Source organism: Mercurialis annua, linkage group LG7, assembly GCF_937616625.2.
Source record: "Mercurialis annua linkage group LG7, ddMerAnnu1.2, whole genome shotgun sequence".
Classification (NCBI taxonomy): domain Eukaryota; kingdom Viridiplantae; phylum Streptophyta; class Magnoliopsida; order Malpighiales; family Euphorbiaceae; genus Mercurialis; species Mercurialis annua.
In genome coordinates this window covers 1,195,713-1,309,134 of record NC_065576.1, presented here as the reverse complement: position 1 = coordinate 1,309,134, position 113,422 = coordinate 1,195,713, and the positions used below count along the sequence as shown (strand labels likewise).

The 113,422-nt window shown below is 31.2% G+C and overlaps 13 protein-coding genes and 2 long non-coding RNA genes across 20 annotated transcripts; 9 read left to right on the top strand and 6 right to left on the bottom strand.

Moving 5' to 3' along the window:
* Positions 1-5,498: 5,498 nt before the first annotated feature.
* On the top strand, positions 5,499-9,220 carry LOC126657377 (basic leucine zipper 61-like). The gene is made up of 4 exons (XM_050352051.2): positions 5,499-6,747; positions 6,977-7,067; positions 7,214-7,340; positions 8,391-9,220. Exons 1-4 carry the CDS (start codon positions 6,161-6,163, stop codon positions 8,546-8,548), a joined length of 963 nt encoding a protein of 320 aa, XP_050208008.1. The 5' UTR covers positions 5,499-6,160; the 3' UTR covers positions 8,549-9,220.
* Positions 9,221-11,235: 2,015 nt separating this feature from the next.
* LOC130014742 (glutamate receptor 2.8-like) lies at positions 11,236-15,432 on the bottom strand. Its single transcript, XM_056103713.1, has 6 exons — positions 15,050-15,432; positions 13,475-14,760; positions 12,903-12,998; positions 12,683-12,776; positions 12,027-12,424; positions 11,236-11,789 (listed from the first exon to the last, which is right to left on the bottom strand). The coding sequence occupies exons 1-6, from the start codon at positions 15,312-15,314 to the stop codon at positions 11,319-11,321; spliced, it is 2,610 nt and encodes an 869-aa protein (XP_055959688.1). The 5' UTR covers positions 15,315-15,432; the 3' UTR covers positions 11,236-11,318.
* Positions 15,433-19,499: 4,067 nt separating this feature from the next.
* On the bottom strand, positions 19,500-24,378 carry LOC126657816 (glutamate receptor 2.5-like). 3 transcript variants are annotated; one of them, XM_050352606.2, is made up of 7 exons: positions 24,313-24,378; positions 24,113-24,178; positions 23,483-23,680; positions 21,938-23,220; positions 21,124-21,439; positions 20,522-20,919; positions 19,500-20,256 (listed from the first exon to the last, which is right to left on the bottom strand). In XM_050352606.2, exons 3-7 carry the CDS (start codon positions 23,580-23,582, stop codon positions 19,774-19,776), a joined length of 2,580 nt encoding a protein of 859 aa, XP_050208563.1. In that variant the 5' UTR covers positions 23,583-23,680; positions 24,113-24,178; positions 24,313-24,378; the 3' UTR covers positions 19,500-19,773. The 3 variants fall into 3 exon arrangements, with proteins under 3 accessions (XP_050208563.1, XP_050208557.1, XP_050208565.1); XM_050352600.2 differs by lacking the exons at positions 24,113-24,178; positions 24,313-24,378 and having other exon boundaries at positions 23,483-24,043; XM_050352608.2 differs by lacking the exons at positions 24,113-24,178; positions 24,313-24,378 and having other exon boundaries at positions 20,137-20,256; positions 20,518-20,919; positions 23,483-24,045.
* A 150-nt stretch (positions 24,379-24,528) lies between these two features.
* LOC126655668 (uncharacterized) lies at positions 24,529-27,253 on the bottom strand. The gene has a single exon (XM_050349916.2). The coding sequence runs from the start codon at positions 27,102-27,104 to the stop codon at positions 24,816-24,818; it is 2,289 nt and encodes a 762-aa protein (XP_050205873.1). The 5' UTR covers positions 27,105-27,253; the 3' UTR covers positions 24,529-24,815.
* Positions 27,254-29,374: 2,121 nt separating this feature from the next.
* LOC126655523 (3-ketoacyl-CoA synthase 19-like) lies at positions 29,375-31,027 on the top strand. The gene is made up of 2 exons (XM_050349744.1): positions 29,375-29,388; positions 29,777-31,027. The coding sequence occupies exons 1-2, from the start codon at positions 29,375-29,377 to the stop codon at positions 30,954-30,956; spliced, it is 1,194 nt and encodes a 397-aa protein (XP_050205701.1). The 3' UTR covers positions 30,957-31,027.
* A 4,649-nt stretch (positions 31,028-35,676) lies between these two features.
* On the top strand, positions 35,677-36,510 carry LOC126656631 (NDR1/HIN1-like protein 2). The gene has a single exon (XM_050351240.1). It carries the CDS (start codon positions 35,784-35,786, stop codon positions 36,360-36,362), a length of 579 nt encoding a protein of 192 aa, XP_050207197.1. The 5' UTR covers positions 35,677-35,783; the 3' UTR covers positions 36,363-36,510.
* A 1,164-nt stretch (positions 36,511-37,674) lies between these two features.
* LOC126654721 (PLASMODESMATA CALLOSE-BINDING PROTEIN 5-like) lies at positions 37,675-39,583 on the top strand. The gene is made up of 3 exons (XM_050348676.2): positions 37,675-38,339; positions 38,519-38,546; positions 39,183-39,583. Exons 1-3 carry the CDS (start codon positions 38,006-38,008, stop codon positions 39,355-39,357), a joined length of 537 nt encoding a protein of 178 aa, XP_050204633.1. The 5' UTR covers positions 37,675-38,005; the 3' UTR covers positions 39,358-39,583.
* Positions 39,584-41,256: 1,673 nt separating this feature from the next.
* On the bottom strand, positions 41,257-42,222 carry LOC126656103 (RING-H2 finger protein ATL40-like). The gene has a single exon (XM_050350589.2). The coding sequence runs from the start codon at positions 42,110-42,112 to the stop codon at positions 41,357-41,359; it is 756 nt and encodes a 251-aa protein (XP_050206546.1). The 5' UTR covers positions 42,113-42,222; the 3' UTR covers positions 41,257-41,356.
* An 8,908-nt stretch (positions 42,223-51,130) lies between these two features.
* Positions 51,131-54,810, bottom strand: LOC126657619 (transcription factor TCP4-like). 2 transcript variants are annotated; one of them, XM_050352330.2, is made up of 2 exons: positions 53,203-54,810; positions 51,131-51,920 (listed from the first exon to the last, which is right to left on the bottom strand). In XM_050352330.2, the coding sequence occupies exon 1, from the start codon at positions 54,215-54,217 to the stop codon at positions 53,237-53,239; it is 981 nt and encodes a 326-aa protein (XP_050208287.1). In that variant the 5' UTR covers positions 54,218-54,810; the 3' UTR covers positions 51,131-51,920; positions 53,203-53,236. The 2 variants fall into 2 exon arrangements, with proteins under 2 accessions (XP_050208287.1, XP_050208285.1); XM_050352328.2 differs by lacking the exon at positions 51,131-51,920 and adding an exon at positions 52,189-52,319 and having other exon boundaries at positions 53,203-54,309.
* Positions 54,811-56,659: 1,849 nt separating this feature from the next.
* On the top strand, positions 56,660-58,959 carry LOC126654891 (uncharacterized). 2 transcript variants are annotated; one of them, XR_007632783.1, is made up of 6 exons: positions 56,660-56,904; positions 57,138-57,252; positions 57,413-57,497; positions 57,643-57,712; positions 57,839-57,910; positions 58,719-58,959. It is a non-coding gene; the product is annotated as an uncharacterized LOC126654891 (long non-coding RNA). The 2 variants fall into 2 exon arrangements; XR_007632784.1 differs by having other exon boundaries at positions 57,839-58,156.
* Positions 58,960-70,625: 11,666 nt separating this feature from the next.
* On the bottom strand, positions 70,626-72,205 carry LOC126657809 (transcription factor TCP3-like). Its single transcript, XM_050352592.1, has one exon. The coding sequence runs from the start codon at positions 72,005-72,007 to the stop codon at positions 70,937-70,939; it is 1,071 nt and encodes a 356-aa protein (XP_050208549.1). The 5' UTR covers positions 72,008-72,205; the 3' UTR covers positions 70,626-70,936.
* Positions 72,206-79,279: 7,074 nt separating this feature from the next.
* Positions 79,280-82,127, top strand: LOC130014879 (uncharacterized). The gene is made up of 3 exons (XR_008789562.1): positions 79,280-79,404; positions 80,566-80,663; positions 81,858-82,127. It is a non-coding gene; the product is annotated as an uncharacterized LOC130014879 (long non-coding RNA).
* Positions 82,128-82,672: 545 nt separating this feature from the next.
* Positions 82,673-88,940, top strand: LOC126656406 (uncharacterized). Of its 2 annotated transcripts, XM_050350976.2 has the most exons (3): positions 82,673-83,501; positions 87,407-87,504; positions 88,699-88,940. In XM_050350976.2, the coding sequence occupies exons 1-2, from the start codon at positions 82,682-82,684 to the stop codon at positions 87,493-87,495; spliced, it is 909 nt and encodes a 302-aa protein (XP_050206933.1). In that variant the 5' UTR covers positions 82,673-82,681; the 3' UTR covers positions 87,496-87,504; positions 88,699-88,940. The 2 variants fall into 2 exon arrangements, 1 of the variants encoding a protein (XP_050206933.1); XR_008789537.1 differs by lacking the exons at positions 82,673-83,501; positions 88,699-88,940 and adding an exon at positions 86,121-86,245 and having other exon boundaries at positions 87,407-87,495.
* A 9,985-nt stretch (positions 88,941-98,925) lies between these two features.
* On the top strand, positions 98,926-101,344 carry LOC126656344 (putative transcription elongation factor SPT5 homolog 1). Its single transcript, XM_050350888.1, has 7 exons — positions 98,926-99,023; positions 99,568-99,749; positions 99,854-100,000; positions 100,092-100,250; positions 100,333-100,416; positions 100,726-100,796; positions 100,892-101,344. The coding sequence occupies exons 1-7, from the start codon at positions 98,957-98,959 to the stop codon at positions 101,115-101,117; spliced, it is 936 nt and encodes a 311-aa protein (XP_050206845.1). The 5' UTR covers positions 98,926-98,956; the 3' UTR covers positions 101,118-101,344.
* A 4,496-nt stretch (positions 101,345-105,840) lies between these two features.
* On the top strand, positions 105,841-106,206 carry LOC126655521 (uncharacterized). Its single transcript, XM_050349741.1, has one exon. The coding sequence runs from the start codon at positions 105,841-105,843 to the stop codon at positions 106,204-106,206; it is 366 nt and encodes a 121-aa protein (XP_050205698.1).
* The last annotated feature ends 7,216 nt before the right edge of the window (positions 106,207-113,422 follow it).

The following is a 113,422-nucleotide window of genomic DNA, read 5'->3' as shown; positions in this document are numbered from 1 at the left end:
TTGTTCCAATTGAGATGAGAAAAAGGTTTAAATATGCCCTTTGTGTTTTGAATTCTTGATGTAAAAGAACAAATTGAATAATATGAAGTAATATAAAGATCATATTTGAATTTTTGTTTCCGATCTAACTTGAACAAATGGGTGCAATTGATATTGAAAATAAAAAATTGATTAAAATTGATGATTTTGAAAATTTCGGTGATAAACGGAAAAAAAGACTAAAAAAATATAGCCTATTTTTTTGGATAATCAAGCTCTTATAAAATAATTTGGTGACATAATTAAAAGAATGCCCACAAGATTGCTAATTTATGTATGGCATAGTAGTTGATGCTTTAGGCAAGAGCTTAAAAGTGGGAAGCAGTAGCACTAAAACATGGGCAGTTGAGTGAGTAAAATATGATGGGCCAAGCAAAGTAAAGAGGCAATGATCATTGAAGGGGCAAGCAAAATGCTTGCTTCTTCCTCCACCATCTTATGTTTCTTTGTTTCTCCCTTTAATTATTTCTTAATATATTATAAAAATTGAATATGTTGCCAAATCAGTGAGGACATTAGTTCACGGATCAACCGGTTTAAACACACACAGAGACACACATTAAAATACATTTAGATTTTTTATTTATGAGTTTTTAAACTTTAAAAAAGGAAAATAAATGAATTGTTTAAAGGGCTATTGTTACTATATATCTCCATTTTTTGCATTTTTTTAATTTAATTTAAGCAAAATTTAAAAACTATAGCACCCTATATCTCAATTTTTATTTTATGGCAATATATAGCCTAAGTGTCTTTATGACATCGTTTTGGTCATTCACGCTGCCAAAAATGACATCATATTTACGGAAAATAACGTATAAAACGCAAACTAGGCTACATGATAAAAAGGTTGGGATATGAGTACGAGACGTTGTTTCAATTGTGTTTAAATCAAAAAAACGCTAAAATTGTGAATATATATAATAATAACAACACTCATATAGATGTATAAAAGGTTAATGTCAAAAAAAAATCACGAACTTTACACGTTTTCTCATTTTAATCACGAAGTTTAAATTTTCTCATTTTCATACACGAACTACCACTTTTTCCCAAATTCATACATGGTGCTGAGGTGGCACTCATTCATCGGTGTAAAATGACCTCCACCTCAGCGAATTACACCAATGGAGCCGTGACACCTCAGCACCGTGCATGAATTTGAGAAAAAGTGGTAGTTCGTGCATGAAAATGAGAAAATTTAAAGTGCATGATTAAAATGAAAAAACGTATAAAGTTCGTGAATTTTTATAATATTACCCCTTTACAAAAATCAATTGGCTTTTTATTGTAAAATTTGTTCACGATTCACATGTTTATTCGAATTTTTTATGGGTTCAAATTGGTTGAACTTCATATTTGATATTTAATCAAACTGGATCTTTGATGTGAGATTGAACCCGTCGAACTGATTAATTTGGTCCGGTTCTTAAAACACTAATGTTTTTAAAGAAATAAAACACTAATCAATAGGATGAAAATTTCTTAAGTAGTTTAAGAATGACTAATAAACCAAAATCATCTAGGAATTTTCCTTTTAACTTTTTAGTGGTTTTTTAATAGCTAAAAAATTGTCCGACCACAATAATCAAAAAGAATATAATTAAACCAGTTAAATTTTATTTCTTTATTTATTAATGGAATCTACTTTTTTAAGGATGATTAAATGTATAAAACAGGATAGATGGTCAACCGGATGGTGGTTGTCCGATTTACTCTCTGATACTTAAGTCGAGAATGAGATTAAGGGAGTGTTTGCGTATTCAATGTAATTATGTATATAGACATATCTCGTGTCTTTTTATAATGAACATGGTAGAACAATAAAAAGAATTTCTATATAGTTATATGAATCTGAATAGGAAAATAATTTCTTATCTAATAAAAGTCCTATTTAGCATTGATTTCTGAAATAGGATTATTTTTCCAGATAAGAATATGTTTTCAAGTAGGAAAATGATTCTACAAGATCTAGTCTTCTAGAAGTTTCATTTCGTTTCTGTGATCTGATCCTCTAGCAACGCACTTTGGATATGATTCTAGATTTTACCGAATCTTGTGAGATTCGGCCTAGATAGTTTCGACGAATCCTCTTGGATGGCCTTGGCCATGTCGAGACCTCTAGGGTTCGGGCACCGTCATTTTTGGGCTTTTGCCTTGGACGACTTCTTGAATTTTCTCTAACGAGTGGATTCTGTACGACTCGGTTTATTCTATTTTTTCAAAATTCAGTTTCCATTATTCATCTTTTCAATTTACATTTTTATAATTTCTAAATATTTAAATGGAATATTAATGACCTAATTTCTTTATTGATGTATTTTGTATTGTAACATGAAACTATTATTTCATTTGAGGATAACTATATATATTTATAAAAAGTAAATAAGATTTTTAGTCTTTAATTTGTTTACCAAATATAGAAGGTGGGTTGTAATTTGAAATGTCAAAAATAATAAAATAACTTATCAATTCGGAGGGGAGGAAGTGCAATTTTGATTAGATGGACAACTAAAAACGGAAAAAATAAATGTTAATTGAATTATGATAATGAAAATATGTGTAAAACATAAACTGATTCGATATTAATCAATTAAAAATTTGGTCTAGTTTCATTTAATTAAACTCAGATTCACCAATGTATCATGGCTAGAAGGCTAATCACATGCTATTTGGATTAGAAAATAGAAAAAGATGCTTAATTAAATTAAGGACAAGAAGTGAGTTGAGAAAGAGGGGGGCAAATAAGGAGTGTAATATTAAATGGATTAATTAAAGGTAATTAATGATGATTAGTGGCTTCCAATTCCATGCACTAGAATTAATTAAAAAAAGAACATAAATTCGAATGTGATTGGTGGAAGTTGCTAAGAAGGTGTGAGAGAAAAATAATAAGGACACAGTACCCTACATGTGGGTATGGTTTAGGGACAAAGCAAAGAAAGCTTGCAAATCATTCACATGGCCTGACATGATCCCCTCTTCCCCCCTTTTCTTTCACAGCTCATGCCCCAAATCCTACCACTCTCCCCAATTTATATACAAATTTCTTTTATCATTTTCTTTCAATTTAATTTAATAAATTAGATACGAAAATAAAAAAATATTAAGTTAATTACAAAACAATTCATACATTTATTGTATGTTGCAATTCCAATGTAAGCGTTAAATTTTAATAATATGAGACACAAATTATCATTTAATTTTTTCCAATTCGGAAAATTAAATAATTTTCAATAAAAAATACTAACGTAGATGTCATAATAGTACATGCTCTGTTGTCTATATCAGTTTTTTAACAAAATACTTATTCGGTTTTTCGAACTGTAAAAATACGACCACATGATATTGTCAAGATTTAAACTTATGTTGTAATTGCAATATTAGATCCATAAACTTTATATCGTGGGATATAAATCTATCTATATATATAGTATTAAAATAAATATGCTATAATGATTTTCAATGAATTTTAATATTTAAATATAGCATATTATTTTATCATGTACAATCAAATATAAAAAGATTATATTCAATTTCTCCTTTATATTTATCTCGCAAACATTAGCAAACACATTAATAAGTTGTCTAATGAATTAAGTTATTTACTATTGAGTTGCACACTTATTTTATTATTCATGAACTGAATTTGATAAATGGATTCAAAATTATTAAATTAATTTTTTACTAAAGCCTTATGAAGTTTATAACACTAATCAATTTTAAAATATAAATTTAAGAATTAACGTTTTTTAATAAGGGAATCTCATTTATATAAAATTAAAATATTAATAAAAATAATAAATTTCTAAAATATATGGTAGAAATAGTAATTTTATTTTTAGTCTAAATTTCTTGAAAGTAATTATTCCAGAAGAAATTATGAATTTTCTCTCAAAATGTAATGCCATAACTTCCATAACCAAAAGAGGTTATGCTAAGTATATGCATGGCTATGAATCAATATCAAACACACCACCTAAGTTTAAACCTTCAACAAAATTTCAACTAAACAACAAGTGGATAATTTTTCTCTAGAAACAACATCCTTAAGCTAAGCTTCAGATAATTAAGAGTCAGCAAGGGTGTATATGAATATACCTGCAATATGAGTTGCACATTTACTTTATTATTTATTAAATTTAATTTAATTAATGAATCTAAAAATATTAAATAAATTTTTCACTATACTTTATGAGGTTTGTATTACTAATCAATTTTTAAAATACTTTTTTAATTAGTAGATATTAGAGACCTGAAACTTTTCTTATAAGAGACTTTCAATTATGTAAAATTAAAATATTACTATCTTCGGTCCATAATATATATCGCTTACGACTAAAATTTAGTTCATAATACATGCCTCCTTTGTCGCTTTAAAATATTAAAAGAGTGTTTATTGCCATTTTTCAAGTTTAATCTATATTAATAAACTAAATAGAATAGTCAGATGTAAAAATAATAAAATTAATAAAGTAATAAAAATGTATATAAATTAAGATGTATTTTTTAAAATTTATGTAACGCGATAAATATTATAAACCAGAAGAAGTAAATAAACTTATTTCCTCCTATTAAATTAGTCACTAATTTACTATTTATACATCTAAAAATTGTAATAAAATAAAATTGAAAAGACGAATAAAAACACTAATTTTAATCAACTTAGCTATACTATTTAAATTTTTGTGTTTATGTAATTGTCGCTTTTAGCTAAATTGCTAATATTAAGAAAATGTTTTTTTATCTCAAATTATAGAAATAAAAACTAATATAACCCTATTTATTCACTACACTAATGAGAAATTTAACTTTAAAAATAAGATTGTTATCTCCATTAGTGAAAATTTTTAGTTTATAAAATTAGATTATCGTTTAATGAAGTAAAACTCACATAGAATTGATAGACAAAGATATTTGCGTACGATGACGATAAAAAACTAAGAGAGTATTATTTTGGGACGAAAAGAGAGTAATAATTGTTTTATATTTTATTGTAGAAATAATATAAATTAAATTTCTAGATAGTTACTATTCCAAAAACAAAATTTAAAATTTTCTCTAGAAGTATAAAGCAATAACTTCCATAACCAAAAGAGGTTATGCTAAGTATATGCATGGTTAAAAACTAATCACACACACCACAAACTTCAAACCTTCCAAAACAAAGTTTCAACTAAACAACAAGTGGGTAATTTTCTCAAAACAAAGTGTCCTCCACAACTATAGGAACATGTAATAAAAACCCAATTGACTTTTCTACGACTACGATTGGATAGAACAGATCCAACGGACAGGAAAGAGCGGTGTAGGAAACGGGTAGACACAGAGGAATGTTCCCTGCTTATAAAAATAATGAGACTATAATAAGGTAAAGGGCACTAAAGAGACGGTCACAAGGGCACGTGGTTACTGATTCCGCTTGTTATTAAACTACTGGCGACTTTCCAGTAATACCGTTGAGACCCAACCTCCTCACAGCTGTACATAGCTGTCCGATCTCTTCCCATGTGACCCCACTGCCACATTTTTTAGATAATTTCAGAAATTTTTTAGTTCATAGATTTAATGGTGTCACCTTATGATATATTCTTTCACATTACACAAAAAATTTCACCCTCTTGGTGATGATTTTTAGTGTTCTTGAAACCAAGAACAATACATTGTGTCCATAATTGGAAGGTTTCTTGATTTTCTTGGTTTTAGTTTCTTGATTCTTGAAATTACACTATCAAGGTTTCTTGATTTTCTTGATTTCGCTTTCTTGAATCATTATTGATAACAGTCTCAAATCTGGCCACGATATCGGGCTTGATAGATATATTGTTTGTTTTTGAGCTTCTATTTAACTTTCTTGAATCTTGAAACACTAGGGTTTCTTGAGTTTGTTTTCTAACTTTCTTGAATCTTGAAATATAAGCTTTCTTGAAATTGTATTATTTGTTTCTTGAGTTTCTTTGTTACTTTCTTGAATCTTGAAACATTGTTTTTTCTTGGGTTTTTTTTCCTTCAACTTTCTTGAATTATTAAGATTGTTGAAGTTTTTCATTATTTGTGTCATTTAGAGGTGTTAAATTGGGATTATAATTTTTATATAGAGATATTTTTGTAACACTACTAAATGGCACAATTACCACCAAAAATTCCAAACATGCAACCAACATGGCCAGACTTTTCCCATCTTCAAAAATTGCCTTCTATGGGAGCTAACAACAATGCTGTTTCCACCGCGGCCGCCGCAGCCGCAGCCGCTCAGAACCCGTCATGGGTAGATGAATTCCTCGACTTCTCGTCGGCCAGACGTGGAAATCACCGGCGGTCAGTGAGCGACTCAATTGCATTTCTTGAAGCGCCATTGATAGAAGAATGTCGTGCCACTGGTGCAGTACCTCACCACCACCACCACCACCATAGCTCCGGCCATAATAGCAGCAGTGACTTTGATAAATTTGACGACGAACAATTCATGTCCATGTTCACCGATGATATATCCAATGCGGTAGCTGCACCATCTTGCTCCAACCCTTCAACGCCGTCCGATCACAACAGCATTAATGATGAGAAAGAACCAACGCCCTCCGATCAAAAACAGCATAATAATGTACGAAATGAGTCCGACGAGGTTCAAAGTCAATGCGAAACGGATTCACAAAATCCATCGAATAATAATTCCGGTGATCGGATATTTGATCCGAAAAGGGTCAAAAGGTAATCATGCACTAATGATAATGAAATTATTAATCAATATTTAACTAGTTCTAAAAATGTTACGTCCATAATTAAATTTTTTTCAATGTAAATTACTAATCAAGGCATAGTTTAATTGATATTTAACTCGTTTCAATTCTGTAAACTCAAATTAATTTAATTTCAATGTAATTATTAATTAATTGGGTGATTAGTTGCTAATTTTTGTTTTGTTTTGAATTATTAATAGAATCTTGGCAAATAGGCAATCTGCACAAAGGTCACGGGTGAGGAAATTGCAATACATATCCGAGCTAGAACGAAGTGTCACCTCATTGCAAGTAAGTAATTAATTAATTAACTTCATAATTTGTTTTTTTCCTCTAAAATGTGCTTTACATTAATTAATACCATAATTATCATAATTATGAACGGTCTAAATATATTTAAAGATGTTAATTAATTTTAATCCTTTTTTATGATAAAGGCTGAAGTTTCAGTTCTGTCACCAAGAGTTGCTTTTCTAGACCATCAACGACTACTTTTGAACGTGGATAATAGTGCTTTGAAGCAAAGAATTGCTGCCCTAGCTCAAGATAAGATTTTCAAAGATGGTGAGTGTATTTTAATTAACTTCTCTTTTTAGCTTAATTATTAACGCATGTGATTAGAGTCTTAATTAATCCCTTCCTATAGCATTAAGCAATAATAATGTGTTATTCTTAATTATCCGAAAATATTGATAATGCATGTGATTTGAGTAAATAATGGTCGATTAATTAGTAAATTGAAATATCGATAAGGGCATTGATATTTTTGTATATTTTGTAGGGTTTAAATGACAACTTGCATCTACAATTTTTACTATACTATATATATTAATGATATGGTACTTTGTACTTAACCTACACAATATTTAAGACACAAGCTAATTTTGATCAAATAATAGATGATATTCATATATGTGTTAGTTTTCTTAGGTCACGTTATGTAAATAAGTTTGGTGGTTTGAAACATAAATGCTTTCTTAAATCACTATTTTAGAAACGACAATTTCTTAGTGCAAATCACATCTATCATGTCAACTTGTCGTTCATGTGCAATTAGACTCTTTAATTTCATTAATAAATAAAAGAAAGATCAAACAATAGATTAATTGTAGCATAAAGTATTATAAAATATGTGATTTAATGATGATGCCTTGCATAATTGATTTTTTGTGGCAGCCATGATTATATTATAAAGTTCCTAATTTGGTTAGCGTACTTATAGATGTGAATGGCATAATTAAGAATCAAAATATCATAATTAGTATCTAATTTTTTTAATTTAATCCATATAGACATAGATGTTCTTAATTAATCATGATGCGCATAAAGTTATAATGATACATATTTTGATGTTGAAAGACAATGATGTAGACAGGGCCATTTTGATTCATAAATTTATGTTGTAAGATCAATTAGGTTCAATTTCATCCATTAAAGTTATACATATCCAAAAATTTATTTTTTTATAAGTCTATCACGGTTTAGATCTATGTGATATTATTTAATAAAGTTTTAGATCTAAGTGATTTTAATTAATCAAATTTAACTAGTTGGTCCCATGATAATTAAATACTATTTATCAAATTGACTAATTATAATTAAAACTAATTGCAGCTCATCAAGAAGCATTGAAGAGGGAAATAGAGAGATTAAGACAAGTTTATCATCAACAAAATCTCAAGAAAATGGAAAATACTACATTATCACCATCTCCATCAACTGACCCACAACAAGCTCCTACTGAAAAAGAACAACAACTTCTCCAAGTTTAATAACTCTCATTAAATTTACATTAATTTCTAGTAAGTTTTTTTTTTCTTTTTTCAAGCATGGTAAAAAAATAAAAAAAATTAACCACTAAAAAATTGACATAATCTATATGTCAAAAGAAAAAAAAATCATGCTTGAAAATGAAAAAATAAATAAAATTGACTGGAAATTAATGAAGGAGTAATTAACATTGATTTTATAATTGATATACTAATTATAAAATTAAATAGTGCTCTCTGCTGTTAAATCTGTACATTCACGTGATGTGTTCACATCTGATTGGGGGACCACTCAGCCTTACATGATTGGAGTTGCAGAGAAGAACATGTTCATGCAGCTGTGATTTAAATTGAAAAAATTAAAATTCAAGAGGATGAAGAAGGGTGTGGGGTGGCTGATTTCTAATTTTTATTTTATTTTTTTGTTTATTTTAGTCTGATTTATTCTTTTTATAAATCAGGAGGTTTAGTGGGTATATTGTCAGTTAAGCTGCATGGGATTTTTTTTAGATGTATGTCAGATTATTGTGCTTTTTTTCAGTGTTGTAATGATTTTCTTTTATTTGTCAAATTATTTCCAAGATAAAAAGGAGAAAAAGAAAATGTATATATATCCAGTTTTAATTGTATATAAAGAAAATTTATGGGAATTAATTTGGTTTTGTGTTTGATTAATTTGATGAATGGAATGGAAAGCGAAGTTCATAATAATCTACAGATTTATTATCAAATATTAATTTTAGATATTTTAATGTTTTTGGAATGTTTTTAATGGAAAAATCCCATTAAATTGATGGACCAGAAAATGAATGGCTATGATAATTTCAATTTTGGCATATTTCCCATGTTAAAGACAAAAGGGTTATCTTTGTTTCCCACAATCTGAACATGGATCATGCTCTTTTATTAATTATCTATCTACATATCAAACTTTGCTTTAGGCAAAGTTAATTTAAAGTCCTTGTATATTTATTTATTTTATCTATCTAATCTTTAAAAATATTGAATTAGAATATATTGAGCTCATGCATTTTTATTTTATTCAATTAACAAGTCCTTATTTTAGCAAAAATAGAGTGGAATAGGAAAAATGTAACCAGTCACCATTACTTAGCATCTATAATCTATTTTTATATACTTCCATCATACAAATAATTAACACATCAATTAAGACAGTCAAAGCATAATCCAATAGAGTAATTATGTTTGGACCGCCAATGAGCTATAATTCAAATGTTATAAGCGCTTAATAGCAAACTGTTAAGTCGTGGGTTCAATTCCTCCAACAAACACTTTCCCCTCTTTAAATTATCAAAAAAAAAATTAGACTTGATCTTTAATGATGCATGTTTACTAACGATTTGTGGTTGTAATATTCTCAATTATGTTAAGATAAATACTTGATAATTGAAAAAATAACGGTACAAGGACATGATAAATTATATTCCAATTTATTTCTAAGAATCATATAAACAAAAAATGGATAGTATATATATGGACTTTGAGATAGGTTTCGCGTTTGCTTTATCATGGCAATACTGATAAAGGTTGTTTTGAATTTTGTGTTTATTTTTTTGGTCTTTTATATTTTTTTATTAGAATTAGATCTATTCTAAATTAATTGTTAGCATAGTTAACGAGAGTTAACATGCATTTTTTAAAATTAAACCAGACAAACCACGCCCTCAGGATAATCGGGGGTTTCTAACCCCTGACCTCATGCATACCGAAGGACTTGGCCATTAGGCCAAACCTTCAAATGCCTTGGTCTCTTATATTAAACTAATACAAAGGACACGAAAAATATATGTGCTGACAGTTTAAGTAAAAAAATAAAGATTTGCATTCTGATTAAGATCCTATAATGAGACTGTTGGTATTTGGATCGGGTTGTTCATGACGGATTGACCCGAATCCAATTGACTATATGGATATGATAGAGTAAGGGTGCAATACCTTTCATGAAAGGTTGCAAATCTATGAAAAGTGGTAACTTCATGCATACCGAAGGACTTGGCCATTAGGCGAAGCCTTCAAATGCCTTGGTCTCTTATATTAAACTAATGCAAAGGACATGAAAAATATATGTGCTGACAGTTTAAGTAAAAAATAAAGATTTGCATTCTGATTAAGATCCTATACTGAGACTGTTGGTATTTGGATCGGGTCGTTCATGACGGATTGACCCGAATCCAATTGAATATATGGATATGCAAGAGTAAGGGTGCAATACCTTTCATGAAAGGTTGCAACTCCATAAAAAGTGGTAATTTCATGAAGAGTTACATTTGCTTATATATATATATATATATATATATATATATATATATATATATATATATATATTGAAAATACATAATTAACTAATAAATCATAACTCAATTCTCTATCAAATATACACAATTAATAGGTATATTAGGTGGTGAAATATAGGTATTTTCCATTGTAAAAATACTTGAGACTTAGTGCATAATGTCAATCAAACTTGTGGAATCAACAAAAGGTATGTCTAGAACGATCCTATTTAATTTCCACATATTCTAACAGAGACAATTTTTCTTTTCTATTTTAGTGTAGTAAAATTTTTAGAATAGCAATTTAGAGTGTAGATTTTGAAAAAATAAAATCAAATAATATCTCCTAAAAATTCTGATTAAAAATAAATAAGTTATGAAATAAAAAATGCCGAAGCACAGTTGTATTGTTTGTCGTCTGGAATTATATGTCTAGGTACACCACTGAATTCGTCTGCAACAGAATCATACTGTTGTTACTATCTACTGGGCATGAAATGCTCATCCACAGCATGATCTTGATGCTGCTCCAGTTGATCAGGCAAATGATGTTCATCTGCCGTAGGATCGTGTTGTTGTGGCGGCTGCTGCTCATCTGCGGCAGGATCGTGCTGCTGCTGTTCTCGTTGTTGCGGCTGCTGCTGCTGTTCATCAGCCATAGGATCATATTGCTGTGGATGTTGTTGCTGTCCATCCACTTGTTGGTGCCACCTTTCGCAGATACGACCAATGGCAAAGAGTAAAACAGCGAATGTAGATGTTCCTCCAGTGATCGCAAAAATACCCCAGTAACTACTTAGTCCCAAGCTGTCATGATTATCTGACTTGGAGGCGGCGCATTTGTAGTTGGATGTCATAGAGCTTTCAAGATCCTTGAGTCTACCACTTTCTGCTACTCTCAGAATGGCTTCTGAAATGTCAGGAAGATATGGAGAATTCCTTGGGAATACCTGTAACAACACAGCATCAGAATCAATATTCAGGATGTAAGTCGATAATCTATGTTGCACGGAAAGAAAAACACCTATATCAAAAATGCTGAAACGGAAAATGGCGAAAGGAGATTTGTTTATAAGAATTTGTAATTAATATAAAGTTTTGAGTTTCATATGCATTTTCACGTAGGATTCTGATAGCTTTCGTGCAGTATCGATGATAATGCTTTTTAACTTTTGATAGATACCCACAAATCCAAAGCCTCCAACTCTGAATGTTGGTCCTGAAGTACTGAATCCTTTGCAATTTTTGGCAAGGAAAACTTTGACATATGGAACCTCCAGAAATGCTGCAGCTATCTCTCCAGTAGAAAGTGCCTCAGCATAATGATCTCCTGAATACATTCTCACAATATTTTCAGGATCGAAACCTAGAGCTTGTTCCAAATATTTCACAACAAAAGAGCTCCCATCACACCCAACTTTTGCTCTACTCTCCTTCAATGTCTCAACAGTAACAAGAATCGGATCAAGTCTTTTTACAGTGAGCAAGGTCGTTAAGTTGGCGGTGAAACTTTGAGTTATGACCAGTGCAACAAAAAGCCAAGCTGCCATTGCCATCCGAGACAAATTGCTATGCAATTTATCACCTAGAAAGGATAGATAATATCAAACACTATGCACTTGCATCTATATATGTAACACGGAAACAGAAAACAACGGAACAGGAAATTGCAAAACGATATTTCTTATGAGAGTATGTTATAAATATAGAGTTTCGGAGTTTAAAAGCTTTTTTTGGAAACTAGAGAAGTTCCCGTACAATACGGACTAGTAACTTATCAGCTCTTTGTATGTTCAGTTCTTGCTCATAAGGAAATCGATTGAATTTATGATGTGATCGCTACCTTTTAGTGAAAAGAGTGTGATGAATGAGGTTGAGAGCATTCTGCCAATTTGCTCCCAGATAGGGCCTTGAACTAACTGTCTGTTGTAGTGTCTCTCAATTATCCAAACAACAATTCCATTATAAATGTTGATTATCCCTGTGAAGGTCCACATGGATGCTGTCAATGGTTTTGCAAACAACCCAGCTTTGTTGAATCTTTTAGGCTTAACATACACCACAATTTGGAGGCCTGGATCGGCATAGGGCTGCGAGAACTCTGCGTATTTGCAACGATGTGCAACTATTGCAGTATCAGCAACTACTGCATCAAAACTCTTTTACAATGCAAGTAAACAAGTTAGTTATGTTGCTGGAACAAAGTGACAAATATATAGAAAAATCATACCAATGGTCTCCGAACTTTTCTGGATCTGTTGTTTCAGTATCTGCATTTTTGTTTTTGTTTTTTAAAAATTAGTATTTCAACTTTTATAAATATATTAAACAAATACTTTGCACCATTTTTCAGTCATTGATGTGCTAAAAAGATTAAAAGCAAAAAAATGATAGTGTGAGCAAATGATACACTTGTTAATTAGGAATGAAACTGAAACTATATCAATAAATTTAAAATTTACTTTTTGTCTTTTTAGTAGTTTGATGATAAAAATGGCTCAAATCACTCCCTTGATAAAAAAATTTAAAAAATTGAATCACTAATTTTTAAAAAAAGAAAACTACATGCATTAAAATAGGAGATTCAGAAAAGTTTAGATCAGATACAATATAAATTTTCCTAAATATTATATACCTGAAGTTTAATATGCTCAACCAGAGAATCATAGGTTCCATTGAAAGGAACAAAAATATATGGTAAGGCATAGGGTAAAGATTCGAGTGTGGATTTGAAGACATCGACGGAAAATCCCGAAACAGTTAAATTACCCTTATGAAGAACATGTTTGACATCTATAAACTCTTTATGTGTATTTGTCATAGGAACTCCTATTTTAAGTAGCTTATCATTAGTTGGTGCTGCCCATCCTCTAGGTACTAACCAAGGATTTCCAGGCCAAAATATATGTCCTAGAATCTGCATTGACTTGCTATACTTTTCACCAATGTCAATGGTTTCTGAGAAACCAAAATTCTCAGTCCAATATCCGACTTCTCGATAACTTTTTCCGACAACATTAACTATCCGGAAAGTGTTAGCAGAAGCAAGCATTCCCTTTCTCAAAATGAATGCTCCAGTTAAACCTTCAAAGTTGTTTTCTTTTATTCTGCTCAAAAGCTTATGTCCTCTTACCATAGGAAAGCTATTGTTCGAGTTCTGAAGAACTTTTCGGAATGGAAATCCTTCCATTGCCAGAGCTACAGCCCGCATAGCATCATAAGCTTGCAGAGCATTTATCCCTGGATCTGGAAATGGATCGTGTTTGTATAGCAAATGGAACTTTTTCCGAAATCTATAGTAGAAGTTTTTGAATCGCTTGCTAGATTGAGGATAGTAACTTTTGACTCCTACAACACCTTGCATCGATGAAATGACAGATGAATTAAATGTATCAATCAAATTCGTAATGCCAACAGTCGTGATCCACACGAATTCATTTTCCATCATTCCTAACTTTTTTGCTTCTGTAAAGATAATATTTGCTAATTTTGCAGAAGTGTGAACAATGAAAACTCTGCATTGACCATTCTTAAGGCGCTTTAGTGATTCTGATAGCAAAGGCACAGGCAGAGGAGACAGAGGCAGAAGGTCATTAATCTCAGAACCTGCATCCTGGAGAGCAGATATTAAATACGGGAAGATACCCGAGACAGTTGAAGGGATATCTTCGTATAGGACATTTACTTTTCGCCATTGCCAGCTTTGAATTACAGCTGCCACAGCTTTCATCTCAGCAAATTGACTGCGAGCTGAATTGATCAGAAAATGCCAACGCTGGTATGACCACTGTGGCATTACATTTGCCAGGGAAAGAACAGGAACGTTAGATTTATCACCAAGCTCCGCAACAAGCGCAACCTCTTGCCAGGTTCCCATGCCTAGGATTGCCAGTACATGATGCTTCTTGATTAGTGTTTTAGCTGTTTTTGAGTTACTAAGTTAGTACAAGAATATATCAACAACTTAATTCATAAAGCTAAGATGCTAATTATTCATCAATTAGAAGCTATGATGCACCGAAATGGAAATACTGAAACAAGAAAATTCCTGAAACAGGAAGCAACAAAATAACATTTTATAGAAAAAAAAACTGTTATTAATATATAGTTTCAGAAGCATTTTCGAAAAATGAAAACGAGACTCACAGGAGTGCAACTTACGTTAGCAACATAGCCATGCGAAACTAGGTATCAGTAGAGAAATCCTGACCTGAGGAAACTGCTTTGATGGAATCTCCGTGCGAGTTTTTAACTTGTAACGTGGGACGATGACTACAATTGGCATAGAAATCTTCAATTGCCATCCGCATTGCTACGATTTCTTCCTTCCCTTCACGGGACGTTGAATCTACTATGACTCCTAAATTGCGCTTCTTAAACTGTTTGTCTGAAGAATCATTTAACGAGTCTGTTGTTAACGAAACAATGATCAGGCAGAGTATGAAGCAATAGGATGCACTTATTTTTCTTGCCATTGAAGACAGATATGGTTAGACTTCAGTACTGTGTATCATGACATTCATTTGACTCTCCAAGGAAATATATATAACTGATGATTTAGAAACGTTGCACCTGCCATTTTTGAGCTGGAGATTTGACTTCAATTTAAGTGTTAATTTAACAAGATGACCAAAAAAATAGTACTAAACTTTTAAACATTTTGCAATTATATCCAATTCTTTCAATTTCTTTTCTAATTCTACCATTCCAATCAAATTGAAACAAATTTGGACGGATATTCCTTATGTATCATTCCACTTGGCACTGGACCTGAAACATTGAAATGTGAAAAAAAAATCTAATAACCGAAAAAAAAATTGAAATAGTGTTCAATATATTTGTTCAGTAAAAAAAGTATCATTATGTCATTAAATGTTTTTTATCTTTTAATTTTTAGGTCCGGTGCCATTAGCTCAATTATGTCAATTAGAATGGGAAGGGCAGAATTGAAAGAAACTTAAATACATAGGATTCAATTGGAAAAAAATTAAAAGGATTAGGTATTAATTAAAAAATGTTTAAAATTCAAAGTTAAGTTTTTTTGTAAATAGGCAAGTTAACAATGTATAAAGAAGACACAACTTGTCATTTGAATATCACTTCCGAGAGGGTGGATTCCTTCCGGGTTCCTTGGAACTACCATGCCACAGTGCTTCCTGTCAAAGAATTATAATAAGTTGACTTGGCAACACAATTATTTTATCGCTTCAAAGGGCGAGTATTTGGTTAAAACCGAACTCCCCCAAGCTCAAAACCAAAACCGACCAAACATATACTATAACTGAAACCGAATCGACCATACAAAATTCAAAGACCCAACCAAAAACCATTGTAAGAAAAAATCTGGTCAGTTCAGTTAAAACTGATAAAGAAAACAAAGAAATTTTTTTAAAAAAAATGAAAATTTCGGTTATTCAATCAGTTCGGTTAATTTTGATTTTCAAAAGGCCAAATATCGTAAAAAACCCAAAACTTTCATAAAAGTTTCACAAAAGTCCTGACCTTTCAATTTTGTTGATTTTGGCCAAAAACAAATTATTTGGTTTCACCAACTCTCAATTTGATTTCAATTTGCTTATGTGACGCCTATGTGGCGCCTATGTGGCATGCCAAATATTGAAAGGTCAGGACTTTTGTGAAACCAAATAATTCATTTTTGGCCAAAATCGACAAAATTGAAAGGTCAGGACTTTTGTGTTTTGGCCAAAATCGACAAAATTGAAAAGTCAGGACTTTTGTGAAATTTTTGTGAAAGGTTTGGCCTTTTTACAACATTTGGCATTTTCAAAATTCAAAACTTAAACTGTTTGCGTGGAAAATTTCCAGACACGCGAATCTTTGAATTTATAATGGGTTCTGTATGGAAGTATGCTTTAGACCGAAATTTAGTCAGAAAAGTGTGTTGTTTGGTTAAAGACACTTAACCACGTGATCTAATAGTAATAATCTGGGAGTTATGAACTCAGGCGAGATTAATACTGAAAACTACTCCTAAATTAACCAACCGCGGAGGTTGGGGATAGAAAAGCACAGGGCTTTGAAGTTGTATTTGTTTGATTGATTTGAGTTGTAGTTAATACAAACCTAAAGCTAGCTATTTATAGCGGACAAACCCTAAAATAGAAAACCTAGTCTAGTGAGATACAATCTCTTATTTAGATAATACTAAACTAAATAATTAAGATAATGACTAAAAATAAGATAATTACTAAAAAAGATAACTATTAAGCTAAGATAGAAACAAAAGGATAGTTGATGGCTTTTGGGCTCAAAAACCCGAATTAGCCCATATGAGCTCTTTTTGGGCCAGTGCAAACAATGCCCCCCACGTCTTTTTAGCTGAATGTCAAGTAAGGTGAGAAGACGTATTTTTATCGCGTGTCTTTGATCTCCGAAGCAACCCTTACTTTTGAACTCTGAATCTCTTTTTAATCGCCATGTCATCATATTAGCTTTTCCCATTCCACAAATAATTTAATTGGCCGATTCACAATGTCACTGAACCACTTTCTTAACCCATTGAATCGGCATACTTGGACTTTTAAAATGCATTAATCGTCACTTGGCCGATCAATTTAATTTTTTAAAAATAACGTCATTGTTGATCGGCCACCTTCGCTTATTTTTTAACCGATCACTTAACACAACATCAACCAATTTGTAATATTGTGATCGGCTTACTTTCAATTTTAAACGATCAACCTTTTCTTTTCCTTCGTGGTTGTTTTAAATAGATCGTCCAAAATTTAAAGCGAAACTTTTTATTATAAATCGGCTTAATCTGTTCTTTCATATATTGATTTTTGACCGAAAATATAGTAAAAAGTAAGTTGTACCTTGACTAAAAATTTCATTCCATTTTCCATGAATCATTGACCGCGACACATACCTTGGTAGATTCTTAACAATCGATTCGGCATGACTTATCAAGGCGAATGGTGATCGGCCTTGCCTCTCGGTGTTTTCATCATCAGCAATATCGGTTTGTACAAAATCCGATGGTATTTGACCCCTTAAAAGGAATGGAGATCGCCCATGCCCCCCAGTATCGTTGACTTGCCTAGAAATATCATCCTTGATATCATCAAGGTTAATATTAATATTAGGATCATTATTGATGTAAGCTTCTTCGGTCTCAGTATCACTAACGTCAAGATCGGCGTTGATGTCATCATCGGTGTGGATTTCATCAACACTATCAATCTCTCCAGTAGAGATTAAAGAAAACTCGGTGATCTCGTAGTCATAGGCTGGCTCTTTGATCTGTTCGCCTCCTAACACCTTAGCAAGATTATTTATAGCCGAATTTAATTTATTAAAATCGGCCATGATCTCCCTTTGGATAGCAGCACGTTCGGCTCTCATATTCTCTATGATCACTGATAGTTGACTCGAATAATAAGACATGATTTGATCAAAACTATGATCGCACCACAGCTTGCAAAGAGTCTGAATTTGACACTTTCCTTCTTAAATGCAGTCCTTGTGTCGACCATAACACGTCCCCAGTGGAGTCGCCAAAAGATGTTTGCGTGGAAAATTTCCAGACACGCGAATCTTTGAATTTATAATGGGTTCTGTATGGAAGTATGCTTTAGACCGAAATTTAGTCAGAAAAGTGTGTTGTTTGGTTAAAGACACTTAACCACGTGATCTAATAGTAATAATCTGGGAGTTATGAACTCAGGCGAGATTAATACTGAAAACTACTCCTAAATTAACCAACCGCGGAGGTTGGGGATAGAAAAGCACAGGGCTTTGAAGTTGTATTTGTTTGATTGATTTGAGTTGTAGTTAATACAAACCTAAAGCTAGCTATTTATAGCGGACAAACCCTAAAATAGAAAACCTAGTCTAGTGAGATACAATCTCTTATTTAGATAATACTAAACTAAATAATTAAGATAATGACTAAAAATAAGATAATTACTAAAAAAGATAACTATTAAGCTAAGATAGAAACAAAAGGATAGTTGATGGCTTTTGGGCTCAAAAACCCGAATTAGCCCATATGAGCTCTTTTTGGGCCAGTGCAAACATAAACCAACCTGGAAAAAAAATCGAAAACTGAAACCAAACTGATCTAAAGTCATCGGTTTGGTCGGCTAAAGCGGTCGGCTCAAACTTTTGTTCACCACCTACTTAAGAACATACATATAGTTGAAGTAGAGAAAATTGCAGAGATTTATCCCAAGCATGACACCACTTGTACATATAATTGATATTCTTGCAATGTCAATTGAGTCAATTGACTTTAACAAGGCATTCAACTCTAAGATTAGACTGGTTCAAAGTCTTTGTTTAAGTGTTTTGACAGAATATTAAACCATCAACTAGACTCTATATGCAGCATAAAATGCCAAGTTGTTTAACAGATCTGAATCAAACTACTACTTGATTCTTAACAGTAAAACGCATATTTAAATCCTTGTACTTGTAACTTGTTCCCATTTCGGCATTGGATCCATGTACTTATATTTGTCAAACTTGAGTCCTCCGTCACGGAAGGTTCGAACGTGTTAATCCAGATCGAAAAATATCTAATTCGATAAGAATTTTATAGAAAGTACTCAAAGTTGTTGAATTGGAAAATCTCACATTAGTTGTGTGTGTGAATGGTCATCTATTTAAATATTGGTTGGACATTTGCACTTATAAGATGGAATATAATATGGTATCGGAGCCTTATCCATTCACTTGATAATTGAAAAAGTAGCAATACAAGGACTTGATGAGCCCCAATTAATTTCTAAGGGACCTTGGAGACCTTGAGATAGGTTTCCCCTTTGCTTTATTATGACAGTATGGATGAAGGTTGTTTTGAATTCTGTGTTAGGTTGTTTTGAATTCTGTGTTTACCGGAGTTTTTCTTGATGTTTCGGATCATATCATTTTCTTGGATATTTGCATAAAGAATATATCCGTGCTAACAGTTCATATGAAATGCTCATCCACAGCATGATCTTGATGCTGCTGCAGTTGATCAGGCAAATGATGTTCATCCGCCATAGGATCATGTTGCTGTAGCTGTTGTTCCCATTGTTGCTGCTGCTGGTGTTCATCGGCCATAGGATCATGTTGTTGGAGCTGTGGTTCCCGTTGTTGTTGTTGCTGCTGCTGCTGCTGGTGTTCATCGGCCATAGGATCATTCTGATGTCCATCCACTGGTTGGTGCTGCCTTTCACGGATACGACCAATGACAAAGAGTAAAACAGCTAATGTAGATGTTCCTCCAGTGATCGCAAAAATACCCCAGTAACTACTTACTCCCAAGCTGTCATGATTATCTGACTTGGAGGCGGCACATTTGTAGTTGGATGTCATAGAGCTTTCAAGATCCTTGAGTCTACCACTTTCTGCTACTCTCAGAATGGCTTCTGAAATGTCAGGAAGATATGGTGAATTCCTTGGGAATACCTGTAACAGCACAGCATCAAAATCTTAACTCCCGTTGGAAAATGATGGTTTGACTTATTAGTCGATGCACGGAAAGAAAAACACTGAAACTATAAATACTGAAACATAAAATGGTGGAATGACTTTTAAAAAAATATTTAGGTTATAAATATAAATATTATGAATTTCAAAAGTGTTTTCGGAAATAGAAATGGAACGATGAAATGTGGGATTTTAATAAGTTCACATGCAATATAATGCTATTTAATTTTTGGTTGATACCCACAAATCCAAAGCCTCCAACTCTATATGTTGGTCCTGAAGTACTGAATCCTATGCAATTTTTGGCAAGGAAAACTTTGACATATGGAACTTCTAAAAATGCTGCAGCTATTTTTCCACTAGAAAGAGCCTGAGCATAATGATCACTTGAATACACTTTTACAATATTTTCAGGATCAAAACCGAGAGCTTGTTCCAAATAGTTCACGACAAACGAGTTCCCGTCGCACCCCACTTTTGCTCTACTCGCCTTCAATGTCTCAACATTTACAAGAACTGGATCAAGTCTTTCAATAGTGAGCAAGGTCGTTAAGTTGGCAGTGAAACTTTGAGTGATGACCAGTGCAGCAAAAAGCCATGCCGCCATTGCCATCCGAGACAAATTGCTATGCATTTTATCACCTACAAAGAAGAAATAATATCAACACTGCACACGTAGCACGGAAACAAAAAAAACAACGAAACGGAAAATGTTATAAATATAGAGTTTCAGAATTTCACAAGGTTTTTCCGAAACTAGAGAAGTTTCCATGCAACATATCAACTTTTTGCGTTTTTAGTTCTTGCTTATAAGGAAAAAAAATGAATTTATGATGCAATTGCTACCTTTTAATGAAAAGAGTGTGATGAATGCACTTGAGAGCATTCTACCAATTTGCTCCCAGAAAGGGAATTGAACTAACTGTCTGTTGTAGTGTCTCTCAATTATCCAAACAACCAATCCATTATAAATGTTGATTGCTCCTGTGATGACCCACATAGATGTTGTCAATGGTTTTCTAAACAACCCACCTTTGTTGAATTTTTTAGGCTTAACATACACCACAATTTGGAGGCCTGGCTCGGCATAAGGCTGCGAGAACTCCGCGTATTGGCAACGATTCGCGACTATTGCTGTATCAGCAACTACTGCATCAAAAATCTTATCAAATGCAAGTAAATAAGTTAGTTGTAATCGTAAAAAATATACACGCACGCCTGAGGTTGCTGGAACAAAAGTGATAAATATATAGAAAATTGTATCGATGGTGTCTAAACTTTCCCAACTCTGCTGTTTCATTATCAGCATTTTTGTTTCTTTTAAATTAGTATTTCAACAGTTAAAAGATATATCAAACAAATACTTTTAGCCGTTTTTCAGCCATCGATGTGCTTAAAAGACCATAATCATATTAGCAAAAAAATGATAGTGTGTGCAAATCTACACTTGTTTATGTGGAATCAAATGACCAATCAACAAATTGAAAATTTACTTCTGGTCTAGTCAGTAGTCCGATGATTGGAAAATGGCACAAAGCACTCTTTTGAAACAATTTTAAAAATATTGAATCACTATTTTAAGAGAAATAAAAATTCAAGCATTAAAATAGAAGATTCAGAAAAATTCCGACACAATATAAATTTACCCAAATATAAATACCTGAAGTTTAATTTGCTGAACCAGAGAATCATAGGTTCCATTGAAAGGAACAAAAATATGCGGCAAGGCATAGGGTAGAGATTCGAGGGTGGATTTGAAGACATCAATGGTAAATCCTGAAACAGTTACATAACCCTTATGAGGATCAGGTTCGACTTCTATAAACTCCTTATGTGTATTCGTCGTAGGAACTCCTATTTTAAGGGGCCTATCATTAGTTGGTGCTGACCATCCTCTAGGTACTAACCAAGGATTTCCAGGCCAAAATACCTGTCCTAGAATTTTCATTGACTTGCTATACTTTTCACTGATGTCGATGGTTTCTGAGAAACCCAGTTTCTCAGTCCAATATCCAACTTCTCGATAACTCTTCCCTATGACATTAGTTATCCGGAAAATATTAGCAGAAGCAAGCATTCCCTTTCTCAAAATGAATGCTCCAGTTAAACCCTCAAAGTTGTTTTCTTTTATTCTGCTCAAAAGCTTCTGTCCTCTTACCGCTGCCATAGGAAGGCTATTGTTCGTATTCTGAAGAAACTTTTGGAATGGAAATCCTTCCATTGCCAGAGCTACAGCCCATATAGCATCATAAGCTTGTAAAGCATTAATCCCGGGTTCTGGAAATGAATCGTGTTTGTATTGCAATAGGAACCTTTTCCGAAATCTAGAGTAGAAGTTTTTGAATCGCCTGCTAGATTGAGAATAGTAACTTTTGACTCCTACAACACCTTGCATCGATGAAATGACAGATGAATTAAATGTATCGATCAAATTCGTAATGCCAACAGTCGTGATCCACACAAATTCATTTTCCATCATTCCTAATTTCTTTGCTTCTTTAAAGATAGTATTCGCTATTTCTGCAGAAGTATGAACAATGAAAACTCTGCATTGACCATTCTTAAGGTGCCTTAGTGATTCTGATATCGAATGTGTAGGCAGAGGCAGAAGGTCATTAATCTCAGAGCCTGCATCTCGAAGAGCAGATATTAAATACGGAAAGATACCTGAAATTGTTGAAGGAATATCTTCATATAGGACATTTACTTTTCGCCACTGCCAGCTCTGAATTATAGCTGCCACAGCTTTCATCTGAGCAAGTTGGCTGCGAGCTGCATTAATCAAAAAAGGCAACCGCTGGAATGACCACTGCGGTATTATGTTTGCCAGGGAAAGAACAGGAACTTTAGATTCATCACCAAGCTTCGCAACAGGGGCAGCCTCTTCCCAGGTCCCCAAGCCTAGGATTGCTGGTACATGATGGTTCTTGATGAGTGTCTTAGCTGATTTTCAGTTATTCATGTTAGAATAAGAATATAGCTACCGATAAAGCTATGCAGCACAGAAACGGAAATGATGAAACGAGAATACTAACGAATTAGGTAAAAACAAAAAGAACTTTTTGTAACAAGAAATAGTTATAAATAAAGAGTTTCAGAGTTCCATAAACATTTTCAGAAACAAGAACAATACACAGAAAAGTAGGATTCTAATGCACCATAGATGTATCCATGCGAAACTAGGTGCCATCAGAGATATCCTTACCTGAGGAAACGGCTTTCGTGGGATCTCCATGCGAGTTTTTGACTTGTAACATGGGACGATGACTGGAATTGGCATAAAAATCTTCAATTGCCAACTGCATTGCTATTTTTTCTTCCTTCCCTTCATGGGAAGTTAAATCTACTATGACTCCTAATTTGAGCTTCTTAGACTGTTTGCCTGAAGAATCATCTAATGAGTCTGTTGTTATAGAAACAATGATTAGGCAGAGCAGGAAGCAATAAGATGCACAAATTTTCTTTGCCATTGAGAATAGATATCGTTAGACTTCACTACTGTGTATAATAACATTCATTCGACTCTCCAAAGCCTAATAACTAATGATTTAGAGACATTGTGCTTGCCATTTTTAAGCCAGAAATTTGATTTCATTCGGAAAAGACACAATTTACTTCTTCCAAGGATGCAAGCATTACTTGGAACTACCATGCCACAGAGGTGCCTGTCTTATAAAGAAAAGATTATCATAAGTTGACTTAACAACACAGTTATTTTATAACTTCACAGCATGAATTATGTTAAAGTATGAGAAAATTATACAGGTTTATCCCAAGCATGACTCCACTTGTACATATAAATGTAATTCTTGTAATGTCAATGAGCTGTGCTTACCTTAATTAGTTGACTTCAATAAGGCGTTGAACTCGAAGATTAGACTGGTTCAAGTCTTTGTTTAAGCTGATATCAGTAATATTAAACCATCAATTAAACTTTATACCCAGCATATAATGCCAAGTTGTTTGACAGATCTAAATCAAACTACAACTTGATTCTTAATGGTAAAATGCATATTTGAATCCTTGTACGTGTACCTTTTTCGGCATAGGATCCATGTACTTATATTTTTCGAACTTGAGTCCCCTGTCACTGAAGGTTCATAAATCCAGACCAAAAAATAATCTAGTTTGGTCAGTTTCGTAGAAAGTACTAAAATTCACCAAGATTCTTAGAGAACATACAGTAAGGGATATCAATGCAGACTGTAGTGAATTTAAATGACCACCAAATCATAATGAGATGAAATCATCCAAAATTCATATATATTATTTATAACATTTTCACAATCATCTGACTTCTGGAGTCAAATATGAACAGTACAAAAGATGGAAACTGGGAACTTCAATTCACATCATAAATTATAAAAACACAAAAACAATATTGTATTAATGCAAACTACTGAGGAAACATATATTAGAAGTGACAGAATAATGTGGCAACAATAATATACCAAGGCTTATAGTTCCCGGTAATACAAAGTGGGGGCTGTTTCAACTTGCATATAAGAGCTGCCATTAACCTACAATCTCACAAAACTCTAAACAGACTCATGCGTAATACATTCTTCAGCTGTAGCAGCTTCCAACTTCTTTAAAACTTTATATTTCCAATCTTCCTTCAAGAGGCTGACTTTCTTTTCAGCCTCGAGCACACTGTTACACAATACCTCAACTCTATCATTACATGCTTCAAATTTAATAGTCCACTCTGCTTCAAATTCCTTGATCATCTTCTCAATAAATAACCGGCTGAGTCTTTTTTCTTCCTCTTGTTTCAGACGCAGCTTCTCCAGTTCCATGGTGCTCAAAACAAGACCCCCAACCCCAGTATCCTTGTAAATTGGTACTTCAGGTAGTGAGCATTTTGCTCGGTATGCTGCAAATGACTTGTGAGTCTCTTTCAGAGCCTTTCTGTAACCTTCTAAAAGATTTCCCATCATTTGTAATTCATGTTCATACCTGTATGTCTCCACCTGTCTCTTCTGTTGCTCCTCCATCTTTGCCTTGACCAAATGGTCAATATAGTTATCTCGCTCCTGCAATTCATTCATCAGCATTTGCTGCTGCACACTCATTTCCTGAATAGTTTGCTCCTTTTCCTTACATAACGCCCTTGTTTTGCCCGCTATATATTCCATTTGGTCGAAATACACATCAACTTCAGAAACAGATGGTGATTTCATCATACCCCAAGGTACATCACTCCTCATTTTCTTATTGGTACCATTAAGTGAATGCTGGGGCATATCATCCTCAAGATGCTCAATTGCTCTCTTGTTTACATTACCATTATTAAAAAGTGATGAACTGCCAGATATTGGCTGTGTATCAACCATAGATGTAAGAAAGTCTCCGGATGGCACATTATCATGAATTTCTACCCCTGAACTAAAAGGAATTTGTGATGCCTCCATGGCTGCAATAAGATTCTCAGAACTTAAGCCCCTCAAACCATCCCCTTTAGGTGAAATATTGAAGCCCATTTCCTCATCCTCTTCTTCCTCTACATCCTCCCCTTCCCCTTCATTTCCTTCTTCCTCTCCGTCATTATCTTCCTGTTTTCTTTGCACCTCGCATTCCAGAACCCCAACTTCACCACAACGCTGCAGAAAACCCCCATCCATGCTGTTCATTCGCCATTGCCCTTGTTCTTCATCATCCTTACTTTCCTCGAAATCCATAGCATCCCCATCACCATCACCAACACCCTCCTTTCCATCTTCCTCCTCCTCCTTCTCTTTCTCATCATCGTCATCTTTCACCACATTATCCAAACCACCAAGACTCAATTCAATGTTATGCTCCTCCAACTCTGACACTTCGTGGATTTCCTCATTTATCTTCACATCTTCCGCCTCCTCATCCGCCTTCTTAACATCTACCTCCATTTCAACAACTTCTTCCTTAAACAACTCATCCTTCTGTGATTTAATCAAAAGCTGCAAATGGGAGGCATAATAACAATTCCCTAAACTAGGGGCTGCAGTCAACTCCTTCTCAACCATCAACCAAATCAACTTAGACCAATCAACCTTATCAAAGTTCCCATCTTTAATCAATTTATTAAAGTTCCATATTTCATCCGACATCATCCATGTATCGTCGTCATATAACAAGAACCAAGTCGACACAAGTTCCTCAACGAATTCTATAGATTCTTTACTCTCATTATCATCCAACACAGTTTCCACTTTATCCTTCTTCACCGGAAGCCTCAAAGCGCGCGCCAAATCAGCACGATTGACCTTTATTCTAGCTCCATTCACATAACTAGACCGGCCATTCGGGTTAAAATTAGCAATTAATTGAGCAATGAAATCAGCACGAAGATTATCAACATCGAATTGCAAGTGAACAAACTCCCATAAACCAAGCCCTTTAAGTAAAAACTCATGAGAGGAAAAATCTAGGGTTTTGACAGGTCTAAAAGGAACAATTTTCAAATTTTTACCTAAGAGCTCAAGCTTTTGTAAGGATTTCTTCTTCTGGAGCTCAACGGAACGTTTCTTCTTGCGTTTTCCGTGGCCGCCGCGGCGAGAGACTGAGACGGTGGTGGTAGTAGTGGTGGAGGTGGTGATGGTGGAGACGTGGCTGTCGGAAACTGATGGAGAAAAGTGAGGGGTAGTATCTTCTAAGTCGGAGTCTTGATTAGGGTTTTCTTCATCTTCTTCTACTTCGTCGTCGGGAATTTCTAGGGTTAGGGTTTTTGGAGATTGGGGATTATCTGATTGCGGTGGATTTTGATTTTCTTCTTGTTGTGTGGAGTTTGGGTCTTGTTGTGGGGAGTTAGGGTTTTGATTTTGAGTGGAGGTGGTCGGAGAGCTCATTTTGTGAGATCAATGTTGGTGACGATCGCGACGGAGACGGCGGTTGTAGGGTGGTGATTAATTTAGAGTGAAAACTTTCAGACTTCCAGTTTTGTGTTGTGTCAAAGGTAAGGAACCAATCGGGGCTTTTTTTATAGTCAATTGTAAATTGAAAACATGATCGTTTGAAATCTGGATTGCTATTCGCCGCCCCCTTTTGCTTAGCACCGCACAGGCAAAGGACAATTTTACCCTTTTCACATTTTCAATAGATAACCAATTCATAAAAAAAAAACTAAATCCTCTCAACTCATTCAACTTTTCACAAATTCATATTTTACGAAAATGTCGGATTTGGAACGAGATAGAAATCGACAACCTCTGGAGGGAACGTGAAATCCAATCGTCCCCTCCTCTGGAGGGAACGTGAAATCCAATCGTCCCCCTTGAAAAAATTTAAAAAAATATTTAAAAAATTTAATTATTACCCCAGAAAAGCCGGAAAAACTTGTTTCCGAATGTCGATACTCGTTTCCCGACGAATTATACTCGTTATCCGTCATTTTACTCGGCTTTTTACATATTTTTCCGAATGTGTTCGAATAAGTTGAGAGAATCTTGGTTTTTTTTTTTTCGAAATTTTTCTAAAAGGGCAGAAAATGTCTTTTGCCTGTGCGGTGGTAAGCAAAAGGGGGCGGCGAATAGCAATACCCTTTGAAATTCTTAGGTTAAACTCATTTTAGGGTCATTCTTCCTTTTCTCTAGAGAGTTTTTTTTTCTTTTTGTTCAAAACTTTTGGAGGGCGGGAGAGGGTGATTTCTGATCTTGATCGGAAAATCACCTTTTTACGTCTAAATTGATTTTTATATTTAATATTTTTCTTGTTCAATAAACTCTTTGAAATGAAGTTCATCGTGTGTATGAGTAAATTTTATTGTTAAAGTTTTTTGTTAAATAATTTCTGCGGAATGAAATTATCGTGTGTTTGAATAAATTTTTATGAATATATTTGTGGTTGGCGTATTGATTTTTTGAATTATTCAAACAATTTTAGCGATCCTTCGAGCTTCATATTCAAGTTTATCAAGATTAAAAAAAATTCGATATATTTTGATCTATCTTTGTGGAATCTATTGGAGATGAAGATTAGAAAGTTAAGATTCAATTGATCGAGCGGATCGTTGGTTAAATGGAAAAGGGTGTTTAAATCATAGACCTTGTTCCAACGAAACTTTGTTTATCGTTGTTGATAATTTTATGGCGAGATTCTTCTCTATAATTTGGCTTATTTTTCTATTATTTTTTGCTTGTAACATTAGTTGTTTCATAGTTTTTGTGGTTGATATTTGAAAGATCATGTTTAAATCTTGTTAAATGATTTTTCAATTATTTGTATTTCAATCATCATCAATGAATCCTATCTTTGGAAGAAAAAAAAGTAAAACCCATTTTAGGGTCCTTAAAATAAAGGGACTCTTAAAAAGCATCGCCAACGTAATATTATTTTTATCCTAAATTTGACATAAAAAAAATAATAAAATACTATTATTGGCATAGCATTTATTTATTTTTCAATGTAAAAAGTTGAAAAAGTGCTATAATTACTTACTATAATAGTTATCTCTTAATTTTAATAAATTTTTTATTTGATAATTATTTTAATATTTTAAACAAAAATTAATTTTATATTTCTTTAACTTTTTTTAAAAAAATTATTAAGAGAATCAATAAATTATTAATAAAGTACCGTATTTTTATAATTATTTTTATTTTTTGGTATATTTGTAAATATTTTTAAGTCAACTCGGTATTTTGTAAATGAATAAAGTCAACAATATTTTCGTAATTATTTTCATTTTTTCTTTTTGGTTATAATTTTTTCTTAAATCAATCAAAACATGAGAATCCAAAGTTTTTTAAGCCCCAATTCAGTTCTTCAAGCCCGACTTCTTAAAATATCTCAAGGTTTCAAGATGGCAGATAATTATTAGAAAATAGGTAAGCAATATGGAAAAACTTCAAAGTACACTACAGACATTGCTGATGTTCAGCCTTAAGTTTCATCAATTTCTTTTAGTTTTCTAACTTATGAAGTTATCATCTTGTGATAAATTATTGACTTTGAATTTGTAAATTTGTCTTCATCTTTTTATTTTTCTTTGCAATCTTCAAACTCGGTAAACAAATATTGTTGAGAGATATATCATTAAATGCACACTGACAAGAACTATCTATAATCTTGTACAGATTTTTCTTCTTTCTAAAAAAAATCAATTGGTATTATCTTGTAGATGACTATTAAAAGGTACTCCCTCCGTCCCGTTTAAGAAGTCCCATATTCTATTTTGGGATGTCCCATTTAAAAAGTCTCATTACTATTTTTAGAATACTTTTCCATTGAATACTCCATTTTACCCTTATTTTAGTTATCTTAAAAGAGTTTTATGGAAAATTCCACTATCATTAATAGGGGAAAAACATGAAAAGACAAGAATAATTAATGTTTTCTTAATCTGTGTGTAAAGTCAAATGGGACTTCTAAAGTGGGACGGAGGGAGTATTAATTTGTATTTGTAATAAATTGTAGAGATCAAATTTATCTTTAAGGCAAAATAGACAATTTTGACCATTTTATTAAAAAAAATTAGATATATAGTCCGTTAATATTTTGAATAGAGATAATTATATCCAAGTTCCAAACTCAATCAAACAACATATTGTTTGGAGAAATTCTTAGATAGACTATGTACTATTATCAACTCAGGAATAGGAGATGAAACTTACGGCCCAAGAAACATCCTGGAAGGTAGAGAAAAAACACCTTCTCTAGCAGACGGATTTTCCGAGCTAGACGAAGCGACTTTCGATACACTCGACAGGCTTTTCGTCAGGACCGGAATTTCTCCATCAGAAATTGATATACTCGTCACTACTGTTTCTTTATTCACTCCAGTGCCTTCCGTAACTTCTCGGATAATCAACCGTTACAAGATGAGAGAAAACGTAAAGTCGTTTAACCTGTCAGGAATGGGTTGTAGCGGAAGTGTAGTGGGAATAGATTTAGTTCAGCAATTGTTCAAGTCTCATCAGAATAAATTTGCTATTATTGTAAGTACAGAGTGTATGGGGCAAAATTGGTATTCAGGAAAAGAAAAATCAATGATGCTTTCGAATATTCTGTTCCGATCCGGCGGTTGTTCGATGATCCTGACGAATAATCGAGATTTCAAGAATAAAGCAATCCTGAAGCTGACTCAAATTGTCCGTACGCATCACGGATCAAGCGACGAAGCATACGGTTCTTGCATAGAAACGGAGGATGAACTTGGATACAAAGGGTTTTACCTTTCAAGAAGCCTATCAAAAGCTGCTGGTGAAGCTTTAACTTTGAATCTCAAAACCCTACTTCCTAAAACGTTGCCATTTTGGGAAATTCTCCGGTACTTAATTTCATCTTATTTTCGTAAAAAATCGAATTCCGAATCAAGAATCAATCTGAAAACCGGAATAGACCACTTCTGTGTCCATCCTGGCGGAAAGGCAATTGTCGATAAAGTCGGTGAGAACTTAAGACTAAGCAAGTATGATGTCGAACCAACTCGAATGGCACTATATCGATTCGGAAACACATCGTCGGGCGGTTTATGGTACGTGTTAGGGTACATGGAGGCTAAGAAAAGGCTCAAGAAAGGTGACAAGATATTAATGATAAGCCTTGGAGCAGGATTTAAGTGTAATAATTGTGTTTGGAAGGTTATGAAGAACTTGGAGGATCAAAATGTTTGGAAAGATTGCATCGCAAGTTATCCACCAAATATGGCTGTTAATCCTTTTGTGAAGATGCAGCGGATGAATGAAGAATTCTCAGGCTAATATTCATGTTTTTACTATGTTCTAGATATATGTTATGCACATTGTTAGGGTTTAAAAAACAAATAAATAATTGGTAGGTGTCCAATTTAATAAAAATAAATGTATACTCTTTAAATAAAAATAATTACAAGCAGTATCGAATTTATAAATATTGGAAAAAATAAAATTTAACAAAGTGAAAAAAAAAATTGAGGAGATTTGAATATTGATATTAATTTAAATATATAAATTATAAAGAACATAAAATTACAATAAAAAAACAAATTAAGCAATAATTCAAGAAGAATTTAATTATAGGCCAAATGATCAAAAAAGACCGACCCTTTCATCAAAGTTTCACAAAAGTCCAAACCTTTTAATTTTATCCAATTTGTCCTAAAATATATGATTTCGTTTCAATTATATTCAATTATGTAATTTTGCTCATATGGCGCCTACGTGGCGCTAATGTGGAAATACCATACATAAGTTGTAGTTGGATATAATTGAAACGAAATCATGCATTTTAGGATAAATTGGATAAAATTGAAAGGTTTGAACTTTTGTAAAAATTTTATGTAAATTTTGGCTTTTTTTTGGTCATTTGACCTTATTTATAATTAACAAATGTTAACATAATAATTAATAGTTGTTATTAAATTATATTTATTGAGAATTTCATTGCTAATCTCTTTTTATTTCCTCAATAATTAAAAAAAAATTGATTGTATTATTTTCTTTATCAATAAACAACAATAAAGAGTTCATGCCAATAGCAAGAAAGTTAAGACTATACATTATATACTCACACAGCTTAAAATTATGTTACCACTAATTAAATAAGTTTTTGGTAAAAAAATTCAAACTTTTAAAAATTATTGCAATTTAATTCAAATTTTTAATTTATGTAATAATAGTTAAATTGTATTTTTTCGTTATAGTAACAGTCAAATTATACCTTTTATACAAAATCTTTCGAATAGTTTTGAATTTTCTGCTATTTCTTGTAACTTTTCATATATCATTATTCATTAAAAAATAATAATAGCTTAATACCCTAATTGATATAACAAGTTTGGCTATCAAGTATTATTGCAACAGAAAAAAAATACAATTTAACTATCATTATCAAAATTAAAAGATAAAAATTAAATTACAACAAGCCATAAATTTCGGCCTAATCACTCAAAAACCCCTCATCTTTAAACTTTTTTTCAATTCCACCCCGACGTTGAAAAATTGTCAATTTTACCCACTTTTAAATTTTCCGTTTTCAATTGTACCCCAATTTTTTAATTTTTGTTAATTTTTTTATTTAAATGATGAAATCATTCAATTAACTAAGTCTAAAGATGAAATTAATTCTTTTTTATTAAAAAAAATACAAATAAGTTCTTTATTTTTAAAAACTAACTAAAAACCATAATCAAATTAACACTAATTTAAATTTTTAATTAATTTAACTAAATTTAAATAAATTTTAAAAACATACAATTAATATATGCTAGACATGGAGAATGTTTTTAAATTTTTTCCAAATGAAAAAGACGTTAATTTAATATTTCGGGGTACAATTGAAACACAAAAATGCAAAATAGGGTAAAATTGACAAATTTTTAACGTCGGGGTAGAATTGAAAAGAGGCTAAAAGGTCGGGGTTTTTTTATGGCATTAGGCCTAAATTTTTCAATTTCAGTGATCGCCATTAAGAGTATACTTTCTCCGTCCCAATAGAGTTGTTCATTTTGAAAAAAAAATTGTCCCAAGATACTTGTTCACCTTTAAAAATAATTAATTTTTACATTAAATTTTTTTATATTAACCCTATTTAAAATCCACTAATGAGTAAATTGAAAGTTAATTATAAGTGGCCTCTATATTAAATAGAGATATAATAAGAAAAGTAAGAAATTTTTTATCCATAAATAATACTAACTGTTTTTCTTAAACTGTGTGATAAAAATAAAGTGGATAATTCTATCGAGACAGAGCGAGTAGGAGTTATATTTTAATTGCATAGACTAATAAAACTAAAAGCTCTAGTTGCACAAATTAATATAAATTAAAATTAAAATTCACCGACACAAAAATGTATAAATAAATACTACTAACAAGGTGTAGCTTAAATGGTATAAATGTTAGACATCAAACTGTAAAGACCGTGGATTTATTTTCTTTCACAACGCTCCTCTATTCAATTATCAAAAAGAAAGTATAAATATTAATAATAAAACAGTAATTAATTTTTTTTGTTAATCTTCTTTACTAAGCAACTTCTAAGTTGATATAGAAATAACGGGAAATTCTTTTGCATTATTGATTAAAACATCTATGCTGTCTTCATTATTTTTAATTGTTGTTGACAGATAAGGTTAATGTGTGTCAAAGTCTTAGTGTTTCTAAATTTTCATGTAATGCTACAAAGCAACCTTATTTTGTTCTCCATATACAAACAATTAAATCTCAACTGTAGCATTTATTTTATAATATTTAAATGTCACCAAAATGGAGTTTGATTTGACTATCTTTTAATCTTTTGTGTGATATCACCGGAGATTGAATATAATTCGAGTATATCTCTTTCTTCTTTGCTGCGTTTATTCTCTTAGTTTTGTGGTTCAGTCTTCGCCCAAGTCCTTCAAAATTTTACATCCTTAGATTTTAATAATTACGGGTTCGTATCAACCTAGCAGACTCCAAAATGTCGGAATAACTTTCAATGCTACAGTTTGGAAAAATGCGTTTCTAAATTTAATTTGCCACGTAAAATTATGACTCATCAATTAAATATATATTATAGTAGTAATATTTTAATTATATCATGTATTTTATAAGTGATTCATAGTCTTATATGGCGAATTAGATTCATGTAAGAAATTTTTTTACTGGTCGTAATGGAAACTGAAATGGTTATTTTTTATGATTTTTTACCGGATCGGTTTATTAAAAAATATTGCAATTAGATCTACCCGTTTATCAGACTCATTCTATCAAGGGTCCAAACACACTGCTCTTATTTATCATGTGTTGTTGTCGTTGATAACGAATAGTCGGCGTTAGATTAATTATCTGATCTAGAATATACAACCAAACCAAACTAATCATGCTCTTTTAATTTGATTTTTGTCGAAATTAATTTTGAACGTTTTATCATTAAAATCAATTAAAAATAAGGAAAATTAATAATTTATAAACTATTTGTATATTTAAAAAGTTATAAAAGAAAAAAATTGAAAAGATAATTAAAACTAAAATTAATCAATTTAATTATCTTTAGACTATGTAGTGAAAAAGTACGAAATAATGAGATTTAATTTGTCAATACATGTATCTAACATAGCACTCCAATCTGCCACGTATGCAAAAATGGCCGGAAAACAATTTTGAGCTACAAAATGCAAAAATAAAAAAATGTTGAAATTTTTTTATAACGCTTTGAAAAATGGAATTAAATCATTAAAAAATTAAAACTTTAGAATTTATTTTGGATACACCAAAAAAATAAATAGTACAGATTCATTTAATTAAAACTTGACACCTCAAGCTGAAGTGAACTTGAAGTGATTATGATCTTTAAAATTATGACGATACTATATATCGATTATGTTGAGATCAATTTTAAATTATGTTAAAACCAATAATAAAAAAAATACAGGAGGTGCCAATTTGTGGCACCATGTTGGATACCATTGACAAATAGACAGATGTTTCCAATCTGAATACGACACGTTTAATTAATCATGTCAGACGGTCAAACCCTAACACGACATGTTCATTAAATAGGGTAACATAAGCCGAATTTGTTACGAAAACAGGTCATAATAGAACATGTTTAACTTGTTTAACACATTTATTAATAATATATTTAACTTATTATTAAAAAAAATATTTAACTTATCTATAATATTTACTAATGACATGTTTAACATGTTTAACATATTTTTTAATGAAAGGCTTAATTATTTAAAATATATTTTATCTTTTTGATTTTTTTGTTTATGACTTCACCTTTTTAAAAAATTTCAATTTTGGCCGATTTTTCAATTTCCACTTTCAATTATAGTTGTTTGTCCAAATTGGAGTGAAAAAAAGTCCAAATATACTTCTCATATTAACATGTTGCTTAACCGTGTCGTAAATAAGTTGACTCGTTTATGATCCAAATTCATATAAACTTAATCCGCTTAACTTCGTGTCGTGTTGTCTCGTATAAATAAACTTTGTCGGAAATTGCCAGCACTAACTTTAGCCTATTTGTCTCATATAAATCATTTTAAAGTTAGGAAGCTTCTACTTAGAGTTTTTATTGTAAAATTTATTACGGCGGGGTATAAAGTAAAAGTAAAAATGGACGAGGCATCCGGTGCTATCTTTATTATTTTTAGATAGTATTATGTAATCTTCACATATACAAAAACATGTCAATTGTCATTGAAGATTACTAGCAACAAAATTTATAATGACCAGAGAATAGTGTTCTCCACTGTGCTAGTAGGACCTTGCCTTGCAAACCCAACAATGCTTCTATGGTTAATATAATTTAAGTCATTATAAAATTATTTTGTTGCAATTGGGTCCACAATAAAAATAAAAAACTATTTGAGCACATTGTTTTTTTTTTCAAAGCACATTGTTCTAAACTTGCTCCATGCAAAAAGGCTTAAATTCTTTAATTTGATCTATAAAACCCTAATAAATTCTTTAACTTGATCTATAAAACCCTAATAAATTCTTCAACTCGATCTATAAAACCCTAATAAATTCTTTGATCTTCTCATTGTTTCAATCTTTTCTGTTTACATTACGTCTATCATCTTCGGTTTCTCTTTCTTTTGAGCCGGTGTACCAATGGCTTACCCGAATACCCGCCCAACCCGCCCCACCTTCCTACATGCAGCCATTATATGTACAACTATCTTCTTTACTGCCTTAATTGTATTAATTTTATGGCTTAGTCTCCGCCCACATCCTCCAAAATTTCACATCCATGATTTTATAGTTACGGGTTCGGGTCAGCCCAATGGGCTTCAAAATATCCGGATAACTTTCAATGTCACGGTTCGCAATAGGAACCCGAGAATAGGTATTTATTATGATTCTTTTACTGGGTCGGTCTTTTATAAAGATCTTTTAATTGGATCTACTCGTTTATCCGACCCGTTTTATCAAGGGCCCAAACACACTGGCCTTATTTTTCATGTGTTACCGTTGTCACCATTAACGACGAATAATCAGCGTTGGATGGAGTTTGCCGATGATCTGGCAAAAGGAATGGTGGGATTGCGTTTAGAGTTGATATCAACTGTCCGATATAAAACAAAGTTATGGGATACTAAGCGCCATCGCATGCACCCCAAATGTGATGTTATGGTGGGCTCAGATGGACTCATCTTACCAAGCTATAAGGGCCGGAAATGTCCCACTTAATGGGCTAAGTGCAATGCCATCTTACTTTTTAGTTTAACCATTTTTTTTTAATTTCTTTTTACTGTCCAAACATTTAGAATTGTCAATATTAACCATCATATTCAATTATAGTCATTTGTTCAAAGTGAAATAAAAATCAGTTTAATTATATTTTTTTATTACTTTATATTATATTATTTTATCTTTTTATTATTAATCTTTTCAAATATAAAACAATATAAAAGATATATTGTATTTTCCTATTCAATGTAAACAAATAACTACAAATGAAAATACTCCCTCCGTCCCACTCTAATTGACAAAATATGGAGTTTTTGGTGTCCCATTTTAATTGACAAAACTAACATATATAATTTTTTCTTTTAATTTTCCATATTTATACTTATTTAAAGTCATGTCTCTTATGGTGAATATTTAATGAAAATTTGACTAATATACTAATAGCATTAATTAACTCTATTATCAATAGAAGGGTATACAAGTAACTATCTATGTCATTTATTAGTTTGTATTAGTTATTGTAATTTAGTTATTTTGTCAATTAGAGTGGGACGGAGGGAGTAACAAACTAAGAAATAAGTTAATTTTTATATATATATATATAATTGAAAAGAGAGAGTTTGTGAGAAAAATTGACTCCACGACTAAAAAAATTACCGCCAAACGTTTATATCATTTGAACTATTACTCATTGGTTAAACTTTATTTTTTAAATAAATAATTTATAATACCGTCTTAAACAAAATGATAGTATAAGTCCAACAATGAAATGAAAATTATATCGAGATGTATTTCAAAGGTTTATATGAAGAACATAATTTAATTCTTAATTAGTTAAGAACATATAATATGTGAAGAAGATTTATGATTTTAGGACCCTCTTGTTCCATCTAAATTTGTTTATGGACCGAGTTCGGAACATGCTTTTCTATTTTTATGTAAGTTCATGTGCAGTCTGAATCTGGTATCACTTGTAAAATAGACATTAAAAGACATAATCTTAGTTCTCAAATGAAAATATAGGTTATAAGGATGATAAATAAGTCCTTGCAGAAAAAAAGTTTTATTTCTCATTATATGAATGAAAAAACAGCTTCCGTTTGAACTCAATTCCACTAATCCGGACATCATATTTTGTTATTCAAATACGACTCTCATATTCTGTATATGAGTCTGGGTTGAATTTTTTTCAAACTTATATAAAAAAATTATTAAAAATAATAAGCCGAATCTATCCGTAAAGTAACAGAATTGTTCAAGCTTTAGCTCAAACTAGATCTGTCTGAATTCGGATCAAGGCGAACAATCTAACAAAACCGAATGAATAAATTATCCAGGCCTATGAACAGGTCTAGTTCGACCACCACCGCAGTCCACACACAATAATTCCCCACACCCAAAAAAACAAATAAAAAAAACCGAAAGGTCAGTTGCCGCCAGTAAAGTAACCGTAAGAAACTGACAAAACATAACACATTTACGATCTTGTCTGTAATTTACTCTCACTCCCTTCATCTTCTTCTCTTTATTTCTTTCTTTAGATCTCCGAACCCAAAATAAAAAAATTCTAACGGTCATATTTTTACTTAATCACTTACTCTTCAATTTCCCCATTTTCAAATCAGTTTCTTGAACTTTAAACCATGTGTTTCAACACTCTTGTCTTGCTTCTAACAATATTTTCTTTCCCACTTACTTCAATTTCTCAAAAGCAAAACGGCGGCGTTGCACCAAGAGATCTATGGTGTGTAGCAAAGAATAACGCTGATGATCAGTCGCTACAGGCGGCGATTGACTGGGCTTGTGGTCCGGGTGGAGCTAATTGTAACCCGATTCAGAATGGAGGGCCTTGTTATGATTTAAATGATATTCAAATCACTGCTTCTTGGGCTTTTAATGATTATTATTTGAGAAATGGGTTGAGTGATGATGCTTGTTTTTTCAGTAACACTGCTGCTCTCACTTCTTTAAACCCTAGTATGTTATTTTTATTTGATTTAAGCTTATTTTGGGGTTTTTTTTTTAAGTTGGTTTGTTGATTTGGGTTGGTTTTGGATCTGGGTTTAGTGTGAATCTTTGTTTTGTTTTGTTAATCTGGTGATTATTCTGTTCTTATTGGTTGTTAATTATTAGTTAATTTGTTCTGTTTTTTGCAGGCCATAATGGATGTAAATTTCCCTCCAGGTAATTGGCATTTTACTGTAATTTGGTTGATTAAACAAAAACAGAATTTGTGTAGATTGTTGCAAATTGCCTAAAGCATTCAGTAATGCAATTTGAGATTAGTAGTACTCAACTTATCAGCTAGGTAGCTCGAACAAATTCATTCGATCAATGTGTCCCTTGTTAAAAACGTGCCCGGAAACTTGACATTTCGGACACGAAACTTCTCTTTTTAATAACTCCGTTTAGCCGTGTCGAAGTGTCATGTTTCCCGTGTCCGTATCCAAACGTCCCGTTTTATTTTTCCGTGTTCGTGTTTAAGTGTCCGGTTTTTCCCATGTCCATGCTACCTAGCTTATCAGCAATGTCACACTGAAATAGGAAACAAATGCCAAATAAGAAACCCAAATCCATGTTTTCTTACAAAAATATGTTATAAATATAAAGTTTTCGAGTTTCAGTAGTGTTTTCCGGAATTGGACTGAGCACCAAAACATAAGTTTTGATAAGTTTTCGTGCAACATATAACTTATCAGTTATGAGACATTTGACTTGAGAGAAAATATTATGTTGTGGATTTTCTTTCTAGCTTTAAATTTACATATTCTGCTTGAGTTCATCTGAAGTATGGAATGATACATTGGGATTGACTTGCAGCTTATCGGTGAACAAAGGGATGAATTCGAATTCAACAACGACAACGACAACATCAATGGGGATGGGGACGGACAGTGCCGATTTGAGTGGAAGCAGTCCGATTGCAGGCACATGGTATTGGCCCATAATCACCTGTAATTTATTTGTCATACTTGGGATCATAATTGGAGTATAGAACTAAAGAGTTCATTCAAAATCTTTTATTGAGAACATAGGGAATTAGTAGTATTCATCATTCATCTTCCACTTAGCTTGTAGTTTAATTAACATAATTAAGTAGATTGAAATCCTTGTATTTGTCGCTAATCGCATAAATTAATCGGTGTTTAGGCTCATTTGTGTAATGAGGACTTGACATCATGAAGCAGTTTTGGAAAATTCAAGAAAATCTCTGTTTATTATAGATGTCTCGAGGACTTCTTGCTTACTGTTTTTATTACATTCTTTAGATAGATTTGCATCTGGTAATGTTTAAACTGACCACATTCTTGAATGATTGACCATGATCGGTAATCTAGAGTCGAGCTCAACCTCGAATAACTCGGATGTCGTTTGAGAAGGCTTGAAAATCTAAGTAAATTCGAGTTCCAACTCTACTTCACATCGTACGGAAACTGATTAATCGAATTACGCTGAAAAGTTTGTTTCGGTGATAAAAAAAAGATTAGTTTAATTTTGATAGAAATTGAAATGAAGAATTTGAAATGACTGGTTTCTTTTGATTTAATATAAAATAATTTGAACTTTTATAAAATTGATTCTGAATTTCAAAAATAAAATAAAAAATTTGATTTTGTTCAGTGCTCCGAATGTGTACACTGAACGTCCAATTGAAACTTTTTTCTAGAGTCGGCTATTTATTTAAAGGGTCTGCTAAAAATTAGCATCAATTTTGGAAAAACATAATCTATCCACGTAGGCTTAGGCTAGATTTGATTATGGATGTTAATCCAGGTCAAATTAAGGGGCTCAAGCCATGCCTTCATTACCCTCCTAATTTTTAAACATAACAATATAGTTACTAAATTATTACTTTATTCCAAAGAGAAGAATTTTTGGTGGCTGGACTCTGGAGTACAAAATTTTGTGTCTATTTTTAATTGAGTATGTATATATGTAAAAATAAGGTGTTATTTATCATAAATAACTAAAATTTGATCGCCATATATGTATAATTTTACCGAACATCAATTTAAAATCTCCCGGAATCACAAATTTAAAAGTTCCGTAACTATTTAATGCGTTGTAAAGTACAATAACCATTTTGTAATTTTAAAAAAGCCAATAACCTCCAAAATCAATTACACTCCTAACTTCTATTCTTCGGGTTTGGAATATTTTTACATTGCAGCTACTAATTACTACTATTTTATACCTACATGCATGTATAATTAATGAGAATTAATTAGAAGAAAAATATATCTCTAAGCAATTGGGTCAATTTATATACAAGAAAAATATCAGAAAATTAAAAGAAGTTAAGGTACAAATAGTCAAGATTTGTTTGTTAATGAATTATTCATATAAAAAAAACTAACATGAATTATAGCTACCTACCAAATGTCAAGAGTCAAAGATCTTGACTTTTCATCCATTATTTATTTGAACCCAAGAAAAATAATGTATTAGTTGAATTTTCTTCCACCATTTATAATCTTTTTAGATTAATTACCTAATACTCAAGTCTTCCCCTCTATTTGGTTTCTTCTTCAAGCAAATGGCAGTTAATCAATACATAGTAAAGCTAAAATGACCCACATTAACCCAGAATTTATATCACAATAACAATATAGTTCCAAAAAATAAAATTTATACATTAATCAGTAATGTACAAATTCTTTACTAAAAAACATCGAACTACCGATAAACAAATTAGTAATTGGTAAATTTCGAACTAAACAAGAGGAAGTGGCAATGGAATATGTATCGAACAATTCTTTAATTAACGGTCGATAACAATAACATTTGTCAATCGATAATCCGACAGTGAATTAACTGTATTAACATATTTTTATAGTAGTGCTATACCATCACTACAATTAAATATTTCAAGCCAATACAACATTGAAGTATGTTTATGACAAGTATGATATCTTGTATTATGTACTAGATTTTATGAATGAAAAATAAACAATTAATGAAATACCTTCAAAAACTCTATATACCTAATTAAATTATTGTCTCTCAAGATCTTCAAAACCTTCTTCTTGACGAATCTCAGCTTGAATTCGTCTCGATGATCTTTCTCGACTAAGTATCCTTCGAAATGAGCTCAACCGAGACATCGATGAACCACTAGCCTTGCCATTACTACCCTCAAGCGGCGGAGCTATGGCTGGACCGGCCACCGGACCCTCTCTCGAGACGGGCTGAATCCGTGGCTCAGCCTCGGTTCGACAAATAGGACAAGTAGAATGTGAAGCCAGCCATTTATCAATGCACTCGGCATGAAAAGTATGTCTACAATTAGGTAAAACCATAGCCATTTCTTGATCTTCAAGAAAACTTAAACAAACCGCACATTCTTGATTTTCTTGATCAACACTATTATTGGTTTGCTTATAAACAAATATTGGGAGTGAAGCAATGACCCCCGGATCAAGACCGGTCCGCCGTGGCTCGCTGGAGATGGTGGCTAACCCTAGGCGGCCAATAATAGACCTCCGGCGAGCATGGCGTCTGAGGATACATCTTGCGTAAATGTGAAGTACTATAACTAGAACAACAACAAATGATAGAGAAATAATTGCTGTGAGCATGATCTTGCTGTTTAGATCATATGTGTTTCTGTGTGAGAATAATGAGCGATCATTGACTTCAGCTTCCATGCCGGCGAAGTCCATGGCGGAAGGCGGTGGTTTGTGGTGGAGGAAAGGTGGGTCTACTACCATTTGTTTTGGCATTATAGGGTGTTCATGTGACAGGAACATAGAGATATTTAGAAAGAAAGGTTTTGATGGGATGATTTTCTTGATTTTGGAGTGTACTTTTCTTGAAATTTCTTGATCTTATGTTGTGGGATTATATGAAATTCGTGGTAATTGGGGTTTTTATACAATTTCTAGAGAGTTGACTGTTGAATGTAGAAATTTCTTTTTTTTCTTTTTGTTATTTTTGAAGAGAAGAAAAAACTTGAGTCTTTAAAGTCAATGGAAATTACTTGCTCTCCTAAACTATAATTTTTTAAAATTAAAATATCTTATTAAAACCAGAAAAATGGTTCAATCGCTTTGAACCGAAAAAAAATATATGAATTGATAAATTATCGAACAGATTAAACCATACAAGCATGTTGATTTTCATAATTTTTCTTTATTTATTTTTCTTTCTGAAAACTACAAAAAAATATATAAAAAATTATTTTAAGAGAATTTCATATGTTAAATATATATTTTATACTGTATATTGTACTCACTACGTCCTACTTAAGAAATCTGTTTTTGTTACTCATTTTTAGAAGACATAAATTTATATTTTATCCTTATTACTTATTACTTTTAGGCTTAAATGCATAAAAAATCACCAACTTTTGCGTATTTTTGGTATTTAACACGAGCTTTTAATTTTGGCATAAAAATACACGAACTATCTGATTTTTGCAATAATAACTCGAACATCAATTTGGGCATAAAACGACATCGTCTCGCCCCTAAAACAGCACCGCTTTTGCCTTAAAACTACATCATTTTTTGAAAAAAAAATGCAAATTTGGTCTTATATGCAAAAATTTGATAGTTTATGTATTTTTACGCCAAAATTAAAAGTTCGTGTTAAATACCATAAACATGCGAAAATTGGTGATTTTTTGTGCATTTAAGCCTTACTTTTATGATTAATGATAACTTTTTTGTCAAAATTAATGATAACTTCAACTATAACTATTTTGTAAAGTGTGTTCAAATGTTAAGATAGAGAAAATATATAAAAGGACAACTTAAGAAATACTACTAACTAGACTTCTTCAATAAAACATTATAAAGTAGAATATTTTAAATTAAACATATAAAATATAGAATTAGAATTTTTTTTTAAGTGGTTCGATCAGCCGTGATTAAAACGATTGAATAATAAACCAATTTAGATTCCATTTCAAAACAGAGGCCTATAGAGAACGTAAATGTTGGTGTTAGCGCAGCAGAAAATAAATAAGAGAAGATAAAAGAATCACACAAGATTTTTTACGTGGTTCGATCAATGCGATCTACTCCACGGCAGAGAGAGAATTTATTCTATATGTTTGTTGTGTGTTTACAATAGGGTCATCACCTCTATTTATAGTGAACCCTTAAGACACAATTTAAGTCCTAATCCAATAAGAAACTAGACTATAAATCCTAAAAGGAAAACAATGCTAAACAAAGGATTAAGTATCCTAATCTAAATAGGAACAATATATCCTAATCCAAATAGAAACAATATGAGCCATAACTCAACAATCTCCACCTTGGCGAATACACCCAACAAGATTAATCCTGAAACCTTCTTCAACAAATCACAAAGGCCACCAAATTGCATCACAGAATAAACTCTCCACCTTAACTTAAAATTACTCCAAAGTCAAAGTTAACCAAGACCAACTCTCTCTCTGCCATCCATGCCCCTTAAGGGCCTCATGCACTGCGTACATTAACCAAGGCATATGCTTCTCTACTCTGCACTGACTCTTTATACGACTGCGGCTCATCGGAATCAATGATCTCACTTATTGCCAAAGCATAAGCCATAGGATTAGTATCAACCGTATCAACACAATCCACATATCTCATTGGTGTTCTGATTTGCCTTCTTCCTCTCCTTATTGCTATACTATCTTCTACCACTTCTTCATTAGGCTCGTTTATAGGATCAGTAGTAATCCTATTTGGAGCTACAAACTCCACCTTCTGGCTAGCACCCAGATCAGTTTTTCCTGCAAGATCACCAAGTTCCTCTTTCTGGCCAAACATAGTAGATTCATCAAAGGTTACGTCTCTACTAATAATCAGTTTTGGAGTTCTATCCATCTCTGTGCACCACAGTCTGTACCCTTTAACTCCAGTCGCATACCCTAGAAATATGCATTTCATTGCCCTCGCCTCAAGTTTACCATCATTAACATGAGCATAGGCAACACAACCGAAAACACGCAAGCCAGAATAATCAGAGGGTTTACCATACCATACCTCTTGAGGTGTCTTCAAATCAATTGCAGTAGATGGCGATCTATTCACCAGATAACAAGCAGTGTTAACTGCTTCAGCCCAGAAACGCTTTGGAAGACCCGCGTTTAACCGCATGCACCGAGCACGCTGTAGTAGTGTTTGGTTCATCCGCTCTGCAACCCCATTCTGCTGTGGCGTGTACCGTACAGTGTGATGCCTCACTATACCTTCCTTTCTACAGAAGTCATCGAATAATGCATTGCAAAACTCTAACCCGTTGTCCGTCCTGAGTGTCTTGACCTGTCTATCAGTATGTTTTTCAACCATGGTCTTCCACTCCTTGAACCGCCCAAACACTTCATCCTTCGATTTCAGAAAATACAACCACACCTTTCTCGAGTAGTCATCGATAAAGGTCACAAAATATTTGAGTCCCCTGTGGGATTCAACCCGAGCAGGACCCCATAAATCCGAGTGAATATAATCCAGGATGCCTTTCGAAGTGTGCCTTCCAGAAGTGAATTTCACCTTGCGTTGCTTGCCAAGAATACAAGTTTCACAGAACTTCAGCTTCCCCGTTTCCGCTCCTTCTAACAACCCTTGTTTACTCAATATGGATAGCCCCCTCTCACTCATATGACCTAACCTCTGATGCCACAACTCGGTTTTACCATCATGTACCTCCAAGGACCGAGCAACCGCCACAGTTCCCACTACTGCACTTCCTGTGAGAATATAAATGCCGTGTTGTAGCACACCCTTCATCACAGTCAATGCACCTTTAGAAATTCTGATCTGTCCATCTCCACCTGAGTGGTTGTACCCTTGCTTGTCAAGTGTACCCACAGAAATCAAGTTCTTCCGCAATTCAGGAATATACCAAGCATTAAATGTTCTAACCATACCATCATACATCTTGATCTGAACAGAACCACTACCCTTGACAGCAAGCTCCTTATCATTCGCCACCTTTACAGTGCCATTCCACTCCTTGAAAGAATTAAACAATTCCTTTCTAGAAGACATATGATAAGATGCACCAGTATCTAGGACCCAGGTACTATCAGAACTTGATGTACTCACAGTCAAAACATCACCGCTTTCTTCCTCATCAGAACTCTCCTGTACCACAGCTGCATTAGCATTACCGCTTGATTCCTTGTTTTCGCCACCCTTTTTCAGCTTCGGACAATCTCTTCTAAAGTGCCCCTTCTCCTTGCAGTGATAGCATCGTCGTCCATTAGACTTCGATTTGGAACGCGACCTGTTTCCTTTCCCACCATCTCTCTCATGACTCCTGCCCCGACTCACCACAAGACCAGAAACCGATTCCTCCTCATTAGAGTTAGAGACCTTTTTCTTTAGTTCTTTGGATTGCAAAGCATCCTTTACATCACTAACAGAAATCGAATCTCTACCATATAACATTGTATCAACAAAGTTTTCATATGAACTGGGCAAAGAACATAAAAGAATGAGGGCTTGATCCTCTTCTTCAATCGAAACACCAACACCTTGTAAATCTATAACAATTCGATTGAAGTTATTAACATGATCTCTTACCTGAGTATTTTCCGTCATCCTCAATGTATACAAACGTTGTTTCTGATACAACCGGTTTGTAAGAGATTTCTTCTGAAACTTGCTCTCCAACGCTCCCCATAAAGCATCAGCAGTTCCTTCACCGATAACCTCTCTCAACACCTCATCAGAAAGACTCAATAGAATCGTACTATGTGCCTTTGACATAATATCTGCCTTCTCTCCCACAGACAAACCTTCCGGTAAATTGCTTTCTCCTCCTAACGCCGCTACGCATCCTTGTTGAACCAAAACAGTCTTCATCTTGACTTTCCACAAAGTAAAGTCATTCGAACCATTGAATTTCTCAATATCGAATTTATGAAGCGACATCTTCAATCAACAAAATACCTAGAATCTCAGATTTGAAATCTAGGCTCCGATACCACTTGTTAGCGCAGCAGAAAATAAATAAGAGAAGATAAAAGAATCACACAAGATTTTTTACGTGGTTCGATCAATGCGATCTACTCCACGGCAGAGAGAGAATTTATTCTATATGTTTGTTGTGTGTTTACAATAGGGTCATCACCTCTATTTATAGTGAACCCTTAAGACACAATTTAAGTCCTAATCCAATAAGGAACTAGACTATAAATCCTAAAAGGAAAACAATGCTAAACAAAGGATTAAGTATCCTAATCTAAATAGGAACAATATATCCTAATCCAAATAGAAACAATATGAGCCATAACTCAACAGTTGGGATAGAAATTCCATTCCAATTCCATAATTTGAACGTATTCGTTTGATGGCTCTTTGGAGTCAACAAATTAGACTTTGTGTAGTTGGACCTCAAACGTGAAATTGCGAGTTGGCTGCCTAGCTAGCGCAGACTTAATTTCTTTGAGAGGTGATTTTTGAAGCATAAATGTGTAATATAATAATGGTTTAACGGCGTTAAAAGATATAGAAAAAAATCCACCTTTTATTAATTAATTAATATTTTTAAATTTTGTAAATTTATTTTGATTTCATCAATTTGTTACGTTTGTATTTAATTTGATTTAATTATGTCTATGTGACATGTTTAACCGATAAAAACATAAGATAATAATTTATCACATCCCAGCTAACATGATTTAATGAGTTATTTTTTTTCTCACGAATCTATTCAATTTAATGAATCACTAATTAAATAAATTGATTTCTTATTTAATTGTAATATTAAAAGCATGAGATGTAATGGAAATTATGACACACTTGAAGAGGTTCGCATCAATAATCATAGTATTTTTTTAAAGGCTAAAATTTCCATTAATAATAACGAAAATTACATGAACGGTTTCTCAACACATTGAATCAACTATTCTAAAAAAGATGACGAGAGCTGTAAATATACAGTCATCGATTAGGGCTAAACTAACCATTAAAAGTCACCCAAATTTATAAGCTAAAATAATTAGATCTAATAATTAAATCTATATTTCCTGATCTAATAATTAGATCTAATAATTATATATTTGATCTCACTTTAAATGGAGCATCTATTAAAATTGCAGTGAATTGATAAAATTCGAAATTTTTAACTTTTACATGAAATGATTTTTTTTTGACTTTAAATATATTTCAAAAAATTAAATGATTTTTCAAGATTGTTTTGTAAATAATCAAAAAAATGATTTCCTCATCTAGGCCCAGAAATGGAAAAAGCTAAACCAAAACCAAAGCAACAGATTTCAGTCAAAGAAAGACTAATGGGCTTAGCACTTGCTACCTGACTATAATATTGGTGGACTGGGACTTTCTATTCAGATTATCATTCTATCTCTATGAAATGTTTTTAAAATTGCTTGCAAGATTTTTTTTTTTTTGATAACTTGCTTGCAAGAAAAATCAACTGGCTATTGAAGAGAAAATGCAATTCAGGAAATATTTGAACAATAAATAAAGTCGGGTTAAACAATCATGAATGGTACAGAACCATATGTTTAAATTTGGTATTAAAATTTCATTTCGTACTAAAGTGGTAATAAATATTTAACTTTTAATTTATTTCAAGTCAAAGTAAATATTTTTCATATCATACTTTCAATAAATATAAAAAAAAATTAATTTTTATCTCAACTTAAAGTTTTAATTAGTGATTGTACATTTTAAGAATATGTTACTACACAAGCATCACATACATCAAATGGCAACTCATTCAAACATGGCAGCGTATTATGAAAATATCTTACCAACGAGCTGTAACTCAAATGGTATAAGCGCTGGACAAAAACTGTTAAGGTTGTGAGTTCATTTTTTCACACAAGCGCTCTCTCTTTCCAATTATAAAAAAAAGAATATATTTTTCTCGTCACACTATAAAATTAAAAGTGGTGATAAAACGCCAATTTTGACATAATTTATTTTCATCATAGACAACAATTCAAGTTTTTGTCTAGTAATTGGCTACAATTGAAATATTTAACCACAATAAGACTAAAATTGTTTATAAAAAGATTGAGCCATAAATGGAAATTTTTTGAGTATTATGTATCAATGAAAGCATAAGACTATTACGTTTGCATATGAAGAATTTTCATTTCTTAACAACAAAGACACATTCCAATGGTAGCAGCAAACTCTATAGGCAGTGTATTCCCACACAAATACAAAATTAGATGGGATTTTTAGACAAATACCCACAAAACACCTATATATTCTCAAGTATATCCCTTGACCAAGATCTATTGATTTTTACGATCTAACCAAAATTTATAGCAAAAATAAACTTTTTGAGTTGAAATATACGGTTTCTTCGAATGTTTGGTCTCTGTGATCGTGATTCCGATTCTCTCAATACAAAACTTTGTCTCTTCTCCGATTGTGATTCTGATTTCATTGATACGGAAACCGACACTTTTGCATCCATGAGAAACACTAAAAGTACTGCTTTCAACAATAACAGCAGTGATAAGATTGTTACCGTTGTCAGCTTGCCGTCAACGGCTGTGAGACCATACATAACTCTTCGCATCTAATATTCTTATTTCACGGATTCAAGGCCTCGACGTTGAGATTGTATTCATTTTGTGATCATTGTGTGATATTGCGACTGCTCTGTTATTGTGATTAAGAAACAAATTTACGTTTTTGTATTTTGATTGTCGTAGTCAAGAATCTGTTACTACATGGGGTGAACTCAGTGACCTTTATGTTAAAAATGATTGAAATCACTAATAAGCTGATTAAAATGTTTGTAAAATATGAAAGAGTGAAAGATGCAAGCCTGGTGTTTGATAGAATACCAAAGAGGAATATAGGCTCCTGACATTTGCTGATAAACAAATATGCAGAGAATTAGTGCATTAATATTATCCAATCTAGTAGGATTTTGGTTTAGATATGTTTAGTTATCTTTATATAAACTATTGAAATATAATTGTACAGTTTAGTGCATTTTGTTCATTGTTTTCTTACTTTTTTTGTTGCTAGTTGGTCTATGTAATTTTGTATATAATCTCTTTAATGCTCAGGTTTTCGTTTTCAATTGTTGATCAACTTATGCACCGGTGGAGTATTATGGGTTAGTTACTTAGGTCTTAGTTTCTTTCAGATTTAGTTTACTATAAGTTCGCTAAGAGTTTACTGTCAGTCAACTATCAGTTTATTTAAAAATCAAATTACTATTTTTTATTTTTAAATTATCAAATATTAAATATTAAAATGAATTATTACTTAGTTCACTATAAGTTCACTAAGAGTTTATTAGCAGTCAACCATCGGTGAACATAAAAACCAAATTACTATTTTTTTATTTTTAAATTATAAAATATTAAAATGAATTATTACTTAATTTACTATAAGTTCACTAAGAGTTTACTAACCGTCAATTATCGGTGTACTTAAAAACTAAATTACTATATTTTTATTTTTAAATTATAAAATATAAAATGAATTATTACTTAATTTACTATAAGTTCACTAAGAGTTTACTAACAGTCAACTATCGGTTTACTTAAAAATCAAATTACTATTTTTTTATTTTTAAATTATAAAATATTAAATATTAAATATTAAAATGAATTATTATTTAGTTTACTATAAGATCACTAAGAGTTTACTAACCGTCAATTATCGGTGTACATAAAAACCAAATTACTATTTTTTTATTTTTAAATTATAAAATATTAAAATGAATTATTACTTAGTTTATTATAAGTTCACTAAGAGTTTACTAGCAGTCATCTATCGGTTTACTTAAAAACCAAATTACTATCTCTTTATTTTTAAATTATAAAATATAAAAAAATTATTACTTAGTTTACTATAAGTTCACTAAGAGTCTACTAGCAGTCAGCTATCGGTATACTTAAAAACCAAATTACTATCTCTTTATTTTTAAATTATAAAATATAAAAAGAATTATTACTTAGTTTACTATAAGTTCACTAAGAGTCTACTAACAGTCAGCTATCTGTATACTTAAAAACGAAATTACTATATTTTATTTTTAAATTATAAAATATGAAATGAATTACTACTTAGTTTACTATAAGTTCACTCAGAGTTTACTAATAGTCAATTATCGGTTACTTAAAAACGAAATTACTATTTTTTTATTTTTAAATTATAAAATATTAAAATGAATTATTACTTAATTTACTATAAGTTTACTAAGAGTCTACTAACAGTCAGCTATCTGTATACTTAAAAACGAAATTACTATATTTTATTTTTAAATTATAAAATATAAAATGAATTACTACTTAGTTTACTATAAGTTCACTCAGAGTTTACTAACAGTCAACTATCAGTTTACTTAAAAACGAAATTACTATTTTTTTTAAATTATAAAATATTAAAATAATATTACTTAATTTACTATAAGTTCACTAAGAGTTTACTAACAGTCTACTATCGATTTACTTAAAAACCAAATTAATATCTTTTTTATTTTTAAATTATAAAATATTAAAATGAATTTACTAACAATTTATCCAATGTTCACTATTGATTACCCAACACCCATTCATTTTCTATTATTAAAAAAATTGCTAACCATAAAATATTATTGCTTAGTTTACTATTAATTTACTTAAAAAACAAATTTACTAACACTTTATTAAAAAAGAAAAGTTAGTGTCATGAATAATCTTCATGTTGAAAACTTATAAACAAAAATAGCAGCCAATATTCATAAGTATAGAAAACAATCCTATACAACAAAATAATCCAAACAGAACAACTAAAACTGAAATTCATATACTAGACAATCACAAGTTTTAAAATTAGTAACCCTTTAGTGAACTGTTAGAAACTATTTAGTAAAAAATAATATAGTGAAGGAGATAGAGGGAGGAAAACCATAAATTGTTTACAATTTTCACATTAAACAACACAAAAAAGGGTTATTAAGTTTTGCTTTCTCTACCACTCTGTTCCTCATGCACTCTCTGTGACATTTTATCAAACAATAAATATGCATCGGTTAAATAATAGATATACAATTATAAACTATGATCCATCAAATTAACAGGTACCTACATGGCTACATCAAACATCAAACTAATTTGAATTATGAACTATGAACCACTAAAAATTCAGAACTCCATGTAATCAAATAAAGCTTACCATATTTGCACAGTACCATCCTTCTTTGCTCGCTTAGTCAGCAACACATTAGAAAAGCTAACCACGACATATCTCAATTATAATAACATCAATTATAACAACAGAAGAACAATTCTACATAAATCATTATCCAACACAACAAACTAACTACATGCAATTATCTATAACAGAATACATTAAAATACCCAATAAATTAAACAATCAAATATTTCCAAATTGAATAATAATTACTGAACATTTACCAAAACAACAATAGACTAGATTGCCTTTTATTATTAGAAATTAATACCTCTAACATCAGCAGCCTCCTCTTCTTGCTGTTTGAGGTGGGTAGAATTCAAAATTCATTATTGAAAACAGCCTCATTCCGATGAACGGCAGCCGTAATTGGTGGTAGAGGCGGCTGCTGCGGCAAAGAGGAGACATAGGTAGAAGAATAGAAGAGACACTTCAAAACCTGTTAATGAAAAATGAGATTGGAATTATTATAGCGAGAAGAAAACAGAAATCGTATTTGTCAACACCTTGAATCGTAAAAAAATCAAACAAAAACGTAAAGAAATAAGCACGGTGAACTGTAATGTATTTTGACGAGAAAAGGGTGCGGGTCGTAATAGTGAGATTATTTAGCACTTTAACGGTGCTGGGCCTAATTTCCTCAAATTAGATCCCACTTATAATAAACAATTAAAAGCTCTATATAATTTAGTATCCGTTGAAATTATATATATATATATATATATATATATATATATATATATATATATATATACTTCATGAGTTCTACAATTTTGAATTGCTGCTTGAGCTGAAATCTCTGGTTCTTTTATCATCTTCATCCTCACCTTTTCAAACGCTGAAACGGTAGTTTTTGTTAGAAATAATACTATTGTTGGAGTCTCATTCAACGAGTTAAATATGTTTTGCTGTTACCGTACTATGTCTATTCTATAAATGATTGAAATATGAAGATTGTAAAACGATTATCGAACTATGTCTTTTATAGAACGGTTTTCGAATTATAAAAGATTTACAAAATAGTTATCAAATTAGAGTTTTTTACAAAATATTTACCGACATATTGCCCAGTTGTACATCTTTGCATCGTCTCATCTATTTATAATTAGTAACCGTTTTGCCAAAGGCTATAATCCGGTAATTGTTTTATAATTTTTTATAATACAATCATTGTTGTATAAAAAAATTCTAGTTCGTTCACTGTTTTGTTAATTTTTTATAATTCAGTAACTATTTTATGGAAGAAAAGAACTATATTCTAATAGCCCTAGAAACATTTAACCTCATCTAATCGCTTAGGCGATCGATTATTTGACGCGGTACCAAATTATCTATGATCAAAAGCTTTAAATTCGATCACCTCTCCAATTTAAAAAAATTAATTGCAATAGATAAAACAAATTTATATTTATTCACGCTTGAAGTCCAATAATATCCTCGTGTGACTGTGTGAACAAATGGTCAACAATTTTCCTATTTTATTCTATATTGTACGAAACTGAAACCAGCTGAAATGGAAAACGACAAAAATGTATTTACACAAAAATATATTATAAATGTAAAAATGTAATTTTCACAAGCTTTCGAAAATGGAACGCCAAAATAAGTACTCGATCGACAAATTTCCGTGCAATATAACATTTTACTATAAAGTTTATGGGACAAAAAATAAAATCAGAAATAATACTCGAAAAGAAAAACAAAGGGTTTTCATTAAATACCTTATAGATAAGCAAGAACTGGACATTTGTTCAATCAATGCTGAGAATTAGGAGAATCAGAAGAAGAAGGCATATCTGAGACAGCAATTTGTTCTTCCTCTCCGTGAATTCTCGCCGGAATACTGTAGCCTCCGCCGGCCAATCCCTGAGGTTCAAATCTACTACCAAAGATGAAAGACTGACTAAAATCCTGTGGCCTATGGTGGTCTGATGATGCCATTGATAGATCATTCCAAGGTCGAACCGAATGCGCAAAAGTGGACTGAAGGGTTCCCCGCTGAGATATTAATGCTGACGAGTCTTGACCGAGCAGCGCTTGTTGCGTCGGCAGTGACGGGTGGTTAAACGAAAAACCGCCCCCGCCCCCTGCCCCGCTCATAATTCTTTGAAACTCATAAGCTGAATTTGCAAAAAGATTGTGATTATTTGAATTAGTATGATCATGATGATCACCTAAACCTTGATCTTGAAAAGAATGAAGTGATAAACCAAGATCTTGGCTATGATAATTTACATTTCTTGAAATTATATCGGTCGGATAACTCTCGAAATTCATCGATGAATTTAAATTCGACGAGCTTGTCGGAAAAAAAGACTTCATCGTATCAGGAATAGCATCAGAATTTGGTGCAATAAAATTGGATGAATCATTACTTGGATTATGAAAATTATACCCTGACGATTCTGACTGGTCACCAATATTCCCCAATTCATTAGAACCAACAACATTACCATCATTATTATCAATTGGATTCCATGGCGGAAGCTGAGCAAGCTTATCAATGGCGGATTTCGCCTTCTTTATAAGCCAATCAACAGCTTTACTAGGTCTATCATAACCAAGCCTGTCTTGAACATCATAGAATTGTATTGCAGTATGAGCAGACAATCGAACCCGACGGTCTCTCGGACCTTTCGCGGTGTAAACCTTGCTGTGTCGATCTTTTCGGCCAGTAGACCGAACAATGTGACCGCCTTGAACTTGAACTATTTCGCCTCCGGCGCCGCCTTTCATGGTTGTTTTTTGTCTAGGTTTTGCATTTTCTTTTATTAAAAGTTGGTGCTTTTCTTGATTTTCTTGAATTTTTACAATTCTTGAAATTTTGCAGGCCTAAAATCAAGAAAATCTTGAACTCTTTATTTGGTGGTAGATGCTCTTAATTTGGTAATAGAGTCAGAAATTTAAAAGCTGAAACTTTCTGTGAATGCTGATCCCAATAAACTCTGACATTACCTTCTCCAGATTCCTTAATCCAAATTTCACACTAGATAAGAAATAGTACTAACCCACCCACCAAAACTAAATCTTGATTAAAAGTTTCTAAATATGGAATACTTTTTTTGGGCTTGAGCTGAATTATGTGAAAAAATAGAGAAAAAAAATTGCTAAAATTTTCTAAATTGGGAAAAAAATAAGTGATTATGTTTTTGATTTGAGATAATGAAGAAGATTAGGGCAGTAGAAAAGGAGAAGAGGAGAGGGCAAAAAGGGAAAGATTTGTTGAAGGTAGTATGGGAATTAAAGTAGAAATAAAGATCCTAAGGACCTAATTTTGGCCTAAGAGAGATGCTTCTGCAAAGGGTGGCAGAGTTTGGTTAGAAAGAGAGAGTGAGTGATGAAAGATATTTTATTATCTCAACAAACTAATGTAATAGTAACATACCAACTCTTTGGACTAAAGGGTCAATTTGGTCCTTTAACTTGTATTTTTTAGTCAATAAAGAATAAAATTGTACAATACGAACATGTTCAGGGAACAGAAATGATATGATTTTATATTTAATTGACCTTAAAATAGATAGTATTGTTATCAACAAACTAATGTAAATGATTCTTCATTTCAATTAAAAATAATAATTAATTTAGTTTTAGTTAAAATTAGTAAATTTTTAACTAAACCGGACTGTTAATTCACGGTTTTTCATCCAATAAAAGTTAATTTTCTTTTTAACTTAGAAGCAAAATATTAAATAAGGCCAAATTTATAATTTTAAATAAAAACACACTTCAAATAGGTATTTTGAATAAAAATATCCTTAAAATAGATATTTTGACTCGTTTTATCCCTTTAATTTCAATGTACAATAATTTATTGTCACCTTAGCTCCAATTATTTTGTACCATCTCAGTTAAGAGGGTAAAAAGAGTCAAATTAGCCAAGTTGTGAGTGTTTTGTGCAAAATTGTGAATTTGTTCTTATTTGATATTTTATGCTAAGTTGAGGGAGAAAAATAAAATTTTGTTGATTTTTAATCAAATAGGCCTCAAACTATCCTTACACAATAAATACAAACCTTGCCCTCTTTCTTTTCTATTATGAACATTAATTAGAAGTGTAGGTGATGAGCTATAATGAGAGTTCGTGGCTAAAAAGATTACTGACCATTTGAGCATGGGGAATAAGTTATATATGCCCCCTAATGTTTATAGCGGGAGCACAACTTAATCCCTAATAAATTTACAATCTCAAATAAACACTTAATGTTTTGAAATTGGCTCGTTTGTATTCCTAAGTGTGACAGTATAACGATTTATAGACTATACTACTTCTTGTCTATAAAATATGTGAAAATGATATATTTAATCCAATTGTGTCCAAATAAATTTTTTCTGTTCATTTTTAATATTAACGAACCACGTTAAATGGTAAATTTTGAGATTTTATTAGAAATTGAAAGCTAGTGTTTGCCAATTTTAAAGACCATATAAGCAATAAGGAACCGTCTTTATAAATTATTGATAGCATTACACCTTTTTTTTATGTAGATAGAATTCTGACTAATAGAGTTTCAGTTTGTTTAGATATTAGTTATAGAGGCGGGATTTGAACCCACGACTTCTAAATGTACTTGGAGATATTTTAACTATCTAGACTAAGTCTACACTGATAACAACATTACACTCGGAAGCCCAAATAAACCAACTTTAAAACATTGAGTGTTCTTTGAGATCGAAGATTCATTAGGAGCTAAATTTTGTTCCATTATAAATACCAGGGACATATTTGACTCTTTTCCTTTTGATAATGATGTTCCGTAGCTTTATATAGTAATTTTCTTTTATTTCTTGCTTTTTATGTACTTTATTTTCCACTATTCAGATAAGTGTGGTTTGGTTTCACTAAAAAGAAATGACAAACATCCGTCTCATAGACAAATTTTCTCAACTTCCTATTCACTATTTTGTACCAACTCCAATTATGATTCAACTAAAAATTCTCCTTCACCACTTTATATATTTATACAATCAAGTTTTTTTTTTGTGATATATAGTTAGCTGTTAGCATTTAATTATAAATATTTTTATTTTTATTGACAAAATTCAAAGCCGTCTAAAAGTGTACCTAAAAATTTAATGAGATCAATGTAAGGTCAAAACTTTCTTTAGTCAGGTTGAATTATGTGTGGCATTCCTACATCTATATCTATTCTATAGTATAAAATTGGGTTGAAAACACTGTAGAAGTAACAGTGAACTGGCGCTTTTGCCCTTTACTAAACCTAAAAAACCTTTCATGCCTTTATTTCATTTCCTTTTCTAACCATTCTTTCCATTGCTAATTACACTTCTTAATTCCCCATTATTTTTCAATTGTGTTTTCTCACATCTGTTCTTTTGTTCAGTTTGGTTCAGCTTCGCCTCTTTATCAATCATTCCGATCGTAGATTCGTATGAGCATCACCATTGTCCATCACTATAAGGTATTATTGATAATCTTGCACTTATTTTTTTCAATCGAGGTTGCTTTTAGTGGGTTTTTTTTAATGATAAGGTATTCTTTCTTTGTCTCTGTATTTTAGGAAAAATTGTTCTTGCTTAAAGAATCTTAGAATCTGGGTTTGAAAAATTTGTGAAATTTAGTATCAGTTTTTTATTTGATTTAATGTGTTTTATCATTTATAACTCATTTTTAATTGCATTCATTTTTACTTAGAATTTTGTGGCGGATGATGCTAATGCTAAAAGCGAGGAAATGCTTTGAGTTTGAAATTTTAAAACGGATTAAAAGCTCAATACCTAGCTCTGTTCTCGCTTCAATCGTTCTACTGGTAATATAAGAAGCTAAATTTATAATTTTCATGCTTTTTAATTGTCGATATTTTTACTTCTCTTTATCCTTATTGAATTTTGGAATTAGGGCTTATCTAATCTGATTAAGCTCATTGTTATTTTTTATGTAGTTGATCAGTTAAAGCTCTTTTTTTTTAGATAAGAAGCAATCATATTTGAATGTTTATCTGGAAAGCCTAAGCTGGAAGTCATTCGACTAACTCCGTTGAGAAAATTAGCACAAGTATGTATGTTATACTTTATCTATTAGTGAATTTTTAGCTTTGTTACATTTTTGTTTATTGTTTGTCAATTTTACGCAATGATCCGCAATTACTTGATAGTTGAATGAAATTGTGGTTATATATTTCATGTTCATATGTTTACAGATTACTCTTTTTAAGGAGGAATTGATGAAAAAACAATTATTTCACCCGGTGTGATGACCACGATTTTCGGGTTTGAAGCCTCCAACATTCTATTTTTTTAATTGTGGAGTTTCATTTTCTTAAAATTTTGTTGTGTTGTGTTGTTCAGATTTTTTTCAGTATTAAATTGATGTTTGTGGATTCTTTTATCATATAGGATGATTTTTCACGTGTAAAGGACTTCAGACTTCTGCAAAGCTAAATCTTCTTTGCTACTTACAAAAGTTAGGTGTGAATTTCTATTTATATTTATGAGGCCAACTTGATTCAGTTAATTTGCAAAGCCATAAATCTTCTCCCTAGGTCAATCCTTCTATTTCTCCTTCATTTTGTAGTGTTTGCTCAATCTCTATGATTCTTGCATAGTCAGTATACGTCCATTCCATACCAAATAAAGTTTAAAACCATGAAAACAGATCATTCATAGTTGTAAATTAATTTTGAAGGTACAATCTTTACGGATGTTCACTTCTAGGTTGGTTTCTTCTTATCTTTCTTTTTTTTGCCAATCATGAAGCTAATAAGAATTATTTATTTATAATAGATATTGAGAAATTTGATAGTTTATATATTTATTAAAATAGATTATGTCTTTGTATATTGAGAAAAAAAATTCTTGCTTCTAATACACCTTTAACTATAAATCTGGAACGCGAAACCTGAACTAATTAAATTTCCATATGTTTATAATTATTTTGTTTTATCTTAAAGTTCGTAATACAATTTCTGGATTCATTCTGAGTTTTTATGTATAGATGTGCTCGAAGAAAAATAGAGAATATGAGATTTAATTAATTTGGTTAATCTGATTTCGTAGAAATCTTCAATGGCGAAGAAGTTGTTGATTTTGTTGGTTTCAAAGACTATTTAATTAGAGCAAACAAGTTTCTTCACTTCTTTGAGTAAATGAATCAAACAACAAACTGTAGTAGCAATTTGAGTTTGTTGAGTTTTTGTTTTATTTCTTCGGTTTTTTTATTATAAAATTATAGGGGCAAATTTTCTTATGATTTGAGTTTCTAATATTGCCTTTGCAGCTTAAAATATCAGTTTCAGGAATTTCGCAGTAACCACCTAAGGGACTACTACATCTGAAAAACAAGGCTCTTTTTAAAGAGGTGGGAATTGCATTATGCGGTTCTATTTGTCAAATTCCGTAGTTTAGACGTGCAAAAGGTTTATTTGTTCAAATTATATACATGTTTGAGATATATAAATACGTGAATTACATTGATGAAATGTATAAATATGTGAATTATATAGATTCAGTTGTGGATACGCACAAAATCCATCATCTCTTAGTACTAAGCTCTTGGAAGACCAAAACTGTAGATAACTTAAGTGTTTATACGACTTTTAGTTAAAATATTTACATATTCATTTGTTAATTGTTGTAGTTTAATTAAAATATTAACTAATTCCGAAGCAACGCGAGGGTTACGTACTAGTAATATATAAAATGAAAATCTGAAAATCTAATAATTACTTTTCTATATAAAATATTTATTCGACACGAAATTATAGAAAATTCTGAAGAATTACAATTATTTGTTTAGAATTTGAACCGAAGAAAGAAATAGTAAGGACATATATATATTACCTATTTTGTATCTTATCAACAATTTTATAAACTAATAATTGCCCTAAGTCTACAGAAGGATGAAAATGCCAAAAATATACTAAAAATCCCTTAGTTCAAAGATAAAAAATACATTTTTCTTTTTATCATTCTCAACTTTCTATTTTAACCTATCCAAACCCATTACCAAAATTTGCAAGGAAACTAGAATGGACAAAATAATTGAGCCTAAAGCTAGCTAGTAATTAAGATTGTGAATATATTCTAATGAAGCATAAGTTTGTGTAAGAGGACCACCATCAAAATCAAAAATCAAAGAAAACTTTTATATGCCTCTTAAGAAGTAGCAAGATGCACCGCTACTATTACTACACAATATAATATAACATCGGTTAATTGATAAATAAATGCATAGAATATTCTTGCCTAAATTATTCACATTTCCTTTTCATAGAAATGATGAAGAGTTCTCTTACACCACTTGATATTCTTACTTTCTTTTTTATATAATAATATTTATAAAATCAGCCGCCCATGTTATCATGTTTTGACACGTGGAATTCTTCAAGAATTGATCGGTGTTTTAAGAACTGAACCAGACCCGATAATTCAACTGATTCACTTACAATCTAAAGATCATTACAATCTAATTATTTTTTAAACATTTGTTAATACAGTTCAACTTTTTTAAACCAAATATCCATCAAATGAAAAGCCAGTTAAACTGTGAAAACCATATAATTTTACATTTACTAAATAGACTGGCCTATTTTTTAAATTTTTTTCATTTATTTACTAATAAAAGACTATAAATGTTCAAATTTTAAAATATTTATTATGGTGATTTAGAAATAAATATATAATTTTTTTTTTAACTAGTTGGTTAAGTCGGTAGTGAAAACTGGAGGTAGAGGATGAGAGTGAGGGCGGGCGCCTCCCTGCTAAACCCTAGTACACTTCTTTCTTTCTTGTTTTTCGCTTTTTTCGATTCCGTAACATTATTAAGCTATGTCTTTCTTTTGTATATTTTATGAACTCGACTTTTAAAAGATTTCGATAACCTAAATATGTTAGAACATAAAGCGGAAGCATGAGATGATTGGGACAAAAGGTAGGAAAGAAAGGTATTAGAAATCGTGAAAGCAAAGGAAATCATCAAAAATGTATGCTAGTAGTGTATACTACTCAATACTTCATTTCAATATTATCTAGGCCTAATGGTATAAAAAACCCAAACCTTTATGACTTGTTGCAATTATATCCAAACCTTTTAATTTTTGCAATAATATCCAAATTGTATTTTTTTGTTGCAATAATATCCAAATTGCATTTTTTGTAGCAGTAATAGTCAAATTTATGGCAAAATTTGTTGTTTTCAATTAAGATATTAGGGTATTATTATGTTTTGATGTATAATAATATAGTCAAAGTCCCAAAAAATGGAAAAAAACTCAAAAAATTTCACATAAAAAGTGCAATTTGGATATTATTGCAACAAAATAATACAATTTGGATATTATTGCAAAAATTAAAAGGTTTGGATATAATTGCAACAAGTCGTAAAGGTTTGGGTTTTTTTTGCCATTAACCCTATTATCTATAACTTTCTTACTCATGTCACACTTCAATCAAGCTTTTTCCACATGCCTCTTATGGTTTGAAGCTTCATATGCAATCATAACTCATAAAATTTAGTCAGGAGCGACCTTTAAAATCAAAAATTCTAATCAATAAGTTTTTTTTTTTTTTTAATACCAATTAGAACAAAATATTGAATCAAACTTTCTTTTAAAAAATATTTGCGCCTCCGATCAGAGACGACGCATGGCTTTGCTTATACATGGCTTTGTCATGTAATCGTACGTTTTATCTTTTTTCTTTTAAGTTTGTCTTCAATTATCAATGACTAATTCATCCAACAAATATCAATGACTAAGTGTTAAAAATTATCAATTTATACTTCAAAGAACAGACTGATTGTGAAACAAAATGCAACTAGAAAAAAATATTTGAATAGTTGGTAAATTAAAATTTTTGCGGATTAGATAATTAGCCAACTATTTTTACAAAAAGCCTTGAAAAAATTAAGAACAATTTTATATAGTTCGGTATAAAATTACACCTACAGATCTTCCACTACCTTTAGAGTTTTAACAATTTAGTTCTCAATTTAGATTTTTCAACGCTCAACTCCAACCAATACACTTGCTAATTGTATGTTCTTATTTCGCCAACGCCATATTCTTTTTAATATTTACTTTATTATATATTGGATCATATGATATTTACGATAGAAAAGACTTTTCTTTATAGCTATACAGGTCTCGTCATGTATGACAAATTTCATTGATGTAATGGATGATAAAAAAAAAGGGACAATGTCATAAAAATTCACAAACTTTACACGTTTTTTCAATTTAATCATGTTTTTTAAAAATTCTCACAAAAACACCAATTTTTATTTTTCGAAATCATATACGGTGCTAACATGGCACTCATCCATTAGTGCAATTTGCCGAGGTACAAGTCATTTTAACCAATAAATGAGTGACACGTCAGCACCGTGTATAGATTTGGAAAAAAATGAAAGTTGGTGTATTACTATAAGAAGTTTTAAAGAACGTGATTAAATTGAGAAAACGTGTAAGTTGATGACTTTTTATGACATTAACCCTAAATAACCCTGCATTTAAGTAATTTTGTAAAATGTAATAAACATTTTCTCGATGATTTTTCAAATTTTCTTATACATTGATATTTTATTTGCTCTCTAAAGTTTAAGCACTAAAAGAGAAATATACAAGAAAAAGTGAAATTCATTGATAAAATAATATCTAGCTATTAATTTAGAGGCCGAATTTTTACAGATAATAATCCAACTCCCCATTGATTATTTGAAGCTTGCCTATCGTTAACTAGTCTAATTATGTAATAGCCTGGGACCATCCTTAATTAAACATCTATGAAATAAATTGTTCTACTTCTACATATGAAGGAACATTACTCGCTATATATGACTAATATTTCTCTAACATCTATTTAATTATAGCCCAACCATCTTGAAATTATATTTTGATATAAAATACTGTTCAATAAAGACGGTTTGGAGATTGCTTGGGTTCGTGGCTATAGAAATATTATTCTTGAAATATAGCAAGTTGATTGTCGATGCTCTTATCCAAGATAATATAATGGTGAACGCTAATATCATGCAGCTCAATATTATCTGAAGTTACTTCAATAGAGATTGGCAATTTTGCATTCGTCATACTTATCGTGAAGGAAACTGTCATGCGGATTGGATGACCAGTCATAGCTTCTTGCAGGACATTGGTCTTGTCGTATTTGATCATGCTCTGAAAGAGATCATTAGACTCATGTTAGATGATATTATTGGGGTCTTGCTCCCTTTTTTATGTGTAAATCTTCTTAGTTTCTTTGAATGTAGAAAAAAATATACTTTTATCTTCTAAACTTGACGTAAATTATCAATTAAAAGTGAAGCGCATGACTTTGAAAAAAGTATCATCAATTTGACATATTAACTAATATTACCTTTTTAAATGGCGGTATTTTAATTAGAATTGAATGATTTTTATTGATTAAATATCCTTATATTCCATTATTTTATTTTATAATTTAACCAAATTTGAAAATAAGAAAAAATTAAATAAACACTAGGTAACAAGTGGAGTGAGCAAGCTAGTTGAATTGATGTTTGGTAACCATTGTTGGATATGTAGTGACAGAGTACAGCTAAAGATAGAAAGGGACATAAAGAGAATAGCAATTTGCCAAGTAAATAAGGGAATTACTTTCCAAAGAATTATTCTTTTATTTGTTTATATCAACAACTTTCACCATCACAATCCCAAAAAAAGAATTTTAAAGATGGTATTGGAAAATTTCAAACTAAGCTAGGGATTGGCTAAGCAGTGACCTCACTTGGATAAGAACTCCACCTATGTTGTGCTTGCTTGGGATTATGGCCTCAATGAATCGAGATTGTGTTCGACTCGATAAGAATTCATTTTTTTAGTCTAAATGGCTAGTTCGATTCTGATATTAATGATTTATTTAAATTAATTGAACTTGAATTTAGCAGCGTTAGCTTGTTTCTGTTCATTAATAGGCTCATAAATACATTTGGTTACGAGCCCGTGATCTATTTCATATATGAGTTCGATTAATACCTCCTAAACTGACTCACATTTGAATAAAATGATATAATTTTAATTCCAATTATACGATTCTCGGTTAATTAATCAAATTTAGTTGGTGTTCGTTTTCTAATGTTAAACGAGTTTAGTTTTGTATATCACTTAAATGAACGTGTTTGGATACGGTTCATTTAGCATCTAAACGAGTAAATACGAGTTGAACCCGAGTTTAGCATAAAAATTATAAAATTTAAATGATTTGTAGTCTGAACTCGGTATTTAAAACTCAAACCAAACATCCTCATTCATGTTTTCTCAAAAAAAAAAACATCCTCATTCATGTAACTAAAATTCAATTTTGGCCCGTTTACCGCCCTACAGATTCATGTTTGAAATTAAACCTTAATGCCAATAACCCCTTTGCAAGTGACTGTTGGCCCGGTTGGCCACAGTTCACTGTGTATTTGCATGAGGGCGTGGGTTCGGCCCACCCCTCTGCCAGCCAGTGGGCTGAAAAATTATATTTCTTAAAAACTTAACACTGACAACTAACACCTAACTTAGTGTAATTCTATCTTTGACAAAAAAAAAAAAAAATAACCCCTTCATAGTTAAGTTATAGCACTACTCTATTGATAACTAAGTTTAATTTGTATTTTTCTTTGTAAGAAAAGATCTAACATAAGGTTTAGTCCATATAAATCCCTAATTTTTTTTAGCCTTTTAATTAAGGCTAAATAACTAAAAAATGCCAAACCTTCCATGAAAATTTCACAAACGTTCAAATCTTTCAATTTTATCCAATTTATCCTGAAACACATGATTTGGTTTTAATTTTGTCCAATTATGTAATTTTGCTCATGTGGCACCCACGTGGCGCTGATGTGGAACAAAATCATGCATTTCAGGATAAATTGGATAAAATTGAAAGGTTTGAACTTTTATGAAACTTTTATAAAAGGTTTGGTTTTTTTGTTTATTTGGCCTTTAATTAATTAAACTAATAAAAGGACAAGTAGAAAACTATAATTCACATTAGTTGCGAATTGGTTGGTTAGGTATATAAGCTTTTACTTTCCAAAAAGGTTGGGGAGAATCCATTTATATGGAGACATGCATGACAATAAGTTAAACATCCTTTTCAAATTAGACTTTGGGCTTAATTGACTAGCTAGTGTTTTAGTAAAGTATTATATTTAATTAAAGAATAATAGATCATAGGAAAGTTTTATCAATAATTATCATTTTTTTGGATTAAATAACATTTGAATAGATAATTTTTTTTAATAGAACCATTGAAAGAGTTATTGTTAGTTATTCATGAATTTTGTATACAAGTTTCTATAATTTTTGAGATAATAATATAATAATAATCAAACCGAACGAAACTAAAAATACTTATATATATTAAAAATTAGATATTTCCATTTTATGATCATAATATTTTCAAACTATACTACATGTTGTATATTAATGAATTAAGGTATGTTTGAATTTTAGATCGAGTCTTTTCTCTTATAGCTTCAAAGTAACCGTATTTTTTTTTGTTAGGATTAAAATTAGACATTGATGTGGACATTATAATATACAGTCATGTGTTGTTGCATGATTGGTCGGTATTCCAATCTACCAAAAAATAAAAGTTGATAATTAATATTGCCAAGTTACAAATTTCGTGTTGTAATTGCAAATCATATGCTAAAATTTGTGATTTAATTTGCAATTAATCCTAAAAAAATACATCATTTAGCCTTAAAATTAATTTGTGCAAATTCATCACTTAACTTTTCCAGCAGATGATAGCAACTAGACTAGCTAGACTGTATTGTCTTCATCTCTTTTTATTATTGGAACCGCATGTTCTTTTACAAACTATATACATTATTAGGGTACTCTCAATTTCATTCAATTGGGTCCCTATTTTGTTGGCTGTTATTAGGGTACTCTCAATTTTATTCAATTGGGTCCCTATTTTGTTGGCTGTGAAACCATGCGCAGTCAATTATGATCAATGTACAATATGCAATTGATTTTGGATATGAGTAGTCAAATTATCCACATCCTTTACTATAGGTGAATGCGGCTGGAAGATAATGACCCTCCACTCAATTAGGGTTTTAATTTGAGTTGAGATGAGTCCAAATATGGTTAAGATAAACCTCTATGAAATCAATTCTATAATCTGAAACTCGATCACCCTCTACTCGATTATATATATTTATTTAAAATAAATTTTAGTATAAAAGTAAAGGTACTATTGAAATATGTATAATTAATAGATTTATGAGTTTATCGAGTTGAATATTTTGGTTTTTAAACTCAATTCGGCAATTGAATCAAATAGCCCAAACTCTACTCAGAACTAATTTCAGATGTATATTAAGTTTTTCTTACATATAATTGAGGAAGGGGAACGGTAGTAGGAAAAAACTGAACCCACAATTTTAATAAGCGTTGCTCAATGTTTATGCCAGTTAAATTATAGTTCAATTGAGCTAAGTAGATTGAAGCCACGACCTTGTTAAGTGTGTTTCAAGTTAACTCTGGGTATCTTATAAATTATCTCCACTAGGTTAAATATGAGTCTTAATTTCTTCTGTTGACTCATGACATAACTCATGACATAATTCAGATGGTTACTACAAGGCAAAGTATATATTTCCAATTATAATAAAGTTGATAAACATAGCAAGAATTTTTTATATATATATTTTAGTCCAGCAATTTAAAATTTTAGGTCAATAATCTCCATTAGAAAATAAAATTCTAATTAATTAAAATACAAATTTTATAAAATTTGATAGATAATTTCTTAAACTTCTATTAGTTGACGTAGCGAAAATAACAGAACTAGTCTACTCCCATTCTATCTTCTTCACAGCTCACTCCCATTTCTCGTAATTTTAAAAAAACCCTAGCCGTCTCTCTCTTTGAGAAACCTCTCAAACCCTAGTAAGTTTTCTTCTTTTTGTCATTTGGGAGGTGGTTTTTGGCCATTCTTGGCCTAAAATCACCTCCCTAATCTCTCATATTCAGTCTTTTTAGCTTTTTTCCATAGTTATTGTCTTTAATTTTGAATAAAATTTCTTTCTTGGCCATTTATGGTCTAGATCTAGAAATTATTTTCTATTCTAGTATCTTAATTTCATTAGATCTGATCTAATCGAAATTAAGAGTAGTTTTTTTTCATCGTTAGAGATGAAATTGTTTTTTGCGATGCAAGCGACTTGGATCTCTAAAACAATTAGAGCCACCATCTTACGATGGATTTCACCAAATATCGGTATGTTTTGCGTCAATATCGATGATGTCTTTAATGTTCAAGAGAAGAGATATGTCACAGAAGGTGTGATTAGGTACTTTAACGATGAAGTTATAGCTGCTAGCTGTAGCAGTCGTGCGATTAAAGTTAGTATTATCATGGCAAGCGAAGCTAATCTAATTCCCTTTATTTTAAAGGTTGTAATGGATGCCTTCAACAACAACTGTTTGCTTTGTAATATTATCAGTTTGATAGTAAATGACTACTTTAGCTTAATTGAGATGCATAAATGTTGTTTTAATAGAAAATTTCATGTGGTAGCATATGACTATTTTAGTTTATCTAATTGGTTGGGGCATGTCCCTCCGATTATCAAATTCTATGTATTGGCTGATCAATCAGCTTTTGATTAATAGAACTTTTTATCTCAAAAAAAAAAAAAAAGAACCAGTGAATTAATATCAGACTATAGCTTGTAAAACTTATTGATTCCAATATGAGTTTCAAAAATTAGGCATCCAATAATTATTGATCCAATTGAATGTGAAAATTAGAAAATAAATTAAAAGTCATTCTATATCATTCAAAAACTGCTTATATTAGAAATTGCCTAAACCAATGGGAGTTGGTATAAGTGGTAAGCGGGTTGGTATCGCTTAAGCAAGGTCTCGGGTTCGAGTCCTTGTGAATGCAAAAAATTCCCACTGAAAGACTCCCCCACTATGTTAGGTGCGCGACATGGGTCGGATCCGGATTAGTCAGGGCGAAGCCTTGAAAACCGGATGAGCTTACCAAAAAAAAAGAAAAAAAGAAATTGCCTAAACCGCACACTTTGTGCTTGGACAGAATTACGAAACTGACACTATCTAGATTTTCCATTCATTTTCTCCAAAAACTCCAATTCTGCATACATACTCATCAAATTTTCATATTTTATAGATTAATTTTGCATAAAGATAAATTAAGTTACTAAAATAATATTTTATTATTAATCAACGAGACTTATTATTTTTTTAATTTATTATTTGAATATAATTGACACATGTCGTAAATCACCAGATAAAACTAACAAAAGTTTTGAATAAATTAATTTATTATGGCTTACTATTTAACTTACGGGTATCGAAAAAAAAAACAAAAATTTATGAATTTACTTGTGTTCATGATTTATAAAAAAAAGCCAGTGTGCAATGAAATGAAAAGTAGGTCAACTTGAATGAGCATTTCAAAATCAAGCAGCTGTAAAATTCAGACAAAAAACTAAAATCTTCTGGCCTATCGAATGTAAAAGATTTCTTAGGTTTTAAAGATAGAGATGCCTTGAGTAGATAAAAAAAAACTAAATAAGATACTAAAAATTCTCATGCATAGCATGGCCTACTGCAGAGAAGAAGTAAGACAAAACAAATTGGCAGTTGCTGTAATGAAATGTCTATATTCATCATTAATTCTGCATTTATTTCTCAGAAAATCTCAAATTTTTTGATTATCTTGGATCACGCGCTTGATTGGTGGCTTTCACGTTTTACACAGCGAAGAAGATGATCAATATATATATTTGCAGACACAGTCTAGTCAGTGTCCGATGTTGTCCTTTTCTAGGACTTCAACTTCAACTTTTTATTTTGTTTTTCTCTTCTCATTCATGCAGCTCCATGCTCCATCACAGACCACTTTGCTTTATTTCTCTCACTCGATTTGAGTTTCACAGATAACGTATGCTAATTTTCTTGCTCATATAAAAAGTATTTCACGGGTTTTTAATGTAAAATGTTTATATAATGTTTCAAGACTTTAACATAATGTTATGTCGCGTTAATACCATTTCAGCTATAGTTAATTGGTTCATTAATCTATTGTTCATAACTGCAATTTGGTAGTGATTTTTACTAAATTGGTAGTTGGATAATTGAATTTTCGAGTTATTTTAAAAAAGAATATCATACTTCTATTTGTTGTTTTAGGTCATCAAATTTCAATTTAAAAATATATTAATCATTTCGCTCAAAGATGATATTGCCTAATTGAAATGTGAGTTATAAAATGAATTTAGATAATCTTATATTGTTGTTGAAAATAAAATAGTACCTTATGTTAGTTAATATTGATTTGGTTTGATGAATAATTTATTTGGTTTGGTTATGATTTATAATTCAATAATTCGGTTAACAAATTATCTAATTTCTAATACTTTTTTAATTTATTTTTGGCTAAATTGCTTAAAAAATCATAAACTTTACAGTGTTTTTAAAATTTAATACGAACTTTTAATTTTGATAATTTTGGACACTAACTTTTTATTTTTTGTAATTTTAAAGACCCATCAATTTTCCATTAAAAAAATACTGGTGTGGACGTCGGAACAATGTTTATTCCGGTGTACACATCATTATTATTTTGACAGAAAATTGCTCGGTGTATAACAGTGATAGTTCATGTATTAAATTATCAAAGTCAAAACTTTGTGTTAAAACTGCAAAATACACTAAAGTTCTATTATTTTTTAAACAATTAAGTTTTTATTTTATCATTATTTTTTATATTTGTATCCGTAAATTAACCGGTTAATTCAATCAAATTGATTTTACATTTTTAAGATTTTGATTAATTTAATTATATTGATTTCAGTAAAAATTGATAATTTTATCGGTTCAATTAAAAAAATAAAATACATCAATTAAAAGTATGGAAATGACTGCACTCAAATGTAAACTTTAGTTTCGTTTAATTATAAATTTAGAGGAACCATAGAAACTCAGATTCTTAGACCTCACTCAGTTTAGTTTATAATAATTTTTGATAAGTTAACTTCTCGGAAAATATAGTTTCTTAGAATTCAACTTATCAAAAAGTTCAATATAAATTGTTTGTTTCGATTTTTATTTTTCATAAAGTATAAACTTAATTTGAATATAATATATTAATTTTTAAATTAAAAGACATAAATATTATTTTATACTTTTACAGAATAAATATTATTGATTCTTGTCTTATAATTTAAGTACTATTTGAGTGGTTTTTAGTTATTAAAACAAAAGAAATTAATATTCTATAATTTAATTATGCACAATATAAAAATTATCAGTAATAATATTAAATAGAAAATAATAATTTTATTTTAGATAATAATTACATGAAAATAAAAAAAGTATTATTTACATTTAGAAAATATTTTAAATTCTAAGAAAATCGAACTTAGATTTTATTAGGAAAATGCCTTTTCTAATAAAAAAAAAAGTTTGACTTACGACCGGAACATGAAGTAGACAAATTGAACCAAATAAGCAAAATAGATATAATATTTCCCGGAAAATATCCAATCACACAATGTTCCTACTAAACTATAAATGTTTGAATTAGTAAAGTTTAAGTTCAATTTAGGTCAACTTATTATAAAATGGGAAATATGCTTGATCGCACGTATGCATTAATAATCCAACAAAAAAAACATCAAATTAGCTTTATTTTAGGTTACTAATTAAGCAATGCTTTTAAAGATTGGTGCTTAGTTGGCTTATCGCCTATGCACATAATATATGGCCGATAAATTACTTTAATTTAATCACACTTTCTTTTGCTCAATAAGTGTTTTTTTTTTTATATAATTTGTGGAGGGGGAGCGCTTGTGGGAGGAATTGAACCCACGACTTAACAGTTCTGCTTAGCGCTTATAACATTTGAGCTAAAGCTCATTGGTTTTTGCTCAATAAGTGTTTAAGTCGTGCATAAGGTGTCAAACCTAATTAAAATACTCGGGTGCGTTTCTGGGTTTTTCGACTCCAATCTTTATATAAAAAGATCGGATAGAGAATTCAACTTTTGAGCTATGCAAGAAAGCTCCAATTTCAGAAGATATCTTAGAAATAAAAATACTAAAATGCAATCTATCTCAATGCACACAACCTATTTGTAAAAATGTCAGTGCGAGAAGAATAAAATCATATGAACTAACATACAGTCAAATATTATATAAAAGCATTGATTAAGCATCGGAATGCTTATCGGACAACCACGGTCCGATCAACATCATCTGTTTTGCAGGTTAACACGTTGAGAAGGCAGACTCCGTCAAGCATAAACAAAAGGAGCCGGCTTGATCAACAAATTTGCTCAATACAAAAGAAGTGCATAATAATCCATTAAACATAAACATTTCATAAGAAATTGAGTTCATAGAATAATTAAAATGTTAACCTTAATCAGATAATAATTAAGTACCTTGAACCTTAATAAGCAAGCAATTGAGTTCATCAATCAATGCTGAGAATTTGTTGAAGAAGAAGATGGCCTAATGGAACCAAGATGACTTTGCTCATCATCTCCGTGAATTCTCGCCGGAATGTTAAACCCTGCGAATCCTTCGGGCGCGAACCGGCTTCCGAAAATGAACGGCTGATGAGGATGGTGAGATTCCATTGGAAGATGATGATTACCATTATTCCATGCACGAATATATTGCGGAAAATTGGACTGAAGGGATCCCCTCTGAGAATATTCTGAATCTTGGGTTAGCATTAAAGGCATTGGTAATGGATTGAATGAGAAACCATCGTCACGTGTAGCACTCAATGTGTTTGTGTTATTGCCCCAACCAATTTGATTATTGGTCTCATACTCAACTTGAGCTGACCCTGCACCCGCAAGTTCATTTGAAGGTGTTTGGTATTGAAAAGAGTGAAGTGATAGCCCAAGATCTTCGTTTCTCGACATTATTTCGGACGGATAACTCGGGAAGTTCATCGACGTGTTTGTCGAGCTCGTCGGGAATAAAGATTTCATCGTATCGCGAATCGTACCAGGATCCATCACACTATAGCCAGAGCATTCTGATTGCTCACCAACAGGCTGCTTTTCGCTAGACACACCATCCCGGTCCGTCTCCATGGGCTCAGTCGGATTCCAAGGTGGAAGCTCGGCAAGCTTGTCGATGGCGGATTTCGCCTTCTGCATAAGCCAATCAACAGCTTTACTGGGCCTATCATAACCAAGCCTGTCTTGAACATCATAGAATTCTATAGCAGTATGAGCAGACAACCGAACCCTTCGATCTCTCGGACCTTTCGCAGTACAAACCTTACTATGTCGATCTTTTCGCCCGATAGAACGAACAATGTGACCGCCTTGAACCTGAACGATTTCTCCCACGGAACCCTTCATTCTTGTTCTTTCTCTTGACTTCACATTTTGTGAAGATTCTCTGCTTGCCACCACTTCAGAATTCGAGGGAAGAACCGAATAATCTTGGTTAATTTGAAAAAGCTGAGGGTGTAGATGTTCTTGAGTTTCTTGGTATATAAGATTCTGTTGGAAATCAAGATTCTTCATGATCTTTTTCTGAAGATGAACATACTACTACTGATGAGGATGCTGATCCCAAAATACTGCTTATCAATAAATTTGTTTTTGGCCTCTAACATAGTGAGAAAGGCTTTTCAGTAGTTAATGGTGTGTAAGAGCTATTTGTTGCTTCTACAAAAGGGTAGCAGAGTCTGGTCAGAATGAGAATAAATGACTTCTCAATTTTGTTCTGATTTATTTCATACTTTTTTGTTCTACTTTCTTCTGAGTTTCAAAAAGGGTAGGCGCGTGCAAAAACCGGACCAAATCGACAAATTCAGTTCGCTTTGAAACTATAATTATTTTTTTGGTTTTATGATTGGGTTCGGTTTAGGACATAAAAAATTCAGTTAAGTTTTAGAACAAACCGAATCGAAAAACCGAACTAGACTGAAAAATTCAACCGAATTGATGAGTTCGATTTGAAAAATTATATCGGTTCTAGTCTGAGAAATAGTACAATTTTGATTCGGCTTAATTTGGTTCGAACAAGATGCATACCCTATTAGTAATTTAGTACACATAGAAATTAAAGAAAAACCTAAGATTACAACTTTCCTAGAAATGCCAAAATTGTTGTTGTTGTTGCTTATTTGTTTTACTTGCATTTGACAGCTTCGGACTTTAGAGGCTTCTATTTGTCCATTTTTCTACTTGTGATTTTGCACATATATTTTCTTCTTTCTTGAATTTGGTTCATTATGTATATGTGATTTATCTTTATCTACTCAAGACATTTATGTTTTGGCTAAATAGCATAAAAGGTCATAAATTTTAGCATGTTTTGTAAATTTAACACGAACTTTAATTTGGCAAATTTGGACATTAACTTTCAAAATTTTTAGCATCTAGCAATTTTCTGTTAAAAACATTAATGTGAACGTTGGAACAGTGGTTATTATTGTATACACATACATCAACTTTTTTCTGACGGAAAATTGTTTGGTCTAAAATTGCAAAAAAAACTGATAATCCATGCATTAATTTGCCAAAATTAAAGTTTCGTGTTGAATTTATAAAACACGTTAAAATTTGTGATTTTTTTTTTATGCTATTAAGCCTTATGTTTTTAACACTTAATTTATTAGCTCATGAAAATAGACCGTAAATGTAAGAGTTAAGACTATCTTTTTACAAAAAGGGGATAGGGTAGGTAAAAGAAAATATTAATAGTAACCCTACCAAACCAACAAATTCGGCTTAGTTTGGTATGCTACTATAACAATTTTGTTTTCGGATTCTGTTCGATTCTGAACATATTTTTTTAGTGCAAATCAAACCAAACCAGGAAAAAAAAATTAGTTTGGTTTGCTTTTGTTTGAAAAAGTTCTAATTATTTGTAAACTCGGTTCGGTTTAAAAAAATAAACACAATTTCAATTTAGTTTCGTTCGAACAAAATGAAAGCTTAATGTACTCTGAGACATTAACTTGTGTTTTTAGATCTCAACTTCACCACTGCTTGTATTTATGAATGCTCATAAATTTGCATTCAGAACTTGAATCACTTTTAATTAAAAAATAATTAAAATAATTATTTTTATTTTGAACACTCTATTGGAAATATAATTTAATTTAGAACAAAAATTTCCTACTGATGATAGCTTTATTGTTTTAAAAAAATAGTTTAAATTATTTAAAGATAAATATTGTAAAAGACGGAACAGAATTCAACGATAATTAACTGAGAAAAATAAGCATTTCAATTAGAATACAAAAAAATTACAACACTTTTTTAATAGGACTATAGTCACTATACTACAATATACGTAAAAAAGGCCACTTAAAAGCTTTAACAATTTATCAAAAAAATGCTTTAACAAAATCAACCAAAACATTGTAGTATATACAATAAACTATTCTAAATCTATTAAAATTCTAAACATAATCTTAACATATAGTTTGTTTTACTAAAATTCAAAGGAACAATAATAAGAATAATGCCCGCACGGGTTTGGTCTAGTGGTCTAAGCCTCAGCCATCTGGGCGCCAAAGGTCGTGGGTTCGAACCCCGGCTACGCCCTTTCTTAATATGGAGTGGTTGAGGCTGGGTTTCTGGCCATTATAGCCCGGATTTACCAGGTATGTGGGCTTGCGGGCGGTTCACATCCCGGGGTTTGACAATGATATTGAGTTTCGGCTCAGTAGAGTGAGTCCTCGTCACCAAAAAAAAAAAAAAAAAAAAAATAAAATAAGAATAATATTACTTGTTACGGATTGACTCAATTAGTTCTAAATGTGGACAACAACAAAGAATAAAAGGTTATTCATTGATTCGAATACTATATTTCATAATACTTATAGAAAGCATTTGAATTAGCGGTTAAAGGTCCGCTTTAAAATAAGACTAACCTTCCTAAGACTGTATTTAGGTGGTCGGACCACTCTCTCAAAATACGTTCAAACATCATTGAAAGTTCCTTCATCACAAAAAAAAAATCATTATTTTAAATTTGATCGAACAATTCTTGTGTCGATGGACATTTTCTTTTCCCATGAAATTAACTTTATTTATATTTTTTTTATTTTCATTCCCTATTCAACTTAATAATAAATAAATTAAAAGATAATTAATACAGTATAATTTTTCTAACTGTATGTCATAACAATTAATTTATCAACTAAGGATCAATTTGCACCATGTATTTGGTACGAAAAAGTCAAAAAAGCTCAATCTTGTGACTTTCGACAAATAAACCCACAACTTCACTAAAGTGGATCAATTTCACCCCTTCGATGAGTTGTGAAAAAAAAAATTGGTACATTATATACAAATTAGAGCTGATGTATCACAATTATAATGGACAATTTGAATATGAAGAGATAAAACGAGTTGAACTGCCAAGTTGGGAGTATTTTCTTTTCCAAAGTCATGAGTTTGACCTTAATTGATCTTTTGTATCAAGTTCGAAGGGCATAATGATGATCTTTTTTTTATTAATTTGTACGGACATTTTATAAATGAATTACTTTTCCTAACTCTTAATTTATTTTTAGTATGAATTAGGCCAAAATTATTATAAGCACATAGTAACTAGATTTAATTTAATTTTTATAAGCTAATCAATTTAATAACAATATGAAAGTTAAAAGAGAACTGTCTCACTTACACATGTATGAGTGTGAATTAATAGTTATCTCTAAAATCATATTATTGCTATTTTCATTTACTCAATTTTTAACTTCAATTTTTATTATTATTCTGAACTTCGTGAGATACACATTTTACCATAACATTACCATGGCGGGTTTACGAGTGAATATTCAACCGATTTAGTTCAAATTTTTTTAAAAAAAAAACAAATATTTTGTTCATTCCGATGACTCCGCTAATTTGAATATAACCCAAATTCTAAGTCAAAAGAATAGCCGAAAATCAAAGTTTCCGATTTTTCATAACCGAACCAACTGAAATAATATTTATTATTGAATAGTTTGATCGGTTAATTTGTTAAATCTGATACTTTGTTCACCCCTATGCTCGGGTGGTATGTCACAGTCTAGTATAGAAAACAAAAATAAAACATTAAGTTATACAGATAGATATCAATAAGTGGACAACTCACATTGAACATCATTGCTTGCTGTTGTTGTACATTGATCATAATTGAATGTGCATAATTTCACATCCCATTTAAAAAGGGACCCAATTGAATAATACAGGCACTGCCCTACAAAATACATTTTTTGTACAAATTCTTAACTTCTCATAACAAATTAGATGTAGACAATTCAGTCTCGGAGAGGGAAAATCAAACCAAATGACAAAATTGAATTGAACAAATGTATTCAATTTGGTTCGATTTTATATTAGAAAGAAAATAAAAAAAATTATTTAGTTCGCTTTTGAACATGAAAATAATTTAATTAGGATGTAATCATTGAAGATGAAAATCGAAAAATATTAGATTTCAATAAATCGAGCAGATTATCTGTCAAATTGGAAGTAAGATTTATCGAAATACCCCCGCTCAATGAAATTTTGTTCATCTTTATATTAATTTTACGAGATTTTTATCTAGATTTTTTTATTTTTGATTAATTTTTATTTGTATTTTGGATTGTTGTTTATTATTTAATAGTTTAAAATTTGGAAAGTTATATATTTAATTCTTGTTTATATAATTTTCGTTATATTTAATTCTTGTTGTTTATTATTTTCAATTCTTGTTTATATAAACCAAGGGGATAATTAGGAGAAACCTAAATGGAAAAAATATTTGCATTTTTTGTAACTTCAAAATTCCAACTTACCTTAGCGTGTCAGACATTTATTTTTTTATTCTACTATTTATTTTTTTACTCCATTTATACTTTACATTAGTCACAGCTTTTTCTTCTCTTTTTTTCCTTATTCTTTTTTTTTCAACACATTCATTGAAAAATAACTAATATTTCAGCAATTCAATTCAAAATTTTCAGCTCAAAACAATTCAACAAACTGATTTCTCATGCAAATATCAAATCTAGTTTTTGATCCGCTTAATTTTTTTAATTCGTAACCAAAATTTTGCTCGAATTTATGTCTAGTGATCATAACTCTTTTAAAAAAAGAAAAAAAAGGTAAACTGTTAGTTTATTTTTTTCTAATTATAAACTTATTGAAAAAGTTTCAAAAGGTTTTTGAAACACAATTTTATTATCATTTTAAAAAAAAATACAATGGATTTAAATAATTTTTAAAGGTTTTAAACAGTTTCAAAATATAGCTTCAGAAAGTTTACAAAGGTTTTAAACAGTTTTCAAAGGTTTCAGACAGTTTCCAAAAACACAATTTATAATGTTTATTTAAAAACAGTTTCACACAATTTATAAATGTTTCAAACAATTTGCAAACGTTTCAAACAATTTATAAAGTTTTAAACAGTCTATAAAAAATTTGAACAATTTAAAATGGTTTCTAAAAATAATTTCAAAATTTTTATAAAAAAATTGAATTTGTTACAAAAACAGTTTCAAACAATTTTCAAAAACACTTTGCAAATTTTAATCTAAATACAGTTTCAAAAAAAGTTTCGAACAGTTTAAAAGAAGTTTCAAACTGATTACAAAGGTTTCAAACAGTTTCATACAATTTATAATTGTTTTAAACATATGAACAAAATTGTCTGTAAAAACTGAAAATTAACAGATAAGAACATAGAAAGAGAAACAAGAAGAAGATTCAAAATAAAAGGATAAGATGGTGATAATGGCGGAAAATTTCGTTTTCTCATGAGATGAATACTTCAATATTTTTATCAATAACTTCTCACAAGTTTTATATTTTTAATTGTTTATATTATAGATCAAAAATATTAAATGAATTATAAAAAATTAGATAGAATTTGTTAGGAAATTCTGTTGAAATGAAATTTTAAAAAAATGACAAAGAAGGAAAGAAGACGAAGAAGGAGAGAGAAAAGGAAAAATAAGAAGGCCAAATGTCGAAAAAAGGTCAAATCTTTTATAAAAGTTTCACAAAAGTCCTGACCTTTTAATTTTGTCGATTTTGGCCAAAAACAAATTATTTAATTTCAGTTGTGACCAACTCTCAATTCGATTTCAATTTGCCTATGTGACGCCTATGTGGCATGCCAAATATTGAAAGATCAGGACTTTTGTGAAACTAAATAATTCATTTTTGGCCAAAATCGACAAAATTGAAAGGTTAAGACTTTTGTGAAACCAAATAATCAGTTTTTGGCCAAAATCGACAAAATTGAAAGGTCAGGACTTTTGTGAAACTTTTATGAAAGGTTTGGCCTTTTTACAACATTTGGCCAAATAAGAAAGAGAAGTTAAAGACAAAAAAAGGCAAGAGAAAGATAAAGGAGGAAAAAAAAGAGGAAAGAATGAATGAGAAAAAAAAAAGGTGCGCATATTAAATATTAGGTATTTTTAAAAATAAGAGATAATTAGAATACAACTAAAAATATTTTAAAAAAAAATAAAAAAAGTAAATTTCAGAATTGAGGTATTAGTTGCAAATCAGTTTAAAATTAAAGTTTTTTTTGTAAATTTCTCTAAAACAAGTTAGACCTTGTTAGGGCTAAACTCTTCGGATACATTTTCAAATTTTTTGGTTTAGGCCCAAGTTCAACACAAATTATTTTTTGATTGATTAACTACAAACTCTGCCTCTAATATATGCGCATGTTTTATTAGTAAATTTTACTTTTTTCTGATAGATAATATTAGACTTAAATAAAGTTCAGATTTAATTAAAATGAGTCGGTTCTTATTGGAGTTAGTCTCAACTCTAGTTCATGAATAGATATACGCTTAATACATAGTTTAACTCCTGAACTTGTATTCTTTTACCGATTTGACCAATCAAACCTCTAAAATTATTAAATAATCTCTTTTGGACTCCTGAATTTGATAATTTATAAGTATTTAATCCCTACTCGTTCACCTGACTTTGGTGAGTGTGTTCGACCAAAAATTGCCACATCAGAAAACAAAGTTTAGGTGGATAAAATAAAATTACTTAATACGTCGTTTGACCCTTGAACTTGTACTAATTTACCTACTTGACCCCTAAATTTTTTGTTTAACCTATTAAACCTCTAAACTTGTTAAATTATCCCTCTCAACCTTTCAATGTTTTGAATTTATTGTAATGCCCCGCATTTTTGGAGAAATGTTTAATTGGATTAAACATATTATTTTAGCCAAAGGGAGCTAAAATAAGGAAATTTTTGTAAACAAGGCGGAAAATGGCGTTTTGACAAAGGATTAATTTTAATAAAGTTGGATTATATATTAGATGAAATTAATTGGAATTAGATTTTATCTCGTATTTGAATATCGAGATAAGCATATTGTGATTTAATGGGAAGATTGGAGAAATTCCCGTTAAATCAAATAAATGGTTTTAAAATGGATATTTAAATAATATCCGTAAATTTTGTCATTTGGATTATTCAAAGAGAATCCAAAAATATTTGGAATATTATTTTAAAATACGGGTTTAAGCGTGACTAATAAATTATACAGCTAAATAATAAATTTTGAGGATAAGGCGACAATTAATATTTTGGAATAAAAGAAAAAAAAATAGTCCGTATAATTTATAATCGAACAAAGTTTGGAATTAGCCCGAGAAATTTAACGACGTGCTTAATTAATAAAAGAATGATTAAATAAAAGGAATTTTTAGAATTGGGTTAAGAAAAGGATTACATTAAAACTAGCCCATTTGAATTAAAAGCCCAAGCCCCAAATTAATAAGTTCAGATATGAACAATAGCTTAACTCAAACATTCCAGAGGCTTCATTCATCATCATCACCCATTCTTCTTCTTCCCTCTCTATTCAATTTTAAGACATGGAGAAAAACTTGGGTTCTTGTAGTTTAAGCTCAAATTAGCCATCCTCTACCTATTGGAGCTTTAATCAAAGGTTAGTAACTCTAATTCATAGATTAATTTTGAATTAGAGGGTTAGGGTTTATGGATATTCAATTGGGTTTTTAGTTGCATGTGTTAAAAATTAACATTAGATGATTAATTAATAAGTTTGAGGTTAATTAAATGGTGAATTGAGGGCTGGAAATTCTGAGTTTAAGTAATGATATTATGGTTAAACAATTATTGGTAGGGATTAAAAAGTTGGGTTAGATTAAGCTAATAAAAATTGAATTGGGATGTGTTTTAATCAATTAGTATTAGAGAACTCAAGATTTTCAAAAGCTGGAAATTTTTCTAATTGTTACAAAATTATAATTTTTGAGAACCGGAAATTGGAGTCGGGTTTTGGCGGAGGAGCGAAGGCCGGAGGGAAGACCGGTCAGGCCAAATGGCATGACCGGTCTGCTCATGTTGAGCAGACTACGGTCTGCTCAACCAGAGCAGACCAGCTGGTCTGCTCAATGGGCAGACCAGCCGGTCACCCCGAACCCGCGCTCCCCGGACGATTTTTCGATAAATTGGGTGTTTTCAGAATTTTAAATGGGTTAATTTAAATGTTGGTATAAAATCAAAATTGAAAATCTTAAGGAGTTGACAAATAGTTTTCAAATAAAAATAAAAGGGATTATAGTATAAAATTGTTATTAAATTTGGAGTTTTAAAAGTATGAGATTTATAGGTGTTTAAATAAATTTAATTTAAGTAGGGAGAATCAAAGAATGATTTTGGAAGATTTAATAAAATGAGTTTTAAAGTAGAAGTAAAAACAGGTTATGGCGTAAATTAACTTTTTGTTTATACGCTTGACTGTTAAGTTTAAGCCGGGTCTAAGTGGATATAAATGGCCAAAATGCAATAAAGAACCCGATGCGTTATTAGGCATTGGAGATTTAAAATTGTTAAAGAAATGATAGAATATCATAAGTTAGCTAAAATAGTGAGTTAGAAGTTAAACTTAGCTACTAGTGGTTGATTTCAGGATTTGTTACGTAGTAAATCGAATTGGTTAATAGGACGTTAAGAAGGCAAGAATAAAAATAAAAGGATTTAGAGTCAAGTCAAGCGTAAACGCTTGAATAGAAAAGCGAAAGTTTGTAAAAGTGCAATAGTTTTATGAGTTAAAATGTTAATTTAGCACTTGTTCATATTATAGATTCTACGCTTTATCGGATTGGAGAATTAGAGGAATTGGAGTTAAGCAACGGGCTATATTATATTTTGCATTTGGAAAATTTGGATTAAGCGATCGAGGTGAGTTCGCGATTTACTCTCGTTATTATTATTTTATATGAATATAGTTACATGTATTTAATTGAATGCTTTAATTCAAGAACCTATATATTTACTTATAAAACTAACTCTAGTATTATTAAAACTTCATTAGAGTAGTTTCAAAAGTATAAGTTATAATTTTTATTAATAATCTATTTTATCCTATAAACGCTTAAAATATGTTATATCTTATAAAAGGTCGCATACGAATAAAGTTGAAACTTTAAAATTTTATGTTCTACTTTATCATCGAATTATTATGTTCGTTGAATTATTTAAGAGCATTATGGAGTAAAAATAATTCTGTCATATCGTAGATACGCCTTCGAAATGACGCGTATCATTTTAAATAACACGAAACATAAACTAAAGATGCCTATTCATTTTAAAAAGCTTAAGGCTTATATGTTCGATTTATGAGGTTATAACGCTTAAATAAAGTACTTGTTACCTTAATAGTTTTATTTAAATATATATGTATTATGTGAAGTTTTGTTAGACCCAATAAGTGATCCGTGGGGAAACGAGCTACCTATTGGGCGTCAATAGGCTGTGTGATCACCAGAATTGATACGAGTCTAGGCGTCTATGGTCAATGGTTTGAGATGGTAAATTGTGAATATCGATCGATTAATGGATTAAGAAGGATAAAAAGAAATGTGATAGACACAAGGTAACTCGGTCGAACAATCTCGGGACCTGTGTCTAGTGGGTAACTCGGTCGAATTATCTCGGGACCCACAACTTGGGATTAAGTAGTGGCATGATGTAACTCGGTTGAATTATCTCGGGACTATGCCACGTGGTAGCGGGTAACTCGGTCGAACTATCTCGGGACCCGGCCACTCGGACGATATGATTGAAAAGTGATTATTATCAATTATGTCCAATAAGTTCGTAGTACTTGGGTTTAGGGTTTCGATACGGATCCGATATTGGAAATCATTAAGTTATATTTTATGTTTATTATCAAAATATGTTTAACCTATCATTGCTATTGAAGTATGTTTAATTTGTATTTATTATCGAATTATGTTTGATTGCAAGTTAATGATTAATTATAAAATAAAGTACATGTTGTCAATTATGCGACCTCGGTTTTAATTATAATAGCGTTAGTAAATTGTGAACTCACTCAGCTATGTCTGACCCGTTGATTTTTAAATTTTTCAGGCGTTCAGTAGATAGCGATCAGGTCGAGCCTCCACTCCTTGTTTCGGAAGGCTCCTTACTTTTTGCTTGTACAGCTTCTGACTCTCTAGCGCTGCAGTAGTTCAGGCGTATACTTTTGTCGAGGTCCTATTAGCGGTTTATTGTATTTTGGTTTAGTAACCGCTCATGTCTATATCTTTTTGTTAGGCCTCGTTTTCTGATTAACAAACAAACATCAGAGGTAGCTTTAGTTTAAACGCTTAATATGTGTATTTTGTAAATGCTTAGAATGATACTTAGCAATATTTATATATATATATATATATATATATATATATATATATATATATGTGTGTGTGTGTGTGTGTGGTTGTACAAGTCTATCGTGCAAGGTGGTTTGAGATTTTACAGGTATTGGCTAGTTAAAAGTACAACTGTTATACTGCCAAATTTTTGAAAACGAGATACTTAAGTTTTAAAATAATTTATAAACGCGAAAAAATTTTAAGTAAATTTTAGGCTTGCTACGGGTTTTGGAACCAAAATTCCCATTCCCTAGCGCCGGTCGCGGCTCGAGAAATCGGGTCGTGACAAAGGTGGTATCAGAGCAGTTGGTCCCGGATACCACTGCTTTAGGAGAGTCTACCTAGGAAACTACTGCAGCATAGGGTTTGTATCATGTCTTGTCTTGAAATCGTTATTGTTATAAATTCTTAATGTGTTTTAGGTATGAAATATCAATGTAGACTAGTGCTAGGTATAACGTATTAAATTATGCATATTGTGTGTGAATAACGATTTAGAATGTGTATAGTATCTTATCGTGAAATTGTTTATATTGTAGTATGCCTGGATATAGGAGAGCACGAGTTTATGCAATGTCTGATGAGGAGGAAGCGCCTCCTGCTCAACAAGTTAGGCTAGGCAATGGTGGGCCACCTGAAGTCCATCAAAATGGGTTCTTAGCTAATGGCGAAGGATCGCCAGAAATCCATCGGAATGGGGTTATGAATAATGGAAATGGAAGAGTTGAAGCTCGGGTTAGATCAGTAACACCCGAAGAGTTACCTGTAGAGGAGGAGAAAGAGCCTAGCGAGGAAAGTGAACAAGAAGAGGATCCATCGGAAGATCCTTCTGAAGACTCTGACGTTGAGGTATTTAGGAGCGGGCAGTTTTGGTCCGAGACTCATAGGTACCGTGATCATAGGGAAGTAGCGGTTTTATGGGCGAATCAGGCGGAGGCAAGTCTGAATAGCCTCAGAGCGATGTTGAACACCTATTCTAGGGGTGTGCTCTCTATAGAAACTTACACTAATGAGTTTCTTCGCATGATGCAAGCGGTTCCGCAAACTGGTAGGGATAATGAGGAAGTGAACCGTCGCTATGTTAGAGGCTTGGGACCGGACTTTGCTGAGTTGTTTGATTTCACAGATGAACATATGGGATCATTAGCTAGTAGGGCCGCGGAGATAGTAAGTGATCGTGAATGGAATGACAATCCTGTCCAGCCTTTTTATTTCCCTCGTGAGAGGCCAGTGTCTCCGGTCCATAGAGATGAAGCTTCCGGATCGGTAGCTAGGGGAGTTAACGCTCCAAGGCGAGCTAGAGGACCTAGGATGAGGGTAGCGCGTCGAGGACGTAGGGCACCTGGTCAAGCCGCACCAGGTATTATTTAAATATGTGCATAACTTATGTTTATGATAAATGTTAATAGATAGGACAAGTAAGATGATGCGTAAATAAAAAGTGTGAATTGAAAGGAATTTTAATTAAGTAGAACCCGTAAGTATGTTGCCTTAAAGAAGGAAATTCAGCTAGTAGAATTAAACTTAGCATAAGAATTACTAAAGCGAAGAATCGCATAATTTATTAAATAAAGTATGATTAGAATTATAGTACGAATAATAGATAGTAAAGTAAGTCGTACAAGAATGGCATAGTGGAATCTATTTTAAAATTAAAACGAGAATAATGAGATAAATTATAGCTTTATGTTAAAGAATAACAAACGACCAATAATGAAAATCTAATAAGCCATAATTTGACAAATTGAATAATATAATGCTTAGGCGAGGGACTTAAGCATGACTCATTTAGTTGGTATAAGTAAACAAAATAGGAACGTCACGGAGTTTTAGTCTGGAGGACTTACAAGTTTGTTATTATAAAACTATTTTACGATTTTTAGTGGTACAATTGTGCGCAGACCCTGCATGAGGCATGTCATTCAAATCACCATAAAGTCATATTGACATTAGTATATGTATATATATTTTATATATAAAACAAATTTTTTAAACAATAGATCATGCATCATACATATGCATATTCCAAAGAAAAGTGATTTGAAATTGCAACTCTTTAGTGATGAGAGGTGTCATCACTCTGTGGCGCAATTGTACTAAAAAATTTCAATATCGATAAAGTGATTTACGATGACTTTGAAGAGAAAAGTTGAAATTGCCGGCAAAGCGAAAGTGTTTGAACTATTTCAAAATGTGTAAGCTAATTCGGACAAAAGACTATGTGACGATAATAACTATGATTAGTAAATTTAAAAGAACAAATATTTAGAATCAAATAGGATGGAGTCTCTAAGAGTGTAAAGAATTTTTTTTTAGAAATTGAAGTAAAATAAATTACGAATTGTTAATTATAATGAAATGGTTATAAGAATATAAGCTCGGTCAAGTGCATAGTTACAAGAATTAATAAGTAAAAATAATTAAATACTGTATAAATAAATAAATATAGGAAAACCAATTTTAAAGTCTAATTTTTACCCTATAGACAAGATTATAGAGAATGGAATAAGAAATAAAATTGATGAGATCAAAAAAAAAAATGGTATGAGCGAATTGGCTAAATCATGAAAGTCATAATGGACGGGGGAAAGTTCAAGAAAAGTTTGGAACTAAAGGATGACAATACATAAATAATGTCTGACGCATCGAACGTGTCAAATTTAAATTAAGTCAAAACGAAAAAGGAAAATTGAAATAAGAGGCTAAGACAGCTTCTTTAGAAGCAATTTTGGGCGTGCTCGCCGAGATTTTTCGTAAAACCTATTAATGACACGCCAAGGGGGTATGTCCAAAAGGATAACGACAAACCCATATTGATTTTAAAAAGCAAGACATGCCTTAGGCAAGCAGGCAAACATATACCCTTAAGTAAGCCTATAAGTTAAAGGAAACCTAAGTTTAAAACCTACATAGGAAAGCTAATTCTGGATCAATTTCCGATCCCAAGAAGTGTTATTTCGGACTTAGGACCAAAATGAAAGTTGTAGGCGATGTTACATAGAATGAATTTCAAGTGATAAATTAAAATTTGGATAGATTTTAGATGTTGGTTTTGTGGCCTGAAGCGGGCTAAAAACCTAAAGTTTATCAAAATTAAGAAGAAGTGAATTTTAATTAGTTTGGAAAACTAACTACGTGATGCATGGATAACATAATACAAAATGAGTATAAGTTTTAGAAAATCGTAGAATAAAATATTCTATGAGATTGTGCCTTAAGGGAATGGCGGAAGTAGTGAGCACTATCAATATTAAAATAATTGGATGATAAGCATTATAAGAAAATTCGAGGACGAATTTTTTTTAAAGGGGGGAAGAATGTAATGCCCCGCATTTTTGGAGAAATGTTTAATTGGATTAAACATATTATTTTAGCCAAAGGGAGCTAAAATAAGGAAATTTTTGTAAATAAGGCGGAAAATGGTGTTTTGACAAAGGATTAATTTTAATAAAGTTGGACTATATATTAGATGAAATTAATTGGAATTAGATTTTATCTCGTATTTGAATATCGAGATAAGCATATTGTGATTTAATGGGAAGATTGGAGAAATTCCCGTTAAATCAAATAAATGGTTTTAAAATGGATATTTAAATAATATCCGTAAATTTTGTCATATGGATTATTCAAAGAGAATCCAAAAATATTTGGAATATTATTTTAAAATACGGGTTTAAGCGTGACTAATAAATTATACAGCTAAATAATAAATTTTGAGGATAAGGCGAAAATTAATATTTTGGAATAAAAGAAAAAAAAATAGTCCGTATAATTTATAATCAAACAAAGTTTGGAATTAGCCCGAGAAATTTAACGACGTGCTTAATTAATAAAAGAATGATTAAATAGAAGGAATTTTTGGAATTGGGTTAAGAAAAGGATTACATTAAAACTAGCCCATTTGAATTAAAAGCCCAAGCCCCAAATTAATAAGTTCAGATATGAACAATAGCTTAACTCAAACATTCCAGAGGCTTCATTCATCATCATCACCCATTCTTCTTCTTCCCTCTCTATTTAATTTCAAGACATGGAGAAAAACTTGGGTTCTTGTAGTTTAAGCTCAAATTAGCCATCCTCTACCTATTGGAGCTTTAATCAAAGGTTAGTAACTCTAATTCATAGATTAATTTTGAATTAGAGGGTTAGGGTTTATGGATATTCAATTGGGTTTTTAGTTGCATGTGTTAAAAATTAACATTAGATGATTAATTAATAAGTTTGAGGTTAATTAAATGGTGAATTGAGGGCTGGAAATTCTGAGTTTAAGTAATGATATTATGGTTAAACAATTATTGGTAGGGATTAAAAAGTTGGGTTAGATTAAGCTAATAAAAATTGAATTGGGATGTGTTTTAATCAATTAGTATTAGAGAACTCAAGATTTTCAAAAGCTGGAAATTTTTCTAATTGTTACAAAATTATAATTTTTGAGAACCGGAAATTGGAGTCGGGTTTTGGCGGAGGAGCGAAGGCCGGAGGGAAGACCGGTCAGGCCAAATGGCATGACCGGTCTGCTCATGTTGAGCAGACTACGGTCTGCTCAACCAGAGCAGACCAGCTGGTCTGCTCAATGGGCAGACCAGCCGGTCACCCCGAACCCGCGCTCCCCGGACGATTTTTCGATAAATTGGGTGTTTTCAGAATTTTAAATGGGTTAATTTAAATGTTGGTATAAAATCAAAATTGAAAATCTTAAGGAGTTGACAAATAGTTTTCAAATAAAAATAAAAGGGATTATAGTATAAAATTGTTATTAAATTTGGAGTTTTAAAAGTATGAGATTTATAGGTGTTTAAATAAATTTAATTTAAGTAGGGAGAATCAAAGAATGATTTTGGAAGATTTAATAAAATGAGTTTTAAAGTAGAAGTAAAAACAGGTTATGGCGTAAATTAACTTTTTGTTTATACGCTTGACTGTTAAGTTTAAGCCGGGTCTAAGTGGATATAAATGGCCAAAATGCAATAAAGAACCCGATGCGTTATTAGGCATTGGAGATTTAAAATTGTTAAAGAAATGATAGAATATCATAAGTTAGCTAAAATAGTGAGTTAGAAGTTAAACTTAGCTACTAGTGGTTGATTTCAGGATTTGTTACGTAGTAAATCGAATTGGTTAATAGGACGTTAAGAAGGCAAGAATAAAAATAAAAGGATTTAGAGTCAAGTCAAGCGTAAACGCTTGAATAGAAAAGCGAAAGTTTGTAAAAGTGCAATAGTTTTATGAGTTAAAATGTTAATTTAGCACTTGTTCATATTATAGATTCTACGCTTTATCGGATTGGAGAATTAGAGGAATTGGAGTTAAGCAACGGGCTATATTATATTTTGCATTTGGAAAATTTGGATTAAGCGATCGAGGTGAGTTCGCGATTTACTCTCGTTATTATTATTTTATATGAATATAGTTACATGTATTTAATTGAATGCTTTAATTCAAGAACCTATATATTTACTTATAAAACTAACTCTAGTATTATTAAAACTTCATTAGAGTAGTTTCAAAAGTATAAGTTATAATTTTTATTAATAATCTATTTTATCCTATAAACGCTTAAAATATGTTATATCTTATAAAAGGTCGCATACGAATAAAGTTGAAACTTTAAAATTTTATGTTCTACTTTATCATCGAATTATTATGTTCGTTGAATTATTTAAGAGCATTATGGAGTAAAAATAATTCTGTCATATCGTAGATACGCTTTCGAAATGACGCGTATCATTTTAAATAACACGAAACATAAACTAAAGATGCCTATTCATTTTAAAAAGCTTAAGGCTTATATGTTCGATTTATGAGGTTATAACGCTTAAATAAAGTACTTGTTACCTTAATAGTTTTATTTAAATATATATGTATTATGTGAAGTTTTGTTAGACCCAATAAGTGATCCGTGGGGAAACGAGCTACCTATTGGGCGTCAATAGGCTGTGTGATCACCAGAATTGATACGAGTCTAGGCGTCTATGGTCAATGGTTTGAGATGGTAAATTGTGAATATCGATCGATTAATGGATTAAGAAGGATAAAAAGAAATGTGATAGACACAAGGTAACTCGGTCGAACAATCTCGGGACCTGTGTCTAGTGGGTAACTCGGTCGAATTATCTCGGGACCCACAACTTGGGATTAAGTAGTGGCATGATGTAACTCGGTTGAATTATCTCGGGACTATGCCACGTGGTAGCGGGTAACTCGGTCGAACTATCTCGGGACCCGGCCACTCGGACGATATGATTGAAAAGTGATTATTATCAATTATGTCCAATAAGTCCGTAGTACTTGGGTTTAGGGTTTCGATACGGATCCGATATTGGAAATCATTAAGTTATATTTTATGTTTATTATCAAAATATGTTTAACCTATCATTGCTATTGAAGTATGTTTAATTTGTATTTATTATCGAATTATGTTTGATTGCAAGTTAATGATTAATTATAAAATAAAGTACATGTTGTCAATTATGCGACCTCAGTTTTAATTATAATAGCGTTAGTAAATTGTGAACTCACCCAGCTATGTCTGACCCGTTGATTTTTAAATTTTTCAGGCGTTCAGTAGATAGCGATCAGGTCGAGCCTCCACTCCTTGTTTCGGAAGGCTCCTTACTTTTTGCGTGTACAGCTTCTGACTCTCTAGCGCTGCAGTAGTTCAGGCGTATACTTTTGTCGAGGTCCTATTAGCGGTTTATTGTATTTTGGTTTAGTAACCGCTCATGTCTATATCTTTTTGTTAGGCCTCGTTTTCTGATTAACAAACAAACATCAGAGGTAGCTTTAGTTTAAACGCTTAATATGTATATTTTGTAAATGCTTAGAATGATACTTAGCAATATTTATATATATATATATATATATATATATATATATATATATATATATATATGTGTGTGTGTGTGTGTGTGTGTGTGTGTGTGTGTGTGGTTGTACAAGTCTATCGTGCAAGGTGGTTTGAGATTTTACAGGTATTGGCTAGTTAAAAGTACAACTGTTATACTGCCAAATTTTTGAAAACGAGATACTTAAGTTTTAAAATAATTTATAAACGCGAAAATTTTTTAAGTAAATTTTAGGCTTGCTACGGGTTTTGGAACCAAAATTCCCATTCCCTAGCGCCGGTCGCGGCTGGAGAAATCGGGTCGTGACATTTATTTTATTTTATATTTCATTTTTAATACATATTTAAATAATTAATAATTATTAATAAAATAATTATTATATAAAATAATTATCCTTTTCTATACTTTATATACTATTTTTTTAAATATATATATCATTTATTTTGCATTTGTTTTGTGTACATTAAGTTCTAATAAAATTCTAATGAAAAATAATTATACCTTATTTGATAATTATTTTCATTTAATCTAATATTTACTTTGATTTGTATAATTTTTTTGTTAATATTAATTATTAATTTCTTATATAATATTTATTTATAGTTTTTTAAATATTTATTTTACGATTATCATAGTTTTATTTATGTTATTATCTGGTCATTTTAAATTTATTTTTCTATTATAGGAAAATTATATTTACTAATACAATATAATAGTTTTGCTAGCCATTTGAGCTGCCTCTAACCTGATCATTCAAATCTCATCTTGCCCTTTGTAGTTTCAAAATAAAATAAAATAAATATTAAATTAAATGAAAATAATTATTAAATAAAATAGAATTATTTTTTATTAGAACTGATAATATAAAAAATAAACAGTATCATTTAAAAATGATTATTTAATAAATTTAGAGATGTGATGGGTTAAACAAAATGTTTAGGGGTTAAATAGATAAATTAGTATAAATTTACGGGTCAAACGATGCATTATATATTTGGCGATGTGGCAAATGAGCTGGCATCCCAATCAAAGATCTTTTACCATGTCAGTGTATTTGAGACTCAATCTCAGTTTCATGGGTTAAAAAGATTATTTAACAAGTGCCGATGTTTGATTGATCACACGTAAAATTTGGAGGTTAAATATATAAAAGAGTACAAGTTCATGAATCAAACTATATATTAAATCAAAAATAGAAGTTCTAAACTGAAACATGTCGATTTATGGTAAGAACTCCAAAATAGCATTTTTAAAATTCTTTGAAAAGTTCTCTTGAACTATGTACAACTCTACTCTCTTCCTTTCTCTTAGGTATTTGTATTTTGTAAGGAAAGAAGAAAAGAGTGAAAGAAATATAGAGCATATCTTGAAAGTATATGTTCAAAATAAATAAAAAACAAAAACAAAAACAAACTTTAGAAAATAACAATTTATAGATAAATATAATTCACGATATTTGCATCGAGATACACCCATAAAGGGAAGTTGAGAATGAAAGAAACATAGAGCATATATTTATGCGCATTTTTATAAATCTAAACTATTCATAAAAATTGAAGACTGTTGGTAAAAAAACGCAAGCGTACGTAGCCAACTTGTAATACAGACTGTGAAGTCCGGATATCGTACCCACAGAGAAAGCTCTAAAAACAACCAGTTAAGAGATTCGATTCGAATAGCCGAAAAGACAATATTTGTTTGTTTTGTAATTAAAAGACAGAAATTAACAATTCTAATTTAAAGTAAACTAAAGTTGTAATTCAAATGGTGTTTTAACAATAATGGAAAAATCAGGGATTATTAATCTTCGTTATGCTGTTTACTTGATTCGGGTTATGGATTGTATTGTTCTGATGAGGTTCGAACTAATCTAAAGCACCTAAAATTCTCTCTCGAGCAATTACAGGCAAAAACATTAAACTCACTAATGCTAGGTTAATTATTCACTCTCGCACAATGATTAACCTAGATATAAATCAATTTAATGGTTGTTAAATAAATTCAAAGAACCTGCACTCGTTAATTCACTCTCGCACAATTAACTCCCGCGTTCTTAATTATATGTTCTGTTCCAATTTTACTCTCTCGAGCTAAAACTAAAACAAATGGCATAGACTAAGTGATCAATTTAGGCTAAGCGTTAAGCACAATAATTAAAACCCATCAAGAACAAAAATCCATAAATTCAATTCAATTAAACAGACATAATTGCGATTAATAATTCCCCACGAAGGGTTTAGCTAGACATAATAATGAAGTAACTAAAAGCAATAATTAAAGAATTCATTCTGCGATTAAATAAAATACTGAATATGAAATTAATATCAATCGTACCTTGTTCGAAGTAAACTAATAATGAATAATGAAAATCCAGCGATAATAATGAAGAACGAATACTAAAACTGTAATAATCTATAGTCTATTCTCAAAAACAAAGTCGCAAACCCTAATACAATGTTTTAGAATGGTATTTATACTAATTTTTCTTGTAATCTTCGAGCTCTATGAAATTCCCACAATACTCAGGTCTTTACTTGTCAAATCAGGGGCCAAAACGTCATTTCCATTGGCCGAAATCGAAGAGAGCACGACGTGCAAGGACCAGGGCATGTCGTGCCCTCTATAATTTTTCACCCGCACGACGTGCACAGCCAAACCGCACGCCGTGCGGCACTTCATTTTTCAGGCACGTCGTGCCTGAAGACGTGCACTCGTCTTCCAAAAGTTCTAGACACCTTCGGCTGAAGTGCTCTCAACGTGCACTCTATATGCACGACGTGCACCTCGATATTTATCGCAGAAATTATCTGATTCTTGCTCCAAACGCTTCTCGGCTATCTCGTAAGTCCAAAATCACTCTAATAAGCTCCAAAACCATCCATTTACGTGCATGTATCTGAAATGCTTGGACTTAACAATAAGAACCAAAACTAACATGATTTCAACGTCAAATACGCAATAAAAAGACCTGAAAGTATCTATAAAATAGGAGTATTTCTACTCCTATCAAAGACTTCGTAAGAAAGTTATTTTTTAAAATTAATTAGGTCACAAACCGGAAAAAAAAGTAAAATTGAAAAAATTGGAGAAATTAACCTAAAAAGGGAGAAAACTAAAAGGTTCATAGTCTAGTTTTGGTTTGTTTCTTAAAATGGTATAAAAGAAAATATTGCAAATTACTGAACATTAATTTATAAGAAATTGATTAGATTAGTTGCAAATGAACTATAGCTCAGCTAATTATTATTTTTTGTAATTTAATTATTTGAGTCGTTATTAAAAAAAACTGTTTGAAAAATAAAAAAATAAAAAAATACCTTTGAAAATAAACAGAAATCATAAAGAGCAAAAAGATAAATTCATACAAGTTACATATAATATTAAAAGTGTCATGATTCTATAAATTTAAATTAACATGCATGCATGCAAAAACAGCAAAAAGATAGTTTGATCAATGAATAATATACTATTGCTTTACTCAACCATATAATATTTACCATCTTTCTAATTCATAACACAACGAATCACCATATATAGTGGAAAAAAATTATCTTCTTGATTGTAGTTTTTTCCATAGTAGGCTATAGTTATTAGTTGGCTTAATACATCATTTGACCCCTAAATTATACCATTTTATTCTCTATGACCTCTAAACTAATTTTGTGTTCTTTTGGACCTCTTAACTCTTTTTTTTTGTTCTATTTAACCTCTCATTCGAAATGTGCACACCACGCGCGATGACATGGATAAAATTGCTGACATGGCTTTGCTGACATGGGGTTAAATAGAATAAAAAAAATAGTTAAGAGGTCGAATGGAACACTAAAATAGTTTAGAGGTCATAGGGAATAAAAGGGTAAGGTTTAAGGGTCAAAAAATATATTAAGCCTAAATATTTTCTTTAATTTAAAATAAAAAATGATGTACTTTACATATTATTTGAAAAAAATCATTTAAGGCTTTAAAAATCATGAAAATTAGCGTGTTTTCTAATTTTAACACAAATTTTAAAAATTTAGAATTGATTTGAAAAGTTTGAAATTGCAAAAAATTAAAAGCGGGTGTATTAAAATTTTTAAAATTGGAAATTCGTGAAACATACTAAAAATTATAATTTTTTTAAAAAATTAGTGTTTTTTAATGTTATCACAGTATAGTAAATTTATATATTTTATAATACCGTTAAAAACAGACAAACTTCATTTATCATTATTGAAATGTAAACAAATATTTACATGTACAAGAAATTATACTATGTAATTATTTGACTAAATTTCAATATTTTTTTATTTTTCTAGAAGATTAAATGGATAAAAATTAAATAATTGTATTTTCGAGAAGGTTAAATGGGTAAAAATCAAAAGTTTGAGGGTGCAATAGGAAAATAAAATAAGTTCAGGGATCAAATAGAACAAAATAGTGTAATTCGGGGGTTCAATAGAACAATTTATGCATTTTAATTACCCTTCACGCGCTTCAAAGCGTTTGAAAACACGCGTTTTTGCCACGTTGGAGGAAAAAGGTCAGATCGGCAAAAAGGTTGCAGTTGACGGGTTAAATAGAATAAAAAATAAAGTTAAAAAGTCCAATAGAATATCAAATTAGTTTAAGAGTTTCAGAGAATAAAAGTGTACAGTTTAGAAGTCAAATGATGTATTAAGCCGTTATTAGTTACTACATGCAAGATGAATATCTTGTCCCATATACATCAGTATCCATACTAAGTTAAATCATTAAATTTTTACACTTATGAGGTCCAGTATGAGAAACACTAATTCGAAATAAATAAATAATTTTTATAATCTAGAATTAATGATAAAAAGAATATAAAAATAATGATAATGTTATTATTGTTATGAACTATTATAACTGATAAAAGGAGTATGTTAAAATTAAGCCAACAATTTCATTTAAAAAAGATTAAGCCAATAGCTATCAATTTAAACAATAGCGGTTACCAATTTTGGAAGAAAAAAAAAACAATTTTAGCTTTTTCAACATTCAATTTTTTATTAGAATTTATGTATCAATCCAAAATATTCCAAACTCAAATGCACTCAATCCGCTTTAGTTGTGACGAAGAAGATGTAAAACGTAAAGAGCGAAATAGATTGAAAATGCAGAATAAAATCATATAACTTTATCTAAGAAATAAACCATTAACTAATGATTCTACATAAAATTATGATACGAGAACAAACCATAATTCAAAATGCAGTGTTAGAAAACAAAATCTGAAAAGTGGAGAACATGAAGTAGCAAAAATGAAGAATCAGTGCATAAATAACTGTTTTTTCAATTATTCAAAATAATCAATTGCCGGAGGAGGAGCGATCACCGGAGTGTGGCCTGTTGTTTTTCAGTTATTAAAAGTGTCTTCTTCTTCCTTTTTGATCTTGATTTTGGTTTCAAGTATCTATATAATTGGATACAATTTCGTTTGGTAGTGAGTGAATCGAATTTGGATAAAAAAGTAATATTTGTTACTTGGATTTTCTGCTTAGTTGAATTAAGTATTTAGTTTTAAAAGTAATTTATCATCAGAGTTATGATTGATATTCTTCCAAATTATAGACATACATAAATTAGTCATATTGAATGATTTGCCTGCGTATGCTTGTTATAATGTGAAAAAAGGGCGTATGTACATTATAATAACCCGTTTTCGCTTGAATTTTACTACCCAGCCCACTAAAGCCCAAAACGTTTTTGAATTTAAGAGTGATTTTAATATTTTACATTTTACTATTGATGGAAGCGCGAACGGTGTATAAATACACTTCAAATGAGGCGCGTTGATTGAAAAAATTCAAAACCCCAAACACTCGTCTTCCAAGCTTTCTCTCTCTTCCAAGCTTTCTCTGCATAACAATGGTGAAATGTTGATATTCAATTTACAGTTCCTCTTTAAGCTATCTTACACGATGATCCTATTCTTAATCTGACGCTATTTTAATGTTTTTCTTGTAGCTTCAGCTTTTGCAGCAGCAACGCATAACTTTTCTTCCAAGCTTTCTCTACATAACAATGGTGAAATATTGCTCTTCAATTTGCAGTTCCTACTTTAAGCTATCTTACACGATGATTCTATTCCTAATCTGACGCTATTTTAACGTTGATCTTCAATTTGTAGTTCATCTTACACGATGATTCTATTCCTAATCTGACGCTATTTTAACGTTGATCTTCAATTTGTAGTTCATCTTACACGATGATTCTATTTTTAATCTGACGCTATTTTAACGTTGATCTTCAATTTGTAGTTCATCTTACACGATGATTCTATTTTTAATCTGACGCTATTTTAATATTGATTTTCCCTTTGTAGTTCCTGTTTAAGCTTTCTTACACGATGATTCTATTCTTAATCTGATGCTATTTAATGTTGATCTTCAATCTGTAGTTCATCTTACCCCACACGATGATTCTATTCTTAATTTGACGCTATTTTAATGTTGATCTTCAATCTGTAGTTCAACTTACACGATGATTCCACTCTTAATCTGACGCTATTTTAATGTTTTTTTCTGTAGCTTCAGGTTGTACCACAACAATGTTTCGAAGCCAAGATCACCGAGCAGGATTCTCTTCTTCTGGTAGTTACTCTGCCATCGCAAATGTAGTTTGTTTCAATACAATTTACCTTTGAATACTTTTACGAATCCATCACCACTAACTTACCGTACTTATCTCTTCTCTGTGTTCTGCTTCCGGTAATTGTAAATTAATTTTGTGTACGTATTGTTTTTGATTTTAGTTAAGGAAGTTGCTCCGTATTGCAATTCTCAATATTAGTTATGTCAAAGGCCTGTTGGATCTCAATGGTCCTGCCCTAGGTAATTTTTCTTCTCTGTTAATTTTTGTTTTTAAAATTGTGACTTAAGTTAACAGAAATGAAAATTAATAAGTTGATGCCACTGGATCCAGAGTCTCATCAGCTGATCGATTGCTCCGACAAAGGCAAGATGTTACCTGTTACGGTTGATTCTATTGTTTTTTTTCTTCAATCACATACCAATCTTCGATGATCTGAATTGGACTGCGTATTGGTCTACTTTTTTAGGTGTTTATGATGCAATGCAGAATATGGACTTGAAGACACTTTTATACCGTGTCTGTGAATCCATAGAGGGTTCAATCATTATGAAGAAGATGCCTGATGTGAATGTAAGTCAACTAATTTCTGTGTTTGCATTCTTATGATTGCTCTTGGTTTAGAACCTAAATTTTCCTGATTTGCCAATTTGTAACTTGCAAGTTTGATGGTTCAAGCTATTATATCAACTGAATTTTATGTGAGTCCATAGAGGGTTGATGATTATGAATAAGATGCCTGATGTGAATGTTAGCTAATTTCTGTGTTTGCATTCTTATGATTGCTCTTAATGGTTTAGAACCTAATTTTTCCTGATTTGCTAATTTGTAACTTGTAAGTTTGATGGTTCAAACTATTGTATCAACTGATTCTTCAAGCTGTGTGTGTAACTATTTCAGAAGTTTCCACTTATGAAGCACTAAACATATGAAAATCATAGTGACATTCTAATACGACCTTACAGCCAGCAGATTGCGAGCCTCCATTCTCCCAGGAATGCACTGAAGAAGAAGCACATAACCCTTGGACTAAAAGCCCTCTCATAATGGAGGTTGGAAATGTCAACAGCAAGCATATTGTACTTGCTCTGAAGGTAATGAGCAAATGTTCTTCTAATTGTCAAAATTGGTTTTTATATTAACTTGCACTTTCAGCAGGAGAAGAGTGTGCTTGATGATATGGAAGAAAATAAAGCCAGCTCCCAAGCTGATTGTATACAAAAATCAAGCTCTTCTGATTGTAATAGTGAGGTGAAGCTACAAAATCCTCTAATTTTATGCTTATTGAGAATTGTAAATGATGTTCACAGATTTAACTTTTGTCTATGACAATTTGCTATCTAAACAGAATAGCTGTCTTGATGCCGACGCCGCTGACGCTCCAGCCGCTGCCGATGATGACTTGGACGAGATGATGATAGATGATGATGATGAGCAGGAGGTTGCTGGAGGGGGTGGTGTGGATGAAGATGGTGGTGTGGCCGAAGGTGGCGGGAATGGAGAGGGTGGGAATCCTAATGGGGAAGGTTTTGATGCGGCTGTTGGACCGGGAAGGGTGCATAACCATCATGTGATTTCAGTGAATGTGAAATATCCTAACTATGTTGAATTGACAAAACCCTATTTGCTGGAGGAAGGTCGATTCGAGTCGCCTTATCCATTTGAGTTAAATGTTTGCGAGAGTTTGAGTATCAGTCGAGAAGAATATGAGTATATTTTCTTCATATATTTCAACCAAGCGGGTGACAGGCTATTTCCCACGTGGGAAGTAACCTTAGATGAAGAAGAAATGGAAGCCGAACTGGCAGCATGGGAGGAAGAAGGGGAAGAAGGGGAAGAAGAAGAAGAAGAAGAAGAAGAAGAAGAAGAAGAAGAGATAGGGGATGGAGAGGTTGATAACCCGGGTGGACCTCAAGGTGATATCATGGTACCGAGCTGGGAAATCCTTATGAATTTAGTATGTGCACTTGAAATTTTGCTTTAATTTGAGGTACAATGGGCTGGTAGTTCCAACTCAATCAAAAATACTACTCGTGCAAGAGAACCATTCTGCATCTGTGCCGTCAGAAAGACTAGTTTTACATTTCCAGGGGTTGAATGGCTACTTAACATGTAGAAGTCTGTTAAATTGGCTGTGTAATCAGGCATTTGCTGAAATTGTCATGTCCTATACTACTGAATGAGTCTTTTAATGCTATAGTGCCCATGATTATTGCCTCTATGAGGTAGTTTTGCTAGGAAATTAAAAGCTGAAATTGATTGGAAGGCAAATAATGTCTTGAAGTTGGAGATGTGGTGAGTGTAATCAAGGGGTTGAGAATTGAAATGCAGCTTCATATAAGTTCACAATAATGTTAATTTGCTAATGATTTGTTGTTTTTACATTGATTGGATTTAGTTTTTCTCATCTGATTTTGGGGAGCAAAGAGACCGAGAGACCTTAATTCTGTTATAGCATCTCTGTCAGAATGATATCTGATTGTTGAAGCCATTCTATGCAGAAAAACCAAAATGTTGAAACATAGAAGTCAGGGTACAAATATAGAGTTTAGGAGCTTCAAAAGTGTTTTCGTAAACAAAATGCTGAAATATAGAAGCTGAGTAATTTCTGTGAAATATATAGGGAGCACTTTTTGAAATTATGATTCTAATGTTTACAAGGTTTATAAATGCTTTTGTGTACTGAACATGTGCTATAGGAGATAAATAATGGTTCTGGATCCAATTTTACCATCTCTGGATTAGATTCCTATTAATATATTAAGAAGTTCCATTAATGTAGATTGAGCTTTACATGAAAAAGAAAGTAAATGCAACCTAAGAGAATTTATTAGAGAATAAATATTAGAATGGTATTTGATATTAGATTAGACTAGCATTTGCAATGGCTGTTACAGCAACTTGTACTATAAAAGTTTCATGTATTTCATATTGGTTAATACTTAATACTGAATATAACAACATTCAGCTCTGTTTATTTGGTATCTGAGCAAAAGTTTCATGTATTTCATATTGTTTTAATTTAGTGTTAATTGGTTTTAATTTATAATTTCAATTAGTTATAGATATTTAGAAGAAAAAAAAGAGGGTGAAAATGGTTAAAAAAATTTATAAATATAAATTTGGAAAATATTTTAAAGACTAGGGCTGTTTTTGAACCTTTTCCCGACGTGCCACGTCATCAATTAACGGAAGTGTTGGACGGAAGGGCACCAAAAAAAAGTTAAAAGGCTGTCTTGTATTTTCTAGAAAAGTTCAGGTACATTCGGCCTTTTAGTAATCAACTAATAAATGACGATAAAGCCCTAAATAAAGTTGTGTCTTCATTATGCTTATATATAGAATTTTCCCGATTGTACAAATCTTTTAAGTTTTGATGGAAGAGAATCCATCAAATATGGCTGACGAAGGGTTTGGCGGCGAAACTAGGGTCTCATTGTTGGGTGAGCATTCACTAATTTATTCTGTATTTCTTTGCTTTCACCGAATAATTTTCACTGTGTATTTGTTTGTGAAATCTATCTTCACTTTGCCCGGTCTATCATCATCGATTTTGTGAATTAGGGTTAGGGTTTGTGAAATCAGGATCATGCTGCATTGTAGCAGTAGTGGCAGTTAAGTGAATTTATTAGAAATAGATATATGGAGGGAAGCATTGTGTGAGAGTAAGCATATCTATTTCAGATTTCAAACACTGTAGCTGTGTTCTGAATGTTTTTCATTATTTGCTGCTGTTTGTGTCATCAAATAACCAGGCCGAGTTCTTCACGTCATCATTTACACCTAGCTGGGCATGCACTTCAGCTTCCCTGTTTCTGTTTCTTTTCCTTACATGATTGTCGTAGTCTGTGTCAATTCTATCTAAGTGAAACAATTTATATCCTAGGCATTCAACTAGACCTCTTTTTCTAATTTGCTGAGTCTGAGAGTTGTGTCGCGCACATGCCGATTTTATTGCTCATAATGGATCTGATCTACCTGATGTAGATGGTGGTAGAAGGGTTCGTCGTAAGCCATTGCTTCCTCGGGAGGATGGCCAAGAAGATGGGGAAGCTCAAGAGTATGCAAGGTCAAGTCACACAAAATATGATGAAGAAATGCCGGAGGAGGGGCAACAAGCTCTTTTGCCATCTGCTCAGGATCCTAAACTGTGGATGGTGAAATGTGCGGTATGCGTCATAGTTTTGCTATGATTTTTTTTTCATGTTTCAGTCTCCTCCTCAACTATTTTTCTATATGTAAATCTGTGAAATTGTGCTTTAATGTGCACCAGAATGGCTGTGAACGAGAAATAGTTGTTTGCCTTATGGAAAAGTGTTCCGGTAAAGGAGCTGAGTCGCGAATCCATTCCGCTATTCATCTTAATCTTCTCAAGAACTATATCTATATTGAAGCAGACGAGGAGGCCCATGTGAGGGAGGTATGCCACTGGTACAACTTATATTGATGGAGTTCAATTTTGACGTCTTCCACTGACTTGTAGCCTAACGAATGATTTTGTGTTGCTCCAGGCATGTAAAGGTTTGCATAACATATATGCGCAGGATATACTTTTGGTCCCGTTTGAACTTATGACTGAAGTTCTTTCATTTACAAGCAAGCCACGGCGTCCTTTACGCGATACATGGGTTAGAATGAAGACTGGAACATACAAAGGAGACCTTGCTAAAGTATACTTTATAACTTCATTTAGTTCTGGTGTTCCATATATACTTTTTCTCTTTTTAAAGCTTCTGTCTCTTTTCTCACTAGCTAATACATCCGGATATTTTGCGACAAACAATGCAAGTGAAGTTAATTCCAAGGATCGACCTACAAGCTCTTGCAAATAAACTGGTATTTTGCATTTTCCGCTACTTGATCATGATAATAAGAATTTTATGCTACTCTGTAAGAGTAGGGTGGCTATCTTTATTTGAACTGGTGTTGTTACATTTTGTTGGTAAACATTGTCACAACTGTTACTGATCTGTTTTTGAACATATGACAAAAAGATCGTACGTGTTAAGTGTTTAATTTCCCATTTTTTTCACTTATTATATTTTCGAAAGCTGCCACAACATCATCTTCCATTGTTCCTCCTTATTAGATATTTTAGAATCTCTGCTTTTTAATTTTATTATCATCTTCTGAAACTTCTTATAGGAGGGCAGAGAGGCTGTCGAAGAGCAGGCTATTTTAACCCCGCCACGGTTTATGAATGTAGATGAAGCTAGGTAATGATTATCTTACACTTTATCTTAGCATTATATTTATAGCTCCGCTAAAGTCAAATTGATTTGTTTTTCTTACTACTATGTATTGTTCTCAGAGAACTGAATATCCATGTGGAACGAAGAGAGGACCGTATGGGTGGTGGTTATTTTGATATTATTGGTGGGATGATATTCAAAGACGGGTTCTTGTACATAACAGTGCCGATGAAATCAATTCGTATCCGGAACATCAAACCAACTTCTGCTGAGCGTAAAAATTTCCGAAACCCTGGGAAGACTGATGTGACCACGAAGCTTCATGATCTTGCGCTGTCGGAGTGAGTGCTGTACTTCCAGAATCATTGTTGTTTTCTGAATTAATGTTTGAGTTTTTTTCTATTTTCTTTTCCTAAGTATGTCTGTCTCTGCTGAAACTAGTACCGAACTGTCGTGATACTTGGGGTAATCCGCTCATAAACTCAAAACACTATTCCGAAAGTTCAAATCAGTTGCTTTTGTAAATGCAAACTAAGAGAATTTAAGCCAAAAGTGTTCACTTTTCTCCTTTAGCAGCTCATATTATATCTGTATGACAGTGGAAAAGAGTAAACTTATCACGTTATTCTACAATTTGATAGAGCAATCTTCCTGGCTGAAGAAGCTGTGCAAAATCAATCCATTGCGGATTCCCTAACAATTGTCGGACAACCCTTCTCTGATGCAAAATTTAGTGCCATTTTGTTTAGACATCTTGGTGCTTATTACAATATGTTTTTAATGGAATGACATTGAATATTTTGTTTGATTCGCAGATTTTACTTATGAAAATAAAAGTAAATTATTAACTATTTCGTTAATTAAATGCAGTTTTCAATCAGTTTTCGATCAAACTTTTTTAATCACCCGTAAATTCACAGCATCTGATCCAATCACCACTTGATAACTCTTCGATACAAAAAAGACAACAAACTTTTCATAAAGAAATGACAACAAACCTTTTACAAAAAATGATAAAATAAAATATTAAGAAAAAAGACAAATAATAAAAAAAAAACTAATATAACTCATAAACGATTTTATTTTATTGTTAAAAGATCTTCAATCTATATTTGTTTCTTGGTAATTGAATATAAAAAAAATAATATAAATAAAGGGATGACTACCGTTAATAAAAAAATCAAACCATTGACAGCTGCCTAATAAGAAAAAAAAAATTACACCGTTTAAAGTTTTTTTAGATAAAAGGGAAAGAATTTTATAATCAATGAAGATTAATTAATTTTAGTGTTAAGAAGTAATTATCAATATTATAGTAGATGGTGCATACATGTATATATTTTGCAAACATCTGATTTAAATTGTGTTCATGTAGTGTACCTCTTTTTGTGGTAACGAATTCGTATATAGTTGATACACATTTTAACATGTTGGAAAATACGAATTCGTATATAGTTGATACACATTTTAACATGTTGGAAAATACAATTGTCGTAGAGCTTAATTAGTGTTTGAAGTTAGTAGGAGGAAAAAAAAAAGGGTTAATGTCATAAAAATTCACCAACTTTACATGTTTTTTCATTTTAATCACGTAGTTTAAATTTTCTCATTTTCATATACGAACTACCACTTTTTCTCAAATTCATACACGGTGCTGAGGTGTCACGACTCTATTGGTGTAATTCGCTGAGGTGGATGCCATTTTACACCAATGAATGAGTACCACCTCAGCACCGTGCATGAATTTGAGAAAAAGTGGTAGTTCGTGCATGAAAATGAGAAAATTTAAACTACGTGATTAAAATGAGAAAACGTGTAAAGTTCATAATTTTTTTTGACATTAACCTAAAAAAATATAAATAACAAAAGAAGTGTTGAAGTTAGTAGGAGTAATAGTTTGTTTCAATTAAGGAAGAGGAACCTAAAAAAATGTCATTTCCCATATCATCATTTTGTATTAAAAAAATTATAGGTTTAATCCAGATAAAATTTTTGCAATAAAATATTCTATCTTTAAATCTCTGCACTTATTCATCAAAAAATAAATCTATGCACTTTCACTTTCATCACCTCGAGATCCCTCTGTTAAGGTGAACGTTGACGTCATTAACACATTTTTAACTTTTTTAAGTTTAGACCCTTGCACTTTCATTTTTTTTAAAATTTTGGGACCCTACACTTTAATGCAGATATTGTGCATATATATGTATTAATTTTTAGTTTAATCAAATTAAAATTAAATATAAATATTAAAATTTATATTCTTTACAGGGTAAAAATTTAACATATTTAAATAATAACATCAAAATTTATACTATTTAATTATTATTTTATTTTAACATATTTAAATAATAACATCAAAATTTATACCATTTAATTATTATTTTATTGAATATTTAAGTTGTTCTTATTAAATGTTTAAATTATTATTGTTATGCTTTAAATAGAAAATTATAATTTATTTACTATTTTTGTTATATTGAAAAATAAAAGGTAATTTAACTTTTATTTAAAAAGTAAACATCAACATAGAAAAATAAAATTAATTTTAACATTAATTTATTAAATAATTAAAATAATATTTTATATTATTTTTTTAAATAATATAACAGCATCACATTTAGAGATGTAAATGGACGTCGATCTTGATATATGTCAACTTTGAAATTGAGTATGTTATATAAGCTTACAAGTCTGAGCTGTTTACTTCCATTTATAGAGGATATATATCAGTCAGAAGTCTGAATAGATTTTTAATTTTTTAATTTTTTTTATGTTGCCTTTAATTTTTTTAAATTAATTTTAAATATTTATCGAACAAGGACCGCATTTATGACATATACACTAATACTTCAATCATGTTTATTTTGATAAAGTGATTGGTAATATAATTTTATTAAATTTTAAAATTATTATTACCTAGCTTTAAATAAAAAATATAATTAATTGATTAATTTTTTTATTATGTTAAAAAATAAAAGTGAATTATATTTTTTATTTTAAAAAGTAAATATTAACTCACATAAATAAACCTAATTTTAATATTTTTTATTAAATTACTAAAATGATATTCTATACCGATAAATGTTTTATTTTTTAAATAATATAACAACATCGCACGTACAGGTATAAACAGATGTCGATCCTGGTATATGTCAACTTCGTACTTGAGTGTGTTATACAAACTTACAAGACAGAGTTGACTACTTCAATTTCTAGAGAAGACATATAAGACGGAAGTGTAAATGTATTTCTAATTTTTTTATTAATTGTTTTTAAGTCGCCTTCAATATTTTAAAAATTAATTTTAAATTATGTTTCGAGTAAGGATCTCATTTACGATACTCCAATATCATATTTATTTTTTATAAAGTGATCATTAATATAATCTTTTAAAAATAGAATATTAAGTTTTAAAACAATTTAGTTAATTTTTTTTTTTAAAGTTATAGTTATATTTTTATTAATTTAATTTATATTTTTATCATTAATTTAAATATTATAAAAATCAACTAAATTGCATCAACATCTTATATTATTGGTTAAAAATTATGTATTATATATATATATATATATATATATATATATATATATTATTCTTTTATGAAAACAATTACAGAGACTTTGTTTATATATATATATATATATATATATATATATATATATATATATATATATATTATTCTTTTATGAAAACAATTACAGAGACTTTGTTTATGTAAAATCAAAGTACGGGGATTTTATTTGTATAAATTAAAAGTGCAGAGATCTAAAATTAAAAGTGTAATGATCTTATTTGTATATGTGAAAGTATAAAAATAAATTCTATTATCGTTAACGGCGCGTGTACTGCATGAGCTAACATAAGGCTAACAGAGGGACCTCGAGATGATGGAAGTGAAAGTGCGAGAATTTATTGATGAAATATTTCAGTGCAGTGACCTTATGTGCAAAAAAAGTAAAATACAGAGATATGCATATGAATTAAGCCAAAATTATATTATAGGTGTCTTAATTTTTTGAATTTATCATTTTAATATTTGATTTTTTTTATTAATGAATTAACTTTTTGAAAACATATCAAACAAGTAATCCATCGATTAACCATTTTTAGTTATCAATATGTGAAAAAATAAAAGTAAAATGTCTAGTTAATTTTTCCTATTAAATTAGTAAAATAATAATAATTATTTAATATGGAAAAAAAATTATAGTGTGAGCTTTTATTTTCTATTTTGGTAAAATTAGTGGTTGATTTTAAAAATACATCAAATAAATGTTTTTATTTATATATTGATCACCAAGCTATTAATAAATTCAAAATTAACTTTTAAATTTGCTAATAAGATTTTATTTTTTGATTCCAAGTAGGAAAATGTATACAGAAATTATTATTATTACTAGACTAATATGACGATGAAATTAAAATAAAATCAAGCTTATTTTCTTTTTAAGACACCGATGACTAGAAAATGGTCCAATAACTTATTTACTATATCTTTCAAAAAGTTGAAATATTAATTTGAAATTAAAATTAAAGTTCAAACATTTAAATAGAGAATTTAAAATAGTTAGAACACTATGTACTACTGTAATTTTTTTCTGATAATATATAAATGATAGAGTTGCATATTCAGAAACAAAATGATGAATCATATAAGCAATTTAATTTTTTTTATTGCTCGTTAGTAGTTCAGTTATTAAAATGTGACCAAATAATAATCGTTACACTTTTAAAAAGTTGAAAACACTAAAAAATAAGGCTCTAAAAACACAAGTTTCTGGCGCCTAAAATTCATTTTCAAGAACCGGGAGATTCATTTCTATAACTTTCAAGTTTCAACTAAAACAAATCAAAGATTCCAATCCAGAAATAATTGAAACATTAACCACCCCGCCTAAAATCTGAAAAAACCCAACAAAAAACACACTCAAATTTTTCATTTCCTCCCTCCAAAAATTTAAAACAAACCAATTTCATCCTCCAAAATTCCAAAATGAATCCATTTTTCATCACATTTCACTACAAATATTCACAAAATTTTCCATCTCTCAAAAACATTACAACATGGAAAACACAAATCTTTCTAATTCTAACAACAACAACGACAACAACAACGACGACAACAAAGAAAACACTCCTCCAAACTCTTCAAAACAAACCGATCCAAATCTCGAAACGACGTCGGTTCCGTCGAAGAAAGTTTACAGAAGAAGAAAAAGAATTCGAAAGCCCCTTGAAGATATCACTTATTTACATAAAAGCTCTGTTCAGTTGACTTTAGCTGTTGAAGAAGAAAATAGTGAGCCATTGCCATCTGCTTCAAATTCAAGTAATTTAGCAGCAAATTCTAAGAAGAGAAAAGCTTCTGAACAAGAAGATATTGATAAATCTAATCCAAAGTCCAAGTCATTAAGATTTGATTTCAGATAGATTTCAATGTAGTATGGTAGATTTAGATTTTTTTTTCTTTTTTTGCTTGTCAATTGGGTAAAGTAACAAATTCATGGGTGTTGTTGATATTTATCCAATGAACTTTACAATTAATAAATTTCTTAGTTACAGATATTTGTTTTTCATTTCAAGAATATGCATTTTTTAGATTGTATTTTTTTTAATTTCTTGATGTGTTTTCTCTAGCTTTTTGATTGAGGGATAATTATAATACGCTCTTTAGTAAAGATATTTTAGCTAAGTGAAACTAATACATCAATATTTTTGAAGATTTATATATTTCATTAATGAAAAAACGACTTACAATATAAATTCTTCATCCTTATTTCAATATTTTCAATTTTTTTTGACATTAACTCATGATTATGTGAAATAAGTTTTTTCTTATTACTTATGGTTAGATCTTTTTCATATGTTTGGATATCCGATGGATCTGTCTAAACCTGTTTGCTATGAGTCGAGTTTGAATACTGATTTTAATTCAAAGTCTAGTCCGAGGCCCTAGTCTGAGCCCAAAAGGGCTGTTATTTTATGGACGGGTATTAATTTTTGTTTTTATGTGATTTTTTATGTAAGTCTGAAAAATTCGACCTGAACATAATAAATAAGGGCCAGATTTGAATAGTATATATAAAGTTCAGATTGGACTTTAACTTACATATAGGATAGTAAAGCCTAACAGACCCTGTTCAAACCAGGCCTGGCCCATAAAGAGGTCTTATGTTCTAACTATAACCTATATTATTGTTTTTATCTTTTTGATATTTGGCCTAATCATTCAAAAACCCCTCAGCTTTAAACTTTTTTCAATTCCACCCCGACGTTGAAAATCTGTCAATTTTACCCATTTTTGAATTTTCCGTTTTCAACTGTACCCCAATATTTTAGTTTTTGTTAATTTTTTTACTTAAATGATGAAATCATTGAATTAATTAAGTCTAAACATGAAATTAAATTTTTTTTTATTCAAAAAAGTACAAATAAGTCCTTTATTTTTATAAACTAACTAAAAACCATAATTAAATTAACACTAATTTAAATTTTTAATTAATTTAACTAAATTTAAATAAATTTTAAAAATATACAATCAATATATGCGAGACATGGAGAATGTTTTAAACAAATTTCCAAACGCAAAAGACGTTAATTTAATTTTTCAGGACACAATTAAACACAAAAATACAAAATAGGGTAAAATTGACAAATTTTCAACGTCAAAGTATGATTGAAAAGGGGCTAAAAGATCGGGGTTTTTTTAAGACATTAGGCCTTGATATTTTTGGTAAAAACAATTCTCAATTTTTCAACCATTTGAGAAATAAGTATAAAATGGTTAGGTGTTTCTTAATGTCAGTTGGAAGCGGAAGGACCTATGAGGAGCCCAGTTCTTTCCTTTCAGAACAACAATGCGCCTAGGTACATACACTTCATTTAAAATAAAAGATTCACTTTAATCTTTAAGGCCATACCGAAAGAATTAATAAGATCTTAAGAGCATCCATAATGGTTAAATTGTGGAGTTCAATAACCTTTCGTCATTGAGCACTTTCCATTGGGAAGGCTCAATGAACATTGAGCGGTTGGTGACAATGGTATGACCCTTTTTTTTTTAAATGAAAAAGCTGCCAAAATTCTTAATAGTGAGGCCATTTATATGAATTGAGAGTAAGTAAATTGAGCAACGATAAAATAACAATGGTAATATTACCGTTGTTCAATTTTATTTTTTTCGTTTTTCAAATTTAACTATAAATATGTGATGAGTTTTATTTTATTTGTTCAATTTCTTTCAACACTAAAATTTTAAATTATTAACTCTCTTCAAAAAAAAATTCATCTTTTTATTTTTTATATCTTGACAAATAATTATCATTTATTATGGGTGATATTTATTTTAAAAATATTTCCAACTCTCCAAATTTAGAAAATTCTTCACCCCTCAAAATTCAAATCAATTTAATTTTCAAAACTTATCACATTTTCCATTTCCTTTTCCTAATCCAAATATGTCAAATTTTGGATATCCACCACAAATGCCCAATTCTAGTTCTCTACCAAATTTTCAAAATTCACAAAATTTTTCATATCCATTTCCAATGTTTCCGAACTGAAATTATTTCAATCCGGCTATGGCAAACCAATATTATAATCCGGGCATGAAAGTTGATATTTCAACACCACCGAGTGAGGAAATAAAAGATTTGGATGGCGCCTCCGGTGCCAATCAAGAAACACCAAAAATAATCTCACATTACTTAGAAGAACAAATATAAATGAGTTTATAAGTGTGAAGGTTCAACCACCTATTAACTAGTTCTAGTTATTAGGTCATGGTTGAACCTAAACACTCTCATAAGCATGTCGGTGAATTGTCACATTCTCACCAATTTATAATTAATTACTCCCATCAATATTTCTAATAGAAGTTGATCGCCGCTTTGGCCCTGAAGTTGTCCAAAATGGTTCACAACGCACCACCGTTAGTTTCTTCCGTCTAAATGTGTCACGACCCAATTTCATGGATTGCGACCGGCGCTAGGGTATGGGTATGGTCGTACCAAACCCGTAGCAAGCCTCGCGAAAAACAGTCAAACATATAAACATGCAGAAAACACTGCTCGGGGGCAACCGAGACTCCAATCTAAGTCTAGCAGTTCATATAAAAAATAGGGTTAATTCCTAAAAAAATCACGAACTTTACACGATTTTTCATTTTAATCATGAACTTTAAAAGTTGTCATTTAAAGGCACGAACTTTCATTTTGTTTCAAATCTATCGCTAAAGTAAAATCCGATGTATTTTATCGAACCAAAAATTCCTAATCCTATATACTCTAACTAAAAGATAATAAGATTTAATGTCGATTTATAATTTGGGTCTTTCATTAATAGTTTATTAAAGAATTTAGTCAACAAAAATACATTGAAATGATAGATTTGAAACAAAATGAAAGTTCGTGCCTTTAAATGGCAACTTTTAAAGGTCATGATTAAAATGAAACTTTGTGTAAAGTTCGTGATTTTTTTAGGAATTAACCCTAAAAAATATAAACAACTTAAATATATGAAATGCTCGGCTAAAACCCGAGACTCTAACAACATGCTTATATAACATTGAATCTAAGGTATAACATACCAACAACATAAATAAACAGTCGGACCAATCCAACAAACCAAAGTATAATAATCATAAAGACTGACTAGTTCTACTGCGGTCTAAGAGTAATAAACAGTTGACTAGTTTTATTAAAAACAAAAGAACCTCCGAAGGAATCAAGAAAACGAAGATCAATCCAAAACTCTTAAAATCATAAACCTGGAAAATTGGGAAAACAACGGGGTCATATACTGAGATGAGTTCATATAACTATTTACATTTATTAAGTGAAAACCTTTAAAACCTCAAAGAACTTTTATACTAATATAAATAACATTATGGAAATACAGCATTGAAATGATCCCAGCGTAAGTGCGACGTATCACACTGAATCCCAGAGTGGACGGTAACAAATCCTCGTCAATTCCCATCTTAAGCAAGACATTAGTCTGCCGATCCCAGAGTACTTGCCAGTGCATGCAGTCTTGATACAAGCCTATCGAGTAGCTCGTTCCCATCCAGATCCATTATGGCTTATAAACAGTTCGTAAATATTTATATATCAAAATACACAATTTACTTAATAAAGCGGTAAATAGCGATATAAACTCACTGCTTGCGAATTCACGTGATAACCTGGCAAGCAACATAAACCTGCTCTGACTCCGAAGCACGATCAGCCGGCGTGTCTAGAAACAAAGCTTAAGCTAAAACGATTCATCCCCTAACTCTAAGAATACTAGACACCACATAGGACTAGCATCTCAAACACAACCAAAGAACAACATCTGAAACACAAGTAATCCCAAAGCCAAGGTACATACATATCCAACCAATAAAATAATCAGTTAAACTTAGATGAGTTCTCGTTTAAAACAATCCAGAGTAATATTTAATTTAGATAAACCTTTTGTAACTCCAAAGAAATCCCAAAGTAGTGTGTTAGCCATATATCCACTATATGCTCAACACAACATGTCGGGCGACCCATGTCTAACCCGACCCGACCAGAGTAAAATCCAAAGTCAAATCGTTTAAACAAAACCAACGTTTTGAAAACAAAGAACTTACTATAAGATTAAACAACCAAGCCAATACCACAAATAACAATAACAAGCCAATAAATTGTCAACACTTGACAATTCCATCCGGAGTTCATACTTCTCAAATAAAACACCTTAAGTGTAAATAACATGATATCAAACATTTTGAGATACTTAAACTCAGATCTGAAATATCAACTCAAATAGCCATAAATCCTTGTAAAATCCACCACACTTATATACCACAATAACCATTGATTTTCAAAACAACATAAGGTGAACTAACATTTTATAAATGTCCAAAATAGTTTATAAAACTTATTTTCAGCCATTAACAATTTGATCAAAACCAAAATTAAGCCAAAAGCACTCAAATAATCAAATTTGACAATTTTGCCGAAAATTGCCTAAACTAGCCGAACGATTCAAATTCAACAACCGATGAACCAAAGTATGTTACTACTGAATTAAAATCTTTAAAACATCACTATAGAAAATATTAGATCAGTAGGTATAGTATTTGAAAACTATTTTACAATAGATGCGTTCAATTTCCTTAAATTCGCCAATTTTGCAAATCGTAGAGATTTCAAAAGCCAATTCAATTTAAATTATCACTTTAAAGCAAAAGCTCATTAAATCAGTATATATAGTTGTATAAACTCATAACAACTTAAATAATTCAGATTCAATCATTCGAATCAATCGCTGAAAGAATCAATTCACAAACAACCTAGAACTTGCCAATTTGTTGTTTAAATTATACAAATTCAATTCCAATCATTATACATCATATAATAATCATATTAAATTATATTTAAAACATAATATTCAGATCATAAATCTCAAACTATCAATCATAAAGTTTCAATCTCAAAAACACCCTAAAACATGCAATTCTACGAAATAGACATGAACAACGATTCACCAATACATAAGAGATGAAAATCATTACCTTAGAATGAATAATAACAAGATTGTATAAGTATTAAACCCTAGGGAAGGGTCTGGATCAGAAGCAACAAGAGCCACAATCACACCAACGAAGAACACCACAAGCAAATCGCGTAGGAACCGCAAAACGGATATACAATCACCAATCAATTGTTAAAAACCATTAAAGATCATAAAGGAATGAAAGAAATAAGGTTTATTTGAGTGTAGGGTCGCATTAGGTCTGATAGGGTGAAAAAGGGCTGAAAGAATCGAGTTAAGGAGCTATTTATAGCAAAACAGCGAACCCCACAGTGCCGTGTCGCGCCCGAGATGACTGAATCGCGCCCGTGATGGTATATCACGACCGTGATACACCCCCTGCTTCCAAAAATATTAATTTTATGGGCCTTAAGCCCAGGGTTGATCCACACGGCCCGAACTACACTCAAAACAAGCCCAAACATCGAAAGAACGATTGTGCAACCCAAACCAAAGATCCAAGGAACCAAACCACCAAAGATTAACCCAAAACACATCGAAAAACTCATCGAAACAATTCGGAAAAATACGGGGTGTTACAAAATGATGACGTGGCCGTTAAAAAAAAATTCAAAAACATCCTTAATGTTTAAAATATTTACTAATTTTATATTTATAATTTTTTTACCATTGGTAGTAGTAGAAATACTCCTATATTCTATGTGTTTTATATGTCATATATGTGCATTTGACGTTAGTTTTGAGCTTCTTTGTACTCATTTTTGTGTATGAGCATTTCAAGAATAAGTGGGAGTTTTTCATGATAATTAAGCCATTTGGAAGCCATTGTGATCATAATTGAAGCTTTGAGGAAAGTTGTGCGAAAATCCGATGAAAATAGGCGCCGAGAGCACAAGTTTCTACTTGTGAAATTGACCCCTCTTCATTGATTGAAGATTTTGGAATACTTAGAGACTTCAATTGACTTTATGTTCTTCACAAGAAATAAAGTAGACATCCTAAGATTTTTATAGAATCAAGAATCAACTCATTCCGACGTTTCTACACTGAGTTATGACCATTTGAGGTTGACAGTTGTGCAGTAGAAAAAGTGCACGAACGTGTAACCTAAAGTGCACGAACGTGTACTTTGGCCGAAGGGAAATTGAAGGCGAAACTGAAGAAAAAAGTGAAAAATTGGCTAAGTGTTAGGGTGAACGAACGTGTACCTATAGAGCACGAACGTGCACCCCCAGAATCAACAAAATGTGCACGAACATGCACCAAAGTGCATGAACGTGCACTAAAATGCACGAACGTGCACTTGTGGTTCCTGCGACCTGTTTTGGACAAAAATGCCCCGAAACATTGCCTAACACCACCAAATTCGAGGGCACTTCTGGGTTTTCACTTAAACTCGACCTAAATTTATTCTCTGATCCAAAAGACATATAAATACCGCATTAAGACATTGAAGGAAGGGTTCGCTTAGTTCGCCACATTAGACATTAGTTTTACATTTGTTTAGTGTAGCTTTTGATTACCGTTCATCGTTTTAGCTTGTATTCTGGATTTTCTACATTATTGTTTTGGGATTATTGTCGATCAAGGTACGATAACTATTAAGAGATTAATTTTATTGTTTCTTATTCAGCCATGAATTCTTACTACTTTATTGTTGAATAATCTTTGAATAGGTGTGGCTAAACCTTTCATTAGGGATTATTAATGGGATTTATGTCTGTTTAAACGAATTGGATTTGTGGGTTGTTGTTATTATTATGTTTTAATTATTGTTCTTAATGCTTGAATTTATTTGGCCAGTTTATTCATTGTCCTGTGTTTTGGTTTTAGCTCGAAAGAGTAAAACTGGAATATACCAACATAATTAAGAACGTAGGAGTTAATTGCGCGAGAGTGAATTGACGAGCACGTGTTCTTAGGTTTTACTTCATAAACATTAATTGATTAGTAATTTAGGTTAATCATTGTGCGAGAGTGAGTAATTAGCCTGTTACTAGTTTGTTATCTGTTTTTGCCTGCAATTGCTCGAGAGAGAATTTTAGGTGCTTACGATTAGCCTGAACCTTAGTAGAAAAACCAAATCCATGTTCCAATCTGATTAAACAACATAATGAAA

Excerpts from the sequence above, each read along its gene's own strand:
- LOC126655521 (XM_050349741.1), top strand. The coding sequence starts at position 105,841 with ATGGAAAACACAAATCTTTCTAATTCTAACAACAACAACGACAACAAC.
- LOC130014742 (XM_056103713.1), bottom strand. The coding sequence starts at position 15,314 with ATGGCAAGAAAAATAAGTGCATCCTATTGCTTCATACTCTGCCTGATC. Across the intron at positions 12,425-12,682 it reads CACACTCTTTTCACTAAAAG|GTGATAAATTGCATAGCAAT; the intron begins GTAGCGATCACA and ends TATCCTTTCTAG. Across the intron at positions 11,790-12,026 it reads GAGTTGGAGGCTTTGGATTT|GTATTCCCAAGGAATTCTCC; the intron begins GTGGGTATCTAT and ends GTGTTGTTACAG.
- LOC126657377 (XM_050352051.2), top strand. The coding sequence starts at position 6,161 with ATGGCACAATTACCACCAAAAATTCCAAACATGCAACCAACATGGCCA. Across the intron at positions 7,068-7,213 it reads GAAGTGTCACCTCATTGCAA|GCTGAAGTTTCAGTTCTGTC; the intron begins GTAAGTAATTAA and ends TTTATGATAAAG. Across the intron at positions 7,341-8,390 it reads AGATAAGATTTTCAAAGATG|CTCATCAAGAAGCATTGAAG; the intron begins GTGAGTGTATTT and ends AACTAATTGCAG.
- LOC126657816 (XM_050352600.2), bottom strand. The coding sequence starts at position 23,747 with ATGGCAAAGAAAATTTGTGCATCTTATTGCTTCCTGCTCTGCCTAATC. Across the intron at positions 21,440-21,937 it reads TTCAGCAAATTAAACTTCAG|ATTTTTGATGCAGTAGTTGC; the intron begins GTATTTATATTT and ends GCATTTGATAAG. Across the intron at positions 20,257-20,521 it reads GAGTTGGAGGCTTTGGATTT|GTATTCCCAAGGAATTCACC; the intron begins GTGGGTATCAAC and ends GTGCTGTTACAG.
- LOC126657809 (XM_050352592.1), bottom strand. The coding sequence starts at position 72,007 with ATGAAGAATCTTGATTTCCAACAGAATCTTATATACCAAGAAACTCAA.
- LOC126656631 (XM_050351240.1), top strand. The coding sequence starts at position 35,784 with ATGGCTTACCCGAATACCCGCCCAACCCGCCCCACCTTCCTACATGCA.
- LOC126656103 (XM_050350589.2), bottom strand. The coding sequence starts at position 42,112 with ATGTTCCTGTCACATGAACACCCTATAATGCCAAAACAAATGGTAGTA.
- LOC126655668 (XM_050349916.2), bottom strand. The coding sequence starts at position 27,104 with ATGAGCTCTCCGACCACCTCCACTCAAAATCAAAACCCTAACTCCCCA.
- LOC126657619 (XM_050352330.2), bottom strand. The coding sequence starts at position 54,217 with ATGAAAGGCGGCGCCGGAGGCGAAATAGTTCAAGTTCAAGGCGGTCAC.
- LOC126656406 (XM_050350976.2), top strand. The coding sequence starts at position 82,682 with ATGCCTGGATATAGGAGAGCACGAGTTTATGCAATGTCTGATGAGGAG. Across the intron at positions 83,502-87,406 it reads ACCTGGTCAAGCCGCACCAG|ATTCTACGCTTTATCGGATT; the intron begins GTATTATTTAAA and ends TTCATATTATAG.
- LOC126654721 (XM_050348676.2), top strand. The coding sequence starts at position 38,006 with ATGTGTTTCAACACTCTTGTCTTGCTTCTAACAATATTTTCTTTCCCA. Across the intron at positions 38,340-38,518 it reads TCTCACTTCTTTAAACCCTA|GCCATAATGGATGTAAATTT; the intron begins GTATGTTATTTT and ends TGTTTTTTGCAG. Across the intron at positions 38,547-39,182 it reads GGATGTAAATTTCCCTCCAG|CTTATCGGTGAACAAAGGGA; the intron begins GTAATTGGCATT and ends ATTGACTTGCAG.
- LOC126656344 (XM_050350888.1), top strand. The coding sequence starts at position 98,957 with ATGGAAGAGAATCCATCAAATATGGCTGACGAAGGGTTTGGCGGCGAA. Across the intron at positions 100,001-100,091 it reads AGGAGGCCCATGTGAGGGAG|GCATGTAAAGGTTTGCATAA; the intron begins GTATGCCACTGG and ends GTGTTGCTCCAG. Across the intron at positions 100,417-100,725 it reads AAGCTCTTGCAAATAAACTG|GAGGGCAGAGAGGCTGTCGA; the intron begins GTATTTTGCATT and ends AACTTCTTATAG.